General features: G+C 46.7%; 2 protein-coding genes and 1 long non-coding RNA gene across 15 annotated transcripts in view; 2 read left to right on the top strand and 1 right to left on the bottom strand.

Annotated features, from left to right (window-relative positions):
• ZNF469 (zinc finger protein 469) overlaps nt 1-3,454 on the top strand; it is a 276,095-nt gene extending 272,641 nt beyond the window's left edge. For all 9 annotated transcript variants that reach the window (XM_083513406.1, XM_083513409.1, XM_083513404.1 and 6 more), the window contains one exon: nt 1-3,454. This exon is cut by the window's left edge and continues 11,059 nt beyond it. In XM_083513406.1, the coding sequence (XP_083369532.1) occupies nt 1-1,890 (1,890 nt within the window). In that variant the 3' untranslated portion in view covers nt 1,891-3,454.
• Nucleotides 3,455-22,574: 19,120 nt separating this feature from the next.
• ZFPM1 (zinc finger protein, FOG family member 1) lies at nt 22,575-135,220 on the top strand. 5 transcript variants are annotated; one of them, XM_083513576.1, is made up of 10 exons: nt 22,575-22,995; nt 77,796-77,927; nt 84,229-84,324; nt 111,493-111,626; nt 123,022-123,127; nt 125,879-126,088; nt 127,229-127,453; nt 128,380-128,424; nt 129,820-129,975; nt 131,067-135,220. In XM_083513576.1, the coding sequence occupies exons 1-10, from the start codon at nt 22,956-22,958 to the stop codon at nt 133,349-133,351; spliced, it is 3,429 nt and encodes a 1,142-aa protein (XP_083369702.1). In that variant the 5' UTR covers nt 22,575-22,955; the 3' UTR covers nt 133,352-135,220. The 5 variants fall into 5 exon arrangements, with proteins under 5 accessions (XP_083369702.1, XP_083369701.1, XP_083369705.1 ...); XM_083513575.1 differs by having other exon boundaries at nt 128,329-128,424; XM_083513578.1 differs by lacking the exon at nt 22,575-22,995 and adding an exon at nt 25,686-25,704 and having other exon boundaries at nt 128,329-128,424.
• Nucleotides 28,211-45,198, bottom strand: LOC310711709. The gene is made up of 2 exons (XR_014528610.1): nt 44,960-45,198; nt 28,211-31,709 (listed from the first exon to the last, which is right to left on the bottom strand). It is a non-coding gene; the product is annotated as an uncharacterized lncRNA (long non-coding RNA).
• Nucleotides 135,221-143,528: the final 8,308 nt, after the last annotated feature.

Raw genomic sequence — 143,528 nt, 5'->3', positions numbered from 1 at the left:
ATCAAGCACACCACGCTCTATGCCTGTGAGCTCTGTGCGGATGTCATGCATGTCATCAAGAAGTCTTTCATCTGCAGCACCTGCAACTACACCTTCTCCAAAAAGGAGCAGTATGACCGGCACATGGAGAAGCACCTGGTGGGGAGCAGCAAGACCTTCCGATTCCGAGGAGTGATGCGGCCAGGAGTCTTGGCCAAGGATGGGGATAAGAAAGTAAAAGAGGAAGGACACCTGCGGGAAGACATACCAGCAGCCAAAAAGAAAAAGATGGTCCATCGCAACACCTTGCTTGCACCAGGCTTACCTGTGCAGGCAGATTGCACCTGTGTCCCCCAACTAGGGAGTGAACCTCTGCTGTCTCCAAATGAGCCTCTATCCACAGCAGCCAATGTGGCCACAACACCTCGACCCCAGACCTCCATAAAAACAGAAGACCTGGTGGGCCGCTACTCCAGTCTCCTGGGTGAAATTGCAAAAACCCAATGTGATGGTCTGCCTCCACCTCTACCAGTTTTGCCCCAGGATGAATCAGGTGGCCCAGAACTCAAGCCCACCACTGCACTTTCTGCAAGACAGCTGGTGAAAGGCGACTCCCTCGGCGACACTCCACCTCCTTCCATAGACTCTCCTGATGCAGTTAGTATTGATCTGGCCAGCTTAACACATAAGCAAACAGCACCACCAACACAAAAGCTGCCTCCAATTCATCTCTCTGAGAAGCACAGCAAGGAGGCAGTGGCCCCAGAAAAAGTCACCTCTAATGGCAAAAGTGAACATGCCATGGGAACCTGGGACAGCCCACATTTCCAAGAAGAACCCGTGAGCAAGAGGCCTGACCTTTCTGCTGCAAATATGGGGGCAACAGAATGCAGGGGGACTCCCAAAACAGAGTGGAGCGGCAATCCTGATCTAAGTGATACAGCTCCTCAGGAAAGTGCCACCAAGATGCACTTACCTGAAGCGACCTTCCACATGCTCCTGCTGAAGGACAAGACCTCCTCACTTGCCCTCAACCGGTCTGCCAAAGAGATGCCTTCAAAGAAGGTCACAGGTGGGCAGACCTATGCCGAGAACGACCCCAGTGTCCATTGCTCCCTGGGCAGTGCAGAAGAGGCTCAGAAGCCACCACCCTTAAAAGACAAGGCCCTCCCAGAGATGGGTGCTGCTTATTCCAGAGACAACGGCACCAGTGTTGGCATCAAAGAGATGGGAAGCAACCCCGTCAAGCCTGTGAGCGGCCACCTCCGGAGCGAGGTAGGGAGTGCCCAGGCAAAGCACAGCCACCCTGACCTGAGCAAATGCCCAGAGAGACCCATCGCTAATGGGCTGACCAAGCTTCATCTCAAAAAGCGGAAAGAACACAAATCCGCTCACAAAGGAAGCTCAGCCTCCCGCGAGAACATTGAGGGGGATGGCAACAAGAAGAAAAAAGCCCGGACGCCGGATGCTGGGAGGAGCGACGCCGCTGGAGGGTTCAAAAGGGCTGATTGGCCCAACAGTGATGCTTTTGCTCTTTCCCCTCGGAGGAGGGACCCTCACTGCAACAAACTGAGCCCTACGCTCAAGGTGTCCATGGCTGGCGGCCAGCTCAAAAAGATGGTGCTTGACCAATGCTTTCAGAAGAAGGCAGAGATCCGCCATGCCAATGGAGACCTGAAACGCAAGAAGGACCTTTTGGCCGGCAAGGCCTTCCACCACCCCCTTTTAGCCAAAGACCCCTCTGCCTCCCTGCCAGGCTCTTTGAGCCGGCACAGAGCTGTCCAAGGTGCTAAGCTGCCCGACTCTCACAATTACAGGACAGCTGAATCCCAGAACAATCTCCTAAGCCAACTGTTTGGGCAGAAATTAAGTAGCTTTAAAATTCCTTTAAGAAGAGATACTTCTGAGTAATTTATGAAAGTGACTTATGGTGATCCTTCGCTGCTTTCATTGGGGTTTGCAGGGGGGAGAGAGAAATTATCAAAGCATTAAATTCGTTTGTGTAGCGTGATTTCTCTGTCTAGCTTAAATGAACTTGCACTGCAGCCTCTGAAATAGTTTTGCTTTGTGTCTTGCTAATCTACTTTAATTCACCTGATTTATCATGCAAATGCTAGAACTTTGATGTTGCTGATGATGTTCATGAACTAAAACTGTAATCGCTTTGGGCAGAGTGAAGCGTCAAGAGGAAATGCTTTATTGGAGAAGTGCTGAGGTTATAAGGATACTTGCAAATCCCAGCCCCTTTTCAGACTGTGTCTCTGTTATCTTTGTACAAAGTACTTGAAGAGATGAACTTCATTCCAGAGACGTCTTATTCATAAGGTGCAGCACACTGTAGAAAGCATTTTTTTCCTCCTCCCAAAGATTTTGCACAAATAATCCCGAACGATTTCATTTAATTGGGAGCCAGCCTAAGAAATAACAATTTTAAAAAATTAAATTAAGAAGGAAGCAGGCCACAGTTTTGACAGACAGACATTTCCAAGAATGTGGCATTAAGAACTGCCATGCAGCATTTGGAAAGTTACTGCCTTTATTAGACCACTGTAGATGTTGCTAAAAGAGGGTTATATTTTTTATTTTTGCAAAGAGAAATGTACACGCCTTCCCCTCTAACCTAGCTAAACTGCACCTTGAAGATTTGTGACATAGTTTTTTTATTATTGTTTTTAATTATTAATATTTTCCAGTGAGAAAACTGCCAACTTACATCTTCCCCACTCCCCTGCAGTACTGTGTCTCAAGGACCTGTAAGGTATCATTTTTATATTAAAAACAAACCAACAAACTCTTACTGTATTGAGGTAGTTGCTAGACTTGGTATGGGCTTTACACTATGCAGTTAAACTGGTGCTATTTTTATTTTCATAATGTGAATACAGACAGGAACACACACACACACACACACACACGAGTCAAGGAAGAGGGAGAAACTTGTGAAAGTAGTAAACAGTTGCCTGTCTAAACCTAACACGGAGAGTGCAGGATGGTGTTCTGACAATGCTCCTCCTGCGACGCTAATACTCTGCAGTGTATGCAGCAAAGGTTACATCTTGAGGCTTGAATCTCAGGTGCAAAAGGCGACTTGGAGGATAATCAGCTGTTAATAGGGACCTCCATGTTTGAGAAAGAAGAGGAGACAATGCACTGAAGGGGTTAAGGGGGGCACGCTCTCAGAGTACTTTGCGTGTGTCTTGCAAACTATATGTGTTTCATTTTTTTAAAAGGAATTAAATGGCTTTATCCTGTTAATATGTACCTTTACAGTTCTTTGTGTAAAAAAAAAAAGTAGGTTAATTAAACGTCAGGTGCAATGCATTATGTTAAAAGTTTTTATTTTGATATTTGTCAGAGAACAGAGAAAAGTACAGAAGATGCCATTTTTTAAATAATAAAAAAGATGTTGTAAAGGTGCTATTTGAGCGCCTCTGCCTCTTTTAATATTGTTGAATAAAGTATGAGATGAACATAATGCTGTGGTACTGTAAAACGGGGCCCGGATTTATCTTCTCAAATATAGTCCAATATTTTCACAGAAGCTCACCGGTCTGTGTGGCGTTTTTCAGACAGTCTGCCTTCTATTCATTTCTTGTCCTTTGGGGATGCAGTGAGCGTGGGAAGGTGGTTGCCTGGTAGGCAGGACTGGACTACCATGTAACAACTGAAATTGCGTTACAGGGGGTTGGACTAGATGACCCCGTGGGGTCTCTTCCAACTCTACAGTTCTATGATTCTGTGAAACCATTCTGGGTTAGTGTTCTTCTGTTGACAAAGAGCAGCCAGCACATGACTGGGGGTGTTGTGATGCCATGGTCAAAAATATAAAAGGTTTTCAAATGACTTTCAGGTGGTTAGCCAAGAGCAGATCTTCGATTTTCAGAGACAATGGAAAGTTGTGGTGCTAACATGTCTCTGAGCCCTAAGAGGAAGGGTACCCTGGTACAATAACCAGCCCTCACTCCCACTTGCACTGCTAATGTTCTCCAGCATGCTTGGCCCACAGTTTATTTGTGCTTCTACAACATACCCCAGCATTTCTGAACACTGGTTGTTTGGGCTTTCCTATGCGAGTCTTAATCCTTGACTGCTTGGCTCCCTGGTGGACATCACCCTGACTCCTGTTTCCTAACCACCCTTCACACATCTCTTCCTATCCCTGAAATGATGTACTTAAAATATCCCCAAATCTGCTTCCCAGCATCCCAAATGCAACACAAGAATCTGCCAATTAATCACATGTGCCCTAATTCTGTCCGTGAGCAATCCCCTGTACAGAGAAGAGAGGAGCAGTTTTGGCTTCCCTTAGTGACTGTCCACTCCCCTGTATTCTCAAGGGGCTTTGTTGGATCATGAGCCACTGTCTCAGCTTGTCAGGTTTAGCAACAGGAGCATTCTGTTGCATTAGTGGAATGCAGAAAGTAATAATAATAATAATAATAATAATAATAATAATAATAATAATAATAATACCAGCACTTGGTAGAGAAAAGCTTGTCCAGGACTCTCCTGGTCAGTCTGCCTTTGTCCTCAAGATGACCTCTGTGTGAGTCTCCCTGAGTTCCAAAGGCACGGAGGCCGCCGCAAAGCGACGGGTATATTATATTCTTTAATTACTGTTGCAATCATAACATTTAAACACTGTCAACGAGAGATAGCTCATAACCGCAGGCTAGAATCCTGCCACTTGGGGCTTGTAACTCAAACTGCAGGATTAATTTGATTAATTGATAGAATTATTTTCCAAACCACTCTTTTGTTTATGGCGGCTTTAAATGCTCACCGCCCGCACCCTCCCTGAGTGTTGCGAAGGAGAGATAAAGCCAGCTGAAAATAATTAGTATGGCTTAATTTAGGGAGGGGGGGCGTGAGGAAATAACCTCAAAAAGAATTTTGTCAGGAAATTTACAGCGGCGCATATTTTGCAAGCGGGTGCCGGGAGGAAATATGACGGGCTTGAAAATGGAACTCTGGCGCCGCGTCTCTGATATATTTCGCTGTGGATACAAAAGCATCAGGCAGAGGCATAGTTTGTACCTGCTTGTTCCAGATTTCTCCCTCCTCCAGATTAATAGCATTAAGTGCTTTTGAAAACAACAGGCTCCTGTGGAAGGAAGTCCTCCGGCAGGCTTAGAAACAGTCACTTCCAGGTGGCCAGTGACATTTGAAAGCAGCTGGGATCTCATGTTCCTTATCTTTTTTTAAAAAAAAAAGAAAAAATATATACTAGGAGAGTGGCAGCTCAAGCTGTCCTGTAAGCCACACCCAGCCAACGTTTCTTCTTCTCCCGACCGTTTGGGAGCACCAGCTGGGATTACTCAGCAACAAAGAGAAGGCACTCTGTGTGTGCTTTGGCGCACCCTCGGCTATTACAGTACTTCACATTTTCCCAAATGAAACAGGTTCTGGGGTTAAGCCCCGTCAAGTTAACCCTGCTATTGTCTTCATGTTGTGTTTGCAGGGCTCCAGCAGGAAACAGATGCTGGCCTAGATGAGTCCTTGCTCTGATCCAGCGTGGCTCATCTTTCAGTGGAGACTGGCCTCTTAGTCCTATCAGGGCCCTGCCCCACCAGCGTCAGCCTGCAAGTCAGCCAGCCTTCACTTTCCTATCTTCTCGCTTTCAATGAGTCCAGGCGGTGGCAATCCCTGTCCTACCTCCCCATTCTTAGTCTCACTGTTGCCCTTGTAGAACTCAGCAAAGAGGAGAAGGGTGGAGACAAAGCCTCAATGAGTTGGCTCTGCCTGTCTTGGGCTCCCTGCCTTCTGCCCTACCAGTTGCCAAAACAGTTCTTATGAAGGGTGGCAGGGAAATCTCAGCACCTATGAGCAGAAAACACCCTAGAGAGCCCTTGAGGAGACACCCAGGAGAACCAGCCCATCTTTCATCTTATTGCTCTGTAGCTGTGCAGTTGAGAGACAACGTCCTGGCCCTTGTCACCAGCCGATGAACTCATGCTCAGGTTTCTTTCCCTGCCAAATCCTTTAATGCATAAAACCGAGTAATGGATAGGCAACGGTTAAGGGCACAGCAGGGGGGTTGCATGGCTAAGCAGGAGCCAAGATGTTATTTATTTCATAAAATGTATACAGCTCTTGATTGGGTTTTTAGAAACAACAACCCTCAAAGCAGTTGACCAACAAGCTCTTCCTTTTGAAGAGGGGGGCAGACGTAGTGGTTAGAGTACCAGACTCTTACCTGGGAGACCACAGTTCAACTCCCCTCTTAGCCATGAAGTTTACTTGGTGACAAAGAGGGTAAATTACCTCACAGGCTTGCTGTGGGATTAAATGAGGTGGGGAACAGAACCATGGATGCCATATTGAGCTCCTTGGTGGGTAAAGGTGAGCTATAAATGCAATAAAATAATAAGCAACAGGCATCTCTTCTCTGGGTCAGCAAGTGGACACTTCTGGGAGTGGGCTGGGCCTGTGAGGTTTGTTCACACTAGCACAGACATTTCTGTTTCCTTGGCGACAGGAGGTGCCAACTCAATATCCTGCTTACTCTCAGACACTTCCCATGGAGGAGGCTCCTTACCAACAGGAGTGATGGGGGAGCTGGCAGTAGCTGGGGCCTCCTATGAGGTGCCTGGCTAGAGGGGTCCAATGCCTCAGGGTTGGGACACCTCTCTTGACACTTGAGCCTGCCTCTCTCTCCCCAGTTCCTGACGCTTGATCACTGGTCCCCTTCTCCAGCTCAGATATTAATTGGGCCCCATTTCACCTCCCTAAAACACTCTCCCAGGTCATTTAGCTCCACCTCTCTGATCTGCCCCCCTCTGCCTTCCTCATGATCTGCCCATCCCCTCCATGACATCTCCACAAGACCCATAACATATCACACAGGTCTGGAAGCATGGTCTGGGGTTTGTCTTTTGAAGACAGGTGGAGCTCACGGGGCAGGCAGGGGAAGAAACCCAGTGAGACTGTGCAAGATGGTCTTCACCAACCTGCTGCCCTCCAGAAGTTTTGAACTACAGTTCCCATCAGCCCCAGCCAGCATGGCTATATGGTGCTGGGGCTGGTGGGAGTTGCAGTTCAAAGCAACATCCTTGCCATTGTCTTCCCTTCTGTGAGGGCCTTGAGCATGTCTCAAAGGCCAGGGAGGTTGCCAGCGACACCCCATCTCTTATAGGCCTCAGTAAGTCTGTAGTCTTTATTTGTATGCCACCTTTGGACCCCCAAAAGGCCCCGAGGCAGCTGACAAACAAAAAACAAATAAATGCAAATACTGTACAAAAATAATGCCAATGCAAACCATACAAGTAAGAAACATTCCCAACAAGGTCATGACATTTCCAAAGTAAAACCCAATACAGCCATGTTCCTGCCAAAAGGACAAAGAGCACTCCCCATAAAAATGTTAATAGGACAAAAGTAAATACAGTACTTAAACAGCAGCTCTACCTCATAAAGATCCCAAGTGGGGTTGGGTGGAGCAATGCAGGTGGAAAAGGTTGTCCTTGATAGGTCCAGCACTCCCTCCCCCCCTCTAGTAATGGCTGCCAAGCAGCAGCTGCTCCTTATAAGGTCCAAGGCAGGTGGAAATATTTGTCCCTTGATGGTTCCAGCAGTCTCTTCCCTGTAGTCTTGGATCTGAACACCAATGGGCCACTCTGTCCTGATGCTTGAGGGTGGCACCCGGCCACCATAGGAGGTAAGTGCTTTTGGAACTTATTTATTACTTTAAACAGCTGTGGGGAGCCTGTGTTGCTGGACCCACCCCCAACTTCCCTCTCCCCCAGCCAGCATGACCAGCTATTGGGGTTGATGGCTACTGCAGTCCAGCAACCACCCACTGGTTTAAAACCTATATGTTGCCCTTTGCCCTTAGCCACAGTTTGCATTCACTGTAATCTGTGGTTAACATTAGCTAAGGTTTAAAAACCAGCTAATGAGCGACCTTTAACCATAGCAAAGAAGCCATAGTTAAACTGCTGGGTTGTGTTCACACATAATGCTAAGTCATGATTTCGTAAGCCATAGTTTAATGAACCACCATTTAATGTTAAGTCTGAACTGTGCCCCCATGTGCCTTAGAACATGTCCAGTCATACAAGGGCTCCATTGGAGGCAGTAGAGCAAGGAGTTCCTGAATAAAAGTTTAAATAGTCTCTCTTGGACTATCTATCACACTGATTTGGGAAGGCTGGGCATTGCCAGCCACTTCCACGGAGGCAGCACACAGGTTTACATGTAGGCCTCCATCCCTTACCCATGCTGCTGCTAATATAGTTTTTGGCTCCTTTGACATTGCTTTGGTATGGCAGACAAGATGATATTTCCAGACTGGGAGCTACTTAGCCTCCCTATTTTCTCTCTGTGTCATTTTTCTGCCCCTGGAAGATATTGATGATCCACGTCTTTTGCAGCTTGGCAGAAATCTGTTGGCGCATAATAAGGAGATTTGCAGGACCTCTGCCAGAGCAGGTGATCTGCCCAGATTGAGCTCTTGCCTGGGAAAAGAGGAAAGGAAAAGAAAGAGAGAGAGAAAGAAAAACCCCTGTCCATCAGTCAGACTCAGCTCCACAAAGCCCTCAAGTTTGCTGAGCCTTGCTTTATCACTGAGCATTTCGGGCGCTTTTGACACTTGGAAGATTGCAGGATGCCGCCGTAATTCCAACGAGGAAGGGAAAGCAGGATGGCTTTGAGCGGCTGCAGATTAACATGAGTTGCGCTGTGGGTGTGCAATGGCCAGGGAGAGGAGAGGAGAGAGAGAAAGCGGGGAATAGGGCCAGGAAAGGAGAAATGGATGGGGATTATTTGGGGTGATGGGGGAGCCACAGTGCAATTTGTATAGCAACCAGTGCTCTGCATGCAATAAAAAAGGAGCTGGCCTGGAGCTGAGCCTGACTAAAGATACCCTATCCAGATGATACAGGAGGCCAGAGGCCAGAGCCCAAGCAGTGGTCTGGATCTGGCCCCTTGGCTGCATGCCCAAAATACAGAGCCTCACAACTGCACCCTGGGTTGATCAGATTGTTTGGGTTACAAATTGTTCAGGCCACCTTTAGTGATTTCAAATTATTGCATAAATACCATTTCCTGCCCCCATTCAAGCATTACACTATCTAATAATACTGGGTAATATCTAATGCTTGTCATACTTAGAGTAGACCCACTGAAATGGATGATTGTAACTAACTTGGGCGCATTGATTAAACTGAGTCTGCTCTGAGTGAAACTTCACTTGATACAATCTATTATTATTATTATTATTATTATTATTATTATTATTATTATTATTACTATAACTACCAGTAGTAGTACATTTGTAACATTCTCCACATGCATTATGTACAGTAGTTGTAATTCAAACAACAAGCCTGTAAAGTAGGCCAAGTTCATTATCCTCCTGTATTGCAGATGGGGGCACTGAGGCTGAGTGGGACTTGCTTGCCTAAAGCCAACTAGTGAGTAGTTCAGGCTGGATTTTTGAAGCAAAGACTTCCTGTATTCCTATCTTTTAGCCACTGCACCAAAAATGAGGAACCTGTGGTCCTCCATCAGCCCCAGGTAGCATGGCCAGGGGTGCCGGGAGTTGTAACTCAGCAAAGGAGAGTTCTGGGCTCTCTTTCTCTGCGCTGCACTAGCAATTCCCGCACTAGCAGTTGTAATGCATGGATTTTCACCAAAAAAACCTCCAGCATGGAGAGAGAATGATGCCATTGCATCAGCCTTTTTCACACTGGTGTCCTCCAGAGGTTTGATACTGCACTTCCCAGAAGTGTTGCTTGCAGGGGATGATGGGAATTGTATTCCAAAGCCACCAGTTTGGGGCTTTTTTCAGCGAGAACTCAGTTCTGGCACCTCTCCAGTGGGCGCCATTGCCAGGTGGGCACTATAAGAGAACAAAGGAGGCATTCATGGAGATTTCCAGCACCTCTTTTTCTAGAATAAATAGTGCTGGAAGGCTGTATTAAATTATAGCTCAACCCTCTAGGCTCCTGTAGCTGTGCCATCTTCAGCTGAAACCTGTTGTATTGCAATACCTTCTTGGTGGTGGGGCCCCAGCTTTTGAGACTCTCCCTCCTCCACTGCTCTGAGATATGGCTGGCACCTACTTTTTTCAGTTTTTACATCAGCTGAAGACCTGGTACTTTGCCCCAAAGCTAGAACTTCCTGGTTTCCAGATCATTCGCTTAGCTACTGTACCAATAATGGGGGTCCTGTGTCCCTCCTGGTGTTGCAGGGATGTAATTTGCCCAGACTTTTAGTGGATTCTGATGTCAGGTTAGCTAAAAGTATCTGCTCCACTTTTTAAACAACTGTTATTATGCATGTTAGATTTGTTTTAATTGCAACCCTCTTTGGAACTGCATTTGGAATGAAGAGCAGGTAAAAAATATGCTTTGATTGAAATATTAATTTAAATAAATGCAATGCTATAAAGAGGCCCCTTATACCAAGTCATGCAATTGCCTACTTGCAATTGCAGTGTGTCTCCATGGTCTTAGCTAGAAAAGGGCCTTTTCTAGGCTGGCACCTTCCCAATAGCTCAGAGGTGGAGAATCTGCTTTACATGCAGAAGGTCCTAGGTTCAATCCCCAGCATCTCCAGGTAGGGCTGAGAGAGGCTCCCTTTCTGAAACCCTGGAAAACTGCTGCCAGCCAGTGTAGGTAATAATGAGTTAGATGGATCAATGGTAATGCATGTTTCCTATGTTCAATGGTGCAGGATCCACACATTCCCAAACATGGGCTTGCCGTGGTCTTATGTTGCATTTTTAAATGTATGGTACATGTACCCTGGGATGCAGATGGCACTGTGGGTTAAACCACAGAGCCTAGGACTTGCCGATCAGAAGGTCAGCGGTTTGAATCCCCGCAACGGGGTGAGCTCCCGTTGCTCAGTCCCTGCTTCTGCCAACCTAGCAGTTCGAAAGCACGAAGTGCAAGTAGATAAATAGGTACCACTCTGGCGGGAAGGTAAACGGTGTTTCCATGCACTGCTCTGGTTCGCCAGAAGCGGCTTAGTCATGCTGGCCACATGACCCGGAAGCTGTATGCCGGCTCCCTCAGCCAGTAAAGTGAGATGAGCGCCGCAACTCCAGAGTCGGTCATGACTGGACCTAATGGTCAGGGGTCCCTTTACCTTTACATGTGCCATATATTAAAAAGAAAAGTCATGTGGGAAGAGGCCCAGAACCGCCCTGTGATTATTGGATTTAATAAATAATAACAATAACTTTATTTCCCCAGAACTCTGCACATCATTGTCTTCAAACAGTGTAAGAGTCTCTGCCCCAAGAGCTTACAATCTGATTTCCCCCCACATAGGGGAATAATGATAGAAATGGGCAGAAGGGGGCAATGAGGGTAACCTGGGAGGAATCCGTAACTTTCAAGTGTTCAAATGAAATAATAAACAAATAGCCAGCCTCAAAGGCAGGTTCCTGAGAAATCACACATTGAGACCTAACCAGTAGGTGGCAGACTAAACTCCTTAACTCCTAACCATTCCCCATCCCATCCTTCCTTTTAAAAACAAGCAAACCCATAAAACCTTAATAAAAATTTATTGAAGGTGTTTCACGGATCCTAAACTGCAGCCACACACCTCTGGGTTTCAGAGTCTGTGACTTCCAGAGTAAAGAGATTAACTTGAAAACCCCTCTTTGTAAAGTGAGAGCTGAATTTGGGCACCTTGTGCTATTTGTCTTATTTTGTATATTTACTTAGAAGATTTGGCCCCGCTCTAGGGGGCAGATGTGTGGGCTCTCTGGATTTCCTCCACTGACCAGTGTGCAGGTAAAGGCCCCCCCCCCCTCCAATTTTATGACAATAATTAATGAAGGAATAAATAACTATTTCCACATACATTATTTCAGTAGGCCTTACAGCAGCCTTGTACTGTGTTAATTAATTAATTATTTTATGAGTCTGATTTCTGCACTCCAGTGCCTCAAAGTGATGTACACAGTAAAAATAAAATAGCCAAAGACATTATAATTGGATAAAGCCAGCAAAAAAACTACAACTAAAACATGCATCTGACAATACATTTGAAAGGAACAAGTCCTACCTACCCCACTTAACGGAGGGGTGGCTATATTATTCCATAGTTATTAGAACTGCCTTGTCGGGTAGGCTTTATTCTTCATCATCATCATTATCGTGTATTCATTATTACTTAGTGAACCTTTTGCATCCTTAAGTGATTTTCTGGCCAGACTCCCTATGTCATTTAAAAAAAAAAAAAAAATCTAATGAAACATAATCTAGTCCAGTGTTATTCAAGGCTGGGTCCCAGATGTTGTTGGACTATAACTCCCATCATCCCTGATCACTGGCTAAGTTAGTTAGGGAAGATGAGAGTTGGTAGTCCAACAACAACTGAGGACCCAAGGTTGAATAACACTGTTCCAGACCACAGTTCTTCAACCCTGTGTCTCCAGATGTTGTTGGGCTACAGCTACCATCATCTACAGCCAGCTTGGTCCCTTTCCTCAGCCAATGGTCAGGGATGATGGGAGTTGTAGTCCAACAGGATTTGAGGATCCAAGGTGGAAGACCTGTGCTGTAGACACCAAGCAAGGGTTTAGACACATACCACATGCTTCTCTAGGCTTCTCTAGCCCTGACCACATGGCAAATGCCTGAGTGGCTGAAGTCAGCCCTGTTATGTCCTAAGATATCCGGCCAAATGGTGTGTGTGTGTGTGTGTGTGTGTGTGTGTGTGTGTTTTAGCAGGGCATTCCATCAGAGCATCTCTGGCTTCCAGCTGCCCCTTCCTCTATCTCCCCCCCTCCCTTTCCCCTTAGCCTTTGGAGCCTTGCATTCCTCTGCTCAGCTGCTCCTTGCCACCCCCAGCTTCCCCCACCCCCAAGGCACCTTCTCTCTGCGTTGCTTCTAATATCGCCCCTGATTAATTGGCACTAATACAAATGTACACAGCTCCATAAAAAGATGTCACTTTGCACACAATGGGAGTCGCACATTATCTCTCCACTGCAGGCATGTAATTCAGTCCGCGGGAAAACATTCTATTTATTCTGGGGCGTTATGACAATCTCTCTGCAAACACAACTCAAGCAGGGACACACACACACACACACACACACACACACACACACACACACACTCTTTCACATGCCTGCACACACACACACACACACACACACACATGACAGAGCTACACTAAGTCACTTTAAAAGTGCCATTAGTAGCGGGAGGAAGAACATTCAGCCCCACCAGAGATCAGAAGTGCACCACATCCTAGGGATTAAAAGAGAAACCAAATGGAGCAAACAGCCCTGTGGTGATCGTGCGCTTTTGCTGCTAGAAGCTCTGCACAGCAGTTGCTTAAAAGGAGGTGAGTGTGTGGGGCTCATGATGGAAGGGTAAGGGTTCTCCTTGCATCAGAACAGTAGAGTCCTCTCCAACAGTGTAGTGGCAAATTCAGGCAAGCCACGCCCCACCACCACACCCCCTTCTAAGATTATACAATACACTCAGAATAATACAATAATAATTATTAGGGATGTGTTGAGACGATCGATGCAGATCTTCACGTGTTGCCTTTCACCTAGATCTACTATTTTCTGTGCACATACCTGGGCAAATGCTCCCTCCTCCATGAATTTGTTTAATCCTCTTTTAAAGCCATCCAAGTTGTTGGCCGTGGCTGCATTACTGTGGGATTCCATAGAGAGCAGAGTGCCTTGAGCTAACCTATGGTCCGACTTGGAGGATTTTCTACCTCAGAGCACACATTCGTGAAGCATAGTGGTACATCAACTCCAGACCCTCCAAGTGTTTGTTTTCCAGGGATGTCCCTGATTTAGAGAAGCCCTCCCGGTTTGTGATTTGATCTTGGAATGTCCCACTTTTCCTTCGGATGTCCCTATTATAATTGGAGAAATGTTGGAAGGGTATATGGAGTTATCTGACACCCGAGCTGCCTGAAGACAAGGCTTGTTTTTTTTAATGTTTAATGTTTTATTATGTTTTTATATATTTTGGAAGCTGCCCAGAGTGTGTGGGGCAACCCAGTAAGATAGGTGGGGTATAAACAGTAAAATTATCTTTATGGAATGAGACATCCTTATTTTCATCAGAGAGGGTATGCAACTCAAATAATGTCCTCCTTTCCCTGCTGTGCAACTCCCCAAACAGGATACAGACCTGAAGCACTAGAATCTGGTCCAAAGTTCTATGCCAGTTTGTGCTTTTCTGTCCCTTCCAAATGGGACACCAAAATGGTGGCCATTGGTTTGTCTGGTTTTTTTCACAGCACAACGAGCTTCTTTTGAGATAGCAGCTGCTAAGGAGGCCTACAGACTGTCATTTCTTTCCAGGAGGGATTCAAGTGCATACCAGAGATTTAGATTTGTGCAATTAAACTTGCTTCAAGGGCTCTGCCACCCTGACCAATGCAACAAATATGCAGTACTTTTTATATTTAAAAAAAAACTTCTTGTGGTTAGGAAAATGGCAGGGAAATGCACCGAGAAGTGTGAGGTGAATGTATGATTCATGAGAAGGCACACAAACATTGCAGAAACATTCCTTCCAGTAGCACCTTAAAGACCAACTAAGTTAGTTCTTGGTATGAGCTTTCGTGTGCATGCACACGAAAGCTCATACCAAGAACTAACTTAGTTGGTCTTTAAGGTGCTACTGGAAGGAATTTTTTTATTTTGACTATGGCAGATCAACACGGCTACCTATCTGTAATTGCAGATACAAATCAGGATGAGTGCTCATTGCCCCACAGTGTCCCCACAAACAAATCAGAGTGAGTGCTCAGTAAAGGCTAAGCGTTGTCTAACCCAGGCATAGGCAAACTCCAGCCCTCTAGATGTTTGGGACTACAGTTCCCATCATCCCTGACCACTGGTCCTGTTAGCTAGGGATGATGGGAATTGTAGTCCCAAACATCTGGAGGGCCAGAGTTTGCCTATGCCTGATCTAACCTGTGCATAAGCTTTGTGCAATCAAATCAGGATGAGTGTAATGAACAAGTCATCTGGAAGGGCCCTAAGAGACCGTGGACCTCAAAGAAATCAAACCTTCTCCACTGTGCTTGGTTAGGCTCTCAGGGCAGGACTTTGGGGCAGAAGTCCAGTGTTCCACGTAGCAGAAAGACTCCTGGACACAGCAGGGCTGACTTCCCACCTGCTGAAGGCATACCCTGCAACATTTCTCTGATGAAAACAGGGACACCCTATTCCATAATAATAATAATAATAATAATAATAATAATAATAATTTTACTATTCTGTGGGTAGCTCAATGTCAGAGCATTTTTGCATGCAGTAAGGTCACGGGTTCAATCTGCAATGGCATCACCAGGTATGACTGGGAAAGACCCCTGCCTTTCGAGAGCCATTGCTGCCAGTCTGTGGAGGCAACTCTGAGCTAGTTAATGGTCTGACTTAGTGTAAGGCAGCTGCTATCTATGTTCTAGGTTTGAGGTCCAGCTGCCTGTCTGTTTGCAGAGGGGGAGCGGGCAACATCCTGTCCTTTGCCTCGGACAGCAAAATGTCTTGTGCCACCTCTGGCCTCAACGCTCCTGAAAGGAAACTGTATGGACCCCCCCTCCCCCTTAAATCTTCTTGGTGCAGGAGGGGGGCAAGACTCCGCAGCAGCCTGAGCGCTGGCTCCATTTTACGGCCTCCTAGCTGCTCCTCTGTTCCTTTTCTCATGGAAGACGCTCGCCTCCGCAAACGTGCAAGGTGTTCAAGTAAATAATGCTCCGCTCATCTGCATTTATTTATTTATTATGATAAAATGATGGGAAATTTATATGCAAATAGGCCGTAGCCCCTGGGGTTCTGGCACAACGCCAAGGCAGCCTGCCTCTCTCCCACCACCTGTCATTCTAGGATTTTTTAAACCTTTGCTGCATTAGCAAGATTCCAGCCTCATCCAAGAGAGATGAAAACACACACAGAGAGAAAGAATATCTGCATTTCATTTACCCCTCAAAAACTACCACTGGTCCCTATAACATAGTCAAGGCAGGGCTATAGCTCCCTAGGAGAGCACCTGTTTTCAGCCCTTTGAATCCAGAAGGTCCCAGATTTGATCCCTGGCATCTCCAACCATAACAGATCAGGTGATGGGGAAGGCATATGAATCTAGGAAGCTGCCTTATGCTAGGTCCTTGAGACCAGTATGGATTAGCAGCAGCTCTCCAGGTTTTCAGGTGCGGGACATTCCCAGCCTTACCTGTAGCTGCTGGGAAGTGGACCTTCTGCATGGAAAGAAGATGCTCCTCTCCCTGGAGAGAGACAGATTGTTGGAATGGACAGTACTGGCCTAGGTGGAATAATAGCTTGATCCAGTAAAGGTCCAGGATGTTCCTTAGGCTTTTGAGTGGTGGTGGCAGTGGTGACAGCAGCAGCAGCAACAACAACAGGGGTGTTACCAGTTTGAAAATGAAAGGATGGTCTGGTCTTTGAGGCCTGGAAGCCATTGCCACCAAATGTGGAGAGGGGCTTTGCTTTCCACCATGAGACCCCTCTCTCGTGTTGCTGCACTTCTCTGCTGGAAACTTCCCCCCTGGTTCCTAACTTAATTTATGTCAAAATCCTCCCTGCATAGCTTGACCTCTTTCCTGGAGTCATGTGGTGCTTAAAACTCATTATTCCTCCATTGAAACAAGAAGTTAATTAAAAACCCTTTATATGCTTAAAAAAAAGTTTTGATGAGTTGTCAGCAGTCTTGCCTTGCTAGACTAGAGATAGCACAACATGCAAAAGTTTAGCAGGCGATCGGGAGATGCCTGCATTTCCCGTCGCTTTGCAAGAGGAGTGCTGAGGGCGCAGCATGCAAAGCCATTTTCGCAGCTGCCATCAGCTCCATGGGCCCATCTCCAGCAATGCAGATCTCTCAGCTTCTTGCCGTTGGGTGAAGAGCTCTGCTCTCCCCTTCTTCTGAGGTGCAAGCTTCCCAGAGGAACTTCCCAGAGTGCAAAGTTTTTATCTCTGCATCTTTTAGGGTTTTGGAAAGCCAGAAAAACAAATAAAAAATCTCACATCAGGCAGGGTAGACAAATAGGGTTGTTGTGGTTGGATTGCAGTACCCATCACACCCAGCCAACAGATACAATGGTCAGGAATGAAAGGTGTTGTAGCCCAGCAAAGTCCCGGGGGGCACCATGTTGGCTATCCCTGTGTTACATGTGAGCCCCCTTTCCATACTGTTTGCACCTGCAGATGTTTCAAGGTGGACATACTGCTTCATTTTTATGCATGTCCCAGAACTTGTTGCTGAAATCCTGTAACTTTTCTTACTACAAATGTCCCAGGAGGTGTGTTTTTTTCTTGTTTTTTGGGGGGGTTGTCCCTCTTTCATTGCACTATATAGCACAAGAGTGCCCCTCCAAATGGCAAAAATGTGGTAGCATTGGGGAAGCATTGCAGAATGACTCATAAAGCAGAATGATGTGTGGATGGTCCTGTATAAATCCCCTGCTAATGCACTGTTATGGTGTCAATGACGTTGCAGAATACATCCATTAAGAGGCACCAGCCTGGAAGGGCCCTCTTAAGTCATTTCTGGGCTTAACCCCAACACACCCATCGTTGCCTGCTTCTTCCAGCTCTCAGAGAAGGAGAGTGGAGTGCTGGCTGGTTTAGTTTGCACGCCAGCTACCCAGAACCATCTCCAGTCCAATCCACAGCTATGATTTCAGAGCAGTTTGGCTTCCCAGCTCTGGAAGCAGGTTGTTTTCTTGGCATTGCCTGGAGTTATCCTTCTGTTGCATTATTGCCCTTCTGCGTGCATTGGGTGTCAACAGAAGGCTGCGGGGAAATAAAATGTCACACCCCACCATAAGGAAGAACGTGATTGTTCAGTGTGTCAATCTGATTGGCAGGAGTTGAGCAGGTTTAGGGTTAACTTTAAAATCTTATATGTAACAGAAACAGCAGGTATAATTTACTGAATTTGGGATTCACCCCAAAGGTTTGAAAGCACCTGTCATTTTATATCAACACGCTCTTCTTTCTTTCTTTAAGCGCTGTTTTCATTGTATGCTACACACGCCAGGTGGCTTGGGAAGCATGTTAAATGAAGCTCAAATTATTTACATTGAACTGATTCCACCTAGGCTCTTGTGATGCCCAATTGCACTTTGGTTGCTAGGCAAAGGCTTTCCCAACAGATTAAGGTGGTGGGTGGACAGCGCCCCGTGGTAACTCATAGTATGCAAAGTCTGTGGGTTTGGGAGCAAGCCTGTCTACTGAAATGATCCTTCCTAGCAGCATTTACCCATTACATGGGTGGAAGCAGAAAGGGAAGCCCTGTTACTCCAAAGGGATCCATATAAGTGGTGCTCTGTTTATGCTTCATGAGTATATTGTGATGGGAGGAGCCATTGCTGAGTGCTGGGGCTCCTACTTTGCATGCAGAAGGTCACAGGTTCAATCCCCAACATCTCCAGGTAGGGGTCCTCTCTAAAACTCCAGAGAGATAGGTAGGGGTGTTAGGGATTGAACCTTGGACCTTCTGCATCCCAAGCAGATGCTCTACCACTGAGCTTTGGTCCTTCTCCTAAGCCATCCCAGTATAATTGCAGACTGGGAAAGATATGTCATTGAGAGTATTGAGGGAAGAGGAAGGTCTTCAGCAGGAGTTCCCATTCCACACACCTGCACCGTGCAAAGCTGGTAATAGGCCCAGACCAGATGGGAGATGTAGACCCCATTGTAGGCCCATGCCAATTACACCCACCCAGCCACCCCATTGTTTTGCCACACACTTACCAGTTTTCTGTTTGGAGGGTGGAAATGAGAGAACTGGCTTCCTCTCTGGTGGTCTTCCTGATTGTGGCATGCCTTCCCCGTCTGGCAAAAACCTCATCATCCTTCCTGCACCAGTCAGAGTTGTTTTGATTCTCTCTGGTATTTGGACAGTGCTAATGGTCTGACTTACGAATGTTTATATTTCAATGCTTGTGCAATTGTAGTTGAAACTTGTAAACCATTTAGAAGCCTATTTTGGCGTTAGGCAGTAAATAGTAATAATTTATTAAATCTCTATACTGCCCTTCATCTGAAGATCACAGGGCACTGTACAAATAATAATAATAATAATAATAATAATAATAATAATAATTAAATAAAAATCCATAAGAAAATCTTCTGGTTTGTATGTATGTGCTGAATATGTTTTCCCAAATTGCTCTATAAGAAGGGGAAATGTTCATTCTAAATGGGCAGTGAGGGAACTCTGATGAGGAAGACGGAGAAGAGAAGTGAGTTAGAGTAGAGCTAGGGGGGTTTGCTTTGCTGCATTTCCATTTTGATTCAGGTTGTTCCTCCTCCCCCTTCTTTGGTCCCATTTCCCACATTCTTCTTCCCTTGGGTTAACTCAGAGTAACACAGTTTGGCAAGCTTGGGTTTCTTCACCTGTCCTCATCCTGCCAGACGTCTGCTTTGAGATGTATTATTAATATTGATATTTTGCAAAAGCTGCCTGTACACTTTTGTTTCCTTAAGTCAATGAGGACTAGAAAGCTGCTATTTAAACTTCTGTGTGTTTTGTATCAACAGGCTAGATTTTAGCATGTGAAAGGGCAATCAGGAGTTCTGTGGAGTCCTAAGCGCCTTTGAGCTTGACAGAATATGACTCATTATGATGATTCTGGAATTTCTGGCAATTTTATGATGTCCTTGGGTGGGGTGGAATGACAGATTTTATTTTGGAAGCAGGTGACTTCCTTCCTGAAATCTCCTGGGCAGTTCATCAGGGCCATGGGAACATTTGCCAGGAGGCATTGCTCCATCTGTCCCTGCTTGGCTCTCAGGGGGCAACATTTTTTGCTTGCAGTTTTTGTTTGCTGCTGTTGTAGCATTTGAAATCACATTTTGTGCTCTTTGAATTTGCCTGCACAAGGCAACTGGGTCACACCCAGCTCTGTTTATTTATAACAGCATCCAGGCCATCTTTAGGTCTCGTAACTGGACTTATTAAGAGTTTCTTGACGTTCCTTGCAGAGATGGAGCAAATGAGGGGCGAGGTGAAGTCCCCAGATAGAAAACAGCTTAACAGGGAATATGATCCCCAATGTCTCTAGGTAGGGCTGGGGAAAGATCCTGAGGCCCTAGGGAACCCCTGACAGTCAGTGTAGGCAACTCTGAGCTAGATGGACCAATGGACAGCATAATGCAGCTTCCTATGTTTATATCCAGAGCACCAGTTTCTTCAACATACAGCTCAATGTTTTTTTTAACAAAAGAGACCTTTGGAGATTGGGCAATGTTGTATTAATTCAAATCTATTTCTTACCCAACACTTGTTCCCGTCTCCTATTTAGAGCTGCAACCTTTAATTCATCACTTTAATTGGGGATCAGGCAACACCTATCTAAGTACGTAATGTTAATATGTATTCAAACCCATAGCTGGGTTGCCAGACCTCTAGGCTTCAGTCTGGCTGAAAATTATAGCATAAACACTCAGGCAGGGGGTTGTCCTCTCCCTCCACTCCCTCCCCTCTCCCAATTAACCTCCATCTCCAGGAACTTCCCCATGACATCGCCAGGGGCCACCCCTAGGTCTGAATTTGGGCCCTGGAATATCAGGGTCTCAGATGCTCTTGACCTTGCAGCCCTCTGCACAGCAGGGTCCCATCTTCTTTCCTAGGATTAAGGGTATGTGTGGGGCTGTCAACTGAATTAACAGCTCATCAAGAGGTTCAGAACCTGTGGCTTGAATCAGGAGGGTAAAGTGTTTAAAATAAGCAATGCCACACTACAGGTGGTGACCAGTGGGGTGTATGAACTGGGAAGGGGTGGGAATAGAGGCCTCCTTTTGTCCTGTTCTTCCTTGAGAAGGGGTGTGCACAAAATTATGCCTTGTTCCATTTCCTTTAGGGAGAACAGAAAGGAGGAATGTGTTGCGAAGAGCTGCACTTCCACAATTTGTCTGCCCCATAAACTTGTTTTCCAGAGCAAGGCTCTTGATTTCACTTTTTTATTCTTTAAATGATTTTTATTTAAACATTTATTCCAGGTTAAATCCTACAAAAAGCAAAATAACAGCAAGAAAAGCACTTTGGCAGAGAATGGGGGTGGGAAATATGGAAAACAAAGGAATATGTAGAGGAAAGGAAGGAGGAAAAATAGTCTATTGAACATCACAAATCAAAAAATGATCACACTGTGAATTAAAACTACCATTCTCTAAGAGATTTTAGGGCAAATGTGGGGAACTTTTGGCCCTCCAGATATTGCTGAATTATAGTTCCAATCATCCCTAGTTTATTGGCCATGCTTGCTGGGGCTGATGGGAGTTGTAGTTCAGTAACATCTGGAGGACCAGAGGTTCCCCACAACTGTTCTAGGGAGGACATTTTTACTGATAATTTTAGGGGGGGTGGTAAACCATTTTGAGGTTTTGTTACAATCAAGGGGTGTATTAATCTTCTGAAACAAATTTGGCTCTATGGAGTCTACATTGGAAGGAGCAGGTGCAGAGTTGCCTTGTGGGTACTCCTCACCTATAAATGGTTGTTGGAGCTCCAGGTAACTTCAGTGGCAAAGAGTGTTTGCCCAGCTATACTTGGCTCACCAGCTAAGGCCATTCCCAGACTGGGACAGACTGGTTTCTGTAATCAATCAATTTCAATGTATCTACTGTGGGTACAATTTAGTTGGATACAAGTGGGGATTATTTGTTTTTGTTGCTTGCTTCAAAACTATAGTGTATTGTTTTACTCATTTGCAAATGCATGGAATTTAATCAATGGACTAAAGCATGATTAATCATGTAATGCACAGGTGGGCAACCTGACACCTCCCTGAAGCGCCCCTTACCTTCCATCCTATCAGCGTCCCTTCCTTCTAGCACATTTCCTCATTTCCCCTGGCTTTTAAAATATGCCCCCCCCCCCTTTCTGTGCAGATCTCAGACACAAACACACAGTATTTCTTTGAGAGTAACTTATCAAACCCAGAGAGGCAACTCTGAGTTGACCTGCACAGGAAGGGGAATTCTCATCTCAGCTAACTGTGGAACAGCTGAAGTGGGACCCTCAGTTAAAATGGAATTACTACTTGTTTGCTTTGACTGTGTACCCACAGTCAGCATGTGATGCCAGAAGGAGTACAACCCTCCACAGAAAGAGGTTCCCCATTCTTGGACTAGGATATATTTTTTTTAAGGGTTATAGACTGTGGCATTACTTGTTGGGGCGCCAGTGTGGTTTAGTGGTTAGACTGTCGGACTAGGATGTGGGTCATATCCCATCTGCCTTACAAAGCTCGGCCACCATTTCTTAGTTTAGCTAGCCTACCTCACAGGGTTGGTGTGAGGATAAAAGGCTTCGGGTGGGGAGAAAAACCATGGAAGCCAATTCTAATCTCCGCGGAGGAAAGGCAAGATATAGAATGCGAGCAATGAATTAATCAGATGGGTTGAATCACCGCGGAGGCTATGCCATTCGCGTCCTCACCTCTCCCCAATCCCTAATTTACGTACTCTCCGCGCGGCTGTAGCTCCGCCCACTCCCCCTTCTTGCATCCACCTTATCCGGTGGGCGTGGCTAGGATCCGAGCGGCTGCCCTATGAGCGGCTGCGCCTGGGCCCTGCTCGCCCCGAAACCACGCCCCTTTGAAACGTTCGGCGGTTTTGATACATTTTCAGGTTCCATTGAGAAAAAAACAGACACGCGCGCAGAAGCCCCCGTAGAAATCTTGCAGAACGGGAGCCGGGAGGAGGAAGAAAGAGAGCGAGAGAGCGGCGCTGCGGGAAGGAAGCCGGAGCCCGCCGAGTGCCGGATCGTCAGCGGGGGACGCCGTCGCTGGCGGCGGCGGGAAGCACCAGAAGACGACGCGGAGGAGAGCGACGGAGGCGCCACCGCCGGGCGAGCAGCCCTTCTCCTCCTCCTCCCGGCCAGCTCGCCCTGCTTGCCCGCCGCCCAGCCCTGGGAGCGCCGGGTGGGCATGAGAGCCGCGAGCCGGCCGCCCCCCGCCAACCTGCCTCTGCAGCCGCCGCCAGAGGAAGACGAAGCCGCCGCCCCGCGATGTCCAGGAGGAAGCAGAGCAAGCCCCGGCAGATCAAACGTGAGCAGCGCCGCCTCCCCGACAACTTTGCTGTCTGTCCGCCCGCTCCCCTCCCCCGTACACCCGGTTCTTGGCCGCTTCCCTCCCGCCCGCTCGGAGTAACGCCCCCCCCATCCCGCTAATTTCTTCGTTATTTGCTTTTCTGTGTTCTCTCTCCACCCCCACCCCATGCCATGGCCAAGGCATCTAAAGTTAGTGGTCGCGGTTCCCCCCGCGCCTTCCCAATTTCCAGATGTATTCAGAGTTGGTGCTTCGAGACTTCTTCCTCTCCCCCCCCCCGCCAAACTCTGAAGGATTCTCCTTCCCCGGAGGTTTTCTCCCTCCACCCTTCTTGTATATCTGACTGCGGCGCGCTTAGACACCCCCCCCCCTCGCCGCCGCCAATTATCCAGGAGTGACAAGGCGTGTGTCTGTGGGCCGGGGGGGGGGGGGCTTTCTGTCCCCGACCCTTTCGACGCGGGGCTAATTGCCCGGGACCGTCCTCTTTTCTGCACTTCCACGCTTCTACCACTTTGATCTTTGCCTTTTCCCGAAGGCTCCGGGTCAGTTTCACGTCCCACTTCCATGCAACTCCTGGATCGGGTCCTCCCCGCTCCATCCCCCTCCCAAAAGTCTTCCTTGCTGGTTTAGGTTTTAGGTCAATCCTAAGAGTCTCCGGGCGGGAGGGGGGATTGCGCGATCCCATTCTAGTCCCTCCCCCGCTGCTCAACCGCCTGCCTTTTACTTGACCCTCGTGGGAACGAACTTGGCAGTCTGCGGGGGGGGGGTTGAGGCGTCATTTTGACAGCTGCCCTGTAGATGGAGGCGGGGGGGGGGCGGCGGCGGCGTTGTCGCTCCTTGTTTGTCCCCGGATAAGAGGAATTGCTACCACCCCACCCTCGCTAGCAATGCTTCTTATTTACACAATGACCATTCTTGGAAGCTCCCCCCAGTGTCTCCTCAGAAAGCGGCAGCCCGCAAGCCAGACGACCCGGTGAGGGTCTCTCTCGGGCTCCGTGGCGGCAGAAGTCCCCCCTTTTGGGGGTTGGCGGCGCGATGTCCTTTGCCCCCCGATCTTCCTGCTCCATCCCCGCCCCCTCCTCTCCTCCTTCCCTCGTGCGATCGCCAGGCCGATAGAGCCGCCCCTGATGAGAGCCGAGATAAAGGCTTTAAAATATTCCTTTCTGCAAGTCCCGTCCTGATAAGATCGCCCTGTCGGGATGGGCTGAAATTGCGATCTTATCTCGCGCTTGACTCACTCCCATCTCCTCTTGCATTAGGAAGCCTCATCTTGAGGGACTTTTGCAAATGTTGGCGGTGCGTGTTTTTAAAGGGGAGGGGGCTTGGGAGAGGGTCTTCCTTAGGAAATTTCTTGGAGGGGGGAGAAAGTTGAGGGGCTCAGACCCTGGTTAGGTTTTCACTGTCTGTGCCTGGGACATTTGGTGCCTTAAAAACACCTGCCTCTGAGTGTCTGCAGAGTGCGTTCTGGTACTCGTCATTTATATCCTGATGAGCTTGTTTTCCCTGGAGGAGGAATAACAGAAAAAGGAAGTGAGAAGATTATATCTTCTGAACTAGGTGGGTGTAGACTTGTGAGTTTCACAGCACACTTCATCAAGGAAAATGCTTTCGCATGTGCATCATTGAGGCATTGAGATTTGTATTTGTGGCCTTTGGAGGTGTGGACAGTTGAAGTGCTTGCTGTGGACGTGATGCTCATTGAAGGAGGACCCTCTGATTGTGTCCGATAGAGAGAATTGTGTTGCTGGAAATCACTGAAAGCGAGGCCCCTGTGAGAATGTATCCACATGCAAGGTACAGGAGCAAGCTCATTGCTGATAATGGCTTCCCAAGCAGGTGAAGAGTTATGTGAAAGTTGGAAGCTTGCATAGGCCATGCTTGGACCAATCATGGACGTTTTCCCTATTTTACATCTCCTACTTGGTCATTTATTAGTAACTATTCCTGCATCTGGAGAAAAGGAAACAGTTTTGGTTTCACTTGACTATTTTTTTAAAAAGTAAAGTTTTTTTTTAAGGTACATGTTACAAAATCCCAACTCTCCCCCACTTTTGTTTTATCTTTTTTGCAGTTGTTATATATTGGAAATTAATACAACTATTTTTTAAAAGGTACATTTTAATACTCTGCTAGGTTGTGGGAAGGGTCATCAAACCATAGAGATGTAGAGAACAAGAAGGGACCCCTCAAAAGTCATCTGGTCCAAACCGTCTCAACACACACTGTCCCCCATCCAGTTTGAAACCATACCGGACCCTGCTTAGTTTTGCAAATGTGCCAGCAGTTTTTATTGCTGAACCACCAGGGGGTGCTTGCAAGGTTCCAGGTCCAATCCCTGACATCCCCTGCCTGAAACCCTGGTGAGCTGCTGCCAGTCAGAGTAGACAGTACTGAGTGAATTGGACCAATGTTCTGCTTTTGGATAAAGCGCCTTCCTATGCCCCATTCCCACAAGTTCTCTTTATGATTCTTTCTCCTCCTTGCTCTTGTGCTGCTGCTTATCTTGTCCTCCCTGATGCCTCTGATCTGCATATCCATAACCCAATTAAGTTTTGGTAATCCTTGATGATTTCCATATCTGGGAACATCAATGTTAGGCACCACCCTCTCTGCAAGTTTAACTCTCCTGGGCATTCGTATTGGTGTCTCTGGATCAAACAGTTCTCTTGAGGTTCTCAAACTGATCCATCAAAGGTGGTCTGGATTCAGGTCAGCCATCTAGGAAAGTGATTGTTTGTTTTGGGGGGGGGGCACGGGGGATTTTAATATCAACTACTGGAACATTCCCACTGGCAGGTTTGACTGCTTTTTTTCTGCTCCCTTCCTTCCTGAACAGATCTTAGCCACTGATAAGGCAGAGAGAAAGAGATGTGTGTGTGGATAGGGAAGCAGGGCCCCATGTGATAATATTGCTTTATCTTCCCCTGGAAATAATTGCTATACTAAGCTGCATCTACCTGTTTGCCTGCCTGAGGTGATTCCTTTTACTGATAAGAACAAAGCAAACTTTTTTTTTTTAGGGTGATAGTTACCCCTGCTCACACCCCTGCAATTTCCATTAAGTTTTCTGAATATCCAACTTCTTCCTTGCCTCACAACAACTTTTTTTTCCTTTAGCCACTCCCATTGTTTGTGGGGGTGGGACTTCCATGCCATCAGCTGCTTCATTATTTTGGATGTCTTCTACAGTATTTGGGGAAAAGCCATAGCTCAATGGGAGAGCATCTGCTTTGCACGCAGCAAGTCCCAGGTTTGCTCCCCTTCCCAGCATCTCCCTGCCCCCGTTCTTTAATTTCCCCAGGTTTCAGTCCAGGAACATATAGGGATGAGAGAGACTAGTGCCTGAAACCCTGGAGAGCTGCTGGCAGTCAGTGTAGACTGTATTGATGGGGCAACACGTTCCTATACAATAATAAGTTTGTAACAATCTGGGATCCTGCTGGCTTGAAAAGTGGGTACTAAACCTCTTATACAAGGGGAATTGGGTCGATTTGACAGATTTCCACCCATCACAGTGGAAAACCAATGTGAGGAATTTCCCATGTTCAATATGTGCTTAACTCGCCTCCCCTGCCCCCGTTCTTTAATTTCCCCAGGTTTCAGTCCAGGAACATATGAAACAATGAGTGCTTTTGGGCACATGCAGAGTGCATCTTTCCCTTGAAATATTTGGGATTAGGCATATGAGCTCCTAGTTAGAAGGAATGGGTTGCAGGTGGGATTATATCTGGAACGCTTGAAGAGAATGGGAGGGAGGCTAAGCCCCAGGGGTTTCTGCGATGATGTTTTTGGCATTCAGCTGTGCTGTGCGAAATGCTCCCAGATTCCCTCAAATGATCCCGTGACGTGCGTAATGTGTACACCAAGAGTGAAGTTCATGAGGGGGTTGAGGGGCTGGTCACGTTTGCCCATTTCTTTTTGTGTAACTGGAGGGTTTGTGGGTCTGTGTGAATTATCCGGTGTTGGGTGCGAACCTTTAAAACAAGAAGAAGGGAAACTTCTTAATGACAAGCAGGCTGGGGGACTGCAAGGAAGGCCAAGTGCTGCTTCAGTTGTGGGCTTAGGAAAGGCGCAAAGTGATCTGCCTGCTTCTTTTCTTTGGCCGAGGAAAGTAGCGCCATCCGGACTGCAGGCCTCTTAGCCGCCCCCTGGCACATGCCTAGCAGAGATCCTGTGGCTTCCATCTTCCGGAAGATGCTGTTTGTTTGGGTGGTGTGTCTTCCTCTCTCCCCCCCCCCCCTTTCTCCTTTCAACTTTCCACCCTGTTTTGTCTTGCCAGGAGTTGTTAGGTCTTTCTGAGCTGCTGTTGTGCATTAATTTCCAGCTCCTTTCTTGTCACCCCCGTGCGCTGTTCTCTGTTTAATAAGGAGCCAAAGGTGATCCGAAGATGGATTGGGATGTTTGCAGGGATGGGCAGCTCTGTGAATACATTAAGCTGACTTGCACTTGAAAGCTCCAGGCTGCTGCTGCGGCTCCTCCTTTGGTTTCTTCAGAGATGCGAAGGGATGATAAAGTGGAGGATGTTGATGGGAGGCCAGATAGAGATGGCCAGAACTGATGAAGGGGTTGGAGATGGCAGATAGGCACCCTTTATAGTCCCCACCCCACCCTCCATTGGCATGAAAATGGCAGTCAGCAAGTACACAGGGCAGTGAAATACGTGGGTGTTTAGAAAAATTGTTCTTTTTGTTACTTTGCTTTCTCTCAAGGGGGAGAAAAGTATGCATGAGTTAAGGCTCTTGTAACTGAGCTGCAGACCTTTTTTTTCCCTTTTTCTTTAAGTAGATGTCAGATCATCTCTGCCTTCCTGATTCATATCTGCTGACTTGAGTTTGCTTCACTGCTTCTTGGCTTCATTTCTATTCTCAATCTCCCCCCTCCCCCCAATGCCTGATGTGAAATGCAGATAAATTTGAAAGAAGGGGGGATCTACGAGGGGGAGGAAGCCTGGGAGATTGACAGAAAGTGATTAGATGAAGATGAGACGTTGGATTATATTTAACCAGCTAGTTGGTGTAAGTTATTATTATTATTACTATGATAATGAATTGCTTCTCAGGCCACAGATATGCTGCCATTTGTTTGCATTTTTTAAATAGGAGAAATACTATACTAGTGGTTCCCAAACATTTTGGGTCCTCTACTCTATTAAAAACATTATTCAAAATAGCAATTTGCCCAGCCCACTAAGGAAAATGATAACGCACTAAAATTCATTAATTGCACATTTATTCAAAATTCAGTTATAAAACTATTTGGTTTAATTAATTCAACCAAATTGATGAACTTGGTCCAGTGATGCCAGATTTCAAATTCTGATAGTCGTTTATACCTCCAGCACCCCCTCTTAGTGCCCCCTAGGTAATTTCAATGCCACCGGGGGCTGGTACCACTCACTTTGGGCTTTGCCACAGGCGACACTTTGCCTGCAGGTCATCTCCAGTAGGACTGGGAGCGAACCCTGCCTGAAGCCCTGGGGAGCCACTCCTAGTCAATGTGCCATGGGGAAGTCAAACATTTAAAGTACACAATTTCATTCCAAAGACTCTTGGGAATTGTAGTTTACAGAGCTACAGTTCCCACATCTTAACAAACTGAAGTTCCTGGGATTCTTGGGGCGGGGGATGCATAAGTCATGTGCGGAGGATGTGCTTTCAGTGTATGGTGTGGATCTGCCCCTGTAGACGGCCCAGTGGTCCGACTCATTCTAAGGCACCTTCCTAGGAAGATGTCAGTTAATCAACCTGGTGGGCTTGTATGTGCAAAGAGTCTGTCCTCCTTCTGTCCCGTCCTGCGGAGGATGTGCGTGCCTTCCGAAGCGCCACAGCAGTTACTAGCCGTGACTGTTCGCTACAGAGATGACTAAGAAAGTCATCCCTTACCACTGGTGGTGTGAAGGTCACTCCGATTTCAACTGGAGTTTAGCCACATCTGTCGTTTATGGCTTGTTTATTTTGGGGCAACCCCTCAGCTGAAGTGCTTGTGAAGGGAGGACAGTGCACAATAAAAATGATAATACAATAAGAAGTAAAAGGGCAACCTGAGAAGGGCCCAGCCTTGGAACCAGAGCATTTTCTTTCTTATAGTTCTCAAGAAGAGGAGCCTTCCTGGACCAGACCAAAGGCTTGTGTAGTGTAGCCTCCCATTTCCCAGGAGTAGCCAAGGTGATGCTCCCCAACAGGTCCCGAGAAGCCCTGTTCCTCCTCAGCAAGAGGCATTGAAAAGCGTACTGGCTCTGATCTTGGAAGTAGAGTATAGCCTTCATGACTGCAAGCCACCAGTAGCCTTACTCTTCACAAATCTGTCCCAACCCTGTCTTAAATTGTTGGCCATTGCTGCATTTCATGGTTGTGAATTACAATGACATGCTGTCTAAAGGAACACTTCCCTTTGTCTGCTCCACATGCCCACCTCCCAGCATCTAATCCAAACAGTGGTAAAAGGTCGGCAGAGCAGTTTGAAAGCCAGCTTATGTTATGTGCTGGCCAACGAAGAACTACTTTGGAAAGAAAATTGTATCACGGCTGACACCAGGCAGACCCTCTACCCTTATACTGCTCCTCTAGCTCACTGTGGCCTAGTAAGGTTGGGGAAGATTTGACCCTCCAGCGTCAGCTGGATTCCATCTTCCTTCAGTACCAGGCAGCGTGGACAGTGGTCAGGGATGATGGGAGTTGTAGTCCAGCGACATCTGGAAGGCTGCAGGTTACTCAGCCCATGCTGCACTGGCTGGCAGAAGACCCATGGCTGTCAAAGGGATTATGCCCCTGAATACCAGTTTGCTGGGAGTCGCAGGTGGGCAGGGTGCTGCTCAGGTCCAACTTGCAGGCTTCCCACAGGCATGTGATTGACCCCTCTGAGAACAGGATGCTGGACGGGTCTCTGGCCTGATCCAGCAAGCTCATCTTCTGTTCTTAAGGAACTTCTAACTAGTATTTGCTGAATGTCAAGAGGTACTATTCCATCCCTTATTTTTCCTCTGAAAAATATTTCATAAGCTATTGTTCCGTTATTGAAATGTTGCAGTCCGATGAGCAGAATCCTTTTGGGAGAGATGTCATGGCTTTTGAGAGACAAGTCCCTCCAGCTGAGGGCTGGGAGGCTTGGCTGCTGCAATAAATAGGACTTGGTAGATCCCGTTTCCTGGACCCTTTTTATTTTTTAATGCCATTTTTCTGCCACAAAGCCCTTTTGAATAGTTCACTGTCTAAAGTTTAAATGTTTGTGAAGGGTTTGTTTAGAGCTCTTGCTTTGTATGCAGGAAGGCTCAGTGTCCAACGCCAGGAATCTCTGGTGAAAGAGGATTCTTGTGGCAGACTCCCTACTAAAAAGGCCCAGACTGTGGCAAAGGATAATGTCACTGTGGCAGCAGCTTCTTTTCAGACATGCTTTTGTACGTCATGTGTACATATGGTGATACACTTCCTGAATTATCCTGGGTTCATAGCATTTAGGACAGCCTCCCCCAGCTTAGTGCCCTCCAGACCTTTTGGAGAGTTTGGGCTTTCAACTGGCATTTGGTTGGCCACTGTGAGAACAGGGTGATTGATGGATTAGGTGGGTCTTGGGTCTGATCCAGCAGGGCTCCTGCTATGTTCTTCCATCATCCCTGACCATTGGTCATGCAGGCTGGGGTGGATTTAGGCTGTTAAAGGTGAAGATGCACGGCCTTCCACTTGGCTCAGAAGCAAACTAGAGAAGATCAAAAGGAATTGGTGTGATGTGAGCACCTGAGGGAAGTTAACAGCCTCATTCCAGACCAGCTTCTCACCTGTTTTCAGTGACAAGCTTTGTGTGCGTGGCACATGGCAATGCTCAGGTTGAGAGGCACCCAAAGCATGGTGCCTTTGTCAGAAAGGAAGTCCTCCATCGTACAGTGCATAATTAATTTGATAGGTTAGATACATCAAGATGGCATTAAAAGGGATTGGACAAATTCATGGAGGAGGAAAGGGGCTGTTGATGGCTACTAGTCATGGCAGTATGGAACCTCCAGGTGCAAAGGTAGTCTATCTCTAAATACCAGCTGTGGCCAGACATTTGTAGCTCAGTAGCAGAGCATCTCCATTGCACCAGATGGTCCCTGGTTCATTCCCTAGCATGTTCAGGAGGGAGTGTAGTGCCCTCCAAATGACGTCCTGGAGAGCTTCCACCACTGTAGGTGATACTCTGCTTGATGGACCAATAGCCTGATTTGGTAGAAGGCAGCTCTCTTGTGGTCTTAGCTGCTGGAAAGGCTGTTCCTGTCATGCCCTGCTTCTCTGATTCCTGGAGGCTTCTGGTTGGCTCCTGTAGAAGCAGGATGCTGGATTCGATGCACTGTCAGATGGATCTAGCAGGGCTCTTCCTTATTTTCTTCTTCTTCAGAATACGGCTGAGTCTCTAAAAGCTAGAGTATGGTGTGAAGGCGCATGAGGCCCCCACCTTGCTTAAACCTAGCACATCTGGATCAGTGTTAGGGTGGGTGACTGCTAAAGAACCAGATGTATGCCACCACAATGGGAGGAAGTGAAAAGCCAGGCTGCATCTTGGAGCACTCTTCTCACATGGCAACGTGGTTCTTTGAGAGTGTGCATCCCGGTCGCATATCCCTGCCCCATATCTAGGTCAACCAACCTGTATAGCATTTGCATCACTCTCCTGTCTGTCTGGATGTTGGGTTCATCTGTCCTCATCTTATGCTGACTTTGGGCGGTCCATTTCCAGAGCCAAACCTGATGATGAGAGTAAAGGAGAAAATAGAGCTAAGTGTCAGGTGTCATCAGCATAGTAGCCCCCTGAATGACCTTGTGCAGCAGCGGCATGTGGCTGTTGAAAAGCATGGGAGACAGGATGTGACTCTTCAAAACTCTGTAGGACAGTTCGCACCAGGAACAGGGGAAGTCTCCCAGTATTGCTGCCTTCCAGGGTAGGAGCAGAACCCTGGCCAAGCATAGGCTCCCATCCTGTCCCAAACTGCAGAAGGATACTATGGCTGTTGGTTATTAAAAAGCCACCAAAAGACCCAGGAGAACCAATAGTGCCACAGTGTGGCACTCCTGGTTGAGGTCATCTACCAAAGCAAGAAAGGCAGTTAGTGCCCCATAGTAAAGGTAAAGGTACCCCTGCCCGTACGGGCCAGTCTTGCCAGACTCTAGGGTTGTGCGCTCATCTCACTCTAGAGGCCGGGAGCCAGCGCTGTCCGCACTTCCAGCTCACGTGGCCAGCGTGACAAAGCTGCTCTGGCGAACCGGCACCAGAGCAGCACACGGAAACGCTGTTTACCTTCCCGCTATAAAGCGGTACCTATTTATCTACTTGCACTTAAGGGTGCTTTTGAACTGCTAGGTGGGCAGGAGCTGGGACCGAACGACGGGAGCTCACCCCGCCGCGGGGATTCGAACTGCCGACCATGTGATCAGCAAGTCCTAGGCGCTGAGGTTTTACCCACAGCGCCACCCGGGTCCCTTTAGTGCCCCATAGCCCGATGGAAATAGACCCAGTTCCCAAAGTGCTTGAAGAAGATGATAACATCCTAAGAGCTGGTCTGCTGGGGGCCCATCTAGTCCAGCATCCCTTGTTGCCAACTTGATGCTGAAATGGGAAGTCCAATTGTGATTCCCTGCAAACTGGTATTCAGAGGCATTTCGAATCCTCTTTTAAGGCTTTCTGAGTTGGTGGCCACCACTATGTCCCATGGCAGCCAATTCCATATTTTAACAAAGTGATGGGTGAAGTCCTCTTTGTCTGTCCTGAGTCTATTATTATGTATTATGTATTATTATGAGAGAGGGAGGAAAACTTGTCTCTGTTGGATCCACTTCTTAAAAAACACAAAGCACGTAATTTTACAGAACTCTATTTGCCTTCTCCCCTTTTACTTGCACACACACCCTTCCCCAAACAACAAAGTTGTGGTGCCTTTCCATCCGCTTTGGCCACGAATGAAGCCCGTAAAACACAAGGCAACTTTGACCCCAGCTAGCTGCTGGATGCTCTTCCCCCCTGCCCCGGTTCAGCCAGCGGTGGCAAGCGCCCTGTGGAGGTTTGGCACGTAATTGCTTTCACTATTAAGGGTTTTCAGAGAGCAGCCTTAAGCGCAGCGTCTCTCTCTCTCTTTCATTCCTCTTCCTTTTTGGCTGGAGCGTAGATGCTGCGTTGAGTTAAGGCAGTAAAAGCTTGATTGTAACTGGGAGCTGATGGTGACTCCGATAAGGGGATCAGAACATCCAGCTATCAGGCCATGCCGGGGCTTTAATTTTTAAACCCACTTTTCTGTGTTCTCCTGGGCTTTTGCCCTGGCAATCGGCTAGCTAGCTGTTGTTTTTTTTAGTCGTCCCCCCCCCCCGCCAAGGTTGCTGCAAGTCAATCAGATAACTGCAACCGTAACTATAAAGACTATTTTAATACCTTCGTCCACCCTTCATCCTTCATTTTTGTTTTCTGCTCCTCCCATCAGGTTTTTCTTTTCTTTTATGACAAACCTACATAGCAACCTCAAGGTGCACCCTGGCACCAGTTGTTTTGTTTCTCTCTCTCTCCTTCTCTTTTGTTCTGCTGTTTGATAGTTGTGGACAGCTGATAATAAAATAAAAAAGAGAGAAGAAGTCAGGGAGCTGATCCCTAGCCGAGATAGCTGGTTACATTTATTAACTTCAAACACGGGAGTGTGGGCACACACAGAAAATGATCAAACCTCTTGGCAGCTGTGTATATGCGTTTCTGCAAGCAGTTACAGTCCTGGGCTCTTTAGATTGAGGGGAATGATAAAAGCCTGCAGATTGATCTGGTTGCGATTGGGTGGTTGTGCACATTTAATGTTTTTTAAACAAAAACAAAAACACGCGCGCGCACACACACACCTCTCCAAACAAAGCAAAACTCTCTTGTGGGAGCACGGAGGCAGAAATTGTCTGTAAAGTTTTGTAGGAGCATTTCTCGCCTCCCCACCCCGTTCCCCGAAACCCTCCCCCCTTTCCGTTTTTTGCTTTCTGCTGAAGCAGATCTGAGCTGCTGATAAGCAAGGGACTCGATCTCTCCTCTGATAAAGATTGCCAAGTAAGATAAAGGTTTCCTTATCTCTACCAAACAGACGGCAGCAGGATTCGCCTACTACAATAACAGACCCTGGAAAGGGGAGGCAGGAGGGCTCCAACGATTTGTTCCATTGCAAATGTGATTAATGCAGGCATTTTAATTATCTGATTGAGATGGGGAGGGGGGAGAGGTTGGGCCCTTCCCCACACTCTTGCTGTAGCGCGCGCATATATATATATATATATATATATATATATATATATATATGTAATATAATGTGTCCTTTTTCTTTTCTTTTTAGACTTGATTTCTCTTCTGGGTCTGTTTATCAGCCCCAGATGTTGCTTCGTTCGAAGTAAGCTTTTAGATCCTTATCTTCCATTCTGCTAAGTGTAGCAAATATGTCTTTTTAATAAACTCGAAAGGCGAGTCTTAAATGCTTTTGGATAGTCCCTGAGCTGTGGTACGGTGGTGTCGCTTAGCTGGCAGTTAGGTGACTCCTGTCCTGGGTCTGACCTCTCTGCTGCAATGCTTTAGACGGGGTGGCTCTTGCACCCTTACTTGGCTGCCTTGCTGGTAAAGGGAAGTTGGGCAAGTCAGCTTCAAGGAACCTTGGGCAGTTTAGGAGATGAAATATCCCAGATTCTACCACCTCCAGGGACGCGGACTTGTAAAAAATATTGGGGGAGCCCGGGAAAGCTCATGAATAATAAATAAGCTCATGAATATGCAAATAAAGTGGCTCCGGCCCTAAATAGAGCAAGCCACGCCCCCCAGCCAGCCGATTGGCTGGCTGGGAGGTGTGGCCAGTCGGGATTCCCCTGTTCTCGCGGGATTTCCGGCAGTGCCTTGGCAGTGGCGGTGGTGCTGCGAAGCAGCGAGGCAGCAGCCCCCGCCATTAGGGCGCGCGGCTGGCTGGCTGGCTGGCGAAGGAGCAGGTGGGGAGGAGGCGGGGGACGGCGGCGGCGCTCTGTTGGAAGGGCGCCCGAGATTATTGGGGGGGCTGAGCCCCCCAAAAAAATTTTTTGAGGGGGCTCGAGCCCCCTCAAGCCCCATGGAGTCGGCGCCTATGACCACCTCCCAAAGACAAACACACCACATGGTGTAGGATGCTTGTTGAAGCTATTTGCATAGTTCCTTCCCCCCCTCCCCCAATTAACAGACTCTTAAAGCAAACATTCTTTTTGGAGGGTACTGCTCTTGCTGAGTGTGGAGCATTTAAGGACATGGGAAGCTGCGACATTTTATTTACCAGTATACTGTATGTTATTTATTAAATTTCTGCTTCAAGGATCACAGGGTGCTTTACAACACAAAAATACATAACATAGTAACAAACAAAAACAATACCCCCCACCCCCCGCAGTGTAAAAGGCCACAGATAGTTTAACTAGCCAAAGGCCTAGGAAAAGAGGAATGTTTTTGCCTGGTGTCTAAAGATATGCAATGAAGGCGCCTGGCAAGCTTCCCTGGGGAGAGCATTCCACAAGCAGGGAGCCACAGCATAAAAGGCCGGTTCTTGTGTTGCTGCCCTGCACCTCTTGCCAAATTCTGCACCTGCTGTAGTTTCCAAAACTGTCTTCAGAGGCAGCCCCACGTATAACGCATTGCAGTCATCTAACCTTGAGGCTGATGGAGCATAGACAACAGAAGTTAGGCTGACCCTGTCCAGATAGGTGTACAGTTGGGCGACTGGCACTGAACTATGGAGCCCTTCCCACATGCCCAAAGGGGGTCTTACTATGCAGCCTTTTACTGGATCCAACCCTTGGTCTTCCTAGTGGCTGGCAGAGGCTCTCCGGACTTTCCTGATCCTTTTTACCGAGATATCTGAGACTGAAATTGAGACTGAAATTGGGACTGCCTGCCTGCAGAGCATGGACACAGTCCCTGAGCTGAGTCTCATATGGGCCCTGCCAGCTCCTGAATGTCTTGTTGGTATGAATGTAACTACTTATTTATTTGATTCCTATTTGATTTATTCTGTCCTGTGTATATATGTCTACTCCAACATTAAGCCCTATTTGACTTCAGTGGAGCTATTGGGCAGCAGTCTTATTGATTAGAACACTGTTCATTGATTTAAAAAGATCCTGCCAAGGAGTGTGTGTGCACATGTATAATTTTTAATGAAAATAGTTTTTTCACTCTGCAGGCAGGAAGCACCCTCATTCCAATAGGCATTCCAAATTTCCCTTCTGCTTTCAAGATGACGCTTGCTATGAAGCATTAGTGCATGGTATAAAAACAAAGGGTGGTTTGTGTGTTAGAAGAATTGTTTTATGCTGGTGCACATTTGATGAACCATTTGACTAAATACCAGCTAACATTCATTTATTAAGGTGACAGCACTAATTAAGAGGGAGGTCCTGAGATTTTGGGGTAGGGGAGGAGTGAGCCTTGCTGTAGTTGAGGAAACATCCCACTTCTGGCAGATATTGGGGGAGGAATTTGGTTCAGTTTGTATTTAAAGGCGAACCAACATAATTCACACTTTCCAAAACAACCTGTGAATAGAGATGCGGCCCTCCTTTGAAATTCATACTCCTACAAATTTTGTAGCAGATCGCCAGCCAAGAAATACATACGGAAATTCATACACTGTGATGAAGTATGCATTAAAAATGCCCATATCACACACAAAAATGCAATCCGTTTGGAGAAATTTGCATATAAAAAGTGCATGTTAGGAGAAATTCACACCAAAATGCAAATGAAATACCATGAGGACTTACTGGTAAACAAATCTAAAATTGATGTAGAATTATGGAGAAGACTGAAAAAATGAGAAACTGAAAGAAGCCAAAATTGAAATTCTGGCCCAACTCTACCAGTGGGGCCATCCAGAAGTTGTTGGACTGTGATTCCCAGCTTCCCTGATCACAGAACATGCTGGCTCTGGGGGCTGCTGGGAGGTGCAGTTCAACAGCACCCAAGGGGCAACGGGTTCTCAGTCAAAGGATTCTCAGGTGGCACAATGGGTCAGTGTTTCTGGCTGCCCACCCAGGGAGATTCCTGCATTGCACTAGCAGCCCCTCAGGGTCCCTTCCAGCTGTATAATTCTATCTATGACTTCTATGACAGATTTCAGCCGAAGAAAATGGGGAAAGGGCTGGTTACTGCAGCAATTTTTGCTTAGCTTTGTGGTGCACGGGGGGGGGCAAATATGTTGTGTTTTCAGTTCTTACAGTTTCTAGAGCTTTCCTTCTCTCCCCATCCAGCCTCACTGCCATGTGCTCACCAGTTCCAGATTGGCATTTGTTGTGTTGATACAAATCTGATGTGAGTCTTTGCTTTTGGTATAAGTGTCAGCTCCTGCCACAGACAGACCTCACGGTCCTGTTTGCTCAGAGGGAGTTTGTGCATTTGTTTGAGGCTGGAGTGACCAGGAATGGGAAGTTTGGAGGAATAAATTAGGAATCAGTTTGTGAGCATGCTGGTTTCCCCAGACGCTTCGTCCTTCAAGGCCTGACCCTTAATTTTAGAAGTATGAGAGTGGCTTTAGCTGGCCTCATGGTCAAGATGGGACACTTGGTTAGCCCACATGCCCCTGAAGTTTAGCTGACTCTGACCAGGGATCAAGAATTTAGTGTGGCCGGCCCTGTCCTGTGGAACTCCTTGCTAGTAGAAGTTCAGCAGGAGTCATCCCTGTTGTCTGTCCGATGTCTTCTAAGCACCGTATCATTCAGACGGGCCATTCAAACCTGAGATTATTTGCCAACTAGCTTTACGGATGTCTTTGACCCTTTAAATGGTTTTAACTGTAGGGTGGTTGTTGTTGTTTCAGATTGTATACATCCTTGAAATATTTTATGTGAAAGTGTGGCTTATAAATCTGTAAATAAATAAATGCACACTGTGCATGCATGGAACACCCTTCTTTAATACTACTGCATGATTTCTGAATTCACCTCTCCTGTTACTCTCACACTCAGTTTGGGGCTACCTTTTGAATCCTCCATGTAGTCCTAAAGACCAGTTTACCTTCAAAATGGCTTTGCCTGTGATTTACCGTATTTTTCGCTCTATAGTACGCACCTTGTTTTAGAGGGGAAAACAAGAAAAAAAAATTCTCCCCCTCTCTTCGCAGGGCCCCTTCAGCGAAACAGCAGGAGAAATGGAACCCCTTCCATTTCTCCTCCGCCTTAGCTGAAGGGGCACCTACCCTTCAGCAAAAGGAACCCGAAGCCTCCGGAGCGAAGTGGGAGCTCCAGCTGCACTCTGGAGGCTTCAGGCGGCTATCTTTGAAGCCTGGAGAGTGAGAGGGGTCGGTGCGCACCAACCCCTCTTGCTCTCCGGGCTTGAGCGAAAGCAACGTGAAGCCTCCGGAGCACGGCAGGAGCGCTTCCTCTGCGCTTCGGAGGCTTCGTGTTGCTATTGCTGAAGCCAAGGAGCCTGCATTCACTCCATAAGACGCACACACATTTCCCCTTAATTTTTGGAGGGGGAAATGTGCGTCTTATAGAGCGAAAAATACGGTATGCTGGCAATGTTTCTGAGTTCCTTGGTCATGAATGCCATAGCTCTAGAGAAAGTAAGCAGGGTGGTGTTTTTCTTCACTTACTCTTTAAAGGCTGCAGTAGTCAGTCTGGCATCTATTTTTAGCTTTAAATTCCCCCTTTGCTCCTCGCTTGCTGCCTATCACAGGCAGTTTGAGCATTTTCATAGTATGAGCATGCATGTCCCCCCAGTGGCCTATGGATTGGCTTTGAACCTTTTATTTGCTTAGGTTAGTTATCTTTCACAACAATGTGAACTTTTAGACTTTCAAGTTGCTGCATGATACTAGTCCTCAAAAAAGAAAAAAAGGAAGGAGGGAAGGAAGGAAGCTATTTTTTCTCAACTGGGGAGAGAAGGGCCGTAACTCAGAGGTTAGAGTTCTGCGCTCAGATGGACCCAACGGTCTGAGTTGGTACAAGGCAGCTTCTGATGCTTCCATCTCTTCTTTTTCTTTGGGAGCATGGAGTCAGAGGGAGGCTGTGGGCATCCTCTGTTGCTGCATAATCTGGCTTTGGCAATGCCTGCCTGGTAGCAGAACCTGTTCTGCAGAATTCCAAGCACATGCCCACTGGCAGCTTCTCGGCGCATAAGAGCATTGCAGGAATGGCTCCAAAGTTAATGCTGCTGGTTCCTGATTTGGCTACAACAATACAGATAGGTACAGTTTCCTGGATATCTTTCCTGGGGGCCAGAAAAACGCACGCTTCAGCTTCCATTTTTAAACATGTGGGAGGGTCTATTTTATATTTTTAAAAGTGACTTTAAGGATGTACAGAATCCTGGCTGTGCCCTCAATTTTTTTGCATTGTCAGCAGGAGGAGACCCCTGCCTGGCATCTTTTTTTTTGCCCATTCCTAATTTTCCTCCACTGCCATCCCTCAAGATCTTGGCAGGATTATTTCTCTTCCATCTCCTGTTAGCACATATTGCATATTTCCAAGCAGTAGGGATAGGAGAATGGCTTGGGGATGGGTGGAGGGTAACCTGCTGTTTTAAGTAGGAAAAAAGATTCTCTTTCCTAAACTCAGGGATGGTGGTTTAGTGTAATCTGCCTTGGATAATTTGGTATGAGCCCTCCCCTCCCTTCTCAAAATGTATGAATTCTGTAGGTCATTAAGCAGCTACTCTTCCATTCATTTGCTCCTAATAAGCAGGGATGCTATTATGGTGTGGCCCAGGAGGACCCTCCCTCTTTTCTTTTTCTTTTCTTTTTAATCTCATTTTACTTTTCTTAGCGGGCAACTTTCCTTCTGCCAGTCAGCCGAAACTTGAATCAGCACATATAAATTAACGTGCTAGTTTTGTGGCTACGTACAAAGTCTTCCAAGGCTCTAGCAAGGCCCTTGCTAATAAATCAAGTGTGAGTGATTTACTAGCCACAGCTGTCCAGCTGTTCACTCAGAAACAGTCATTGGTCCTTTTAAAAACACTTTTTTTTTTTTAAGCAAGCCAGATTCTACACCCTGCCTATTGGGAATCCTGCTCAAATCTCCCTCCCTCTTTCCTCCACCTTCTAAATTTTTGCTTGATAGCATCAAAATGCTTTCAAGTTTACATACCGCTATAGGGCCCAGTAAATTGCTTTTAAATATGAAATTGGGGGTATTGGGGCAGTGCAGCCTCTGCCAGGTGATAATTTATGCCCTTACTAGTGTGTCCAGAGACTACAATCCACAGTACAAAATCTTTTTGCCCCAGAAACTGTACAAAGAAGCGTTGACTCTCTCGTTTGGTAAGAGAGCAGCCTTCCTTTCTCTGAGTCAGCGGCCACCTAGGGAGTAATAGATTCCTCCAAGGCATATTGCAAGCTGTCCAGGTGAGATGCAAAGGACTTGGGAAACAGCAAGCAGGGAGAAGTTCTGATGGTGCAGAGATGGCAATTAGATTCTTAACTTGCCTTTTCCAGAGGGGAGGTTTAGGGTGTTGATAGTTTGATCCTCCTCAGTGCATTGGTGATAAAGAGGGCCAGTTATTTATACTGGTGGGGTTTCTGGGGAAGTCAGCCTGGTTTCTGGGAGCCCCCCAAAAGCTGTGTGGTACTGTGTTTCTCTGCTTGGCACTGTAACTTGACCAGATTCTAAGAATTGCATGGATGGGTCCAGCAGGCCAATGTTGCAACAAGAGCCTTGCGTAATGTACCGCGACCTCCAACTTGGTTTGTTGATATTTGGGTTCATGAATGGACCTTTTGTATCAGTTTCCTTTTCCAAAGTGTGAGCATGAGCTTCTGTTGAAGCTATGCACTCAGAAGGTTCCAGTTAATCATGCTCGACAGCCGTTTTGCAATTTTAAAACCAGACATTGTATCCACAAGTGTTTCTTAATTGGGGCTGATTTTGACAATCAGAAGTAGCAGGTAAAATCCTGTTGTGTTCTACTCATGATAGACCCCAACAGCATGAATGGGCTGGGCTAAGTGGGCCTAAGTTAGTCCTGCCTATTAATGCCAGTGGGTCTACACTGAGTAAAACTTAGCTGGATGCCACCCAATTACATGTGCATCAAAGCAGACGTCAGCATTCCAAGGGAACCCTGCCAGGGAAATTTCACATTGTAGATTAACCTGCAGATTTTGTAATGGAGATTGATCACATCTCTGATCTGTGGGAGTCAATTTTAGGATTACAGCATTATGCTACAAGCAAAGTGTTCCAGGTAGTTCACACAGCGTGCTGCAAAGTTCAGGACAGCACCACATTTAACTTAATCCCAGACTGTTGCAGGGTTGCACGCTAGTTTCTCAAAACTGGCATCTGATCACTCAAGCCAAAAACTATATTCCAGTAACATTATCAGGGCAGGTATTAAGCTACATCTTAGCAGCATCTGATCATCCTACTGTATATGTGTGATTTTTGACATTAATTCTGTATAATCTTAAGTCCTGTCTTTAAGGATAACATTAACTTTTTCCTTCCCGGGTGGAAATGAGAAACTGAAGCTAAGGTGTGGGGGAGAATAAATCTCTGTATTGGAATGAAGTGGAGAACTTGTGAAGGGTGAAACTGGATATAAAATAGGAGGGATCTCTCTCTCTCTCTCTCTCTCTCTCTCTCTCTCTCTCTGTGTGTGTGTGTGTGTGTGTGTGTGTGTGTACAGTTTCAAAGCTCCCAGTCTTTTATTATGTGATCCGTTGCTTTTAAAAATGCATCCATTTGTTTTTAACGACTGGTTTTCTTGGCTAGTTCACCTAGGCCGGGGGTCACCAACTCTTTTGGAGACGTGGACAGATTTTGAAATTTGAGAGAGTGCTGGAGGTGCCAGTCATGGAAAAGCTGCTGGGAGGGGCGGGGGCATAACAGCACCAGAAGGGCCAGCCCAAAGCATTTAGGCACCGAAGGTAAACCACAAAATGGCACACACACCCCAGACACACCTGCCTGCCTGCCAGGGAAGAAGGGGTGAGTGACAATCTACATCAGGAATAGGAGGGAATAAAGACCTGCATTGGAAATGGGTGGGTGGGTAATCAAATCAACCTTAACCGATGGTTGAAGTGGGAATCAAAGGCTGTCGGACGGTGGGGGAAAGGCCCCCCCCTCTGAATCACAGTTGGGGGGTGTGCAGAGCCCAGGAGACCCCAGAGGGCAGCCCCTGCCATTTCCTCTCTGGAGGTGGCAGCAGTATTCAGAATTAGCCAAGCACATTTTGCACCAAGTGACGATGCCTGGGCACCTGGATGGCACCTGACATCTCCACCCTCTGTAGGTGCATGCCTGCAGTTCATTGGATCTGGACTGTTTTCACACCCCATCCTGTAGAATTCCATCAGTTATATTTTATCTGCACAATTGAAATGAATTTCCAGAACCCAAGTGCTTTTTTCTGTGCAGGAGTGGTGAATAACATTATAGTTAATTGTTGTAGCTTGTCTTCACTTACCCCCACCTCCCCACTACTGCCCACCACTGCTCACAGTTGTGAAGAACATTCGTGCGTTATGAATGGTCCGTGTCACCACGGGCAATAGGGCAATATATACATAGACTGTCCCTGAATCAAGTGATTTTTCTTCTTCAAGTTCTCAAGGTTGCCATCTGAAATAGGCAGATATTTAACCGATAGTCAATCACAGTCATTTGAAAAACAATATTTTAGAGCTGTCTTGCCCACAAATGGCTACTAGACATTTTGGCAACTGTAACCTTGGTTTAAGGAGCCATTTGGTGTCTGGCTTCTACACCTGAGTTTCTAATACTGGGTGGGGGGAGACCAGCAGCACCTCCTATTCACCAAGAGGCTGCCGTAGAACCGGCATGAGGGGCTGCCAAGGAGGTGGCAGATCTGGCCCCCAAGGAGCCCACCACAGTTGTCGCTGCCACCACAGTAGCAGCAGTGGGCAATGCGTTCCCTGGAGGCTGCACTTGCTGTCCTTATTGATCCAGCCACCTGAGGCAGTCACCTCACCTTGTCTCATAGGTAGGCTGGCCCTGGGCACCATCATATTGAACTCAGTGGGCCAAAAGTTACCCTGAGTTAGATGGACTAATGGAGGGACATCTTTTGGGGAAGGTTGCTTCCTATGTCCCTTTAGCACTTATATATAAATGTCCAATTTTTAGCCTTTATGACACATTTTATGAACTGTTTAGTTTTTGGGCCATTTGGTATAGCCTCACAGTGGCTGCTGCTTTTATTATTGTTGATCTACAATTACATTGGGACGCTTGCTTTTATTTGTCATTAGCTGGTATTGCTTTAATATATTTAAATGATTGCTAGTATGTTTTATGGTGACTTTAAAATGTTATAATGTCTGCACGTTACGTGAGTTATTGCTGGATTGTCATGTTAGGCCTTGAAATGATTTAGTGCTTGATTGTTATTGTAATGAAGTATTGGTTTATTAATTTTGTTTTGCTGTGAGCTGCTTTGAGAATATTTATATGGGAAAGTGGCGTTCAAATTTAAATATTGAAAAATAACTTGATGAGGTCAGGATCTTCTTGATGGCCACGAGGCCTGATTTGGAACCATGCCAAAGCATTCCCATTCACATCCAGCCAATGGAAATAAGTTCTCAGGGCCATGTGTTGATTGTCATAGCTGAGAGCCAGTCAATAACTTCTTATTTTCTGATTGGTTTGTTTTGAAGTTTTTTTTATGAAGGACTTTTTTGCCCTGCCCCACCTGCCAAATCCCTTAGGTCCCTCCTATGGGCACCTTTTAAAAGCTCCTCTGTGTATCCACGTTGTATCCACGTTGCCCTCTTCCCTTTTCATTTGTGGAATCTCAACTAAAGCATCCATGGCAGATGGCCATCCAACCTCTGCTTAAAAAGCACCAAGGAAGGAGAGTCCACCACCTCTAGTGGGAGTCTGTTCCACTGCTGAACAGCTCTTACCGTCAGAAAGTTTTCCCGACTCTTTAGTCGGAATCTCCTTTCTTGCAACTTGAAGCCCTTGGCTTGAGTCCTACCCTCCAGAGCAGGAGAAAACAAGCATGCCCCCTCCTCCATGTAACAGCCCTGAAGATATTTGAAGATGGCTATCATATCTCCTCCTCTCAGTCTCCTCTTCTCCAGACTAAACATCCCCAGCTCCTTCAAGTGCTCCTCATAAGGTTTAGTTTCCAGACCCTTGATCATCTTGGTTGCCCTCCTCTGCACACATTCCACCTTGTCAACATCCTTCTTAAATTGTGGTGCCCAGAACTGGACGCAATATTCCAGGTGCAGTCTGACCAAGGCAGAATAGAGTGATGCTATTGCTTCCCTTGATCTGGACACTATACTTCTGTTGATGCAGCCTAGAATAGCATTAGCTTTTTTTTGCTGCTGCATCACACTGTTGACTCATGTTAAGCTTGTGGTCCACCAAGACCCCTAGATCCTTTTCACAGGTACTGCTAGTAAACCCGGTGTCCCCTATCCTATATTTGTGCGTGTGGTTCTTCCTGCCTAAGTGCAGAACCTTACATTTGTCCCTACTGAAATTCATTTTGTTAGCTTGCGCTCAGTTCTTCAGTTTGTCATTTTGAATTCTGATTCTGTCTTCTGTGGCATTAGCTTCCCCTCCCAGTTTGGTGTCCTCTGCAAATTTGATGAGCATCCCTTCAATTCCTTCATCCAAGTAATTTATAAAGACATTAAACAACAACAGGCCCAGGACAGATCCCTGTGGCACCCCACTTAACACTTTTTTCCAGGATAACGAGGAACCATTAATGAGTACTCTTTGGATTTGGTCAGTCAGTCAGCTGCAAATCCACCTAACAGTTGCCTCGTTCAACCCACATTTTACCAGCTTCCTTGCAAGAATATCCCTGATCCACCAAGTTTGTAATTCCATCAAAAAAAGAGAAAAGAAATCAGATTGGTCTGGCATGACTTATTTTTGAGAAACCTATGCTGGGTCTTAGTAAACACAGCATCCTTTTCTAAATGCTCACAGACCGACTGTTGAATGATCTGTTCTGGGACCTTCCCTGGTATTGATGTCAAGCTCACCTGTCAGTAGTTACCTGGGTCTTCCCCGTCTGCCTCTTCTTTACTAAAGCCCTTCAGCCTTGGAAAGCCTTCCAGGTTTCCTTGGAAAACATCCTTGGAAAGCCTTCCCTCTGCACACTTGAGGGTGTGGGAGATGTGGGAATGCATGCCAACTTTTGCCTTTTATCAGGGGATAGTTTTTCTGGGCAGAACAGAACGAATTCTGCTTGAGTACCGCTATCCTCAACTCTGGCTGTGCTGCCTTTTAAAGGAAGGAGTAACTGCCTTTGACTTGCTTCGGCCAAAGAAGATTCCTCATTGTTCTATAGCAATGTTTTGTTGTTGTTTTTTGAAAGGATGAAACACTGACAGGAATGTAACTGTTGACCTTGGGCTGGAATAGGGTTAAGGAATGAGTGCTTCTGAGTCATTTCAGATAAGGGCCTTCCACTGCCTCCCCCCCCCCCCTCCTCCAAAATATCTGTTATCTCTTCTCTTCTCACATCAACATGCTTTGGTGACATCTCTCATTTGCCAGCAGAGAAAGGAAATGCTTTTTTCTCTAATTCGTTAATCTCCTGTTTTTATAATCTCTCTGAATATTGCCCTGTCTCTCGGTTGTTATGAATGCAAACACATTTACTCTCCCCACACAACTCGCCAAGTCTGAAAATTAGCTCTTAATTCACACAAGCATCTACAGCAGTCACTTGATGACTGGCGGCTAAATGTGTGAACAGGCTCTGCTGAGAAGCCCTGTGGTTTGTGAAAGTTCTGACTGTCCAGAGCAGGAGTTGTTATTCTGTGGCCCTCCGGAAGCTTCCGGACTCCTCTGACCATTGGCCTTGCTGGCTGAGGTTGATTGCTGGAGTCCAACAACGTCTGTAGTGCCGCAGGTTAGTTAACCCTGGAGTAGAGCCTAGAATGGCAATAGCCTTGAGCTAAAGTGGAAGTATACAACATTCCAACTGGGCAACCGATTTTGTGTTCTGTCAGTGGTAGCCCATTTGTATGGTGCAGTCGTCCGTTGATGTTGTAGTCAACACACGGTTGGCATATGTGTAATCACAAAAGTGATTCCAAGCTTCATGAGAAACGGTTTCAAGTACTTAGGAACTAGCCCTTCAGGAACTGAGCTAAGTATTTAAATTTGTGCATGTTGATGTCAGACTTTTATGAAATGCCCACCACCAGCAAAACACACACAAAAGAACTGCAGCTTTTAACTCCTTAGATGGACTGCTTAAAAAACACACACAACTTCTTTATTGCTGAAAAAGACATCCCTGGTTAACACTTTTTAAAGAACTATTTTTAACCTTGGACTTGCTGCCCACTGACTTTTTTCTTGGTATCTTGGAAGAGGCATTCTACTCTCTCTCACCAGGTGGGAAGCCTCTCCTGAAATGGCACCTGTTGAAGCATTTACCATCTGCATGTAGGAAGAAATGAAGTGTGTTTTTCTCTCTTGGTTTAGTTACATGCAGACTTCTGCAGAATCAATTGATTAATTAACCAATTAAACTAATTTGATAATGAAACAGATCTTTAATCCGGAGATTACAAACGAAGAAGAGGAGGAGGAAGAGTAAATCTTGTGGTGCCTCAAAGGCTTATAACGTGTTGTGGCATAAGCTTTTGTGGACTGGAGCCCAGATCGCTCTGCATGATGGCAGCCATTGGACTTGTATGGAAATAGAATACACTAACTTGGCTAAAGAGTGCAGTTGTGTTTCTTAGCCTGGCATTGCTGCAAACTGGCAAATACCGAAAGAGCAATTTGAAGGGTGACAGATGTACATCCAGTTGGCATCCCAGTTGTTGCTGGGGTCCAGTTTCATTCAGCCCAGGAGCATGTCAGGGATGATCTAAGTGCACCTGTCGTGTGAGAGCCAGGGTGGTGAGAATGTTGGACTGGGTCCTGGGAGACCAGGATTCAAATCCCTGCTTGGCCATGGAGCTCACTGGGTGACCTTGGGCCAGTCACTGCCTCTCAACCTAACCTACCACACAGGGTTGTTGTGGGGATTCATTGAGGAGCAGAACCATGTATGCTGCCTTCAGCTCCTTGGAGGAAAGGGTGGGATATAAATGCAATAAATAATAGTCTCTCCCTGCACTAGACCCCACTCCTGTGTGTCATGCAATAGCCAATGAACTCCAAGTCACAGTAATAGCTCAGTGGTACAACTCCCATTTTATGAGTGGAAGGTCCCAGATTCAACCTCTGACATCTCTTGGGTCATAGGGCTGAGGAAAAACGGGAGACACAGAAAGCCATTTGCGTAAATCAAGCATAGGGAACCTGTGGCCCTCCGGTTGTCGTTGGACTACAGCTCCCATCATCCCTGGCCTTGGTGTCTGGGGCTGACTGGAGTTTGAGTCCCATGATATCTAGAAGGCCACTGGTGGACCAATGGTGTAGTCCATTATAATGTAGCTTCCTGTAGAAGCTGCAGCTCACATGTAGACTAGCCAGAGGAAGGTCTGCTTAGCTTAGCCAGACTAGCCAAGGGGGAAATGGCTGGTTCTCTTCTTCCTCCCCCAGCCCCTCAATATTTCCCTGATTTGGCCAACAAGGAGACCGGTTACAGCCTGACTTCCCAAGAGCCTGGTGTTCCAAATCACAGTTCTCAGCTTAGGGGCTGGAATGAGTTTCGGGGGAAATGCAGTCTTCGCAGGTAGTTCCAGTTGTACACCCCTTGTGATCGGGGGATAGTATTTGTCTGTCTTTCCCTCCAATTTCATTGGCTTCTTTTCTGCTCACCCCAAGTTCATGTCCTTTCCCGTGGTGCCAAAAGGAACACTTTCTTAGTGGCCAAAAGGGCGTGTTGAGTCTGCATGCGTGTGTTAAATTGGCAGCAACCCTTCCAACTGACAATCTTTGGTAACAGGCAAGGTAAATAAGTTTCTTAAAACTGATATCGCTGGCTGTTGTGCCACGTATTAGCTTTTCCTGTGATCGTTAAATTTATCCACTGATTTGCATGATGTTTGCTGCCTTTTTCCCTTCCCCCCATGTTCTTCATTATGGGCAAAATGGCTTCTCTGACTTCAGTGGCAATAACTTTATTCCATGTCCTCATCTGATCACATTTTTAGTGACTTGACAGGTGGCTTTTTTGACACACACATTTCTTTGCAAGAGCGGAAGATTCAAATGGGATTGTCCAGATGCCCTGGTCACTATATAGGAGGGGTACAGGATCTCAGGTCTGGCTTGGGTGGGGAGCAAATGCGGCCCTCCAGGCCTTTCTATCTGGCCCTAGAACTTAATTCATAGTAGCAATGAATGGATGCCAGTTGAATGCACTGAAACTGCCATGCCTGCCCAAATTCAATTTTTTAAGCTTTTTTAGTGGAATCATAGAATTGTAGGTTTGGGACAGACCAATGCAGGAATCACAGCTAAATGGAATACTAAATACAAGTATAAGGATGCTAAATTAGATAACTTTCTAGAGCATCAAAAAAGTTTCTGATGGAAATTACTCTAATTTTCCAATTCAAGGAAAATCTTCCGATTCAAAATATCCCTGAAATCCCAAATCACTGATCGTAACAACTGTGTTAGTTTTCAAGGAGACACAAGACTCTGTAATTGTGTGCGGGTGTTTGTATGTTTTGCTATTTGCTTGTCTTTTTATTTGAACTCTCTGATGTTATTTTTAGAAACTGTTTAAATTGTCATTGCAATCCGCCTTGAGAACTCACCTGGTTAAAAGGCACCCCGGTGGTGTCAGGCGCTGTACATCACGATGATTTGATAACAGCACCAGTTTGAAGAACTTTGCAGCTGATGCTCTGTTGGGATTGTGGGAACACACAGAGAGAAGGGCTGCAGCTCAGGGGCAGAGCATATGCTTTGCATGCAGAATGTCCCAGGTTCAATCCCTGCCATCTTCAGGTAGGACTGGGAATGTCCCGTTTGAAATCCCAGAGTGCTGCTGCCAGTCAGTGTAGACAGTATTGAGATAGATGGACTCAGTGGTTTGACTTGATACAAAGTAGCTTCCCAGCTTGGTATAAAGTTGCTCCACCCATTTTTGCATCTGGCCACGCCCATTTTTGCATCTGGAAGGTTGTCCACAAGAGAATGTGGCCCTTGGATTCCAAGGTTCCCCAACTTGCACCTTTCAGGAACGTGGGACATATAAGTAGACATGCATATGTTTTCTCTGCCAACAAGTGAGGTGTTTGAACAAAAGAGACCAAAGGTGCTGGGGTCTTCAGCATCGGGTGTGTGTGTGGGTGTGGGTGTGTGTAGTGACTGACAATCCCCAGATGGCTCTCTGCTTCCACAGGAGTCAGTGTGGGCTGCTGTTTCCCCCCCTGTTAAGGGGCTCCTGTCGCAACTCTGCCATGGATGATGGCTCCTTTTGTCAATGCTGTCAACAGAGGACAAAATGAGTGGGCCCCAGAGACAGCATATTCCCCCCCCCCCATCTCTTATCCTGGAAGTCTGCAAAGGCTGAGATGTGTCATTTTGGCCTGGAGGGGAAGGGAGGGTCTTTTGCGGGGAGCAAAAAAGAATAATTCTCCAGGTGTCTCTGCAGAGTTGCTGCAAGAAATTCTTACAGTCTTCAAATCTGCATTTGTTGCACTGTCCAGTAAGATTCTTCTCCTCATGGTGATGATAAAGTCCATTAATGACCTTTTGTGGTTTGTTGCTTTCACATCCAATATTTTTTTAAAGAACTGTAACTGTGTTGCACAGCTGCTCCTGTGTTTGGCACAGCCACCAAATGTGTTGAGCAGGATCTATTCAAGGTTGGAAATGGGTTTTTTAAAATTATTTTTATGGAAGTTGTAGTCCAAAACAGCAGGAGGGCACTAGGTTGGCCAAGACTAATCTAGATAGAGATACTTGGGTTTGGGGTAAGCTCTTGCAAAACAATGACTTGCCACATGCACACAACTAAGCAAGTGATTGTTTGACAACTCTGCTGTACTCCAGCTCCTTCTGTAAGTTTTGGGTTAATATGCTAGGAAATCTGCTTCTTACTGGAGCATTTCCTTTTTTCTTTCTTTTCTTTCTTCTTAAATTAAATTTGCACCTTGCCCATCCTCTCACAATGGCACCTGCAATTAATGGGGAAAATCCAACCTAGGAAGAATGATGGACTTAGTGGAGAGTTTCCTACAATCCAGGTTTCTTGGCTCAACCACCTGGGATGCCTAGGCCAGGGACTGCCCACATGATGCTAGACTCTAGCTCCCATCATCCCCAGCTATGGTTGCCAAAGAATCCCAGACCGTGAGTTTTCAGAGTCTAGACCTGAGACCTGGGAGAGGCTCCTGATGGTGTCATGGGGCGGCCCCCAGTGACATCACAGGGACAGGCCTCGGAGACAGGTTAATTAGGAGAGGGTAGCAGAGGAAGGCAGACCTCCCCACACCCGAGTGTCTGTGCTATAATTTGCAGCCAGCTCCTGCCTAGCTGAAGCTTGTAAGCTACATGTACAGTCTTAATATTATTATTTTAAGCAACAGTTGCATGCCCTCCACCTGCTACTTGGAGGGGACTAGGCAAACCTGGAAACTTAAAGTCAGACCTGACTGGGGGGGGGGGGCGGGGGCTGATGGGAGTTGGTGTCCAGGAGCAACTGGAAAGCACCACTTTGGCTATCCCTAGGGGTAGGACCTTTCTGGAAATTAATCTTCAAACAGGCCTCTTGAGATCTGGGATGCTGTGCTGGTTGTGTGAGATGTTTGAAAGTCTGGCTTTGGGTGGGTAATGGAAGTAGCCATGTGTGCTCTGGGGTTCCTTAGATTTGGGCTCCTTTTAGGAGCCCACAGTGTCAGTTTTGCTAGCGCTGGTAGCATCATCCTTACTGTTCTCTAGGAACCCCTGAATTGGCAAAACCAGCAGACTTTAGGGCAGCACAGGTCTCCGGTGCACACCACTCTCCAGAGAAAAGCTCTGGGTTTTGCACCATTCAGGAAAGGGCGACAAAACAGCCAGCCGCTCTGCATGCAACGCCGCCTCCTCTAGCTTCCGCGAATCTGGATTGATTCATCTGGCATTTTTCTCATACCACCTCCCCCAAATAGCCCCCATTCCAGTCCTCTCCTCCCTCCCTCCCTCCGTCTTTCTTCCTTCCTTTCTTTTTCTTTTTTTTCAAACGTGGAGTTCAGTCGCTCGCTCACTCCTCTGTCTCCCAGCTGAGGCCTCTCATGCAGGTTTCAGGCGGATATGATAATGCGGGAAGTTGAACTGGCCCCATTACTGCGCCACTGATGGTTGAATTGATAAGGGCTTGATAATGGTGGAGATAGCCAAAGCTCAGTAGCCAATCGCTCAGCCTCTTCTCCCATTAACATTCCCCACCACGGGCTGGCTCTGGAGCTGCCTATCTCCTCTCCATTTCCACTCCTCCACTAGATAAGAATGGAAATACTGACTTCATAGCTCACTGATTAAAGTGTCTGGATTTCTTGATAATACACAGATAAATTATGTTTTTCAAAAAAGAAGGTAGGGATGGGAGTGTGAGGGCAGAGGAGGGGGGGAAGGAAAGAGCGGTGGGGGGGGGAAAAGAGCCTGAGTTGTCGTGCCCCCTCCCCACAATATTTCTTGTGTTCTGCCCCATGTTTCAACTACATAAAGGCCTGGCTCTTCCGGAGCGCTCTAAAAAATTCATTGTGGCCGAGACAATTAAAAAAATGCAAGCATGCGTTGAGTGAGCCTGATGCCTTTTTAAGCGACGGTGCCGCAAATGAGACGATTGGAATTTGCTTTTTTTTCCCCCTTAGCTGTTGGAGGATTTTGTCCTTTTTTCTTTTTCTTTTTGCTGGGGATGGAGCAACCTTGAAGCACCAATTTTGTGTCTCTGTGTGTGTCTCAGAGGAAAGGGAGGGCCGGTGGGGGTTTGGGGATCATGTCAAGGAAGACATTTCTCCCCCACAGTGCCCAGTGAAAGAGTTTTATTATGGGTTTGTGTGGCTTTTGTGGCCCCTGGGCAAAGGAAGTACCGGTAATTTAAACGGCAGACAATTTTCTCTGGGCTTTTGATCCCAACTGCTCTGGCAAGGAAATGGGTGCACTTCATAAAGGGACACCCTATATTGTTGTTTTCCTTTGTAAAGAAAAGATCTGGGTAGCCCAGTGGTTAAGGGAGTGGGCAGAAAGCCTCAGGTTCAAATCTTTCTTCTTCCGCACTGGCCTTGCCAGGTGAACTTAGAGGGACTCACCAGTCTCGGCTTTCACCTCCTGGCTGTCAGCTGCGGATAATAAATAGCCCTGGCCTTACAGGCTTCTTTAGTGATTACAAGTGAGCACAAAGTTCTTTGACCACTCTAAGGCATTCATAAAGGCCACATCTGCACCAGCAGATAACAGCACTGCTATACCCTTTCTAACAGCCATGCCTTCATTCAGGAAAGAACCCCAAAGACATTCCCAAAGAATCCTGGGAAGTGTAGTTTGTTGAGAGTGCTGAGAGTTGTTAGACCTCCAGTCCCCTCACAAAGCTACAATTCCCAGAGTTCCTTGGGAAGAGGGATTTGAGGGTTAAGCCACTCTGGGATTTGTAGTTCTGTTAGAGGAATAGATGTCTTCTAATAACCTTCAGCACCCTTAACAAACTACACTTCCCAGAATTCTTTGGGGAAAGCAATGACTGTCTAAAGTGGCCATAGACTACTGCTACTATTACAGAGTTAGTGATCTCGAGCTCTTTTTGCATGTGCAACAGCAATTCCTCGAACCAAGATTCCTTGGTTACAGTACCCAAGTTCGGTCTCATCACAAAATCTCCACCCACATCCCAGGGGAACTCTGTGTGCCATTGCTAACACTTTCTACACTGGTCTATGGGAGGCTGTAACCATTTTACATCTCCATCTACACATGATGTTAGTTATATGTTTAAACGAGCATCCTTGTTTAACCTGGCTGCTTTTAGTACTTGGATTGTAGCTTTGTGAACTCTTGGGTACTTGGAGTTTAGGGACTGCCACAGACAGAGCCAGGGGGTCTGATTGTGATGTGGGCTTTGTGCCAGGAGATATTTTACTCTCCTTTTCAGCTCGGGAGATGCATTTTGTCCTTGTGCCAAGAAGGGTGATGCTAAGGGGTTTGCCCCTAAATCAGGTTGACACAAAGGTCATTTTCCTACAATGGGTGGTCTAAAGCAGGGCATGGGTAGATGTCTGTTTCCCCCTTTTTGAATGCCCTGGCATGGGAGTATTCAGGATTTGATTTGAAGACAAGTTCTTATGGATAAAACTGCAGAGCATCGATATGTCCTTGTAAAAATGAGGATGTTTTTGAACATGTGCAGAGAGTCATTTTTAGTTGTGAGTATCCACAACCAAGTCTGGGATTAGGGGCAAGACTTTCGTTTACAACCCTATGTTAATGCATAATTAAAACAAACTTCCCAAAATACTTTGTGGAACTGCCCTTTTAATTGCTGTTTGGCAGGATGGGAATAATTTTGCCCTTTTCACTACTCTTTTAAGCATCCTGGTTTTTTACGTGAATGACTGCAAAGCAGGATTGCAAGCTAGCCTCTTGCCCATTCTGCCGGGATAACTTTTATTTATTTGCTTGTTTTTACACCTCTATCCTATCTTTCCTTCAAAGGGCTCAAGGCTGCATACCCAGTTCTTCCCCCTCCCCATTTTATCCTCAAAACAACCCTGTGAAGTTGGTTAGGCTGAGAGACAGGGACTGGTCCAATTTAACCAACTGAGCTTCCTGAGTCAGGATTTGAATCCTGCTCTCCAAGGTCCGAGTCCGACACTCTAACCACTACACCACACTGGCTCTCCAGTTCCTTCTGGAGGAGTAAGTTTCCAGATCTCCTGGGGAACATCTACCCTAGCAAGACGATACATGTACAGTGGTACCTCAGTTTAAGAACAGCCCTGTTTACAAACAACTCGGTTTACGAACTCCGCAGAACCGGAAGTAGTGTCCTGGTTTGAGAACTTTACTTCTGTCTAAGAACGGAATCCAAACGGTGGAAGGGCACCGGCGGCGGGAGGCCTCATTAGAAAAAGCACGCCTCGGTTTAAGAACGGTTTCGGTTTAAGGAGTGACTTCCGGAATGGATTAAGTTCGTAAACTGAAGTACCACTGTATATGGATTGCTGTTAGGATCTGGCAAATGTTCAATTCTTATTTACACTGCAGGACTTTAGCAGCAACTCTCTTCATTTCCAGTTCAACACCTAAACATTTTTTGCAGGTGTTCCTTCAGTACATTGAAAATAACCCATCAAGGAGGGGGTAAATTCCAAAATCCATAAATAATCACCTTTTTAGGGGCTGTATTTTAATATATATATATATATATACCCTGTGCAAAATAAATGTCAGTCCTTAATTGTTCAGGGTTTACTGACCTTTGAAGTTATCTCTCTTTCAAATCTCAAGTTTTCTTCCCTCTAAATTTTCTAACTAAAGACCAGGCAGTATAAAGTTCATTTTCAATGAGCTTGCCCCATTCCAGTTGGGCTGTTCTCTTCTCTTTATTTTATTTTTTTAAAGGAACTGATAAAAAGCAGAGATAAGTCCAGGGCTGTTTTGTGTAGGAGTTGATATCTGCGTTATCTATCTCCCTTTTTCACTCTCTGAGCAACTCTGTTGTTTTTTACTCTTATCTCGCTCTACCAAAATGCCAAGAACAGAAAACACACAAACCCTGGTGCCTTGATAATTCATGGAACTGGTGATAAAATGTTACCATTAAATTAAAATTGCACATTATTTTTTTATTTTTTATTTTTGCAAATGAAGTCAAAACACAACCCCGGGAACAAAAAGAAAAAAGAAAACCCACAAAAAACGCAGAAGCAGGAGAGAAAGAATCCTGCTCATGAGAATAGAATGGCTGACTCTTTCTCTCCCCTCCCCCCACTTTTTTTACTCTTTGGTCACGTAATAATATCTGGAATAGGACTTACTCACATGTCTACGTGTTTCAGGGTGGGGTTGGCGGGATGGGAGACTCCTTTCATTCCAGGCCCACTGTGCAAGATAGCAAGGAATCATTATTTTGAGCAAATTGGCGTAGGGCCTAATAGATTGGGAATAAGGGTCTGATCCACCACAACTTTCTCCAGTGCAAGCCATGCTGAAAATGAAAACTTGAAATGTGTTTGAGTTGAAAAGGAGGCAGAAGGTTCCTGCAGATCCTTTTATTGAGCAAGATTTGCACTTATGATGGTACATGGAACAGTTTTACGTGACCCTACTTTCTCTCTTGTTTGTGCCTTGCAAATGTTTTGGGGACTGCTTTGTTTCCAATCAGTCATGTTCCCTAGTTTTCCTGCTAAAACTGAGTCACTTCTCACACCACAGACTGTTGTTTGTTTGCCCTTCTTTTGTTGCAAAAGAGTGCTCTTCCATACTTCTGCTACAACAACAACAATTTATTAAATTTATAAATAATGAAAAAAATCTAGCAGACAATCCTGGAAAAAAATATATATATTGAAATATCCCACCCAGTGACAAACTGCAGCTGCATTCTGGAGGGGCCTAGGTAGGATACTGTTTTTAGTGTTTGTGTGATTTGAGGGTAGGGGATTACTTTCTTCAGTGATGTACTCTGCTGTAGCTCAGTGGCAGACTACCTGTTGGAATGCAGAAAGTCCCAGATTCAATTCCTAGCGTCTCCAGTTAGGGCTGGGAGAGACCCCAGTCTAGAATTAGGAAGACAGAAAAGCCTTCTTAAAACAAAAGGCAAAGGGGGTGAAGATGATAATTCAGACCAAAACAAACAAACAAGCTCCTGCACCGTCAAAGGTACTCCATTCACTTTGGTAGCAGGATGTGATCTGAGATTTGCACCTTTCCATGCATGGAGATGCCTCTTCCATTGAAGTTCATGGGGAAGCCTGTGTGCAGAAGAGCTGTATTGCAATGCAAGAAGGGGCCTGCATTGGGACGATGAGCTAGACACAATGAGTGAAACTAAGGTAGGCAAGTGGAGAACGTGGATAGAGAAGTTCCCCCCAATACTACTGGAACTGATGGAGCTGAATGTGGAAGATTCAGGACAAACCAGAGGAAGGGAAGGGCCAGCACCTGCTTTTCACTCGGAAGGTACCAGTTCAATCCCCGACATCTCCTGGTAGGACTGGAAGAGAACCCTGCCTGAAACCCTGGAGAGCCACTACTGGTCAGCACAGACAATACTGAGCTAGATGGATCAATGGTCTGACTCAGTATAGGGCAGCTTCCTATGTTCCTAAGGACTTACTCCATTCGTTAAACTATGGAATTTGCTACCACAGGTTGCTTAGAGGCAGTATGCTGGGGAGCTCAAGTGGGGAGAGTGATGTTGCACCTGTGTCCTTCCGGTCTTCTGAGAGGCATCCGATTGTCCACTGTCAAGAAACGAGATAATGGACTAGATGGGCCTTGGGACTGATGCAGCAGCCAGTCTCTTCTCCCGTCTTCTCAGGGAGATGCTAAAGCTGTGAAAAGTTTTCAGTTTGCTGAAATTGCTATGTTTGAGGGAAGTTAAATTAAGTTACCCTGGCTCTGATCTTGCTGTCCAGCCTCTTAGGAGATTTCTTACTGCTTATGTGTTGTCATGCACAGCTCTCCTCACTGTCTCCCCCTGCCTCTTCCAAGGGGTAGCACACTCCATGTGACTTCCACGTTGCCTAGAATTCTCTCCCCCCACCCCACCCCTGTGCATATTGAAGCTACTCCATTTATATTTTAACCTTGATCATTCACCGTTGCCCTAAGATGGTATAGTTCTGCTTTGACGTATCTCAGCTACAGGATTTGGTCTGCTTTGGAATCCTGCTTAATACCTTATTCCCTTTGGAGACGGCATCTGTTATCTGGAAAACGTTACCTTATGAAATTGAAGTGATATAGGAAACCAACATTGAAGGAATCACATTTTTCAGGGATTGGAAGTTTATATTCTCTGCCCCATAAGGAATGTGAGAAGACCCGTCATAATTCCCCGTATGTCTTTATAGAAGAAGTTTCCATTTAATGAATGGGGCTTACTCTCACGTAAGTGTTTATAGGTACAAGTCTTCAGGTACAAGTAGTGGAGCATTGTTACGGAGAAACAATCGTGTTTTTAGCAGACAGACCCACTGTATCTTGAGGCTTTGTCTGCTCTTTCCTGCCAAGGCCATGGGTTGGGTTAAATGTCAGTACACTTCACTCCAGCTAAACAAACAGTAAGGCAACATTTCTCTAATGTTTGAAAGCTGAAACGAAAATCTCCCACCATCTTTAAAATGGCGTGCTTCGGGTGGTTTTATTTTTTTGGTATGAAAGTGAAATAATGGCCTCACTTCAGAGGCATCTGTTTATATTCATCTATACCTAAGTGTGTCCCTGTTCTGAGTGTGCCTCCAGACTGGAAGAAGAAAAGGCCAGAACACTTAATTATATAGAGGTGCAGTGGGGGGCCTCTTCTGTGCTGGAATCACTGGAGCCTTTGACTTAACTGATTTCTTTCTTTCTTTCTTTCTTTCTTTCTTTCTTTCTTTCTTTCTTTCGTGTTTTTAATTAGTTATTCATTGAAGCAATTTGTTGGCTGTTTGGGAAATATTGCCTTAAATCAAGGGTGGCAAACCTCAGGGCTGTATATGGCCCTCTAGGTCTCTCTGTCTGGCCCTTGGGACTAGCCTCAGACCACACCTCTCCTTGGCCTGGGTTTTCTTGCCAGACTAGAATCTCTGATAATGCCTGGATGGAGGAGAGGAACTAGCCTAGCTGCACAAAATTCAAATTCACATTCATTGTTCCACCCACTTTTGCTTCTGGCATCACCCACCATTGGTATTGCCCCTCGGGAGGTTTCCCAGGAGGAAATGCAGCCTGTAGGCTGATACAGTGGTACTAGTTGATGCCTTTCTGGGGAAACATTGAGCAGGGAATTCTTCATAAAATTCTCTTCAAGAGCAAGGAAGACTTTGAAACCCACACTCACACCCCACTGCCATGTGGCTTGTGTAACATCCCCATTCTGTGGGCTGCATCTGATTTTTTTTTTTTAAACCACCACCTGAGGAAACCACAAAGGAATAGAGCTCATTCTTTTTTATTTTTTTATTTTGCGTCTCTCAGAGAACTGTTTCCTCCAACCTCAAAACCACCTTTGCAGCAGAAATGTTCCCCTTCCTTCCACCTCTTGGATTGAGTGCAGAGTAAATTGGGGCCTCTCTTATTATATTATGTTTGAATGGCACCAGCAGGTTTGTCCCCCCCCCCCCGTCACATAATAACATGATGCATTTTATCTATAGACTTGATAATGTGCAAGTAACATGTAGTAATTTTAACTATAGACTTGATAATGTGCAAGTGCAGTAACATGTAGAATTTGCAAACACACTGGGTTTTGCAGATGCACCCATGTTGCGCGCCTTCTCAGTAGCAAGCACAAGTTTTGCTTCTGCGTGGTGTGTGAAATGTCCTTTTGCATATGTAACAATAATGCAGTGAACTCACACTGGCTGCTGTTGAGGGTGGTAATGAAAGAGATGCTCTGCACAGGTGGTTCATTTCAGTCCTGAGTTTGTATTTCCTCCTGATGCTTCTAGCAGGCAGGTGGGGAAAGCTTTGCCAATCTGGTGCCAGCTGTGTTGACCAGGGTTGATGGGAGATAAAGTCCAAAAGGTCTCTGAAGTACCAGGTTGGTAAAGGCCAACACAGAGGCAGTAGGTTCCCATCTGCTCTGCTCTCTCCATATCCCCGTTCTTCACAGAGAGCTATAGAATCATGCAGTCTCCCGTAACCCAAATTAGGATATCCTTGCTGAACATTGGGGCCAGTGCATTTCACGCTTAACCTAGAAGTGTTGTTGCCTTTACTGCAAATGATTCAAGATGATGTTATTACAACAACAACCCCTCCCCCACCTGCTACCCTCCAGATGTTTTGGACTACAACTCCCACCCAGCTGCATCTAGCATGGCCAATGGCAAGGGACTATGGGAACTGCAGTTCAAACTGGACGCCACCAGTACAAATTTCAGATCATTATAACACAAATGGAAATGGGAGCAGAAATCACTGATCCATTCCATGTCTGGGACAAAACCAATCCAGCAAAGACAATCAGCATTCACTGTTGTTATTTTCAGTCTGCTAATGATACATAATTGTTTGTGCCCCCGCCCCTTTAATCCTTTGCATTGAAATGAATGGAGTAGAATAATGGCAACGTAATTTATACAGTTTATGTAACCGATTATGTAATTTTGCCACAGTGAGTTGCAGAACCAATAGCACAGGTAGTTTCTGCCAGAAGATGAACCACAGCAGTACAGAACCGGGCTGCGTGAGACAAATACAAGGCACAGTAACAGAGATGGTTCCCAGGTGGGTGAGTCAGTGGGCCTGAGGAGGGTGTAGACTCATCGTTCTGTACCAATAGGAAATGTCTCATGTTCAGATTATTTAGAGAGATCCCTGCTCTTCCTCTGCTGGAGGTCAGGAGGCTGACTGCCTACAGATCCTAATCTTCCCCATTCCAGCACTGCACCTCTGTCCTCTTGCCCACACCTCCAGTGCTTCACTTGTGGACAAGGTTTTCTTTATAAGAGTCTGAAGATCAAACACTTTTTGTGCCATTTTGATCCATTTGTTGCTTTCTTTTCCCTTTCTCTCCATGTTTTGGTCTTGCTCACCTGTCTTTATGTGTAGCTTATTGGTAGCTCAAATGGGAATAACAGGAAAGAAGATGAGCCAGGATGATTTCCCAAGGCCCCTTTGGTTGCCTGCATGTCCTTCCCATTTATACCAGCCTTCCCCAAGCTGGTGTCCTCCTGCTGGTTTGGACGATGACTCTCATTGGCTTCAGCCAACAGAGACAGTGGGCATTATGATGGAAGCTGAAGTCCAAAATAACTGAAGGGCACCAGGTCAGAGAAGGCTGTATTAGATACCATTCCCTGAGCAATTTCAGTTCTGCATAATATATGGAGCAAGATATCACACCTAATTACTAGTAAACTGCCTTCCTTCTTACTCTCCTTGGCATTGGATGGCTGCTTCACCCTCCCATCACACAGAATTGATTGAGGTTTTTATTTTATATTTCGACAGTCAGTCTAGGAAACCGGGTTGTTGTGAAGAGACACATTTTGTGTTGAAAGTTTTCCTGACAATATTCTTGGTTCCTGTTAGGGAGATGTGAAACCATTTTGAACGGCAATGCAAATGCTAAGCACAAATTTATTTAGTAATTATTACATACGTTACAGTGTTGAAATGCAGTCTTCCCCCCTCCATGGAGCTTTTAAAATGTTAATTTTATTTTTTGCAATATTGAGCGATGGAGAGAATTAGAGTCTGTAGCTATCTCCTCTCCTCACCACCCGCCTATGAACACACCCCAGCCCTCTGTTCCTTCCCTGTTCCAGACTCCCCTTTTCGCTACCCCTATCAGATGAAAGGCTCAGCATTGCATTAGAAGTCGCCGCCTCCTTTTTGCAAAGCAATCTTTTCCTATCCATCTGATGTGTCTGAGGACTGGGGATAGCTCTATTAGAATCTTTCCCCTCTCTTAAAATCTATCAGTGCGTTATCGGTCCCCATCTGAAACGTAAAGTCACTTCATTGCTATTGCCCTCGTATTTTCTTTCTCATTATTTCTCTTCTTTCCTTCTCTCTCTCTCTCGCTTCCCTTCTTAGCTTGATATGATGTGAGAGAGCGAGAGAGCGCGTACACACACACACACACACACACACACACACACACTATTAGTATTAGTAATCGTGTCCCCTGAAGTGAAACAATCTTTTGTAATCTATCAGTGGTTTATCGGGCCTATCTGAGAGCCGAGAATGGCCGGCCCCTGAGATGGCGCCATACTCAAGAACTGATAAAGTTACAGAGTTCAGTCCGTGATGAATGTTAAGTAACTGCACCCGCCTCAGATAGGATATGGACTTGGCAGAGAGAGGAGCTCTGTCTGAAACCAATCTCCCTGATAGCGGCAGCAGAGCTGTTTTTTCTCAGGCTGTGACTCTCCTCCTCCTCCTCCTCGCTTACCCCCCTCTTCTCTTTCCTTTCCCAAGAGATTTGGGGAACAGGGAAGGGTTTTTCTCTTTTGCTGAAGTAAAGCCAAAAAGTTCAGATGCTCTCTTGACCTTTGAGCAGCCATCTTGTTGTGAAGGGTGTCTTCAAAAACGCCTTTTGAGCATTCCACTGGCTTTCTCGCCTTCCTTCTTGGATATGTTCAGCTGAGAATAAATGTCATTAATTAGTGCTAGCGCCCAAAGGGCCTTCTGCCCCACTTTATTTTGTGGGGGTGGGTTCCTGTATGCTGCATCAGCACAGGCTTACCAGGATACAATGTTGTGGATGTGACCAGGTATAGGCAAAAAAATGAGTTTTTAAATTGTCCCGTTTACATCTTGTCAGCTGTTATGAATTTTGGCTCATATCACTCTTTTTTGAAAAAAATACTTTTTTTTAAAAAAAGACACAGTTATGATTTTAAAAGGCAAAATCCCCTGGCCCATGACCAATTGGGCATTTGAGCCTGATCTCCCCGGCCCTTGTCAGAAACTCGTAACACTAGTGTAGTGGTTCTTTAGCGTAATGGTTTTATTTAGTGAAAACTATCTACAAAATGCATTCTATTAGGAGATATTGCTTGCAAGGATACATGCTTTAGTCAAAAGTACATTAAAAAACTGTACTTATTTGGAGAAATTTGCACAAAAATGCTGATGAATTTTTGTGAGGATTTCCTGTTTGGTTTTGTTTCTTAAATGCAAATTGCTGCAGAAATGTGGAGGACAAAATTTAACATTGGGACAATGAGAAACTGCATGAGTCGAAATTGACCGATCCTTCTATCTATATAGTCTCAGTATTGTGCCATGGAGAATTAGTTTTTTTGTGGCACTGTTTGTGTGAACAAAGTGAGCCATGGAGCGTTTTCCTGATGCTTCTTAAGAACAGCTCTGCTGGATCAGACCAAAGTCCTATCTAGTTCAGCATCCTGTTTCCTGCACTGGCCAGTCGCATGCCTCTGGGAAGCTCACAAGCAGGGCCTGAAAGCTATAACCCTCTCTTGCTCTTCCTCCTTGTCAACTGGTATTCAGAGGCAGGCACCACTGCTGTCGTGACTTAGTAGTCAGGGGTAGCCTTCTCTATTATTATTATTATTATCATTATTATTATTATTAGTCACTTTTCAAAAAGTAACTCAAAGCAACATACAATAAAAGACACACATACATTAAAATTAGCATAAAGCAAAACAGAGAAAAATCTAAAACTCATTTATATTTTTTAAAGGGCTGGCAGAAAATAAATGTTTTTGCCTGGCACCTAATGATATGTAATAATGGTGCCAGGTGAACCTCCCTGGGGAAAGCATTCCACAAACTGGGAGCCACTGCTAAAAAGGCCGGTTCTTGTTTTGCCACCCATCATATTGGGGGCACATGGAGAAGGGCCTCTCTGACGATTGCAGGGTCTAGGTTAGTTCATATGGGGAGGAGTGATCCTTGAGGTTCTGGGGACCTGAGTCCATTACTTTGTCTAATATCCCTTTTAAAGCCATCCAGGTTGGTGGCCATCTTGTGGTAACGAATGGTCACATTTTAACTATGTGTTGTGTGACAAATTCATCATTTCTACCTCCTCCCTGAAACTTGCATCATTCATCTTCATTTGTTCTCATGTTACGAGAGGGAGAAAAAGTCCACTTTGAATGATTGTAGAGGATATTTATTGGCTGTTGCTTTCAAAGCAGTGCAAGCTGTTCAGAATGTGGACTTATGTACACTGCAAACTCTTAGTTGTCATGGCTTTTCCCCAAAGGACCCTGGCAATTATCAGATGCTTCCTTCTCCCCACCCCACAAATAAGCCCAGTTTCCCAGGGAGTGACTGCTACAATTTGCTGTGCAGTTTAGCAATACCTCTTACCAGAAACTCTGGGAATTGTAGCTGTGGGAGTGGATTAGAGGTCTCCTAACAACTCTTGGCAACCTTAACAAACTACAGTTCTCTTATAATTATTTGGAGGCAGCCATGACTGTTTAAAGTGCCATAGAGCTTTCAGTGTATGACATGAATGTGGCCTTTGTGCAGTCTGGACCTTATATGTCTCGAGGAGGTAGAAAGAATCTGAGAGACCTCTATCAACCACACTTCCTGGCTGAATCGTCGTGTTTTTAAATTAGGCAAAGAGCTCTGAAGCAGAGCAGGGTGAGAAATAGTAAAATTATTGGACCTCCGCCTCTTCCCTCCCCAGTTCTTAGCATTTTTAATCACTGGGAGCGTGTGGAGGGCAGAACGTTCAGAGGGGGCACCTGTGTTACTATGGAGACTGAAGTGGAAGGTCAGGCTCAGTTTATCATCTTGGAGCAAAATGGAGAAGGACTCCTCATTTAGAGAAAGAGAGAGGTTCCTCTTTGCTGCTGGGCGTTGCCTGCACACTTATCAGCTGCTCACACCAGACTGATATTAAACTTATCTTTGGACAAGTTTTTAAGTTGTCAGGGGAGGGCTGGAGAAAGAGAGTAGTAGAAACCAGCCCAGACTGAGGCTTTTGAGTCTGGTGCTGGGCTGATTGCGATATGATATGGGGTCTCTCTGGCGGCATACGCACCATATATTTAAAGCACATTTCACCCACCTAAAACAAATCCCAAGAACTGTAGTTTGTTTGGGGTTATTTGCGCTCGTGATTGTATTGGAGCGGACATACCGCTTTGTTTGCAATCAGTGGGTGTCTCATCAATTCCTGCTGAAATCCTGTAACTTTTCATACCCCAAACGTTCCAGGGTTGTTATTTTTTGGCCCTGCTTTTCTTGCGCTCTCTAGTCTAGCTGGCAATAATAGAATAACATTAGGGAAGCATCACAGAACAGCTAATAAAGCAGAATGATATGTGTACAGTCCAGCAAAATCTTCACCACCATTAATGCATTATGATTGCATCAATGGCATGTTGTAGAATACATACAGTACATAAATCCGCATCACCAACTTTACCTAGTTTTTATGTGCCAGCTGAAACCATGCAGTATGTATGTATGTATGTATGTAGTCAGGCCTTTGATGGATAATATGCTTGGACCACAGAATATAGTTAATGGTGGACTTTGGGAATTGTTTTTAATTGGTTGTTCCATTTCTTATTTTGATCTGCACTGGGCAGTCTGCAGATGAGGGATGGGATATAAACAATGAACAATACATTAATAAACAACTGGCAATATTTAGCACTGATACAATGTGCTTGGTGAATACTCAAGGTGCTTCATGTATCCTAGAAATACTTAAGAACAACCTTGTAAGATAGACTGGCATTGCCATCTTTATGTTAGGAAGTTGGGGGGGAGGAAAGGTGAGTTTCATAAATGAATTACCTAGGGAAGAACTTACTACACACTTACGGTTCTGAGTTTAAAACCAGCCAATGTCATTGAGTGACCCCATCATTCCTAGTCATAGAGGGGAAAATATTTTGTTCTCCTTGTACATACCAACTTCTTAGGCTCCAGAGGGAAAGGAAACCCACTATGGGCAGTAGGTTTCTGATTAACAATTTTGGCATCTTTGTGGGCCTTCTATCTGTGGCTTGCGTCTGGCTGCGGGCTCTTCTTTTGCTTTTATCTGCCCAACATCCTCTTTGGTGGTATCCACCGCTATCTGCTCGCTCACCCATCTTCCCCTTATGCAGATAGGAGCTTGTCTGTATAGCTTTCCTTGGGCACATGTCTCCTCTGTGTGGAGAGGCCTCGTCCATATGAACACATGGAGCATGAGGTAGCTTTGAGGTGAGATCCTGAAGTCCAACTTGGTGCCCGCCTGATATCTTCTCAGACAACAACTCCCATCAGCCTCGGTCAGCCTGGGAGCATGGTCATGCTGGCTGGGGCTGAGAGGAGTTGCTATCCAAAACATTGAGATAGCCTCAGGTTGGGGAAGCCTTCTGTACCTCCCCTTTGGTCTGAATGGGATTTAGCCTGACGATGGGGCTTTGGTTGGTTGACAGCTCAGCGTGTTTTTCTGGAACTTTCAGTCAAGCGTGGAGCAAGATGCTGTGTCCGTGGCTATGTGTGTTCCTCATTAAGGGACTTTTTATCGACCTAGCTCGAGTCCAGATGTTGATGAGGTTGCAGATTTTTTCGAAAGGTACACTCGAACCCACCATTTCAATACCCCAGAAGCTTAGAGCAGAGCTGTCCATTGAGCAAAATCCACATAACATGAGACCTTTCTGGACCATACTATGGTGGGAGTGGGGTACTAATTTGATTGTGTTTGTGTTTAAAACCATTCAATTGGGTGGGGTGAGGAAATGTTTTAGAGCAATATTTCTTGTTTCTATATTTCAGAAATTATTGCATGGAAGAGCATTCAGATGTAGTATCTGCCACCTGTAGGAGACATTGGTATAGGTCAGGAAGAGCTCTAGTGAATAATGTTTTTTATCAGTGCTTTTCCTCACTTTAACCTGTCCCTGTCATGTTCATGCAACCAAACACTTGGTCTAGAACCAGATTTAAAAGCCCTATACCCCCACCCCATGCCTTAAATGGGTACAGAATGAAGAGAGAACTTGTCCCCATCTTCCAGACTGCATTGCTATTCCTCTCCTCCATGAATTTGTCCAGTCGTCTTTGAAAGTCATCCAAGTTGGTGACCATCACTGCTTCCTGCAGGAGTGAGTTCCATAGTTTAACTGTGTTCTGCATGAAGAAGTACTTTCTTCTGTCTGTCCTGAATCTTCCAACATTCAGCTTCACTGGATGCCTACAAGTTCTAGTGCTACGAGAGGGGGAGAAAACCCTTCCTCTACCCACTTTCTCCAGGTCCTGCATAATTTTGTAAACACCTCTCATTCTCCCCCACTTACTCGCCTTTTCTCTAAACAGCCCCAAATGCTGCAACCTTTCCTCATAGGGCAGTTGCTACATCTCCTTGATCTCCAGTTTCGCTTTCCTCTGGTCAAACAAACCTGGCCCAATCTGTCTCAGGAATTGCACAGTGAACTCATGCGCCCCACAGGGGATGACTAGCATCCTTAGGGGAAGAGCATCCATCTTCCCATGCCATCTCCAATTAGGGCTGGGGGAAGCACCAACCTGAAACCCTGGAGGGCCACTGCCAGTAACTGTAGACAACAGTCAGCTAGATGGAGCAGTGGTTTGACTCTGTATGAGGCAGCTTCCTATGTTCTCTGCAGCTGAAACCAGATCAAAAGCTGCTGGCAGAAATAGCAGTGACTGTGGAAAAGTTATAATGAGAAAACGTTAAAGCAATAGGTGCTGGGATTTTTTCCACCCCACCCCCTTATTATAGATCATGTCTAAGGGCTTTATTATTTACACAGATATGCAATTCATCCTCACAAAAGCCCTGAGAATTTAGGTATTAATATTCACATTTCACAGATGAAGAACTGAATTGGGTGTGTTGAAATCGCATTTGTATCCCGCTAGTATTCTAAGGAGCCAACACTAGTATTCTAAGGGCAGCCAACTATATCTGTCTATCTATCTATCTCTATCTATCTATCTATCAATCATCTATCTATCTATCTATCTACACATTTTATCCTCATAACAACCCTGTGAGGTAGGACAGGCTGAGGTGGTGCCGTGCCCAAGGCAGCCCAGGGAGCTGCTTGGCTGAGCATGTTTTGGAACCTGTGTTTCTTTAATACCTGGTAGTCTTTTACCGGCTTGCCAGACAGAGGGAGAAAAAGACCAGCCCAAGGCCACGCATTGTAAATCACTTGGCCGAGCAGAGATTTGGATCCAGATTGTAGACCACACTGAGGTCTCTTGTCTGCCTTGTGTTCTCCTCCTGGGTTTCAAAGTGTGCCTCTCCCTCTCTGTGTGTAAAGCATCCTGCCTGTTGAGAACCCTTTTCTATTGTCTGATGGGAATGACCTCAGTTGACTGCAGGGGGAACAAGCCTCCTCCCCAGAGATTTTTGTATTATCTCCTATGGGTGGGTGTATCTATCCTATCCTGCTATCTTTGCTGCTGCAGAGCTGTTTGTCCTCGCTATGTTCCCCTGCCAGAGAGCTGCAGGTTCTCTTGGAGGAAGACATCATTACAAAAGCAGGAATAGTTGCAGGAGTGAATGTACCTTTAAAGGGAATGTACCTTTAAGGGAAATTTTGCAACTACCCCACCTCGCTTCCTTCCTTTCTTGCAAGTCCCTCTCTCACACACAAACTGATCCACAGGACCAGGTGTATCCCACTTCTCCAGATAGGGAGCCTGTTCCTCTTCTCTGTCTCTCCGGCTCCCCTCCCTCCCTCCCTCTGTGGGTTTGATGGGTATGTGGAAGGGAGGGAGATGGAACAGAGAAACTGTCAGTTGTGCTGCCGAATCCCTGCCTCCCCTGATCTCCAGGCTGGTGGGAAAGTTTGAATCTGTTGCTATTTTCTAGCTGTTATCGCAGCTTCTTATCGCTAAGCTCTTGTCTACATGCCTACTTTCGGATAGTCCAGGGTCTCTCTCTTGGAAGGCTTGTGGGGGGGACGGACTTCTCTATATATAGATATAGTTGGTTTTTTTTTAATTTACTGGATAAATGAGAAGGATCAAGAAAAGGTTTATTGTTCAGACGCTGAAAGAAGTTTAATTTGAGTGCAATGATCAAATAATTACTCATCTAATGGTGATTTCTGCTGACCCATGTCTCTCTGCTTCCTGAAGCAAATGTTTCACATGCCGTTCCTCTAGCAGTGTTTTATCCATGTGGTGCCATTGTTCATTGGATGGTACTTTATTTTATTGAATATCTTGGGGTGTGTGGAGTAGAGTACAGTAACACCTAGGAGCTTAATTTGGCATGGGGGGGGGGGGAGAAGGCGAAGGCAGACTTGGTGCATTCACTGTCACATGTTGAGTTAAAATATCAGCTGAATATCCTTGCCAGATGGTCAGTTTATAGCACAACAAGGGGTTGTTGCTGTTTATTTATTGCATGGGGTCCAGATGTGTATCTCAAAGGAGTACTTCTGTTGCAGGAATATCACATTTCCCTAGCATCTGACATGGTAATGCTGGTCCTGGGGGCTATGCTGTGCTTTCCTCAGAAAGCAGGGCTGTTGTAATATGGAAGCACTATTTGGGATTTGGTCACACATGTGGTGGGCACCTGTTGATGGTGTCTGCACTGTCATGAAAGATGAGCCCCGCAGCTTTCTCTTGCCCGCCCCCCACCATGTGGCTGCCCCTGCTCAGACCGCAAAGCTGTGACCCACACAGGTGCTGTAAGCTAAGCAGTCCCTCTCTCCCTTTCACATTGCGTGTCTGTCTCTGACTTTGACACTTTGGGTGCTTCCAGGGTTCTGAATACTGTATCAGTGGCTGGAAACTGCAGAAGGGAAAGGTGCTCTTCTGCTTGGGTCCTGCTTGCAAGTTTCCCGCAGGCATCATATTTGCCCCTGAGAACAGGATGCTGCGCTAGGTGGGCCATTCGCCTGATCCAGCAGATCTCTTCATATGTTCTTATTTTCCCTATTGAATCCCTATAGGAGGGATTCAAGTGCATACTGGAAATTTAGCTTTGTGCAATTAAAGAGGAGCAATGTGCTCTTTCACACTAGCACAACAAATCAACTTGAAAAACAGGACAAAAGCACTGGCTTTTTGCAGTTGAGAGAGTGATGGAGAAGTGTATGGAAAAGTATCGGATGAACAAATAATGAACAGGGAGACTTGTATATGCCCCACAAGCAAATCAGAACGAAATTATAACAGAACCACCCTGGAAACAAATCAGAAATAATGCTTAATAAAGTTCATACATAGTCTAACTACCACAAAAGCTTTCTGCAAGCAATTCCCCAAGAAAGTTTACATTCCTTTGTTTGTTATCTGTCTCTCCCCCCACACACACACACCTCCCCTGGCACCTTGCAACACCACCTTGAGGTAGAAGGTGCTTCACCCAGCCTTTTAAAGTGGAAAGGGGTGATGCTCTCTTCTCTTTTCCCTGCCCTCCAGGATCAATGAACTGGACCTTGCACTGTTGCCTTTGAATTGGGACTTGCACGGCTATAATACAGCAATGCAATCCTATACATGTCAAAAGTAAGCTCCATTAATGCTAGAGCAATCTCAGTGCAGGAAAGGGATGCTTTTAACAGATCATCTGGATAAACCCAGAGAGAGACAGAGGCCAGACTTGATGGAGCAATAGCTGGAGTGCTTAATCCCTATTAATACTTTATTGTTGCATTGACCTTGCAACAAGACTGTGAGGGAAATGAGCAGGAAAACACCCTGGAGAGGTTGCAGTGAACTCATTGGGATCTGAACCACTGGTCTTTCAACCCCAGTGCCTCTAATCCTTCTGCTTTGTTGGCCTTCATGTGTCTGGAGATCCCAGCCCTCTTCCCATGACTGGTAACTGAAGATCTTTCCATGAGGCAGTGGGAGACCTGCTCACCCAAGATCATTCTGGCACTATGACTACTGAGGATAGAGGGGGGTGGGAATCACCTTGTAGCCACCTGGCTGCTATACTACTCCAGGACCAGAAGCCTCCAATATTGGTTGCTGGGGAACAGCTGTGGGAGCAAGCTATTGCCCTAAAGCTCTGATCATCCAGGGGCATCAGGACACTGTGGGAAACAGGATGGTAGACTAGGTGGACCTTTAATCTGATCCAGAATGGGTCTTCTCATGGTCTTATGACGCCAAAATGAAACACATTTTGTGAAGCTGACAGGTTACATCCCTTTCCTGAATGGGCATTGCTGTAGCTTAGAGACTAAGAACAGGAACGGTAAAGCCAGGATGCCTGCAGTTCAGCCAGGAGCTCAGTTGAGTAGAATTGGGCAAGCCCATCTTTTTTTGACTTGATTGAGCTTCTGCTCCCAAAATCACAATGAGGTCATCTGCTGAAGGCTATCTCTGCGAACCCCTACCAGAGGCAATGAGAGCAGTGATGGGAAGGGAGCGCATTTTCTCCTTGTGCAGCACCTTCCCAAGGGAGGGTCTCCTGGGGCCTGTGATCACTTCTCTTCAGTACCAGGCAAAAGCCTTTTTTAAAAAATTCTCCCAGAACTTTGAAACATCTAAAGCTTTAAAATTCTTCAAATCTGCTGCTGCTCATTAACTGCTGTCATCAGTTTATTTATTTATTTGTGTGTGTGTGTGTGTGTGTGTGTGTGTGTGTGTGTTTGTGTGTGTGTGTGTGTGTAATTTCTTTTTTAACACAATATTTCAAACATTCAAACCTTCATTCCACAATTTTGACCAAGATTCATACTGGATATTGTACCCAAAGTCTATAGCCCATTTTGTCATCACTTCTTTAATTTCTTCATCTTTTGTGTGCCATTCTAACAACAAGTTATACATCTTTGACAACAATTCGGTTTGAAATCTGGATTTTTTGTTTTCAAAACCAAGATTTCTTTTGTCTATACTAAATATATCGTTTACTTGATGATATTGCAACCAACCAGTAAATACTTCCCCTATTTGATCATATGGTTTAAGTCAGGCTTCCTCAACCTCAGCTCTCCAGATGTTTTTGGCCTACAACTCCCATGACCCCTAGCTAGCAGGACCAGTGGTCAGGGATGATGGGAATTGTAGTCTCAAAACATCTGGAGGGCCGAGGTTGGGGAAGTCTGCATTAAGTTCATCATTTGGTTTTTTTAATGTCACTGCTTATATATTTTTATATTGCATGCTCCCCTGAAATCTTATAGCAAAGGGCGGTTATGTATAAATCCAAGGTGGAGGAACATGTGGTCCTCCTGAAGTTACTAGACTACAGCTCCCATCATCCCTGACCACTGAACCATGGCTAAATAGCCCGGGATGATGGGATCAGTGAGTGTAACTGAGGACTTCGTGAGCATTAAGTGGCACTACATCCATGCTAAACAACACTGAAGATGCCTTCTAAGGGTCCGTCCGCACTCCTGCTTCTCCCGTTCCTAGAAAGCATGGCTGTGGAAGACATGATTGTCAGTTGTTATGGTTCAGTGCTAAACTGCAGGTTTTCCTGGGGGAAAGTGGTGGTGCAAACTGAAGTGTGGATGATGGAACTCTTCCTTGAGCGCAGGGAACCTCCAGCCAGCGCAGAGATGCAACAAGTTCTTTGTGAGTTATCTCCCATCCCTGCCTGCTAGCCCTGTAAAGCATCCAACACGGACCCAGCTGCCTCTCAGAGGTGGTAATTAGACACACGGGGTAACTGATGAGCTAAATATGAACCTGACATCCTCCTCAAAATGGCTATTTCAAGGATTTGTCAGGGAATTATCTCAGCTGCCTTGAGCCTGAACAAATTGATGGACAGCCCACACATTTTAGTATGTCGCTCCCTCTGTTCATGGCGCGTTTTGGAGAAAGAAAAGAGAGTTGGCGATCCAAAGTTCCTTTGTGTGAGTTTACAAAGAGACTGGCAAAGTCAAAAACTTGACACTGGCGTTCACAAAGCTGGAAACATTCTTACTGTTTATTGCGGAACTGCTGTATGTAACCTCTAATGCAAAATTTGAGCTTTAGCTTTAAAAACAAAACATGCTTTTAGGGTAAAAATGTGTTTCCTTTGCATTGAAAGCATGAAAGCACGTGGGTAATTTCTGTTAAATTTTGAAACGAGAAAGGGAGTTTCTGCTTAGCACACGTTGTACTTCCTAAATTGGTGTAGTTCCTTTCCTGTTTCTGTTATCCCTAAAAAACCTCATTTGTTCTCTACTATCCTACTGACCTTTATTCTGTGAATTCTATGAATTTTTCATTTCATGTTACAGGGAACTGTAATTCACAATTGCTTCAGTTATTTGGGGGAAGGGGGGGAAAAGCAAAACAAATTGGTCAGCAAATTTAAACCAAGCAAGCCTATGCAGATCCGAATATCATGTAGTCTGTTGCAGAATTCCTGTATTTCAGAAAACCTGGGGTGGGGGATAGTTTTTCATACAGCATTTCAGATCTAACACTTTCATACAGCATATCTGATCTGCTGAGCAGAGCCTCTCTTGGCTGATAGCAGCAGGAGATCTCATACAAAAGACCCAAGATTGTCAGGGCTTGTGGAGAGAGGGGAGGAAGACCCCCTAACTAGGATTTGGGATCCATAGGAGATCTTCTGGTGTGTGTGGATATATGTGTATGTAGTGGTCTATTGAGTGAAGTGCCTCATTGATTTGGCCCAGTTCAATCCCAGACTAATCCTAGTATTGTCTACTCTGGCAGGAAGCAGCTCTCCAGGAGTTCAAGTGGTCTCTCCCACTAACCTGACTACATGCTTCTTAGCTGGAGATACCAGGAACTGGCCAGGGTCTTCCTTCCTGCCTGCACCAAATGTGCACCTTTACCCCCATGAGCAATGGTCTCTTCCTTGAGATATAAAGAGCGCATTTTGCTGGAGCTTTTGCAGGGCATGATCTGAGCTACATGTGTGCCTCTTGCATGCTTAACAACACACACACACCTGTGCACACCTGGTATTTCATTTTTATCTGTTAATGGAAGTGATGTGGCGGGAACCAGTTAGTATCTGCACAGTGAAACTTTGTCGCATCATCTCAGATTTGCGCAAGTTCTTCCTTACAGTAGTTTTCAAAAAGAGAGAGAAATCCTTCCTTGTTATCAAAAAAGGCGGGGGGGGGGGGGAGGGAGAGGAGGGAGGGAGCCCCAGTTAATCGTCTAAGCGGAGTATCTGGGAAGTGAGTGGGTTTCTGGGCTCATCCTCTCTCTGTAAAGCCAGCCTTCAGTAATTCAGTTTTAAAGCATGAAAAAAGGGAGTTGATGAAATTCCACTATCAGCACTGAACCAATATGCAAAATATCTCGCCGAAAATCAAATAGCTATTATGTTTTCATTTCCATTTCAGCGTATTTGCTTAATGAAGAATAGACAGATCAGGCCGACTGAGGGAGCCTGCGTGAGGTGATAACTCCGCTAGGCTTCCAGCAATCCCGCAGAAATGAGGCTCTGTTTGCTGCCTTGGCTTCTCTCTCTTCTCTTCCATCACCCCCCCCTCAGTTTTCTTTCTTTTTTCCTCCCCCCCTCCCTTCTGCCTTTTTTTTTTTAAAAAAAAAATCTACTAGCTCAGTTAACCCACACTGCTTGGCATGGGAAAGCTGATGGCATGTTTCTGGCTATCAGTGTTCTGCAAGAGCAAAGTATATGTTCAAAAACTATAAAATGGTAAAGGTACCCCTGGCCGTTAGGTCCAGTCGTGGACAACTCTGGGGTTGCAGCGCTCATCTCGCTTTACTGGCCGAGGGAGCCGGCATTTGTCTGCAGACAGCTTCAGGGTCATGTGGCCAGCATGACTAAGCTGCTTCTGGCGAACCAGAGCAGCACACGGAAACGCCGTTTACCTTCCTGCCAGAGCGGTACCTATTAATCTACTTGCACTTTGACGTGCTTTCGAACTGCTAGGTGGGCAGGAGCTGAGACTGAACAATGGGAGCTCACCCCGTCACAGGGATTCGAACCTACGACCTTCTGATCGGCAAGCCCTAGGCTCTGTGGTTTAGACCACCGTAGTATGCTTTTATTTCCCTTTTTTGAGAAAAAGAGGGAGGGGGGATGTGTGCAATAGCTAATACAGTGGTACCTCAGGTTACATACGCTTCAGGTTACAGACTCCGCTAACCCAGAAATAGTGCTTCAGGTTAAGAACTTTGCTTCAGGATGAGAACAGAAATCGTGCTCCGGCGGCACGGCAGCAGCAGGAGGTCCCATAAGCTAAAGTGGTGCTTTAGGTTAAGAACAGTTTCAGGTTAAGAACGGACCTCTGGAACGAATTAAGTACTTAACCTGAGGTACCACTGTATTTAATTTGTGGGTTGGGGTTCAGCTCTCCCTGGGGTACCATCCCTACTGCCCGAGAAGCTCTGTCTGCAAGCCCTGCAAAGAGAGTCACTAAAATAGCTCATTTATGTGGAGTCGTCTCCTGTCTGCATTACAGTCGAGTCACTGAAGCCATCACCATTCCCCACGGGCGACTGGATTAGATCAAAGGTGCAGGGCTCTGTTTCCCACAGCAGCCATCAAGATGCCTCCTGGAAGCCCACAAGCAGGCGTGGCAGTGATTTCCCTCCTGTAGTTGCTCCTGAACGCAGAGCCCTCAGATGATTGTAGTGGCTGGTGAGATTGCAGTATGGCACAGGGATTAGAGTGCTGGACTCGGATTGGAGAGATCCAGGATCAAAACACCAGTTTGCCGTGAAGCTTCCTAGGTATCCTTGAGCCACTTGCTCCCCTCATCCTGCCCCACCATCTGCCTAACCTACCTTGCAGGGTTGTGGTGTAGATAAAACTGTCTTGGTGGCAATTGTGATGTGACTTCCTTATGTCTATATTGAACCTCCTTCCGGTCAGTTACTTTAGGCAGTAGCCCTAAGTTCTCATATTATGAGAGGTGGAGAAAACTTTGCTCAGTCTGTTTTACCACACCACAAAGCACACCTCCCCTTTGCTCAATGTATAAAAAGCTCCCAGTCTTTCTTCATAGGCCAGCAGCTCCAGTTCCTGGAAACCACAGGAGGGGAGCATGCTCTTGAACCCGGGTCCTGCTTGTGGGTTTCCCATGGGCATGTGGGTGGCTACAGTGTGAGAACAGGATGCTGAATCAGCAGGCTCCTTTTATCCTCTCTAGACCCTTGATCGTTTTAGTCGCCCTTTTCCAGCTCCACGGTGTCCTTTTTAAGAATTAAGGGTTGGGGGGCACAGGAATTGAGATAAAAGGGTTCTCTTGGAAGGAGCCCCCATAACCGTGGCTCATTTTACAGGCTTAAGACCACTAGGATTTGGATGCCCACAGTGAAGTTATGTAAAGTCCAAGTAAATGTGTTCCGAAAAACGTAAGCTTTTCATATTTAGTACGGATTACACTATTGAATTGTTTTTTAAAAATGTATAGCCCACCCTGCATCTTGAAATCCCCTGGTGGGAAACAATAAAAGCAATACTCTGTCTGTTCAACAGCTTCTTCCTCCTCCTCCTCTTTCTGTCCCTCTTCTTCTCTTCCCTGACCCCCAAAATGTCTGGAGGTTTTAGCCAACCCTTCTGCATCCCAAGATTTCCACAAGCATTGCGCACATTTTTTGAACGTTGCCTCCTTGGCCAGAAGGACTAGAAGCTTGTTTTTATTATTAATATTACCCTATTAATCATAATACCTTAGTTTAAGAACAGCTTAGTTTATGAACAACTTGGATTAAGAACGCTGCAAACCCGGAAGTAGGTGTTTTGGTTTGTGAACTTTGTCTTGGAAGCAGAACATGTTGAGGGTGTTCCATTTGTGAATTGAGTCCCTCGCTGCTATGGGAAAGCATGCCTCTGTTTAAGAACGGACTTCTGGAACGGATCAAGTTCGTAAACCAAAGTACCCCTGTAAATACAGGGGTACCTCGGGTTACATACGCTTCAGGTTACATACGCTTCAGGTTACAGACTCTGCTAACCCAGAAATAGTGCCCTAGGTTAAGAACTTTGCTTCAGGATGAGAACAGAAACCGTGCTGCTGTGGCAGCAGGAGGCCCCATTAGCTAAAGTGGTGCTTCAGGTTCAGTGGGTGAACGGACCTCCGGAACGAATTAAGTACTTAACCCGAGGTACCACTGTAATAATAATGGAATCTTAGGTTTCTCAGGTGGTTGTGCTGTGCCGCACATCGGGCTCGTTCAGGGCGCATACATACAGCCTCGCTAATGCAATGGACACCTGCCCCAGTGTTGATTGTTTTCTGGGGGCCTCTAAAAAAGAAAAGAGGTCTTACACCATTGCAGGGGTCAGTCTGCCCTTCCTGGGAGCTGGCAAGTGCTGCTGCTGGGGGTACAGCACCCGCCTTCACCCTGAAAAGGCAAACATTTCAACGACAAAGGAGAAGTGGGCTGGCACGGGGGGGGGGGCGTTGCATGCGGTGCATTTCCCCAGACCTCAGCCATTCTCTATGACTCTAGGCATGTATATTTACGCTGGGAGAACAAAGGGCCCATAATCTATACAAAGCAGACAACAATGAGCGTGAATAAAGAGGCTGCCGGAGAAGGGAAGGCAATTTATTCTAATTCTACTAATTTCAGTTCCAGCACAATTAAAAAGGCTCTGATAATATTCAGAAACAATCGCCGGCTAACAAATCGTTTCTCTCGCTGTAAATGAAACATCGTTAGGCTAATTTTTTCTTTCACGCCTTCACGGCTCTCGGGTTCTGATAAAGTTAACCCCCTCCTCTTCCATCTCCTCTCCCCCCCCCCCCCACGCACACACAGAAACTTATTTCACCCAGATGAATAAGGCCGGAGCGAGAGAGAGAAAGGCCAGAGAATGGCAGACTTTGCACCACACAGAAAACCCGCTGGCTTCTCTCGCTCGTTATTGTATTGCCCTCTTGGCAAATAGGGCTGGCCCAGATGCTTGGGCAGTGTCAGCAATGGCCATGGGGCGCACAATTAATAAGGGGGTTCATCATGCCAGCTGCAGGTGTGAAGCAGCCGTACACCCAAAAATTCTCAGATGTGTCCAGATGTACTTTTGGTGGGGAGTGGGAGTGGGGGGAGAGGCTTCCCGCCATCCTTCATACTATCAAGAACAGGTGGGCATAGACAAATCTCTCAAGGTCAGTTTCTAATTTCCCCAGTCTTCAGTTCAGCTGCCCACATTTTCTGCATTGCATTTTTTTTAAAAGAATAATCCTCCTGAAAATTCATGAATAATTTGGACCACATTTCTCTTAATCTACACATTTATTTAGGCAATTTCCTCTAACAGAATGCACTGGTGTACGCTATTTTTGTTACTAACTGCATTTTTGCTCACATTTTTTGGATTTGTTTCCCCCCCAAAAAAAATATTTGGAGAAGTGCAAATTTAGGAGAGTAGTTCACATATTTTGGTGGGGAAGAACACAACTCCCCCACCCCCCCAGTCTCTAAAAAAACCCCTTAAGGCAGCTGTGCGAAGGAGAGCCTAGGGGAGGGTCTCTGCCCTCTTCTTCCAATCCATTGCCCCAGATATGCACACAGCAGGCACCAGTCCCCAATAGCATCTCCCAAGTAGAGCTGGGGGAAGGATTCCCTGCCTGAAACTCTGGAAAGCTGCTGCCAGTCCGTGTAGACAGTACTGAACTGGATAGACCACTGGTTTTATTTGGTATAATGCAGCCCCTTAAAGTCACACCTTTGGGTTTTGGGGAGGCATACTGAGCATTTGAATTCCTATTGCCGCTACTGCTTTTATTTGTAATTAAAGTCTGTAATTTGTTTTATGCATGTTTGATTTTGGTTTACATTGCCCATGGTTCCACTCTGGGACCTTTTGAGTGGAGGCAGCTTAAAAAGACTTCAGATGAATGAATATGAGGACGATGCTACATCTGAGCCATGACAGATCTTGGGAATTCTAGCACAAAGCTTTTCTGTGTCCTTAATCTCCCAGTACTCCATCTCATTTTCCATCCCCGAGTTCTAGTATTATGAGCGCTGGAAAGAAAAATTCCTGTTTTCCTGGTGAGCAACATGGAGCCTAAGCAATTAGCACAAGGGCAGTCACGGCCGAGAGATTTACTTGCTGCTGTTAAATTATTGCGACTCAATGCACTATAAATCACCCAGGGAACACATTCTGCCTTCTGCCCACCACATCCCTAGACAATATTATGCTTGCGCCCTGGTATACCTCTAGAGATAACTTTTTCTCCTCCTTTTCCAAACGAACACGCAACCAGAATCCACCCATATGTGACAGAAGAGGCTGCTGTTTATTGCCAATATCCTCTCAATGCGCTATTGATTTGCCAGGAGACCTCAAACTCTGTGGATTGTTAATTGCACTCTTCTTGGTGCATTAAAAAAGCAAATGTAGCATGTTATTTGAGCGTCTCTTTTCAGTTGGGCTGGTGGAGTGCCTGCATAATTTCTGACCTAGTTTTGCTCTTGCAGGCACCTTTGGTGAGATGGAAGAAGGGGACGAAGTTCCTTTGGAGGACCACAGCCATTCGGAAAAGGAGGGAGGGGCTTCTGACCGCGAAGGCTCCGTGGAAGGCGATTTGTCCAGCTCCCCTTGCAGCGAAAGTAAGTTCCTATCTTGTGCTGTGCCTCAACTTGCAGGTGTTGTTGGGGTCCAGCTCCCATCAGCTACAAGCCAGCGGGGCCAGTGGTCAGGGATGAAGGGAGTTGTGGTGCAGCAACATCTGTCAGGCTGCAGGTACGCCCCCCCTCTCTGATACATGAAAGGATTGCTGTGGTCATTCTGTAGAGAAGGAAAGGCAATCTGCCCATGCTCGGAGGTGCAGTCTTTTATTACTCCTGTTTCTCATATGGGAACAGAAAAGGATGCAGTTCAGTGGTAGTGCCATGGCTCAGCGGTAGAGCATGTGCTTTGCACACAGGAGGTCCCAGGTTCAATCCCCAGCATCTCCAGATAGAGGTGGGGATCCTGGAGAACTGCTACCAGTCAGTGCAGGTAATATTGGGCCAGATGGACCAAGGCTATGACTCTGTGTAAGGCAGCTTCCTATGTTCTTCCACTGTCTGCAATCATACTTAGGGTTTGTAACGTTTGCAAAGCAGATTGTGCACGTTAACTTGGAATCCTTACGAGAGACTTGTAAGATAGGTCAGTACTATTGTCCCCATACTGCAGATGAACAGCCTACCCTAAGGGCTACCTCACGGCTTCGTGGGAGAGGCAAGACTTCAACTGGGGATTTCGTAGCTCTGCTTCTTATAGCCCCTATGCTGCTGCTGTAGCAGCAGCAGCAGCTCCCTGCTCTGGCTCAAATTTCAATCAATAAATTCTGCTCTCTCTCCACAGCAATTTGTAATCTAATTAAGGGTCTGAGTTTCTTGCTACTGCGCCTTGAAAGACTGCAGACCTGGCTAGGTAAATGCTGACCTAGAAATGCAACACACACACACACACACACACACACACACACACACACACACACACACCCCCCGCTTCTGTCTCCCAGCTTTTTAGAAACATGAGTTGGCCCAAACAATAGTGACTGTCTTATTTGTCCATAGAAGCAGCAGGAATATTGAGGCTGTAATACTATGTGAGAGAAAAATTCCCTAGAAAAGAGCAAGATTAACTTCTGAGTGTTAATGTCGACAAGATCTAATTGGACTACTTTTACCTCTCCACACCTACCTACCTCCCTCCTCTCTCATTTATTTATCTATAAAGACATTTTTATTATTTTAGACTATTTTATAAATGGTTAAATGTTAGAATTGAAAATAGAATTTAAAAACACATTTCTCAAAAAGGAAATCAGATAACTGCCCATGAGTCAACTCATCCTTCTGGGGAAGGCTAGACAAATAAGTAAAGTTTGTGGCACCCAACAAAATGTGTGTAAATGTTTGAATGTTACAAAATAGCTTAGCAGCATGCAGCAGGAAAAATACAATTGAAAACAGAATTTAAGAACACATTTTTCAAAACAGAAATCTGATAACTGCCTATGAGTTAACTCATCCTTCTGGGGAAAGTTAGACAGATAAAAAACGTTTCTGGCACCCAACGAAGTGTGTACAGTGTTGGAGGTTGTTTTAAGGCCCCATCTGTGCTAAACATTTAAAGTTAAGAGACCTCTGTTGCCCTCACAGAGCTACAGTTCCCAGATTCCTGAACCCATTAAACCACTCTAGAAGTTGTAGCTCTGTGAAGGAAATAGGGGTCTCCTCTCAGTACCAAACAGGCAAACTACAGTTCCTGGGGTTCTTTGGGGGAAGCCATGACTGTTTCAAGTGGTATGATAGTGTTTTGAAAGTACAGTGCCTGAGGTGATTACCTCCCAATGCACAATGTGTGCTCTGCCCAGGTAGGGCTGCCATGTGTCCTCTTTATCCAGGACATGTTCTTTTTTTCAGGGGTAGAATTTAAGACAAATTGCATCTATTTGCTTTGAATGACCGTCATGATGTCCTCTTTTTTGCTCTTCAATATAATGGCAACCCTACCCAGGTAATGTGCTCCTGTGCCTTTTAGGCCATAACAAGGTTCCCTTAAAAAAAAGAAAATGTCATAGAACCCAACTTGGATGATGATGATTATATTATATACTTTTTTATTTTCATTCCCCCCGCCCCGGTTTCTTTTCTTACTTATTTGTTGCATTTATATGGCAAGGCACCCAATGGCGTTTTAAAGCACTAAAACAAATGATATAACATGTAAAGTTGGCTGCAGGGGGCAGTCCGACTGAAGTAGGCCCTGATGTTGTGTGTCCCTCCTTTGCTCGTCCTCTTCTTCCTCCTCGCAGGGCAAAAACAGGCAGAAAGGGCCTGCTTTATATTCCTGCCAACTGGTTCCCATTTGGCAGTGGGACATAACCTAGAGCCTGAGTTGTGTGTTTTGGTTTCATTTTCTGCTACTTAAATGGTGAGTGTGCTTGGCTCCTAAGCAGAGGGTCAGCAAATTTCTAAAGCTGTTTTATTTATATATTTATATATAATAAAAAACAAGGGAGCATAAATAGTAATATTCATAATTTGATTATCTCCCTGATAAATGTCAGGCATTATTTGGTGACCCTTGGCCATCTAATCTTTCCTCTTTCATGCACACGTATGCACACACATTGAGCGTTGTGCCAGTGTGGTGTAGTGATTAAGAGCAGTGGACTTGTAATCTGGTGAATCGGGTTCGATTCCCCGCTCCTCCATATGCAGCTGCTGGGTGACCTTGGGCCAGTCACACTTGTCTGAAGTCTCTCAGCCCCACCCACCTCACAGAGTGTTTGTTGTGGAGGAGGAAGGGAAAGGAGATTGTTAGCCCCTTTGAGACTCCTTAGGGTAGTGATAAAGCGGGATAGCAAATCCAAACTCTCCTCCTCCTCCTCCTCCCACCCCCCTGGCACGTTAACTGCCATTGTCCACGCACAACTGCATAGATGTCTATTAGGAAGCTGTTCATCTCTGAGGGACTTGCAGGATGTTTGGGACCTGGGGCAGGGGCAGTGAGGCAGTTTGTGGGTGGGAAGCCAAGTGTTTTGTGCAATGGCAGACTTTGACCCACCGAGCTAGTCTGTAGAAAAGGAAGCAAGAGGTTCCTTTATCTGATTTTTAAGGCTCTCTACAAGAGCCTCAGGCTGAGGGGTGGGGGATTGGGGGTTGCGGGGGGGGGGAGGTTAGGGAGAGCAGAGAGCTCTGAAAGCTCCAGCCTGAACAGTGCACCTGGCACTAGCGCGTCGTGATAAAAGGAGGCGATAGCGCATGATAACGCACCGGCTGCAATAACTGCTGCTCCTGTGGCGCATAGCAAAAAGCTTTCAGCGCGATGGATAACAATCAATATGCCAGCCACTTTGATTTATAGCCAAAAATAATGGGACTTTTATACCCGACGATTGATTTACTTGATGTTAATCATCCACCCCACCCCCCCCATTCCCGCCTTATCACCTGTATTAATAATCACCAATCGCCGGTGACGTCACCACCCCCAGGCGCCCTTTATGGCGCCAATCGATTGGGCCATGGTTGTGGGGCCTTTTTTAGCAGTGGTTATTGGGGGCCTGGGTGCAAAGGCAAACATGCCCTCTGCCCGCTAATCTTTCACGCTGTCTTATGCAGATAGGCTTATCGGCAGGATCTCAAACAGCAGTTAATGGGGAAAATAATTGTCATCAAGTTGCTGTGAGTCTGCCACCGGGAGAGTTGTCCCAGGAAGTGAGTTCTCTTTCCCCACCCAATTTTCTTTCCTTTTGTTTTTTCTTTTCGTCAGCCAGCTGGCGCTGGGAGAAGGCGGATGGGAGGTCTGGAAAATAAGGAAGCAACTCTGAGCCCCCCAAATCATCCAGTCATGGTTGATGTTTGTATCACACAAGCTTAAAGTGAAGCATCCTGGGAGCGTTCTGGGATTGCCGGCTCAGTGAGCTCTTCAGCAAAGGCTCTCTGTTATGTGCCCTTTCTACATGGGCTGCGTTAGGTTGGGGAATAGCCGTAGATTGGTGGAAGAGCTCATGCATTGCTCGCAGAAGGCCTCAGGTACAAACCCCGGCATCTCCCTATAAGTGTGGGAGACTCTGGACAACTGCTGCCAGTCAGTGTGGGCAGTACTGAGCGATGTGGAGCAATTGGCCTGGCTTGATATTATGCACTTCGAATGACTTGAGAGAGAGCATTCCTGAGCAATTGGCATGCTCATTCTGATGGCTTGTTTTGTTTTGTTTTGTTTTGTTTTGTTTTGTTCTATTTTATTTTATAAAAAAGCATTCATTTTCTGGGAAGTTCTTTTTAATCTCTTCATAACAAGGTGTGATCGACCCTCCTGATATTTTAGTGCCGAAACAGCTTGATAGGTAATGGTACCATACGACATCTTTATTTTCAGACTGCTTGATACTGATTTTATCTGCTCTTTTATTTTATATTATCTTTTTCTTCTTACCGTTTTTCAAACTGTTGTTTGGAGATTTCATGGAAAGGCAAAGTATAAATGTCGGCTGTGGCTTCTTCTCTTTTTTTAGGCCTTACTGGCTGCAAATAAGCTTGAAAATAGATCAAGAGTGGCTAGTAAAACCTGATATGCCCAAGTGAGTCTTAACAAGAGAGGTAGTGATTAGCACTTTGCATAGCTCCTTATTCCTGCTTGTTGCCCCGCCTTCAATTTGAATAAATTTTAATTTGCACAATTCATTTGGATTTTAGGCTGTGCCTTTTCTTCACACAGAACACAAACTTCTTTAATTATTAGAACTTCATTGAGGGGTGTTTTTTTTAAAAAAAGTATTGAGCACCAGTGCAGCATAGTGGTTAGAGTGTCAGACTAGAACCTGGGAGAGCAGGGTTCAAATCCCCACTCGGTTGTGAAGCTCAGTGGGTGACCTTGGGCCAGTCCCTCTCCCTCTCAGCCTAACCTACCTTACAGGGTTGTTGTGGGGATTAAATGAAAGAGGGGGAGAACCATGTATGCCACATTGAGCTCCTTGGAGAAAAAGGTGGGATATAAATGCCACAAATAAATAAAATATTGCAAAGTATGTCTGGTTTGTGGGCTCTGTCTTCAAACATCAGGTACTGGGAAGATATAGAGATAATACACAGGTAGGGGTGCCATCTTAAATAAAATATTGGGGGGTGGGGAGGAGGTAAGCCACGCCCAGCACAATCACAAGATGCAGCACACACACACCATTTGAATGGCAGTGCCCATCAACTGAGATCAAATATTTTATTGGGGGAGTTGAAGGGGCCTCGGCCCTTAGGAGTTGGCTGTTATGAGGATGAGTGATGAGGCAAGGGCTGCAGCAGTCAGATTCATTATTATCTAGCAAGCAGCTCTGTATGTTGATTGTCACCTTGTGGGGTTTCCTGGCATCCTATGCACGTCTTTCTATCCTTGGTTGGGAGCCAGTTCAACATATTAAATGTCATTATTATTCCTGGGCCTAGTTCTTAGACATCAGGTGAGAGAACCCAACCCATTCACTGAAGTCTAATTCTCCCAGACATTAGGTGAGGTGATAAACAATTCACTGGACCACTTCTGTCTTTGAAAGCTGAGGGGTGGAGGAAGCACAGCTCACACGGTCAAATGCTCTACTAGAATTAAAATGTCTGCACTTAGAAAACAGTTGTCTCCAGAAGACAAGCTAAGCTTGAATCCCTTCCTGCTGACACACCCCTTTCCAGTATGCAGGGGCTGGTGTCATTTTGGATAGAAGGTGTCAGGGAATTGCCATCAGCTCAGAGGTGAGAGGTGAAAGGGCAGTTGTGTTATAGGGCAGTGTTCCCCAACCTTGGGCCTCCAGCTGTTTTTGGACTACAACTCCCATCATCCCTCGCTAGCAAGACGAGTGGTCAAGGATGATGGGAATTGTAGTCCAAAAACAGCTGGAGGCCCAAGGTTGAGGAACACTGTTATAGGGAACCTCCAAAAATCTTGCAAAGCAGTTCCTCCTCTGGCGAGGAGGGAAGTCCCACCTCCAGTGGAGAGGAAGTGGTGGGAGCAGGGGATGCTAGGGAGAGCCTCAACACTGAGCCTGAGCAAACCAGAGGGGAGGGAAGTACCCCTTTGTCAGCGCCCATTCTGACATAGTATTCACCCATGTGCATCCCCACGTACAGCATGAAATGGTACAGACCAGACTCAGTTCCATGCAGTACAATTACGTTCTGATCATCCCACTTGCTGCATGGGGGAGCTAGGTCTTTTGCTTTCTATCTCCAAAGAACACCCCCTTCTTAGACATGGCGAGCGCTCTGTTCATGATGCAGCTGTGTGAATGGCTGTCTTAAAGCTGGGTCATGTGACTTGGCTCATAAAAGCCTGATGCACCTGAATGGCTGACTATATTTTCTTCACAGACCTCAATGATTCTGAGTGATGATTCAATGATTTCATTACTTCAATTTTCAGAGACTGAACTCAGAGAGAGCTTGGAGAGCCCAAAGGAGCCAGATAAACAAGAGATTCTGGAGAAGCCCCAGGAGCCAAAGCTTTGGAACGGGCCAGGTAAGTACCCCCGCTCCTCCTCCTGCCTTCCCTGCTAAACCAACCCAAACTCCCCTAAGTAATGAAAGAGATCTCATGCAGGTAGGGGCAGGCCTGTGCTGCTTCTGCTGTCATGGAGCTGGTATCTTAACTAAGTTCCCAACTGAGCACAGATCTCTCCAACCAAAATTGGTTTTTAAATGAAGGCAATCAATCAGAGACTTTTAATTCTTTCCCCCTTGATTGATTGACACCTTTTTGGGAATCCTGAAGGGCAGTGTCTTTAAGAATGCGAAGACTTCTTTAATAATTTGAAGCAAAAATCGCCACGCATAGGGAGAAAGTCCACCGTTAATGTTTCCTTTCTATGTCAAATGTGGGGATGTTACAGACAGAGCAGAGCTGAAAGGCTTCTGAAGGCTAGTAAGCTCATGAGCCCTGAGTATTGTGGAAAGCCATGAGTTTTAGGAAAGCTGGATGCTGCTCATAGTCCCCCCCCCCCTCTCACTGAACTTTCATCTGTAAACCAACAAGTCATGCAGAGAAACAATTGGGTGTGCCAGTCTCCATCTGTCAGTGGAAAAGTCTGTGAGTGTGTGATGACCTGGCGAACAGCAGCTTGGTTATATATGATCTGGGGTGGAGGGGGATGGATGTGTATTTAGAGTGATAGGGAAGGATCCTTAGCTGAGCACCTGCTTTGCATGGTCCCAGGTTCAATCCCGGGCATCTCCAGGCAGGGCTGGGAGAGAACCTTGCCTGAAAGCTATTGCCTGTCAGTTTAACTAATTCTGAGTTAGATGGGCCCATGATTTGACTAAGTATCAGGCTTAGGGATAACTCCCTTGACAGTGGAGGTAGAGCTTGGCCATTGTGGGTTGCTTTTCTGTCCATGAATTTGCCTAATCTTCTTTTATCCAGGTTGGTGGCCATTACTGCCTTCTGTAGGAATGAGTTCCATAATTTAACAATGCGCTCTGTGGAAAAAGTACTTCCTCTTGTCTGCCTTGCAGCCTCCCAACATTAAGCTTCATTGGAGGTCCATGAGTTCCAGTGTTATGAGAGGAGGAGGGACATTTCTCCATCCATTTTCTCAATGCCATGCATCGTTTCATGAACTTCTACCATGTCGCCTCTTACTCACCTTCTCTCTGGCCCAAAAAGTTTCCTCAGAGGAGAGTTGATCCCACCCCCTCGATCATTTTGATTGCCCATTTCTGAATGAAGCCAGTAAGCTTCCTCCTCCTTAGTGTTGCCCTTGCAGAACTCATCAAGGACGAGGATGGGGACGGATCCAGAATGAGTTGGATCCAAATGGGCACCAGGCATCACGGTGTGTCACTGAGGATGGCAGCCTCTGTGATCTAGAATGGATCAAGGATGAGAAATCTAGTTCCATGTCTGTGAGACTGCCTCAGGTGTCTTTAAAAAAAAAAGTTCGTCATTTCTTACTTATTTGTGAAGGAGGGCCCTTTGTTGTTTCCTTATCCTTCCTCCTTTTCCAAGCACATCTCATAACTCCAGCTTTTGCTTTATGGCTTTTCCTGCTTGAATTGAGAGGATGACCAAATTCATCCTAGCAAATCCACAAAGACACCCCAACTCACCCCACATATACACACAGCTTCTTGGTCACTTTGTAAAGAACTCCCAAAGTCCAGACTGCCTTGAGTCACTCCCCTGCCATGCCCTGAATGCGAATCCCATCTCCCTCTGCAGCAGCAGTTGCTTGTGAGTATTATAATATTATTAAAAGGTTTTATACACCGCCTTTCATTTCAAGAAGAAATACAGTGGTACCTCGGGTTACATACGCTTCAGGTTACATACGCTTCAGGTTACAGACTCCGCTAACCCAGAAATATTACCTCGGGTTAAGAACTTTGCTTCAGGATGAGAACAGAAATCATGCTCCGGCGGCGTGGCAGCAGCGGGAGGCCCCATTAGCTAAAGTGGTGCTTCAGGTTAAGAACAGTTTCAGGTTGAGAAGAACAGACCTCCAGAACGAATTAAGTACTTAACCCGAGGTACCACTGTACTAGGGCGGTTCAAAGAAATGAATAAAAGCCTAGCCAACAGCAAAATAACAAGAACAAAACCAATTCTAAAAATGCAGCTACCCATAATTAAAAGGCACATTGAAGCAACAACATTATAACATCCATAATTAAAGTATATAATAAACAAGGCAAATTAAAGCAGTGTAACAATAAAGAGAAACCATTAAAGCAACAATGAAAGCAGAAGATTCAAGTCAGGAGATAGGAAAGTGAGAGTCGCTTCTAAAAGTGTTTGTCTGCTTTCTTCTTCTCTTTCCCCTGCCCCAACGCACACACACACACACACACACACACACACACACACCACTCCCTGTTCAGGAAGGGAAATGTCTGTTCACAGCCAGGCTGATATCCCCAGCCCTTCCTAGATGTATTGGCCGGAAATATATCTGCAGGACTTCCCTCGCCACTACCTCCTCTGTCTCTTCCTTGGTTATCTGCTCTTTCCCACCCCAGACCTTTTGGCCTCGATGGACGGATGTGAGGCTGCTCTGCTCATCCTTGGCTGGCCACATGGCACAGCACCCCCTCCTCCCTCCCACCCACCCTGCCTACGCCTGCTCTGTCCACTGCTGCTCTTCAATCATCTCAGAACAGCACAAGGGAGACTCAAGATGCCCAAATCCCTTTTGCCAACATACTAAGAGCAGAGTAATGGTTTATATCCAGCTTTGCTTACGGGACCCTTAACCTTGACTTTGTCCCTGGCTCATCCCCAAGAACTGGGGGGTTGTTGTCTTCTCAAGGGGTAGGATGCTCAGCTGATGGCACAACAACCAGATAAGACAAAGTACTCCTTCAACACTTTATATTGTTTCATTGGTAACGTAAGAGGAAAAATGACTATTACTCATACGTAATCTAAGCACCACCACAAGGGATCCTGATTAAGCATTTAGCTATTTGATGCTGAATGTTATCTGTTAATTCTCTTCTATTCTGTTTCCCCATTCTTTTTCATAGAATCATAGACTGCTGAAGTTGGAAGGGACCACAATGGTCATCTAGTCCAACCCCCTGCAATGCAGGAATCTTTTGCCCAATGTGGGGCTCATACACATGACCCTGAGATTAAGGGTCCCACGCTTTACTGACTGAGCTATCCATCAAAAACTTTCTTTTCCTTTAAACCAATTCATGAACCAAGAACCTATACACTGACCGCTAACAATACACCTGTAATATGGTAAATATTAGTGCAAATTCATTATGGTTGTTGTGATATACAAATGACATGAGAAGACTCGGTCTGCTTATTTGTATCATTTATTATTCCTATGATCCATTTTGATAAAACCCAACATAAAGTTATTTAGAAAAAATGACGACAAGCTTCTCCTTCATGCAACACATACCGTATTTTTCACTCCATAAGACGCACCTGACCATAAGACGCACCTAGCTTTTAGAGGGGGAATGCAAGAAAAATAATATTTAAAGGGAGCACAGCTCTTGGGGGTTTTTCCGGGAGGTGGGGGAAGGGACTGAGGGGCTAAGCCAGAAGCTAGAACAGCAAGAGGAAGCGCTGCGCAGCGATCCCTCTCGCTGTTCTGGCTTCTGGGATAGCCGTGCAGCCTGCATTCACTCCATAAGACGCACACACATTTCCCCTTATTTTTAAGGAGGGGGAAAGTGTGTCTTATAGAGCGAAAAATACGGTACTTAAACTGTGGAACTCACTCCCACAGGAGGCAGTGCTGGCCACCAACTTGGTTGACTTTAAAAGAAGATTAGATAAATTCATGGAGGATAAGGCAATTAATGGCCACTAGCTATGATAGCTATGCTCTGCCTCTCCACTGCTGGAGGCAGTACTCCTTCTGCATGCCAGTTCCTGAAAACCACAGGAGGAGAAAGTGGGTGGCCACTATGAGAACAGCTTGTTGGGCTTGATGGGCCATTGGCCTGATCCAGCAAATTCTTATCCTGTCCACATATATTAGGGGTGGTGAATAAATTTGATTTAGTTTGCATTTAAAGGTGATCCCTCCCTAATTTGTCCTTTCCAGTACAATGCGCAAACCAAAACACAGCCCTTCTTCGAAATTCTCATTTCTCTGAATTTTGCAATGTAGTTCTCTAGTCAAGCAATATGTACGAAGATTTGCATACTAGCGTGCATAAAAATGCATGTATTGTTGAAAATAGCACATACCAAAATGCATTATATTAGAGAGAATTGTTTTTAAAAAGTGAATATCAGGCAAAAGCCATATAAAAATGTGAATGTTATATTATCCACATGAAGATATCAATGAATTTGCATGATGATTTTTTTTAATGGTAACTGATATAAAATGTGGAGAACTGAATTTAAGACTGGAAAAATGAGAAACTTGGAGAAACTTGAAATTGACCCATTCATCCATCCCTTGCTCTTGGTTTATTTGTTACATTGATATTCTTCCTCTCCTCCAAGGAGCTCAATGTAGCATCAAAGCCCTCCCCCCTTTAAATCTGTGCAACAATTTTGTGAGATAGGTTAGGCTAAGAGAGTAGTAATTTGTCCATGATCATCCTGTGAATTTTGTCACCCAATAGGGATTTGAACTCAGACCCTCTAACCACTACACTACTGCAGCACATTGCATGCAGCTGCACTGGTCCTCAGTCTTGTCTGCAGATGGTGGGTGATGATAGGACCAGCACATGGGGAACTGTGTACACATGGTCAGGATTGGAGCAACTTGGACACAAGATTTCTCCCACGTCTCTTCTTTTCTTGTGTTCCCCAGGGACAGCATATCTCTGTACTAGGAATTGAGAGGAATAGAGTGTCCAGCTCTGGCTACCCTGCGTGCCTTAAGACCATGTCTAGGCTGAGTTGGGGGATGTGTATCAACCATAGCTCAGTGGTGGAGTGCACCTGATTGGTGTGCAGAAGGAGCTAAGCTCCATACCTGACATGTTTATGAGATCTGGTGGCAGTGGATGGGAAGAAGAAACCTTTGAGAATTAGTGTAGACAATTCTGGGCTTGATGGACCAAAGGCCTGACTCAATGTAAGGCAGTTTCCTATGTTACTGTGCATAAAGCACCAGCCATGGTGTCATGGTTAGAGTGTCAACAGTGACACCCTGCAGACCAAGGTTCAAATCTCTACTCGGCCGTGAAGCTCACAGCATGACTTTGGGTCACTCACAGTCTCAGTAACATAGGAAGCTGCCTTATACTGAGTGAAACCAATGGTCTGTGTAGCCCAAACTTATCTACACTGACTGGCAACAGTTCTGATGAGTTTCAGGCAGGGTTCTCTCCTAGCCCTACTTGAAGATGCCTGGGATTGAACCAACGACCTTCTGCAGAACAGCCGTTCTACTACTGAGCTTACGGCTCTTGGTCTCTCAGCTTGACCTACCTCACAGGATTGTTGTGAGGATAAATGAGGGGGGCGGAGAGTCAAGTTCCATCTTGAGCTCCTTGGCAGAAAGGTGGAATATATACAAATGTAACAATAAATAAATAAACTGCAGCCACTAGTCTTCATATCAAGTACATCTTGCAAAATATACTTCTCCCATCCTGTTTTAAGTCTGGCACCAGGTTGCTGTCAAAGCTTCCTTAGAGCTCCCCTTATATTTCACTGCAGCCTTCTTAAAAGGTCAGGAAAAACACCTTTTACTGTTTTCTATCCACTCTCTGCAGAGAGACTTTTGAGGAGGGGCTTCCTTGCGTTTGTGGAACCCATGCAAGTCTGAATCTGCGTGGTAGGATCTTCCTTGTGTAGACTTCTGCCACTTCATGTTGTGGGTGTTCTGTTTCTAATTTCTGTTGACGGGATGTGAGCTGGGACTCCAAAGTTCTGGCTTCCACTTGTGTGAGGGAAGTGCACTCTGAACATGCTCGTATGCACCTTCCTACCAGAAAAAGTCCCAGATGTTGCAAATGTTGCAGTCAGTGGTTTGCTCAATTAAGTTCCCTGAAGTTGAAAAATAGGTCCTGACACTGTATCCTGGATCAAATTCATAAGCAACCAGAGTAAGGGTGGCAAGTTGCTTCCTCTTCCTTTCCCCCCTTGTTCCTCCCTCCTCCCCCCGCCCGCCCCCACTGGAGTTGGTTATTTGCATTCTTTATGTAAAAGAGATTTTATTATCGCCGCTGTGCAGCCCATCTCCACTCTGGTAATTGGAGTGATATTAATTTCTGTGTGGCTGGGAGTTGATGTGAGTCCGGCGATGCTGCGGCGATAGGCTTTTCCTTTCTGCGCTAACCGCCGCGATAGGCCTTCTATCAGTCTCTGTGCAGGCACCACACTTATCAGGAATGGAATGGGTAAAAAAAAAAAAAAAGGGAAAGAGGAAAAAAAGGGAAACTTTGAGCAGCCTGAATTTCTTCTTTATCTGGCAGGATCCGCCGTGTGTCAGCAGTGGCAGGCTAGGAGGATGCTGTGTAGAGGCCAGGCCAGGCGGGTGGGTGGGGGTGGAGACAGTTGTGTTCTTCAAAGCTGCTGGGTGCCATCCAGTTTTGTCCCTCCCAAATCTTCTTTTGCCAAATCTTCCTGCAGAACCTCTTGCATTGGAATAAGACAAGGATAGGGAATATCTAGCCCTTCAGATGTTGCTGGATTACAGCTCCCATCATCAGTTTGGGTTTCTCTGATCTTACCATTTTTCCAGTCTGAACTTCAGTTCTCCACATTTCCACATCAGTTTCAGGTGTGTGTGCTTTTTTAAGGCTTCTTGAAAATTCTTCATATTTTAGTGTGAATTTCTCCTAACGTGCACATTTTGCGTAAATCACACATTTTTGCAAATGCCAATATGCATTTTTGTATGTCACTTTCACTTATATTTCCATTTCTTTACACACTTTACCTTAATATATGCACTTTCGTACATGATTGCTTGGCTGGAGAACTGCGTTGCAAAATTTGGAGAAGAGCAAGTTTCAAAGTGGGGCTCCATTTCAGTTGGTGTATTGTTGTCTTTAAATGCCAACTGAATTAAATTTCTACTCCACCTCTGTTGGCTATGCAGGCTGATGGTGTCATGGGACTCCTTACATTGTTTCCCCCTTCTGATTCTGATTCTGTTAAAAGTATTAATGAAAATCCAAGACAGACGTTTTCAAGGGGCAGTTCTAGGAAGAACCCTGGCTACTTAAGAAGCTGGCAAAGGAAGTCCTTATATGCTCCTCCTCTGATTTCAACAAGCCAATCGCCATCTTGGATGGGCAGTACCAGGCCTGCTTTGGAAGCTTCTTCCCTGGAGACTGCAGTCACATGGCGCACCACATGGGGCAGTGATCATCACTTCCTGAAATTATGTTGATCTAGTCCAGGGTCCTGCTTCCCACATGGAGAGCAGAAAGGCGCAGGAGCCTTGTCCCTCAGTTGCACCCCCCCCCAATCTAAATATAGAGAAGTTTACTGCTTCTGAACCTGGAAATTTCAGTTGTGTGTACTGAAGGTCCGTTTGTGAGGAACCCTTCCTGAAGGGCAAGGATGCTCTACCACATCTCTCCAGGGATGTGCTATGGGGCTTGGAGTACCCCAATGCTCCTGTTTCAAGTGCCCAGTATTTTTGCACCACTCTTCCTCCAGCACAGGCCTCAGCAGGGCAGGCTGCCAGGCGTGGTTGGGTGGGAGAGGATGAGCAGCCGTCCTTCACGTTTCTGATAGCCCCGCACATTCATGCGCCTCACTGAAATGAGAAAGTCAAGGGAAGGAGAAGAAAATGAGAGGGAATTTTTTCCTCCCCTCTCTTTCTCTTTTTAATCTTTGCTATGACCTTGTTCGCTGGAGGGGTCTTGGCTGCTTTAAAATTCTGATATGCAAATAGCTGATAGCTATAATCTATAATCCTCAACTTGGGAGCGTTTGCAGATGTAGCTGCCCATTCTGTTTGACTTCCTGTTCTTGCAAGTCTGGCTCGTGGCATGTGTGTGTTTCCCCAAAATAAAAAAAAATAAATTTTAAAACCTCATGAGAGCTTCTAGTTGCTCCCAATAGAGTGGGTTGCCATTTCTGAAATGTGCCCCAGAAGTAAGAGAGAGGGGAGGAAGCGGGCAAAGTCTCCCAAATTTGTTTCTTGGCAGATCCCATTCTGTAGCAAAGGTGGCCTGGACTAGTTGTTGGAGAGTAGCTGGCTGGTTGTCGCAGGAGCTTTCATTCTGCAGCAGCCTATCACAAAAGGAGTGTTGGTGGCTGAGATCCTACGGCTGCAGTGGCCTTGTGAAAATGCTATCGGTGAGAACAGGGAAGATGGTGGGTCATTATATTGCTGTCCACCACCCAAATCTCCAAGCGGTGCAAGATTCCAGGGGTCCCAGGCACTTCTCCATGGTTGCTTTTGGGAATGAGACTGAGTCTTTTTGATATATTGTTTATTTACACATATATGCAAGCTGAGCCTATGATGGAGGGGTCCCCAGCATCGACACCCCAAGAGGTTCTGATTTCTCCCATGGCCACTGCCTTGGATTCAAACAGAGACCAACCATCATGCTCTGACCCTCTCTCCAGCTTGCTGCCTTACCAGCCTGCAACCTTTTTCCTTCTAGGCCACATCACAGCCAACTCTCAATTCTGCTTCAAACTGTGGCTTTGTCTTCTAACCAGCTGTTTGAGCAGGAGAAGGGCCCCCACTCATTTGCCACCTGGCCCAGAGTCCCTTCTCTTTCTTCATGGCCCATCACCTTTCCCTTTGTTTGTTCTTAATGGTTCCACGGTGATTACCCTGTGAGGAAGCTAGCCTGGCCTATGTTTTAATCCTTGCTGGATCCAGGGGTTCAGGAGACTTGATTTACTTCCAACACTGACTGGGTCTAGGAACTTAGGGGTGTCTGGCACCGCCAAGCTCACAACACTATTCTTCCTATGTGGAATTCCTTGCTGTAAGAAATGTCTTCCTCCAAAATTTGTACCCTCCAGTGTTTTGGGCTACAACTCCTAGTGCTGTCTGGTCTGATGGGAGTTGTAGTGCAAACTTCCTAAAAGGAGTGCCAGGTTGCATTGGCTTCGGGGCACAGCTGCCGTAAGAGCTGGAAATAACTGCAGGATTTGATGCCTTTCAGAGGGAACTGGGCAAGGTCAGTGAAGTCAGGTCTATCTGCTGCTCTCAGTGCCTAAATGGAGTCCTCATGTCCAGTAAGTTTTTTGTGTTGAAGTTGCTCCAGCCCCTCTGGCTTCGTATAACTTGAGCCCTTGTGTTCTTTGTACCTGATATGGGGCCCCTGTTCTCTTCAACCACCTGTGTGGCGTTAGGATTTAGCCCCCAAGTCTTTATTTATTACGTTTCTATCCCAGCTTTCCTGCAAGGAGCTCAAGGTGGTATATGCATACTTCTCCTTCCCATTTTATCCTCGCAACAGCCCTGTGAAGGTAGGTTAGGCTGACAGCAAGAGACTGGTCACCCAGTGGTCTTCATGCCTGAGTGGGGTTTTGAACCCTGGTCTCCCATGTCATAGTCCCACCTTCTAACCACTACACCACCCTGGCACACTGATGGCGCAGACACACCCCTGGTTGATGCCTGCAAGGGAGAGTCTCTTCCCATTGCCCTGAGTGTTCTTGCCTGCACACAGCCACACAACGGCTTTGAAACCTGGGCTGGTGCTCTGTGTTGTTCTGTGCTAATAAGACAGGCAGAGCTTATTATGGGCCCGCATCCAGATCAATATGTGCCTCAGCGTCATGGGATTAGCAGAGTGGGCCCTCCTTCCATTGCAGCTTCTCCTGTGCTGAGTGATATCAGTGCTTTGTGGATAGATCAAGCTCCGCAAGCATATTTAAAAGAAGCGGGGGAGAAATAATTGGGTTGTGACGGGGCACCTTCTCCACCTGTAACTCAGCCTTGTGTTTTACTGCCCTATTTCCTTTTTATGGGCTCCTTTATTTTCACACCCTATCGAATATTCAAATGTATCTGCGACCCCTGAGCCTCTTTATGGGGGGTCGTTTGTCACCTTTTATTTCTTTTTTGTCTCCCGGTAAAGAGCTCTTGCCATTAATTACAGGGGCTAAGGACCCCCCCCCCCGCCTGCTTTCTCCTTCCTTTAGTAACTCGGAGGGAGAGAAGGCTGCTGCATTCAGATGCCTGAAGCTTTTGCTTTTTCACTCCCCCTCCACAGAGGCTGCTAACATCCCCTTGCACCCAAGCCCACGGGCCTTACCTTTACCTGCTCATGTCTGTTTCTCACCTTTCTGGGACTCTAGGTGGCAAAACTAGGGATTCCAGGGAGGTCTCCTATCCAGCTACTGGCCTGACCCAAACCTTCAGCTAGGTTGCCACACAGCATGCCTTCAGAATATTCTCCAAGACCACATTCCTGAGCTAGTCCTTTGGATCTCAGAGAAAAGGGGGGGGGGGTAGGAAGACACAACTTCTTGTAAATTTTCTTTGAATGATCTATAGGTGGTTCTTAACTTGCCACAGGCAAGCGTCTCTTTGTAAGCCTGCACTCTTAATTAGTAGGCCTCTTCAGTATTTCTGGGCATAGGTCAGCTAGCATTAAGCACTCTCAGGTAGGCATGTTGCTCGTTTAACTGTATGAGTTCTAGTCACTCAATTTAAATACATGAGGGGGGAAACAATATTTCTAAAGGGACAAAAGCAAACATCCTTGCATTTTAAATGGTGCTCATATACGTCACAGTGGCTATCAGCATAGAGTTATCCCCTCCCCTTGTCTGTCATGTAGAGGACATGCCTGTTTTAAGATGCTTTCAACCTGCAGGGTTGTTTTTCTAAAACATATAGTTTAAAAATAATAATACTTGTTTTTGAATTTGCTGACCGACAGGTGTAAGCATCTGCTTAGCTTTCCCACCAAAATATGAAGGAGATCAAGGTGTCTAGTTTTTGGCTGGTACCCTCATACTGTCCCTGTGGTGAATGCCATTATTTTATCAGTTTTACAGAGGGAAAGGTAAGGCAGAGAAGGAGATCAGTTTGCTAAGGCCAGATGATGAACCCATGACAGAAGAGATGGACACAAACCCATATCTCCTCGTCCAGAGCCAGTGATTTATCCTTGAGTGAGTTTGCTTTCCACTCAAGGGGCCCACAGGGGCCACCCGCCCACACCTGTGATTATAGGAACATGAAGAACAGCCCACCTGGATCAGACCAAGGTGAGCTTATGTATCCCAGCATCCTGATTTCCACTCGGGCCAAGCAGATGAGTCTGGGAAAGCCCAAAGAAGGCATGGCAGAAATAATACTGTTTTCCCAGAGTTGTCCCCCAACAGGCACACTGCATTTGAGCATAGATTGCCTTCAGACATGGAGGACCTGCATGTCTTCTCCAGCAAAAGTCTTCTTCTGGGATTGAAGATGTCACTTCCAAGCAACCTTCAGTTCCAGCATTCTCAGTGTTTAGGAACCGGCTGCTACATAAGCAGTTGCCTTGCTGGATCAGTAAAATCTACCCTGTCCACCTTTCTCTTTCCAACTGTGTCGGGCCAGGTGCCCTTGGGAAGCTTGTGAGCAGGGCATGAATACTGTTGGCTGCTTGGACCAAGGTACCCCACCACTGGACTTGGAGGCTCCATTTTCCTATTACAGCTAATGATCATGGATATTGTCTGAGCCCAGCCAAGGGGCGACTGTTGCTATCGAATTAAAACAGTACACACTAACACCCCCCCCATTTCCCTGGCCTTTATTTTTGCTCCATCTCCCCCCCCCCCCAGCCCAGCTCTCTTTCCTTTCCTTTCCTTTCCTTTTTTATCTGTGCTGCGACTCCTGTCTGAGTAATCTCTCCCCGCCTGAAGTTTTCTCTGCAAACCTCAAGGTTTATTATCAGGCAGCACAGGGCAGCGCAAGGCGGGACGGCCCGTTCTGATGGACAGGGCAGGGTTGGCCACCATCTTCCTGATTATCTTTTTGTGCTTTGTGTGTGTGTGTGTGTTTCTCTTCCCCTTCACATTGGTATGTGTGGGTGGGAAAAATTATTCCAGCTATTTTTCTTTATCGCTCATAGCAGAGTTTTACACTAGATAGTCCTATTTGTTTTAGATTACCGTGCTGGAAGGGAAGGGAGGGCTGGGCTGCAGGAGCCTGTTGCATTCTGGGGCTGAGGCCAGCCTTGATCCACGAAGCACATGATGCTTTGCAAAACATCCCAGGCGCTGGTGTGTTCCTCGTATTGAGAACTGGTGTGGTATTAAGAGTGTGTTGAACTGAGACCACCCTGAGGTGGGTTCACTTCCGTTCTCAGCCACAAAGCTCATCCTTAGCCTAACCTACCTTGCAGGGTTGTGGTGAGAGGAGAAGGTAGGCAGAACCCCTTAGGCTAATCAGAGTTCCTGGGAAGGAAGGACAAGCAGGAGAAATAAATCTGCTTTCCTCTGTGCATGCTCAGGAACACCCTTCTGATGCCACACCAGGTGTTCTAGGGTTAAATGGCTCTGGGGTGACGCCCTGTGTGTGCTGCCGGACTATTTAAGCAAAACCACTTAGGAAGGGAATTTTTGATGGGGGTGGGGGAAGCAAGGTGGGTCATGCTGGCGCTGATAAGGCAGGCCAGCGTAAAACAGAAGAAAAGGCAGTGAAGAGTCCCTCCTTTTATGAGACACAATAACCCACACCCTGGCGGGGGAGATAGGATCACGGTTCATTCCAGGCCTGAATACACCGCCCTTGCCTCCAGGATATGATCAGACCCTCCAAAGCCCATCTCCCTATTGTCCCTTCTCCTTGGAGCTGATGGTATCAGGGACCAGCCGGCCAGGACTCCGGTTTATGAGAAATTCTCTAAAGGGGTGTGTGGGGAGGCTGGAAGCAGGGTGGCGAGGGGGCAGGGTGGGTGGGATAAAGAAATAAGACTTGATATTGGGGGTGGGGAAATGGCATGATGTTGGGGCTTCGGGCTGACAAGGGCAGCCCAAAAATAGGTGCGGGGGTGCGAGTTGAACTATTAAGGCAAGGTTGCGACAGCATCAGAATAGAAGGAGCTCCCTTCTGGGTCAAACCAAGTGGCCCAGCTAGTCCAACATCCTCTTCTCACGTTGGCCCACAAGCAGGACACAAGAGCAGCAGAAGCAGCAGCACTCTTTCCCATTCACAATTCCCCTGTATACATGTGAACGCTTGGCTAGCTGGCTGTTGCACCTGGAGGGCACATGTATGTGCCTTTGCACACTGCCTTGGGTCCCCACACTGCTCTAAGAAGAGGGGTGAATGTGAAAGGAGAAAATGGCAATGTACATGTCGTGGTAGCTTTACCACTCAGAAGTGGTCCTCTGTATACTTCACCCATTGGCAAGGGAGGATCTTTTGAACTTGCATGCTGTCCTCCCCTCCCCTCACTCATGGAGGCTGGCTCCACCTCGTTCTCGTAACGGCAAGCCACAGTTTTCTTTGGGGATCCGAGGGCAGCTGTTTAGGAGGCTGCCATTTTGCAGCAGATTCGGCATCATGGCCAAAGGTCTCTTGTTCCTTTAAGGGATACTTGCGAGGCCCGTGATTAGGGGTAGAGAAGTTGAAGAGTTCTAACAGGAGCGGAAATTGCCAGTGTTCCCTTATTCATCTGGAACGGAAATCAATCCAGTGAATATGATCGGTATTCACTGTTGTTTTTCTGTCTTCAAACAACATGGAATCAATGACCTCACCTCCTATTTACATTGCATTTCCTTTGCACTGAGACAAGCAAAGTGATAATGCAGCATTAATAAAATAGTTAATTATGTCCACAGCGGACAGCAAGATGGAAAACATAGCATTTAACAGAAGCTAAACTGCAGCGGAAGGGAAACGGTGCTGCAATGAATGTGGGGCAGAATGCAATTCAGTGCCTTTTTGCATCTCTAATTAGGGATAAGGGTGGCACATTGGCTACCTATGAACGTTTCCATAGGTGCTGAGGACAAAGTACGTGTCCAGAAGGGGAATGCTTGTACTTCCTCTTTTCCCATTCCCTCCCGTCTTCCTCCGCTTCCTCTGCCACCTCCCCCTGTCAGATTTTAGATTGAAAAGCTCCACAGGGCAGGGCTCCACCTTATTCCCCGTTACGCTGTAAAGTGTCATGCATGTTGACGGGGCTCCATAAATAATGGTAGAAAGAGCAGCGATAATAATAATGGCGGCAGTTAATATCCCAGCGCCAAAAGTTCTGGCTACGTTCTGAACTCCACAATTAAACCACTTTCAAGCTGCTTTGAAATCTTTGATTGCTTCCAAAGAATTCTGCGAATGGTAGCTTGGAGAGGAGGGTCTCTGAAAATTGTATGGGAGTTCCCCTAGCTCTTTTTGCTCCCAAAATTCCTTGGTGGAATGTTGTGACGGCTTTGAAACTGGCTTACATTTGAAGTATAGGCATGGCCTTTGCCGCTCAGAATTTGGGTGCTCCACCCCTGCCAATCGTTGCACAGGGCAGCCGCTTTAAAAATTTGATGGTAGTTTGAACTCTTCCCCCACCCCCCACTGCCACCGCCCACCCTGGTATAATCCAAATCCTGGTGTGATAAAACTGTTGCCTCCGTTGCCCTGAGCCTGCAAAGAAGAAAGAGAGTGGAAGGGGGCTGTGCCTTAGTCACGAAACTGCCTCATTGGCAAAAGGGCTCCCCTCTCGTCCTGTAACTGTGACCCTTTGCCCAAAACTCCTGCCTTGGAGGTTGGGGGGAGGGTAGACAGGTCCACGTTGCTATCCAGGCTTGGTAAGAGCCTCCTCCACTAATGGGGTCAGGGTTTGCAGAGATAAAGATTTGCTGTTGTTAACTGTGTCAAAAAATCAATAAATCCCCAGTGATGCTTGGCTGCGATAGGAGAGGAGAAATCCCCAATAGCCAGCTAAGTGGCGGGGGCTGGGCATGTGCTGGCAGTGAGGTAGGGAGGGGGGGTCAGCGGCGGTCCGGATAAGCGGAGACCCTACAGAAGAAGAGAGGGGACTTGGGGGTATGTGAATCGCCAGCCCCATACTTTCTGAAATGCAGTCCTCGGTTACCAGGGCGCCATTTTGAAACGGAGAGGGACAACGGTGAGTGGATGTCAGCAACCCAGACGCAAAGGTGAGGGGCAGAGCAGAGCTCTGAAGACTGTTGCTGCCGAGGGAGGGAAGGAGGGCCACGTATCGGATGGGCTGTACCTTGCCCCACCTTGCCTTGCTGGCAGGTCTGAGCCGCTGCGGCTTGAGCGTACAGAGGTGCGACAGGGCTCTCTCTCTTGGTAGGGAACTTGCGTTGGCAAGCTGGAGAGACCTGCTCCCTGAAGCCACCGTTGGCAAGGAGCACAAGGGCTTAAGTTTGGTGGCGCAATTTCATCACCCAAAGTGCATTTTCTGTTCACATTTAGTCCTGGGATTGTGAGCAACTGGGCTAGGAGGAGGGAGGGACATTCCTTTTTAAGGTGAATTTGCCTGGTGTGCAATAGTATAGATGTGTGTCTCTAACAGAGAGATGCCAGAGAATTCTGAGGAAACCAGAAACAGCAGCAGTAATTGTCAGTGTCTGCTTATTTGTTGCGTGTCCAGAACAGAAATCAACCCAGCATATATGAATGGTATTGTCTGTTGTTGTTGCTTTCAGTCCACAAACAATATGTAATTGATTCCCCCCTCCCACACACACACACAACAAATTTGCACTATTTCCTTTGCACTTTAACAGAAGGAGTAGAATAAGGAAATGACAACATAACCTATGTGATGAATTATGCAATTTATGTAATTTTAGCATGGCGGACAGTGAGACAATGTAGGTATTGGCAGAAGACCAACTGCAGCAGAACAGAAACGGTTCTGCATGTGGTGGATACTGAATGTAATAGAAAGCCATGCCTTCTTACAAGTTTGCTTCCCCTCTTCTGTGGGCTTCTAACTCCTTAGATTCCACTAATAGGCAAGTGGGAATCTGCCACGGACATGGGGGAATGAAGGCGGGACCCCTCCAAGCCCCTCCTCTTTTTCTCTTTGTCTAATTTTAACGCCCAACAGCTCCTTTGTTATTCCCAAGGCTGCCCCTGATTACTTGAGCATCCGAGCTGCCAAAGCTGGGATAATCTCCTTAGCCCCTTTAGAGATATTTTCTTTTGTATGGGAAGGTGAAGTGTAAAGACGTTGCTTGTACGCAGCTTAAAAATGCTCCCCAATCGCCCCCTTCCATCTTATCAGGCCGGTGCTATCACGCATCATTTTGCTACTTGAGTTGTCAGTTTTAAAATATGTATAATTCCCTCTACCTCCTGTTTGAAACTTCTCAAAGGAAAAACCACCTTTTTGACAAACATCCTCTTAGTCCATTTCATCAGAGCCGGGGAGGCATCTCTCAGAAGCTCACAAGTTTGGGTATGATGGCACCGGCCAGCCCTTGTTTCTTGTTCCCAGCTTATGGTACACTGTCCCCGAATGTGGAGGTGGGCAAAAAGCAAGTCCATCTTTGCACAGTGCCTAATTAACTGATGGAATTCCCTGACACATGATGTGGCGGCCTCCACAACCTTAGATAACTTTAAAAGAGAACAGCACAAGAGTAGGAAGAGGAACAGGCAGTCAACTGTTATTAGATATGATGGCTAAACTTATTTATTTATAATAATTTACATCAGCCTTCCAGGTCCCATTAATTCCAGCCAACTGAGTTTTTTGTTGGAAGATTTGGGACAAGACAAAAAAAAAGTATTTCTTCGCACAATGCATAGTTAAACTATGGAACTTGTTCCCACAAGAGTCAGTGACGGCCATCAACTTGGATAGCTTCTTAAGAGGATTGGGCAAATTCATGGAGGAAAAGGCTATCAATGGCTACCAGCCATGGTGGTTATGCTCTGCCTCCATGGTCAGAGGCAGTAATGGTTCTGAATACCAGATGCTGGAAACCACAGACGGGGAGAGTGCTCTTGTGTTTGGTTCTGCTTGAGGGTTTCCCATGGGCATCGGGTTGGTCACTGTGAGAACAGGATGCTGCTGTCTTGTGCACATTGACCCCTTATTTGTCAACTAAGAGACTTACCTGTTCCCTTGAATATCTTCACTGAGAGTCACCAAATGGTGAAGTCAGTTGCCATCATGCCTCACTGGTTGGGTTCCCTAGCTGGCCACTTAGGAAAGCAGGAAGCTAGGCTACATGAGTCCATCTACACAGCTTAGGTTTAAGCCAGTGATGGCCAAACTTGGCCCTCCAGCTGTTTTGGGACTACAACTTCCATCATCCCTAGCTAACAGGACCAGTGGCCAGGGATTATGGGAATTGTAGTCCCAAAAGCTGGAGGGCCAGGTTTGGCCATCACTGGTTTAAGCTATCTGAAAGACCGTTTTCCCTCATGAGAACCTGCCCCGAGTTTTGAGATATTCGGGGAGACCCTTCTCTCGGTCTGGGGACCTTTACAGGCATGCTTGCTGGGGTCATGGGAGAGAGTATTCTCAGTGGCTTCTCCAGATTTTTGATACTCCCTCCCTAGAAAAGCTAGACTGGCTCCCTCCTTGCTGACCTACCTTTGGCAAGTGAAGGCTTTCTTGTTCCAACAGGCCTTTGGGAATTGACTGCTTTTAGTTAAAGGGATGGTGCCATGCTGTTTTCACTGTAATAAATTTATTTTATTGTAATAATTTATTAGTAGTAGTAGTATGTTTTAAACAGATTTTATTTATGTACAGTCAAAACTTGGGAGTTGAATGGAATCTGTTCCGGAAGTCCATTTGACTTCCAAAACGTTCGGAAACCAAAGCGCGGCTTCTGATTGGAAGCTCCTGCAGCCAACTGGAAGCCGTAGAAGCCCCATCAGACATTCAGCTTCCAAAAGAACATTCGGAAACTGGAACACTCACTTCCGGATTTCAATTGTTCGGGAGCTGATTTGTTCAGCAGCTTTCAAGATCCAAGGTACGACTGTATATAGTTTTGATTCTGTCAATGATATACCGTATTTGTCCGTCTATAAGACGCTCCCATGTATAAGATGCCCCTTAATTTTTGACATTATTTTTTAGGGTAAAAATCTATACACGGAAAAATATGGTAGTTTTAATTCCATTAATGCTTAATTTTGTTATTTTCTGGTTCTTGTTTTTAGCTGTAAGCTGCTTTTAGTCCCATCAGGTAAAAAGGTGGGGTATAGAGAAATAAAATAAATAAATATTCTTAATCTGACCCAGCAGGGCACACACTGTCTTTCTGCAGCCTTTGAAATGTTGATTGCCTATGAATTTTACAAGAATGCAAGTCCTTCCAGTGTGGGTCAGTTAGGTACCAGTCTGGAGTTGGATCTGGGTTGAAAATCCCATCTTTGCCTTGTGGTGGGGTGGCCTACCACACAGGACAGTTGTGCAAGTGAATACAATGACATTTTGATGTCCTGATGAATCACTTTGGGGAGTGGTAGGGTGGGAATCTCCCTTTGTAATTTTCCCATTTCTGTTTTAATAAAACAATTCTTACTATCTTGCTTTTTTTAAAAAAAAGCTTTGCTGTCATCCTTTGAAAACGTTTTTATCCTCCACATTGTAGTTAAGGGCAAGCAAACCCAAGGGCCACTGCCTGCCTCTACATGCTTCCTAGTTCCTTTCACATTTTCTTAGGCCCCTTTCCCAGCAGTGCTTTTTTTATCAGCTTATGATACTAATAGTTAATATCCTCAGTATAAATAGTGCTTTGTAGAATAACACAAGGTTGGGGTGTCTTCTGTGTTCATGTTGCTCACAATCTAACTTCAAGCAGCGAATAAGTCGATCAAGGGAGAAGAAGGAAGGAGCAATGAGACTCTTGTCATTGCAACTTGACGATGTTCCATGTGGCAGTTCTAATCACGTGATAGGTTGGTTCTGTGTTGCTTCCAGGTTGAACACGGAACTCAGCACTGCCATATTACTTCTCTTTATCCTTTCCTGTGGGATGCAGTCTACTTGGTGCTACTCTTGTGAACCAAGCAGGCATAAAACTCCCAGAAGGAGGCAGTCATGTTCGCGCACGCAAAAGGGAGCCCTTTTCCTCACCTTACCAGAAGTGGTCCTTTTCAGGTTTAGAAAATAAAGATAGTAGATGGCCAATGCTGGATATATGCAAGATCAAAGGTAGTGCAGAGGGAATGAGTAGAGGAAAGTTTAGTAAGTCAGCTGTCCCCCGAAAGCTGGTTGGCAGTGAGGTGAAGGCAAGTACAGAGGAAGGACCTGTGGAACGCTTGGTCGCAGGATGTTGTAACAGGCTAAATTAGGTGACATACATACTTAAGCAGTGGATATTGGCCATACTAAGCCAGAAAAATGCACAAGGACACACACACACGCAAATTTATTGAAATGTGTAAGGAGAATTTATTTCAGGCTGCTAAAAGGCTTGTGCATGGGCTGTACCATGCTGCCCTTGCACTTTTGACTGGCATCAGTTGGCCCACTGTCGAAAGACACAATTGCTGAGCTATCTGGGCCCGGAGTGGCAGGTTTGAGTTGCTTCTCATCTCCCCCAACCCCACCATTGTGGCTGAGATCCTTCTTACTCTGCCTGAGAGGCACCCCCAGGGAACGGAAGCGTTTTTCAGACGGCGTCCCTCGCCTTATTTTCTTTTTTCCTCCATTCCTTTTGTAACTTTATTATCACAAGCGCGCAGGCCGATACCAGCCCAATTTGGTTAATGATCCCGGAGATAAGAATTATTCCGATAACTTCCAGGCCAGCTGGCTTGCGGGAGCCAATCGGATGCCGGCTTTGCCAGGAAACTGATGGGGAGATAAGATAAGGGAGGAATTGTATTAACCTGCAGGGTGGTGAAACTGAGCGCCAGCACCACCGATCCCAAGATTAGGGGCAGTGAGACGCACGCACACAAGCAGAGCAGGAGGGAGGGAGGGAGGGGGAAAATGGACTTTGTTCCTTGCGATAATCTGCAAGATTGTTCTGACCATTAGCTAGGCTGGGCTGGGCTCTTATTAATAGACACGTCATGGCTTCCTTTTCGTCCCGGATGGGGCTCAGAGAGCTGGCGTGTGTGAACAAGTGTGTTTGAGGGTCTCAAGTGACTCTCAAGACTGTGGAATCTCCAGCCTTTCCTGCCCCATTGTAGTATTTCGTGTTCCCCATGCTCAGATCTCTCTCTCCCTCTCTTGTGCAGTCTGCATAGGGCTTTATGGGTAGACCCAGATATGCTCACTTAAGCATAAGGATGGAGGAGAGGTTTGGCACAGTTCACCCTTTAATTCAATCCTACCTAACCCTAGCCTTTCCCGGAACAATACATCAGGTATCCCCAAACTCGGCCCTCCCAACTGTTTTGGGACTACAACTCCCATCATCCCTAGCTAACAGGACCAGTGGTCAGGGCTGATGGGAATTGTAGTCCCAAAACAGCTAGAGGGCCGAGTTTGGGGATGCCTGCAATACATGAACAGAACCACAGCTGCCCTTCCTTCTCTGAAGGTTGCAATGTAGTTCTCCAACCCCAAAATGTCTAAATTAGGATGTGTGCATAAAAATGATTATTAGTAAAATAATAATAATAGCAATAGCATCAGCGGGTGTATTTTATTAGCAGAAAATGTTTACAAGAAAAAAATTCTTAGTCAAAATTGCATAGAGAAATGCCTCTTTGGGGGAAATGCACACAAAATATTGTAGAATTTTCATGAGGACTTCTTTTTTTAAGGTAAATATGTTGCAGAATGGTGTGGAAATGTGGTGAATGGAGATTAAGACTGGAAAAATGAGCAACCAAGAGAAACCAAAGCTGACAACCAATTTGCTGTCCTTCCTTCTGTCAGCTTCTATGAGTCCCTGGAAGCCTCAACAACAATTCAGCAAAACCCATTGCAAAGATGGCAGCAGCAATGTTGTTTGAGATGATGATGGCAGTCAGGAAGAGTTTCTTATAAGTGAGAAGACCTTCATTTGGTGGGTGAAGGAGTGCAGGAGGCGGGTCTTACAACAAGGGGTTCTATAGGGCTTAAGATCTTAAGAGCCTGGTTTTTGAATCAGACCAAAGGGAGCCCATCTCCTCCAGCATCCAGTTCCCACAGGTGCCAACTAGATGCCTCTGGCAAGCCAGCAAGCGGAACCTGAGCAGCGCAGCAGCACTCTTCCCACTTGCAATTCCCAACAACTGGAATTCAGAGGCCTACTGACACTGAGCCTTGGGTTTTTTTAGAGCCATATATAGATAGCCAACCATCGTCCATTCTCTGAAAGGGTACAAGTTGCTCTCTGGCAGACACAAACATGAGTTGGGCACACTTTACTTTGCTCATATGTTGTGTGAGCCCTCCAGCTTTGAGGTACTGTTAACTATTGACATCTCTCTACAAACGGGCCCCAGTTAATCGGATTACCGGCGGTTTCTGCATTGCCCCCTAGCAGCTGGAGGTTGGCTGGGCTCTTCCTGGCCAGGTGGCCCAGTGCTTCTGGGCAGGGAGGCAGGAGAGCAGCTGGAGAGCTTCCTGGCCTCAGTGCTGCGGTTGGGTTTCTGCTCTGCTGTGCCTCGGTTTCCACCTTGCTTTCCTGGAGCTGCCCTTCGGCATCCGCCTTGGCTTTCGACGAGGGGAGTAGTTCCTGTTACGTCCTTTTTAGCAAAATCCGGCAGGGACGGAGGGAGGGAAGCGGCTTGGCTTGCCCTATTTTCGTCCCCTTGTGTCTGGAACGGTTGCTTTCTTTATCAGTGGCTGTGTGTTTTCTCTGGTGGGGATTGATACACAGAAGATGGAGTGCTCTGACATGGAAAGTGTCAGGCAAAGGCTCTTATCTTGGAGACATGGTCGCCTGACCCAAACGCAACTGATTAGCCAGCAAGAAGCTGGAAGAGGAGGAAAGGGGGCAGGAGGAAGGGTGGCAGTTGGGCACAAAACAGGTTTGTTTGCTAAGCTGGACAGAACTTGCTCATTACTGCTCACTTGGCTGCGGCTCGAGATTCCCTAAAGGGAGGAACCTTTTTGCAGAGGGCTGACTGATCAGAAACTGGATTTCACTCCCTCGCTTCTTCCCAGACAGGAGTAATGCATTTCACTAGAGGCTGTCCTGCTTTAAGGGAGCGGCCATAGCTCAGCGGCAGAACATCTGCTTTGCATGCAGAAGGTCCCTGTTTCAATCCCTGGCTTCTCCAGCTGTGGCTGGGAATGGTCTCCTACCCAACACCCTGGAGAAAACAGCCATGGCTGTTGTGAGTGGATAGGTGAAGGCTCCATTATTACCATATCAGCAGAACTTGACTGGACCAGTGGAGGCACACCTTTAAAAAAATGCTGGGAATTGCACGGTTTGTGAGAAGCCTCCAGAATGGAGGCAAGATCAAGGGCAGGGTTTCCTATTAGTGTGCTCTTTCTTGGGACAGAAATGTAAATGAGGTGTAGCCTCAGTAAGATGTTGCCAAGTGCACAGAAAAGAATTTAAAGGAGCACTCCACAGACGGCAGCTCCCCAGTGACCTGCCACTGTGCACAGGATGTCTCTGCTCTTGCACATGTTGTCTTCCCATGCGCAAGGCTGTTGGGTCTGGGGATCAGTTGCCATGGCTAAAGAACAGGAGTGAGGAGTTGGCTTCACCCCTTTCTTCTGGGTCTCCTGAAGGTATCTGATGGCCATAATGGCTATGTATGTTACCTTCAGGATCAAAGGCTGTATGCCATGGAATACCAGCTGATGGAGAGCAAGAGAAAGCGCTGTTGCTTTCATGCCCTACTTGTGGGCTTTCCGGAGGCATCTGATTGGCCGTTGGGCCACATTCTCACCATGCAGTTTATCTCTATGATACCACTTTAAACGGTCATTGATTCCCCCAAATAATTATGCGTGCTGTAGTTAAAGGTGCTAGGCGTTGTTAGGGGACCCCCATTCTCCTCACATTGCTTCAAGTCCCAGAGTGGTTTAACAGTCAATCCCTCTTCACAGGGAACTCTGGTAATTGTAGGGAATAGTGGCCTTTTGACAACTCTCAGCACCCATGAAAAACTACAGCTCTCAAAATTCTGTGGCTGTTTAAAGTGGTGTAATAGCACATTAAATGTATGTTGTGAATGGGGCCTTTGATCTGAGCCAGCAGGGCTCTTGTACAGGTTGAATCCTCCCACTCCTCGTGTGCGCAAGGCCACCTTGGGAATTTTGCTGAAGCTGCTCTGAGCCCAGAAACTCTCCAGCCATGGTCTCCCCTCCCTTCACCTCACCTCTGCCCTGATAAGCTTTAGCACATGGGGACCTTTGCCTCCCTGTCCACCCCAGTGCCTTTGATGTATTTTGGTGGAACGAGCAGTCTGATTCCAAGGCCTTGTTTCCCACGCAAGGAGTTGGATCTGGACCCTCGCCAAGCCTCCCTCCTGCGCCTCTGTCCGTCGCTCCCTCGGAACACCTCGACTGCAGGGCTTTGGGGAGGGAGGGAAAGAGGGCGAAATGCAATGCCGACCCCTTTCTCCACTTTCAGATGTACAAAGGGGGACTGCTGGGAGTCTCCGTTTAACATCCATCTGAGTATTGCTTAGCTGCCATCTTATCTGTCCGCTGAAAGATGAAGGTGCAGCTAAAACATTTTAGGCTGGTCTTCCCAGCCGATTTACATGTTATCTAACCCATTAAACCGAGAGCCTTATCGGACCATCAAGGCCATTACAGCTCAAAGCCGTCTCAACCAAGGGTCCTAATGAAGCAAAATAAGAGGCTCCCTTTTTGATGGAGGGATGCCAGCAAGCTTTGATCCGTCCCCTGCGTTGCAGCTCCTTGCAAAGTAACCAGAGAGGGGCCACAGTGGGCTGAGGTGATGCCAGGAAGGGTTGGATCTGTCCATTTTGGTTTCTTTCAGTTCCCTGTTTCTTCCCATCTTAAGTTCAGTCCTCCACATTTCTGCAGCACTTTGCAGTTTCTAAAGGTCCTCATAAAAATTCATCAGTATTTTAGTGTAATTTCTTCTTTGCATTTTTGCCTAACATGCACACATTTTTGCAAAGCAATTTTCCCTAATATGATGCATTTTGGAATATTATATATACTGATACAGGCAGTTTTATAATGCTCTACTCTAGCACATGCATTTTTCTACATGTTACTTGACTGCAATATTCGGAGAAGAGCAAATTTTGAAAGATGGCTGTGCTTCGGTTCTTGTATTGTTTTGGAAATTACAAACCTGGTAGTTTCACCTTTTAATGCAAACTGAACTGAATTCCCCCCCCCCCCCCGCCCATCCCTACATGATGCCCAGACAGGGAAAATCCAGTGCTTTCTGAGTCATCTTACAAAGGTTGCTGCAAACACGATCTCTTACCTTTAACCATTGTTGTTGTTGTTAAAAGCACATTGATGGATTTTGTGTAACTCAAAAGCTCATCAGGCAGTGTAGAGTGCCATAACGTTGACATTCTAGAAAAGTTAAGTAGGATTGCCTGCACGAAGGAAGGATCTGTGTGGTTCAACTGAAGAGTATTTGCTTTCAATTTAGAAGGTCCCAAGTGAAATCACTGGATCAGGTAAGAGCCGGGACAGACTCCTTGCCTGAAACCCTGGAGAGTTGTTGCTGCCAGTCAGTGTAGATAAAGTAGAGGGACCCTATGGTCTGACATTGTCTGGCTTACTGGGCTGCACTCCCTGGACACCCAAGCGGACAGAGATGCCACTCACAAAACAGGCAGGTCCTTGGGGAGGTAAAAGGTGATTTGCCAAGTACCTCTGACTTTTGTGGAAAACACGCGCTAAATATTTTGTTGAAAACCCTTTAGGATATACCCAACAGTTGCTTGATGTTGCCAGAGCAACCTGAAAAGCTTACCTTAAGCAGATGCGGCCATCTTGGACGTGGCTGTTGAGGCACAACTTTCACAGGGGGACCACATATTTAGCTGAAGCACCAATTCCACCTTTGAACTGAGGCGAAAGCAAATCTGTTCATCAAAAGCTCTGGCTTCAGAATGTGGGCAGCTAATCACAATAGAAGGCCACAGGTCGAAGCTGGGGGGGAATTCTCGGAAGCAACAGGTGAGGGACAGGTGAATATCTGGAAGAAGAGCTGCTCTGGTTCTTGTTCAGTAGGTCATTGGCAGCAGTGATGTAGTGGTCAGTGGACTTAATGGTGGCTGGCATAACCACTATAGGCAGCTCTGCCGATCCTATATGTGCTCATATTCTCCTCCAGCTTATTTGGAAAGCATAAAAGGATTCCTTACGCACAGTGGACATGCGTTTGTGGTACTGGGGAGGTGGAAGACGTGGTGCATTCTCTTTTGCACTTTCCTTCGTTTAGAGATCTCAGAGCTCATTTCTGGAGGAGACCTCCATTTCTGGAGGAGACCATGTTGGCAGTACATGGTAAAACCATTGCAAACCAGGTGGCCACCTCTGCAGTAGCAGCTTTAAAAAAAATTCCTTGCGTTCCTCTTTAACCAGGACTTTGACTGATTGACATCCAATGCCCTTTTAAAATTAAAAAAAGTTGGTGGGAGGGGTTATTGGGTTGTTTTTGTTATGTATTTTGTGTTGTTATATTGTGTTTTTATGTTGTAACCACCCTGAGACCTGCGGGTATAGGGTGGTGTACAAATTTAATAAATAATAATGACAACAATAATAAAGGCTTTTGTCCTGGAATGCAAAAAGGGCTATCCACAATAGTATCGTGACTTTGTTCATCTTGGTTTGTGCTGATTAGTGTCAGTTATTATTAGTGCTGCGCTTTGTCCTTGTTTCTCTGGTGTTTGCAATTGTGCCACACATAAGTACCATATATCAATGCAATTTTTTTAAATTAAATTTTGAATTATAGCAAATAAATAACATACCAAGTAAAATATCAGATGTCAGTGAAATCATATACCGCATAAAGACCAGCATGAAGAAGATGGTTACAAAGTTTATTATGCAAACAACAAACTCACCAAAGTAAAACCTCACAAGATCCACACCTTTGCATAGGCAGGCGAGACTGCCCAGCCATGAGCTTCATCATTTGTAAATGAAGTCATGCTATATTGCAAAAAAAAGTGGGGCGGGGTGTCTCTTGTACTATGTTCTTCAGCAACTTTTAATTTATGGGAAATATTTTCTAGAAGAGCATTTGCCCTTCTAGATCTTTGATCTGTAGAACTGCCACTGTTCCAGGTGACACATGATACCCATTCCACATCTGTAGGAAAATGATATTTTAGTGTGGTGGCACCTACACTTTGGAATTCCCTGCCTGTTGATACAACGAAGCAGGTGCCTTTGTTGTATTCTTTTGGCCACCTACTAAAAGCATTTTTCTTTAGACAAGTCTGCCCAGATACATAGAATCTGATGTGCTTTTAGTTTATTGCTACTTTCACTTATCTCAGTGTTTTACTTGTCTTTACTACATATGTTATTGTTTAATTACTTTTGTAAACCACTTTGATGGTTTGTTTGTTTTTACAATCAAGCGGTAAATAAATTGTATGAAATAAATAAATAACGTTTGCAAATAACATTTCCTGCCCCCAGTGGCCTCGGGGCTCGCTCAACTGGGGACAGGAGCCTTTCCGCCCCCCACCCCCTGGCTGAGCAGCAGGCTAGGGCCAGCTGTATTGACCACAGCCTGTGAGGCACTGGGGTGAAAGCGCCTTGGTTCCCACAATGAGAACTGTGGCAGTTACACTCGGCATCTCGCCAGCTTGGGCCAATGCAGCGTTTTCCAACATTGCGGTATATCGCCAAACCGCGTTGTTTGGCTGGCGTTGTTGAAAGCCCTAAGACATACATACCTTCACCCTGCAGAAAGCAACAGTGCATAATATAATTCCAATTTATTATGATGAGCCAACAGCCACAGGAAATATGTTTGTAGAATTAATTCAACTTATTAAGCATATTGAACTTTAAAGAAAGAGCTTCCCCCAACCTTTGTCTTTTAATCAGGCAATGTGAACAATTTTGCAAAAGAAGTGCTTCTGCTTCAATTGCTAATGTGAAGTAGGGACCTCATTAAAGAATAAGAAATAGTACCTAGCCTCTGCTCAGATATTTTGCTCATTCACCGAGGTCTTCCATGCTTTCACAAGCAAATTTGAAAACCTCATTTTCACCTGCCAAAACAAGGAGGGTCCATCTGTCCCCCTGGTGTGCAACCAGATGGCACCGTCTCTCCCACTCCATTGGTTGATAGATGTTATGGGAACATTGTAATCTGGCCATTTCTGTGGTTTTAAGAAAGGACGAAGCCCACACCACCTAGTAGGCAGATCTCTCCTTACTGAAGAAGCTTCCTTGGAAAGTTTATGTATGATCTCACCTCACTGATTTCTGCTTCCCTGATCTCCCTTTTTTTCCTCCTGCCCATCAGGTGAACTGGAGCTGATGACATCAGAGGGCGAGAGCAAAGTGCGTGCCAGGCAGAACGTGCCTGAGGGATTGTCCTGGGGTCCGTACCAGGGGAATATCCACAGTGAGCCTGCTTCTCCAGGGAACAGTGAGCCAGTAAGTAAAGCAGTCACTAAGTCAGCAGAAATGAAAGCGAGCACCCCTCTCCTCTTTTCCTCTCTCTGCAGAAAACAGCTGCAATGCCCTTTGGTGGGTGGCATCATTTTTATCAAGGCAGTCCATGGTACTCCAGTTTTATCCTTGTAGAAACCCTGTGAGTTAAGGGACGGGCAGTTGTAGAGCACCTGCCTTGAATGCAGGAGGTCCCAGGTTCAATCGTCTGCATCTACAGGTGCCACTGCCAGTCAGTGCAGGCAGTACTAAGTTCCATGGACTCTTAGTCTGGCCAGTACACCATCCTGGCATTGGGGCTGAGCTTGCACCAGATGGCATTCCTAGCCTGGCTGTCATTTCAGGCCACCTTCCTGCACTTTTGAGGCAGTCCCTTTCACTACCTGGGACTTAAAAAATCTATATATGTTGTCCAGTACAGGTGTATCTCAGTTGGTTAGTGTGGTGCTGATAATGCCAAAGTTGCAGGTTCAATCCTTGTATGTTACAGCTCTAGATTCCTGCATTGCAGGGAGTTTGACTACATGATCCTCAGGGTACATTCCAACTCTACGACTCTATGATTTTATGATTCTAAGCCAATATGGTGCCCTCCGGATGCCTTGGGACTACAAATCCCATCAGCCCCAGTCAGCCTGGCCAGTCATCGTGGATGATGGGAGGTGTAGTCCAGGGCATCTGGAGGACACCATCTTGGCTAGCCCAGACCTTGCAGCATGTCTCAGGCACTTCCACAGGTAATAAGTGGTGGTCACACCCCAAGGCAATGCTTCTGATTCTTCCTGTTTCTCACTTACAAGCAGCATCCTTTTAGCACAGGCCAAGCTACGATGGTGTGTTTAGCACCACACACAAAGTGCCCGCCAGCAGGATGCAGCTTCTCCCATGCAGCTAATCTCATTAGTGCGGCTCATGGCAGGGCTATATCCCATCAGCATCAGGTTCTTAAAAGCTCCTTTCTGCACAGGCCTGTGGTATGTTTTTGAAATCCCGGCTGGAAGGCCTCTACCCTGCTGGGTTTAATTTCTGGTTTCCCCAGTTGTCTTGCCGTTCTGTCTCGGAACTGGTGCTGCTTTGCTTATTCATCAGCGATCTGGAGCTGGGCTGAGCAGGGAGGTGGCTAAGTCGTAGGTGACCCCAAATTGTTCAGGAGGCCAGTGGACCGAGCAAGGCTGTGAAAAGCTTCAAAAGGATCTCTCTAGGCCCTGTAATGAGCAGGCAACAAAGTAGTAAATGAGGCCCAATGTCAATCAAGTAGGAGCAAGGCTCATTGCAACCAAAAATAATCCCATGTGTATCCCAGTTTCATGGATGGCAAATTGTAGAGCCTGTAATTCCCCCAGAACAATTTTTTTCCACACCAGTGCCTCAGCACCTTTGAGGTTGCGCAGAGTGCTTTCCTTCTGCTGCTGAATACATACAGCCAGCTGCTGTATTGGAGGTGGCTAGCCAGATCTTGTTGGACTTCAACTCCCAGCTGCCCTAGACAACATGGCAAGTGACCCAGGGCATGGTGGGAATTGTAGTTCCGCAACATCTGGAGGGCCACAGCTTCCACACCTCCATCTCATTTGGGTCTTCATTTCCCCGAGAGCAGGGGTTTGCTGGCTGACCCCACTTCCCCCATTGTGTCTGCATTGGGGAGCTTCCTGACTGGCCAGGAAAGAAGTATTGGGACTGAAAGTAAAACAGCAAGTATTACAATGAAGACAGGATATAAATCTTAAAGTGGACCTGCCTTTGGAACAACTGGGCCCCATCTGCACCGTACATTTGAAGCAGTATCATACCACTTTAAACAGTCACAGATTCCCCCAAAGAATCCTGGGAATTGTAGTTTGTTAAGGGTGCTGAGAGTTGTTAAGTGACCCCTTTTCCTCTCACAGAGCCACAGTTCCCAAAGTTCCCTGGGAAGAAGGATTGGTGGTTAAAGTACCCTGGGTGTTGCAGCTTTGTGATGGGAATGGGGGTTCTTGACAAGGCATCTTTTCTGTAAGCATCCCAGGTCATGAGGCTGGGTCATGAGCAGCTTTCCAGCCTGAAGCCATGGAAAGCTGCTGCTAGTGAGTGTAGGCATCCCTAAAGTAGCTGGACTGATGGTCTATCACAGAAGAAGGCATCATAATATGTTGTTTGTGCATCTTTGGCTTCTGTCTGTTTAGTTTGTTTCATGTGTGCTCCTCTTGGGTGTCCAAACCTGGGTTTTGTGTTGACTTACAAACCCAGTATCTCATCCTCACAACCTCTTTTGGCCCTTCTTCCTTTTCCTCTTAAACTTCTCAAGTTTTGGCAGAAGAGGGGACGGACGTCAGAATCAAGATTGTTTTGTGGGGTTGTGTGTGTGCATGAGTATCTCATTTTGTGCAACAAGTACACATCTGATTCCAATAAAAATATTGCAAAACCTTTTAGAACAAATGATAAGAATAATATAGCAATGTGCATGCCTCCAAAAAAACAGCTATGGACATGATTTATAACTAGGCTCAGGGAGTTCTGAAATGACTTGGAATTCAGAAAAGGGGAAGGGGGTGGGAGACCCAAATTATACACCCTTCCTCCTACACGAGAGGAGTTGGGCACTGGAGAGGAGCAGCAGTTTGCCCCTTCCACCCCCTCTTTGCCCCCCACTGGAGGAGGCAGGAAGAGCAGAATGGGAGCAAGGCGGTGCTAACTTTCTTCGCAGGATCTTGTTCCATAGCTCTGGGTTTTTCTGTCTGAGCCCTGACTGTATTATTGCCATTCCTGTTGTTAGATTTATTACCTGCCTTCAGCAGAAGGAACCTGGGGCAGGTCATAGCAATGTAAAAATACAACAGTCAAAGCAGTTTGAAACAAATTACAATCACAACTAGCGTGGGTCCTAAAAATAGACATCTCAAGTAGAGGAGGTGGACACTGTCAATGGCTACTAGCCATGATGGCAATGCTGTACCAGCCTGGTCCAAGGCAGCTATGTTTATGTATACTAGCTGCTGGAAACCACAGGAGGGGAGGGTGCAGTAGTGCTCAGGTCCTGCGTGAGGGTTTCCCACAATCTTCTGGTTGGCCACCATGAGACCGGGACGCTCAGCTAGGTGGGACCTTTTCAGCCTGATCCAGTGTCCTTAAGTGCCCAAAGGTCAGGGCAATGAGGTCCATCTTCAGCATATGCTGAAAGTCGCACTGCTGTGGGGGAAGGAATTTCCAACTTCGGGGGATGCCTGGCACCCCTATACCCACAATGGTTCATGCCCTGCTCTATAGGTGGCTAGGCTGCCCCCAAGTGCTATCCAAGGGACCTTGGCCTGGACAAGACCCGATCTCTGCCGGTGGGAAAAGGAGGAGGCGGCAGTGGCTCTTTCGGGATTTCTTCCAACTCGTTTTTTATGGGGCTTTGTGAAGGATATGGGACAGAAAGCCCTGGCCTCTCCTCTCCCTTCTCTTTCTTTCTCTCCCCCTCCCCCCCCAGCTCAAGCCTCCCCGTTTATCTTTTTTTTTTTTTGCCAAATTAAATCCTTGATTAACCCTTATCTTGCCAGTTTGGCGGCTATCTCTCCTGTGGCGCCGTATGTCCAGACAACCGGTACGGGATGATTGATTTCTTAAAGATATGCCGCTGCTTTTTTCTGATACTTCATTTATTGTCTAAATATTTTTGCTCCCATTTCAGCAGCTTCCCTTATCAAGTCGTGTTGATGATTCCCAGCCCTGCCCTCTCTCTCTCTCTCTCCCCCTCCTCTCATCCCCCCCCCCCGCCCCAGTTTCTTCCTTTTCTTTATATTTTCAGTTGCCTCCCTTCTCTGTTTTGTTTTTTTTTAACCCAGAAGACAGAGGAAAGGGTTGTTGCTCTCTATGGCCGAAAGTGACTATCAGTCTCTTTTCTTGCCTGGGGAGGGGGAGGTTGGGGAAGCACGGAAAAATGGGTCTCCCAACTCTATCTTTTCTTCAGTAACTGGTATGAAAAAGCCCTAGTCTATGATGGCCATTAGGGAAAGGAAAGCAGGAAGCTGCCTTATATCATCAGGCTATTGGTTCATCTAAGACAGTATAGTTGTCTCTGACTGGCAGCAGCTCTCCAGGGTCCCAGGCAGAGAAACATTTCCCATCTTCTGCTGGCTGACCCTCTTAACTTGAAAGTGCCAGGATTAAATAAGTTCAATATGTTGATTATTATATTTATTTTCCACCCTTCACCAGAAGGCCCCAGGTTGGATTACAGCAATATAAAATGCAGCATTCAAAACAGTTTAAAACAGCTCACAATCACAGCTGCAGTGAGTCCTAATAGAGGCAAAAAGAGAAGCGGGGTGGTGGTGCTGCCTTTGCACCCTGCTTGTGGGGGCAGCCAGGAGGCACATTACGGGAATCCGGGTTGCTGGACTAGATAGATCTTTGAGCTGATGTAGCTGCCCTCTCCTCACGCTCCCATGCCATTGATGGGCAGCAGAATTGAGTCTGCCAGGCCCTACTAGGAATGAGGGAGGAATCTGCATTTTGCAACAGACCAACCTGACCTGATGGCTCCAGCCCTGCTTGTGGATCATAACACAGCTCCCAGTTGGACGGTGGATTTTGCAATGCATTTGCAGTCTGCAAAAAGTGCACACCAAAATCTGCATGTTGTCTCAACAGTGCATATAAAACGCGTGTTTTGAGGTGAATGCATTGAAGAGTGTGTGTTTACATTAAAAGGTGCACACACGACGCATGGGACAGGCTCACAACTGAGTGGCAGCGAGGCTGAAACAAGATGGAATTAACTCCTCAGCCCATCCCTAGTCTTTGTCCATCCTAATGCAGCTTTGTAAAAAAAAAATGCTGTGTCCAGCTTCATGCTGCAATGCCATAGGCATATAGGAAGCTGCTGTGTCAAATCCATTGGTCCACCTGGCTCAGTACTGTCAACTCTGGCTGGCAGCAGCTCTCCAGCTTTTCAGGCAGAGGTCTCACTCCCAAGCCTGCCAGGGATTGAACCTGGGACCTTCTGCACGCAAAGCAGATGCTCTGCCTCTGGGCTATGGCCTTTCCCCAAGCCAGGCATGTGGGAAGATGCCATTAGCACACATTCGCTGCATCCTTACCCCTCCCTGCAAGACTGGCACTCTTTGCCACAATGAAGTGTCTCTCCCCAGCCTCAAAAAAAAAAGGGCAAGCAAAAAAACCCAAACCTTCCTGTGGGGAGGGCCGAATCATCCTGGAGGTTAATGATTAACCAGCGTGACGGTTCTCCCTTCCCTTGTTTGGCAAGGGGTCCGGCTGCCCCAGATAAAAAAAAAGTCCCAAGCGGATGTTGCTCAGATACAGTTTCCGATGGTTATCTGGGCCGCTGCAGATTGGAGACACTGACCTCTTTGTTAAGGGGAAAACAAGGAGGGTTTCTCTGCCTTGCCTTCCTGCCCGGACCCACTTACCACGGAGGGGCTGGCATGGAGAGTGTCCGGGAAGGAAGCCACACCTTGCTTGCCAGTCTGTCTCTCTCACAGCCCCTTTATGCTCCCAATGGGGCATTGTGGGGAAAGGCATAGGGGGGGCTGTTTTGGGGAGCCAGGTTGGCACAGATGCAGACCTTTGGGAGCTTGTCGCCTAGAGTTATTTGTAAGAGACAGTCTTGTTACTTGACTCCAGGACGCTCTTGAGAACCTGGGGGTGGTGACGACAGGGCAGGGCTAATGGAGCAACAGAGTGAGCCACTTCCAATGTGCAGGCATCTTTTTACACCCATGCATATAGCACCATAAGCCTGCAGGGAGCTTTGCAGAGGAGAAAGGGGGGGGGAGCTCCTTGCCCCAAAGAGCTGTGAATAGAGTTACAGTGAATGACTGGCTTACAGAAGGGCAGCCTTTGCCAAGCTGGTTCCCATCCTGGAGCTCTGGACTACAGCTTGTGCCCATGAGGCCTGATGGAGAATTGTAGCCCAGGTAGGCACAAATATTGCAAAAGCTGCTGTTTATAGTAAGGGGAACCTTGCACAAAGCCCTGAATCTTCAAAGGAAATGTGGGCTTTCAGGAGGGATCCGGGGAGAGGTGGCTTTGTGCTGGGTAGTGATTCCAAATATATGGGGCAGCAAAGGAGAAAAACTTTTTTTAAATGGGAAAAAAACACACATTTTATTGAAAATTTGGGATTTACATGCCACTTTCCAGTCAAAAGCAAACCCCCGAACCATAATGAAAATACCAAACGTACAAACAGTTGAACTAAATTATAACAGCAAGCGATTAAGAACAAGTTAAATAAATAAAAGTATTCAAGGACGTAAGAAGCCAAATGCCCATCTAGTCTAGCAACCTAGGAGCCAACCAGATACCCTAATGGGAAGCCTGCAAGCAGAAACTTAGTTCAACAGCACCGTCCCCACCCACTATTCCCTGCAACTGGTAGTACACAGACTTACTGCCTCCAACAATGGCAGCAGAGCATAGCCATCCTGGCTAGTCATCATGGATAGCCTTACCCTCTGTTAATTTGCTTAATGCTCTTTTACAGCTGCCTGAGAGTGGGTGGCCATCACTGGATCTCACGAGAGAGAATTCCATACTTTATTCACTGTGTGAAGATGTCCTTCCTTTTGTCTGCCTTGCCTCCTCCAACACTCAGCTTCATTGGACGTCTTTGAGTTCTAGTACTATGAGAAAAGGAGAAAAAACATCTCTAGGTCTACTTTCTCCACACCATGGATCTTATACGCCCCTATTATGCCCCCTTTACTAGCCTCCTCCCACGGCCAAACTTAAAAGGCCTTAATGTAGTAAACTTTCTTCATTCTAGGGTTGCTCTAACCCAGGGGTTGGCAAAGTTTTTGTGACTTGGGCTGGTTCACTGTCCCGCAGATGCCGCGGTGGTCCGGAGTGTGCGCATACTCAAACACTATTTCCAGCACGGAGGAGGCGTGTGCAGCTTCCCATTGGCTGCAGGAGCTTTCTGCAGCCAATGGGAATCCGGCTAGTGTCATGGAAGGCAGTTCCAGCTCTTCTCCACGCTGGTTTAGTGCAGCGCATAGGAGCCGACCGAGCAGGGGACAGGGGTCCATGGGTGGTTAAACGACCCCCATGGGGCACTTGTGGCCCACGGGCCTTCGGTTGCTGACCCCTGCTCTAACCAGTTGATTATTCTGGCTTCCCTTTCAAGGATGTAAATCAATGGGTTAGAGGTGCCAGTTCGCCCATGGTTTCCTATGGATGCAGCTGTTTGCAGTTCTCTTCTCCCTAGTTTTACTGAGCAAGAGCCAATTGCACCCACTTCACTCATCGCTGGTAGTGTGCAGAGGAAACAAACCACAATCCCTGGCTTAGCATCACATCCACCCCAGAGACGCTGGGTTGTTTCACTTGTAGCAGAGCACGGTCAGTAAGCCCAAGAGCAAACCTTTAGCTAAAGATCTTGGCTTGTTGCAAATGTTGCAACCAAAACAAGCCGCTCTCCCCAGTTGAGATGTGAGTCTAAGCCAGGGATTGTGCTTTGTTCCTCCCTAGCAGGGAGGTGCATAGCAGGTGCCAGTGGGCCATGTGTTGTAAGCCATGATGGCCAAATGTAGCCAGTGAACCTGGTGAACACTGAGAAGCCAGAGGGGGGTGGGGATGGTCTTCATTGCCCCCCTGCACAGCTCAATAGGGAAGAGAGCTAAAGCCTTGGAAATGTTGCTTGCGTTGCACAATTGATTCATGACATCTTCAATTTAGTTGCACCAAAATGCTATACAGTATATGATATGGTAAATTACTTTTAAGTTTACATTCTAGAGGAGGGATCTAAAGGAGAGTACTGTTTGAGGATGGCATGGGCCCCCATCTCTATCTTTAGCGAACCATTATCAGACAGTGAAGTGTCCCATACTGAACTAAGGCTTTGGGCATCTTTCCACCCAGTGAACACGGCCATTCACTGTGGCCCCTGTGTACCTTTCATGGCTTTGTGGCCAGCCAGGAGCAGAAATGCTGAATCAGCAGATTGGAGAGAATCATCCACCCCCCTTTTTTTAAAAAAAGACACAGGCACGTGGATGTGTCTTCAGTGACACACTTCTCTCCCACCCCCAAGATATATCTTGTTTGCGCACTCTCTCTCTCTGAAGTTAGGAATGTTTCTTTTCTTGCAGCATCAGCAAAAGTGTGTGCGCGTGTGTGTAAATGAGGGGGGGGGGAGAGTTGTGTGTGTGGTGCATGTGTGTGCGTTTTATCAAGCCGTGAGCACTCTGCTCCTTGGAGTGATAAGCTCTAAACCGACCAAGACTGTCAGTCTGAGTTGGAGGGTTTAGAAATATTGGGACGAATAATTAGATTTCATATCGTTACTGCTGCAGCCATCGAAGGATCAGGCAGATTAATTTTTCTCCTCTCTCTCTCTCTCTCTCTCTCTTTTTCCCTCCTCTGCTCATTAATATTCATTAGCGGCACATGAAGGCAGAGAGGAGCCGAGGCAAAGTTGGGGGGGGGGGAGAGAATGAGGAAGGCCAGCGCTGCTGCTCATCTCAAAGAAAGTGTCTCTCTGCCCAGGGCATGGCTGTAAACCCTGTGGATCCTCCAGGTTTGGTTCAGGCCAGCTCCCATCATCTCTGACGATTGGCCGTGGGGCTGCTGGGATCTGGAGGCCAGGCACACCACAGCTTCCCAAATCCTGACCCAGAGCCGTCTCTTCCTCCATCCACACTCCCTCCAGCCTTTCCTGAGCCTTTTCTCATTGCACACTATCCTTTGTAAGGCACAGCAGTTAGAGTTAAGCACAGTATTCCAAGTATAGTCACACCATCTTTGTTTTTGCACCTTTGTTCCTGAGATGGAGCACCCATATGTACCTAATGCTGGATTTAGGGCACTGGAGATGCACATGTCCCATGAATTAGCCTGGGGAGTGTTTTTTTACTTCTTCTTTCGCCAGAGGCAGTGTGGATGCTGAATTGACAGGACAGAGTGCTTTGCACTAACCTGCCGCCTTTTAAAGAGGGGGACGTAGATCTGTGGGTCACCTGAAAGGGGTGTCGTCGTCAATTTGTTTTTTATTTGTTTATTGCACGCTGGCAAGCATAAATGTGATTGAGGCAATTTGCATTCATTAGAGCGTGTGTCTGCCCTGGAAGATCTCATGAAAAAAACCTCCCTAGGCTTCTTTCGGACACACCTTTTTTGTTGCTGTACCAGTCAGAGGTTGTACTCAGGGCAACCCTGTATAGATCTGAGGCCTTGCCATTCTTGATTCACTGGATCTTTCGACTCTCACAAGCCTCCTTTGGGCTGGGACTAGCCCCAAGATCAGTCTCATACGCACAAAAGTGAATGGTTCGTCATTTTCTTCTTGGGCTCAGGGAACACCTTTTACGTTGGGATCAGGGGAGAGAGGGCTCAGAACAGACACCTGTCAAATCTAGCCAGTGCTTACAAATGCCACTTCTTTCATGGGGTGGAAAGCCTCACATGGCAGTTGTGCTTCTTGTCATGGCTTTGGGCCTTGTGGCTGGCTTGGCCTGCCCCAAAACAGGGTGCTCTTCCCATCTCTGCTGACCATCTGTGGCCGCGTCAGCAACACAAGGATTGTTCGCCTGGCCCGGGACGCCGCCGAGGCCCTTCCTCTTGTCTCCCCCAAGCAGCGTGAGGCTGCTCCAGCCCCGTCCCATCCCTCCTGCTTCCCTCCCTCCCTCCCTCCCTCCCCCAATCTCTTTTCCTCTCTCTGCATGGCTGAGGTTAGGGGTGAAGTGGCTGTTTCCTCCCCAGCCGGTGATGGTCGGCCCTCAGGTTAAGAAGAAGAGGAAATAACAAGCTTGTTGTGTTCGCAGTCACGCTCCGCCAGCCGTTGGCCATGCCACGGGGTTGCCCAGGCAGCAAGCAGTGGGCTCAGTTTCCCCATGGAGGGGTGGGCTATCCAGAGGCGGAGGCCTCTCTGTAGGAGGCTTGCTGGGACCCCTTTGTTAGTGCTACCCTGTGGGGAGTTAAGCCTGGGCTTTCTTTCTGGGAGACCCAAGGATGGCAGACTGACCGGTGTGTGTGAGAGAGAGCGAGGGAGGAGATGGGAGCAAAGTGGTGTTCCCCAGTTGTGTTCTCAACCAGGCATGCAGCCGCTACGATCTGCGCCACATTCACACCATACTTTTAAATCACTGTGATGCCACTTTAAACAACCAAAGAATTCTGGGAGCTGCAGTTTGTTAAGGGTGCTGAGAGTTGTCAAGAGGCCACTATTCCCTTCACAGAGTTCTCTGCAAAGAGGAATTGACTGTTAAACCACTCTGAGAATTGCAGCTCTGTGAGGGGAATCTCTATGATACCACTTTAAACAGTCATGGCTTCCCCCAAAGAATTCTGGGTGGTGTAGTTTGTTAAAGGTGCTGAGTGTTGTTAGGGGATTCCCAATCCCCTCACAGAGTTACAGTTCCCAGCGGGTTTAACAATCAATCCCTCTTCACATAGGGAACTCTGACAGTTGTAGTTCTAGGAAGCCAACAGGGGCCTCATAACACCCTTAACAGACTACAGCTCCCAGAATTCTTTGGGGGAAGCCATCTCTGTTTAAAGTGGTATCACAGTGCTTTAAATACATGGTGTGAATGTGGCCTTGGTCTTGTCATCTTTGACCCAGATTTGGCTGTGATCATCAGTTCCCTCCCTTGCTACGTGACCAAACTGATCTTGCCACTAGGCCAGTGAAAGGATGAATCAGCTGCTTGGAGGTCGGCCATCTCTGGATGGAAGCAGCCATACAGACATATACCACTCATCATCCATACACATTGTGCTTCCTTTCCCTGTCCTCATGACTCCTTGTGAGAGGAAAGGCTCCTTGCACAAGTGGTGGGAGGGTTCGTGTGCTACATGTTGGGCTGGAGCATATGGGAAGGGTGGGACACTTCAGGGCCTGGGACCATATGCGCCCCCCCCATCCTTCTCCAACTGGCCCTCAGAACTTTGCAGGCTACACCAGAAGCATTTTTGCCTGACTGAAATGTGCCTTTGAACCCTGGTAATACCTCTTGTTTGTCTGCATGGAGGATAAAGAGGGATGGGTGTAGGAACTAGCCTATTGTACAAAGGTCAAATTTACATTTGTTGTTCCACTCACTTTTGCCTCTGGAACCTCCCACCACTGGCATGTGGCCCCTGGAAGGTTGTCCATTCAACCTCTCCCCCCCCCCCATTTATGAAACTTATGCAAGTGTCTATTTTAGAAGAATTAGCTCGCTGAGACGTTCACACAGGGCATTTCAGTGGTTGGTGTGTGACTTCTGTTCTTGAGTTGTAGCCCAAAATATTTGGAGGGCCCCTGGTTGACAAAAGGTGCTCTGTATATACACACACTCCACACAATGTGGAACCAGGGTAACAGCTGAAGTGAAGAAACCACAATGTGCTGGTGAGGGTCCAGTTGTGTAAGTGACACATATGTTGTTGTTTTTTATATTTCTGTCTCTAGCCAAACCCACCTGTGACCCTGGTGCTGGAAGATGACAACTGCTGGCTGTTGAAGCTGCCCTTGGTTTCTGGAGAAGGCGATACCAACTCTGTGATCTACAAGAAGGGTAAGTATTTGGACAATGGCCTCTTGGTACCTGGCAGAAGTTGGAGGCATTTGATCTGTAGTGTTTTCTCAAAACAAGAACAGGGTTGCTTAACAGAGCCAGGTTTTTTTTTATTGGCACTTAAGGGCAGAGTTGGATTCCTAAGGGTTTTCTTAAGCCGCAACCTAGTCTTTCTGTAATTGGTCCATTCTCTGGGCAGAGAGATGTCCCATCCCTTTTCATCTTCTCTGAACATCTTCATCTCCCCTCTCCAGTTTCCCTTTGATTAAGCCACACTTTGGCCAACCCTCGGCCGCTGTCTGCAATATGAGGATAATCAAACTAGCCCACCTTAGAGGGCTGTTGTACATATTACAACACAACCGTGCAGATTACAACACAGTAGTGTGTGTGTGTGTGTGTGTGTGAGAGAGAGAGAGAGAGAGAGAGAGAGAGAGAGAGAGAGAGAGAGAGAGAAGCACTTTGAGCTCACAAAAGCACTCTGTAAATGCTCAGGGTGATGGTGATGATTATCGCAACATATACAACACCATTAGTGTACGTAACTGCCCTTCAGATTATCATAGGCAACAAATTGGCCTCTGCCCTCTAAGATAAACACTATGGAAAATAGCAGAGGAAAGGAGAGACGAGAATAGCAAGGAATGAAGGTGGGCAATTTACAGTAGCATGTACCCAAGATATAACTACTGTTGGGCATGAGGGTTTGACGGTTAAGCCAAAGCCCACCTGGGGGGGGGAAGTGGTTTGGAGACAGATTTCAAGAGAAAGACATGAAGGCAGGCAGATGTGGTACTGTGGAAACATTTAGGGAGGGTGTTCCAGCCATAGGGAAGCCCAGGATAATAGGCAAGGGACCTTCAGGTGGCTGAGAGTAAAAAGAAAAAGGGGGGAAAGATTGAGACGGCATAGGTATGGGGCAGCAGAGTGGCAAACGGGGAGGGATAAGGAAATGGTCAATGCTAGCTTTTGACAAGCCATGGGCTGATGCTGCCACCTCTGGGTGGTTTTGTGTATTGCATGCATCAGCTGTTAACAACGTTATTCTTATTTATTCAGTTTATTTGGTCCCACTTACATCCTATCCTTTTGCCTCCGAGGGGACTCAGAGTAACGGTTTAGCTGCAGCCTAACCCTGCAAGGTACATTCGGCTGAGATAGTGATTTGCAAAAGGCCACTTAATGAACTGTGTATGGATTTGAACCTCAGTTTTTCTCACTTTCAGGTTTTAATTGAGAATTTATTTCTCTGGTGCTCCGATTTATGTGTACTAATAGCCATGGTGCAGTGTTAAGTACCCAAACAGGGGTTTTTTCTGGAAGAAAAAAAAGACCCTGGAACAAACAAAACAAAAGAAGGAAACTGTTTCTTACTGTCACTCGGCTGCCTTTTCATCCTGGCCAGTGTTAACATATCCCATGGCATTTTCCAAACAATATCTAAGCTAAGCAAAGAGCCTTAACTGCCTACCCAACAAGCATGGCTTTCTTTTGGGACACTTTACTCCTCTGAGGATACACCGGAATTTAGCTCAGGGTAGAAAATTGTCTTATGCTTTTCATGGGGTTATTCAGAAGTAGGCATGAAGGAGAAATTTGATTCAGTTCACATTTAAAAGCCAACCTACCAAATTCACACTTTCTGAAACAATACGTGAACCAAAACTCAGCAAACCCTTCAAAATCCACACTTCTCCGAATTCTGCATTGCAGTTCTCCAGCAAAAGGCATACATTAGAGTAAAATGCACATATGATGGTAAACTAAGAAGTTGGAAGTGGAGAAGTAGGGAGAGAGAGTGCTGCGAGTGGAGGGCTGTCCTTTTTCCATCCCAGGAAACTCACCCAACTTTCTGCTCCCTGGAAGTGGGTGAGTGCAGTGGAGCTGATTAACTGCTGAACAGGACAGACCTCTGGGGAACCCATTTTGGTGCCTGCCCATGAAAGCAAGCCTGGAATGAGAGGCTAGGATGATGCCAACAGTTTCCAGGAAGAACCCTCTTCTTTGTCAAATTATGTGGGTGATCTGTGAGCTTGTTTTGGGCCCTGAGTGTGAGTCAGAGTGGATGGGTGGAGTCCTGGGTAAGAGTGAGGAGATGGCGTGGGTGTCCCAGATGGAGACACGATTTATGTTGGTCTATCTTTATTAATTAGCCGTTTGTATTAATGTAACATTTTTGTCATGCTGGCCACATGACCCGGAAGCTGTCTGCGGACAAACGCCGGCTCCCTCGGCCTATAGAGTGAGATGAGTGCGCAACCCCAGAGTCGTCTGCGACTGGACCTAACGGTCAGGGGTACCTTTACCTTTAACATTTTTGCATATGTAACAGTGTATATTTTTGTAGCATTTGTTGTTTAAGTTGTCTTTGCTGTTGCTGCTTTAGTTTTCTGTACACCGCATGGAGATATTTTTATATATTAAGTGGTACAGGGATGGTGCAAAGAAAGGTAATAAAAGAAAGGATATAGCAGTTTAAAAAAAACAGCATGCAAATATGCATTATATCAGTGGAAACTACTTTGCGATAATTTGTATATTAAGAGAAATTAGCTCTAAAATGTCGATAACAATCTACATGAGGACTTAAAAAAAAGAAATAAAATAAATTGCAAGTGTGGAGACCTGAACTGAATACTTGGGAAATGAGAAACTGAAAGAAACTCAAATGTGACCAATGTGACCATTCTTACTGAGAAGTGGCTAATCTAATGTAATGGTCTTTCTCCCCACCCATTGCCATATCTGCAGATGATTCTATCTGGTGCAAAACCACCAAAGCCATCTCAGAAGGAGACGCACTGAGCGCGTTTGTCATGGCTGAGCCAATGGGGATTCCCAACCACACTGTGAAGACTGAGCCTGAGGGGCCTTCTTACCCAGCGGCACTGGCCCCTGAAATCCAGCTTCTGCCACAGCAAGCGGGCATGGCAGCCATCTTGGCCACAGCGGTTGTGAACAGTAAGTACCCAGGGTATGGCCCATACTTTTTATGCCCCCTGGATCCCAAATTTAGGGCACCTCCAGATGATCATTATTGTGTGGAAGGGCAAAACAGACATTGAGGTTTGCTTAATTAAAGAGGATGAAAGTGCTTTGTCACCCTAGCACAATAAATGCACTCACTTGAGTTTTAAGCCAGCAATGTGTACATAGCCCAAGTGTTGCACAGTAATACCTCCACGAACGTCCGCCTCATCCAGCGTCCATTCCGGCGAACATCTGCGGCAAACCCGGAAGTACTGGAACAGGTTACTTCTGGATTTGCCGCATGCGCAGAAGCGCTAAATCATGCTTCGCACTTGCGCAGAAGTACAAACCACTCAATGCGCAGATGCAATGCTTTGCCCTGCATCCTTTTCGGCTAGTGGCCGGGGCTCCGGAACAGATCCCAGTCGCAAAACAAGGTGCGACTGTAAAGAGAGGTTGAAGGAGTTGCTTATATTTAGCCTACAAAAGAGGCAGCACAGAGGTGATCACCGTATTTTTCGCTCTATAAGACACACCATACCACAAGACGCACCTAGTTTTTGGAGGAGGAAAACAAGAAAAAAAATATTCTGAATCTCAGAAGCCAGAACAGCAAGAGGGATCGCTGCGCAGTGAAAGCAGTGATCTCCCTTGCTGTTCTGGCTTCTGGGATAGCTGCGCAGCCTGCGTTCGCTCCATAAGACGCACACACATTTCCCCTTATTTTTTAGGAGGGAAAAGGTGAGTCTTATGGAGCAAAAAATACGGTATATCTGAAGAGCTGTGAAACAGAGGATTGAGCAAATTTCTTTTCTGCCACTCCAGAGGGCAGGGCTCAAGTGGACAGATTCATACTAAACGATCTCAAAGACATCTGGTTGGACATTGTGGGGACAGGATGCTGGACTTGATTGGCTACTGGCCTGATCCCATAGGTCTCTTCTTATGTCCTTATTAGAGGGAATTTCTGGAGGCTACAATCTGTTCAATAGCAGGAGAGACTGTCACCTTGAGAGGTGGTGGACCCCCCTTCATTTGATGCTGGAGTTGAGGAATCCAGATAGATATAGCTGGTGCTTCCTTTATTTTATTTTCTCCCTCCCTCTCCCCGACTTTCTCCCTTCTGTCCAGAGGACGTCTTTCCCTGCAAGGACTGTGGAATTTGGTACCGGAGCGAGAGGAACTTGCAGGCCCATTTGATGTACTATTGCGCCAGCCGCCAGAATGCCACGTCTCCCACGGTGGATGAAAAGCCCAAGGAGGCCTATCCGAATGAACGCATCTGCCCTTTCCCCCAGTGCAAGAAGAGCTGCCCCAGCGCCAGTTCTTTGGAGATACACATGCGGAGCCACAGTGGTACGAGGGTGCTGCCTCTGTCCTTCTGGGATGGGGGAGGGTGGTGGCTTTGGGCTTGTTGGAGGAATGAGGAGGAGGTGTTAAAGGAGACTGAACTAATTGGATTGCAGGAGAAGGGCAGCATTTCAGAAGGTGGGGGGGGTTATTTGTGAGTGAGAGAGACGGAGACAAAGAGTGCAGGCATGCAAAAGACACAGCAAGGTTTAGAGCAAAGGTAGCTAACCTCCTGCCCTCCAGATGCTGTGGGGATCTGGGTTGGCAAAGGATTTTGGCAGGGGGTGCTTTTCAGCTGCATCCCAGAAACGTTGCAGAAGATCCTGATATGTTTCTCTGGGAACAGTCTACTAAAGTGTTGGGAATCTTAGGTGAAGTTGTAGCAGAAGTTCCAGTCACCACACAGAGGCAGCTTAAGGTCCCAATTTTTTACTGCAGCAGAAGATAAGGCTTCAGTAACACAGTTCCAGATGTTGATATGTGCATACAGTTTGTAGGCTTTGCAGATGCAGATACATACATACAAGTACGAAGTATTTCTGTAGCTCTAGCTGTTGGAAGCATAACAGACTCTGGCTCACTTCTCAAGACTGACACTGACACACAGCACAAGGCCCACTCACTGACTGATGAGCTGACACACCTTAATCACTTACATAGACAGCACTGGGCTGTTGACATAGCAGCTGGCTTAGCTGTTGGCTTATCCCATACATGAGGCTATTTGTGCATCTGAAAAAAGTAACTCCTTCCTCCATATCCAATTTCTCCAACATAAAGGGCACTGGAATGCTCTGGGCCCTTCCCTGCTGTTTGGGTGATGGAACAAGTCTTGTGGTCACCTTTCTCATGCTGTTGTCTCCTTCTGGCTTCTCTTTCAGGAGAGAGGCCATTTGTGTGCCTTATCTGCCACTCTGCCTTCACCACAAAAGCCAACTGTGAGCGTCACCTGAAGGTCCACACAGACACACTGAACGGTAATCCCCAATCAATATTGGAGTGAGAGATCCAGCTCACAAGCAGTGCTCCGTAGAGGTAGACCACTGGCAGTACTGTTTAGCTAGAGCACTGTTTGGTTTCAATGGGGACAGGCTTTTTAGAAGTGGTTCAAACAAAAAAGTGAGATGGTCCCCATCACAGAGTATGTTAGCCAGTGCGGTGTAGTGGTTATAGTATGTTGGACCTAGAACCTGGGAGGCTGGGGTTCACATAGACATGAGGTTCACCAGCTGACCCTGGACCAAAGTCTGCCTCCCAGCCTAACCTACCTCGCAGAATTGTTGCAGGAGCTGAGTGAGGAGAGGGGGAGAACCATGTACCTCTATTGGGATTTTTGTTTCTTTTTAAAAATTTTATACCGCCCTTCATCCAAGGATCACAGGGCGGTTTACAATATAGAAACACAAAAATCCATAACAAAAACAATACCCCTGGATCCAACCACAGTTGAAAAGGCCATGGATTGTTTAATTAGCCAAAGGCCTGGGACAAGAGGAATGTTTTTGCCTGGTGCCTAAAGATAAGTATTGAAGGTGCCGGGGTGAGCCTCCCTGGGGAGAGCACTCCACAAACAGGAAGCCATCTTGAGCTCCTTGGAGGGGAAGGTGGGATATAAATGAAATAAATAGACACAAAAGTGCTGGTCCTCCTGCTCGCTCAACAATCCAGTGGCAACTCATGATGGCGTTATACCACCTTGAGGATCAGAGACAGTATGGGTGGTATTCAGCTCAGTTTTACTCAGAGGAGATGTATTAGAACTAATGGACCTAGCTTAGTCATTCATTTACATGGGTCTGTTTTGAGTAAGACATAGTTGAAAACCACCCAGTGACTCTGAGCACCAGCAGCTGGGAATTGCAAGTGGGAAGAGTTGCTGTTGCACTCTGGTTTTGCTTCTGAGCCTCCCAGAAGAGGCATCTGAATGGCCACTGTGAGAACAAGATGCTAGACTAGATGGGCTAAGGGTGGTCTTAGGTGGCCTTGTTCTGCATGTAGCGTAGCAGAGCTGTCTGGAGGTCCTCCTCTGTGCAGTCAACAGTGCTTCCCTCCATCAGCTGACCTCACACCCTTGCTAATGTGTGGAGCTCTTGCTCACCTACTTCACACTCAAAGCCCGACAAAATATTAGACCATGGTTCAGTGGTATAGCACCAGCTCTGCCTTCAGAAGGTCCCTGGGTTCATCCTAAGCATCTTCCATTAGGGAAGCAGTTGAGTATCAGGGCTCAGAAAGGACCCCTCTCTGAGACCTGGGAGAGCTGCTGCCAGTCAGAGTGGATGGCACTGGATTTAGGTGGGCTGGTAGGCGGTCTCAGCCTGAAGGCAGCTTCATACATCTTGATTTCTTAGCACTCTCCCTTGTTTCTACAGGCGTCTGCCACAGCTGCGGATTCATCTCCACCACCAGGGACATCCTCTACAGTCACCTAGTCACAAATCATATGATCTGCCAGCCAGGTTCCAAGGGGGAGGTCTATGCCCAAAGCACCACCATTTCTGCCCCGGCCACCAAGCCCCTGGCCCCAGGTAAGTCAGGCACGTGACATGGTGTGGTTTGGGTCTAGAACTAGGATCAGGAAGAGATCAGGTTCAAATCCCAGCTAAGCCAGCCTCACAGGGTGTTGTGAGGATAAAATGAGAAAGAGCTATGCACACCACCTTGAGCTTCTTACAGCGGAGGTGGGATAGAATTTTATGTTGTGGTTCTTACCATCATCATATTAATAATTATTGTTTTAATTAATATATAATTATTTATTTCAGTGAGTCTACTCTGAGTAGAACTTAGTTGTATGAAATTCATTACCATTAATTTTTACTTTATTTAATAATATTATTAAGGGGATGGCCTGCCATAAATTGTTTTAAGAAGACAGGAACTTGCAGAGATTTGAGTCAGTTTGGGGGTTGTGTCCACAGAGGGGCTTATCTGTGGGTGTCACATATACAGCCAAGCTTTGTGGAAGAAGCATGCTCGGGGAACTAATGATGAGATGAACGCCCCTTGTCAGGCTCAGAAAGCAGAACTGCTTTCCTCTGTGACTTGGAAACATCCTCAGTTCATTCTGAGTTTGATTCCAAGCTAATTCAGACCTCATCATGGCCCTTGGTATGGGACGGTGATAAAGCAACAGGGTCTGAATCTTCCCATTCACCTGCCTGTCTACATGACTTGCTGCCTGGGCCAGAGGAGCAGTGGGAGGGAGGAAATCTCCCTCCCTGCTGCCCCCACTCTTTGGCTACCTAGGAGCTTGGAGCACTGGGCAAAGTAGTTTTTCTAGTGCTATTGGCCAGTAGTGTTGGGAAAAGTACATTTCCCCAAATCCCTTCCATTCCACTACTGGCCAAGCATTAAGGAAGAAGGTATGTGGCCAGTATTGGGGAGGAATTGGAGCAGGACTTGTTCTTTTCTAGATAGGATTTTAATCTGAGCCCGAGAAGAATCAGGGCGGAATAATTTCCATTTTGCTTCCCAGGCAAGCTTTACAAGCAGCCACAATCCGTAGATCTCTGAGCCAAAAATTACAAGATTCAGTGACAATACTACAGCCAGCCACCTCAGGGCTGTGAGGATATGGCTGAGCCACTACCTAAGCACCTCTTCCTTCTCCCTACAGGTCTGAACACGCCAGGCCCAGCCTCCACCTTCAAGTGCAGCTTCTGTGGCTATGTGGCTGACTGCTTGCTCAGCCTCCAACAGCACGTGGTCCTGCACAGCACCGCTGCAGCTGTACTGCCAGGCCTGGAGCCCAAGGCTGCCCAGAGCCAGCTGGACACCCCTGCCAAACTGGCAACACAGGGGGTGATGGCGCCCCCTACGGAGGAAGCGGCAAATGGCTCCCCACCCCAAGAAGGTTTCTCCTCCACACTGGGGGATGGGGTGACAGTAGTGCAGATCAAGGAGGAGCCTGAAGACGAGGGGGAAGCCCTCAAGGGGACCTCCCAGACAGGGGCAACCGCTGGTCCTGAGCTGGAGCCAGACGCCTCCTCTCGCGCATCCTCTCCACGTAGCCTGCATTCAGTAAAGGTGAAGTCTGAAATCACCAGCCCCACGCCCGGGTCCAGCCCAGTGCCCAGCGAGCCCGGGTCAAGCACACCTGGTGGCACGATATTTCTCCCCCAGTACATGTTTGGCCACGAGGCCACGGTGGTGCCCCAAGCTTCAGAGATCCTGGCCAAGATGTCGGAGCTGGTGCACAGCCGCCTGAAGCAAGGCCACACCGTGGTGCCCCCTGTCCTCTTCCCAGGCACCCCAGTGCCCAAGGGCGCCACCTGCTTTGAGTGCGAGATCACCTTCAACAACATCAACAACTACTACGTCCACAAGCGGCTGTACTGCTCCAGCCGCCGCTTGGCAGAGGAGAGCCCCCCCGGCCCTCGCAAGCTGAAGGCAGCTCCTTCAGTGCCCCCCAAAGGCCCTCCCACACCTGGAGTCCTCCTCTCGCCCCCACTACCGGGAGACAGCAAGGCCACAATTGAGGGGGAAGCTGGGCCAGGCGCCAGCCCACCCAGTGTCCCAGAGGTCAAGCAAGAGATCAAGGTGGAGGAGGGTGGGGCAAAAACCAGCCCCTCCCCTGAGGCCGATGGGACGGGGCGCATCAGTGAGGACAGCCGGAGCCCTGGGGGCAGCTCCATGGAGGAGCCAGACGATGACCCCAGCCGGACTGTGTGCGAAGCCTGCAACATCCGCTTCAGCCGCCATGAGACGTACATGGTGCACAAGCGCTACTACTGTGCCTCCCGCCACGACCCGCCACTGCGGCGGGCTGGCGCTGCGGGCAAGGTGCCCTTCCTCCCCCAGCCGATCCGTACACGCAAGCGGCGCAAGCTGTACGAAATCCACAATGCCGCCAACCAGCTCAGCGGTGCCCCGGATGCCACCCACCCCGAGGTGCCCCCCGTGGTCCCAGCTCTCATTCCCGTGGTCAAGGCTGCCCCCTCCCCCAGCTCAAGCCCCGACACGGACGGCCCCATTGACCTGAGCAAGAAGCCCCGCCTCCACAGCGGTGCGGAAGTGCTGCCGGCCTCCCTCCTGCCGCTGGCTGACTACCACGAGTGCACAGCCTGCCGCATCAGCTTCCACAGCCTGGACAGCTACCTGGCCCACAAGAAGTACTACTGCCCGGCCACACCCTTGCAGCCCAGCACACTCGAGCATCTGCAGAAGATCAAAGGGGCCATCCCAGCAGTGCCGAAACCTCGAGGCAGCCCTGAAGGGCTGAGCGAGGAACCTGAAGCGGCATTAGTCAAAGTAGAGAAGGGGGTCCCTTCTGTGAGCCCTGCAGCACCCCCGCCTGCCTTCCCTGGCCTGGACTCGCCTCCGCAGCGCTACCTGGATGCCAAAGCCCTGCACCTCCCAGGCGCCAAGGTGCCCCTGGTGGTGTGCCCCTACTGCCCGCTCAACGGAGCCATTAAGGGAGACTTGGTGGAGCATTTCCGCAATGCCCATGGCCTATTTGTTGCCAAAACGGTGGCTGGCGCCACGTTGATAGAGGCCACCCGGACGCTGGCGGAGGGCAGCCTGCTCCCGCCGTTGCCCACTGCCTCCCCGCCACAGCCCCTCCCCAGACTGCGCAAGGACAGCTTCAATGGCAAGGAGCCTCCCACTCCTTCCGTCTCCAATGGGAGCCCGCGCCCTACCGTCTCCCCACAGCCCCTTCTCCCCCTCTCCCCTCCTGCCCCCTTGCCCATCTCCCCCTTGCCTGAGGCAACACCCAACGCCCCTCCTGGGTACACGGACAAAAGCATGCAGACTCCACTGGGCAAAGGACCCCCCACCCCTGTGGCCAACGGCAACCACAGGTACTGCCGCCTCTGCAACATCAAGTTCAGCAGCCTGTCAACCTTCATTGCCCACAAGAAGTACTACTGCTCCTCACACGCTGCCGAGCACGTCAAGTAAAGCCTCGTCCAGGCCTGGGTGTTGTTTGGCATCCCGGAATCACAGCCTCTGGTCACTCATGGCTATGGGGGGGGCAGGGACGTAGGGCTTGGGAGCAGCCAGTCGTGATGGACTCTCCTGCCGTCGAGAGCGTCCCATGCCCCCTGCTCTGGACCTGGGGAAGGGTTGTTTTTGCACTAGGGCTGTGAAAAGGGGGCAGGTTCTTCCTTAAGGTGCCAGTGGAGCCCTGGAGAGGGGGGCAGCCAAGTTGCACGCAGGGGCTCGGAGGAGCTGAAGGAAGCCATGGGGATGTCTTCCTTACAAAGTGGGCACCCCAGCTCACAGACTCAGTGTAAACCCTTCCTCTCAATCCCAGCGCTAATAAGAGATCAGGGATCACTCTACCCCACCCACCCCCTCCTTTTTACATCTTGGGGAGTTTGAGGCCAGTTTGCGGGGGAGGTGCACTGCTCTGCCCCTTCTCCAGCCCTGATTGTCTAGAATGAATTGACCTGAAAACAATAACAGTGGTGGCATTTCAGAATGAGCAGCAGCTGCACAGGTGAAATCTTGGGGCAAAGGGCCAGGTTGCCAGCTTCTGAATGGGAGCCTCTCTGCTTTTCTAGTGCACCCCCCAACTCAGCCAACCCCTCTGGAGGCCCAAGTTGCTTCCTATCTCTGCTTTCTATTTCCCCAATGCCTTTCTCCTAAGTTTTGGGGACTTTTCTCCACCAGGGGTGTTGGGGAAAGACCTCTCATACCCAGAGAGACCCCCAAGATATATCTGTCTCCTTTTTATTTTTTCAGGGCCTCACTTTAAGCCAGGGTTCCTGGACAGCAGCTCCCCCACCCCCACATCTCCTTTTTCTGCCCCACCTTTTTTTTGCTTTTGGAATATGAAGTCAGAATGATGAAGCAACTCCTTGAGCATGTACAGAGTGCATCCCACCATCGGGCACACACATCTTTCTCTGTTGGGAACTGGCTCCCCATCATCCCAAAGGCTTATGAGAGGTGGGAGAGAGCAACTGTCTTCACTTGGCAGTGAAGGAGCTATTCTCTGTATATGCTCAAGGGAGACCCTGATTTCTTGACATGCCTTGGTGTCTGAAAAAGTTATGGGGTTAAACCGTGGGTCAGTGGAAAACATCAGGCTTTCCATTGCAGAGGCATAGCTGGGGGAGCGCAGGGCACTGGGTGCCACACTGCGGGGGGCGGCACTAGCCATGCGTCTCTCCTGGGAGTGGCGCGGGAGCTCAGGTGCCTCCAAGAACCTAACAAGGGTGGAATGACATACAGGTGACCTTGGGAACAGCTGGCTGTGCTTCTAGAGCAGTCAATCAAGAGTGAGGCACAGCTCTGCCAACTAGAACGGCCCAGGCCCAAATAACACAACTGGGTTTATTTCTACTTCAGTGGGCACTGTGCAAAGAATGAGGCTGGGCTGCAGTGCACTGACCAGGCAAAAAGCACCTTATGGTCCATCCACACTTGCCCCAGAACTCTTTCCCACTCCTTTTGCCCATTGACATCTTAGGATAGTGGCCTGAAGGCTCCAGGTGTTGGATCCCTAGGCATTCCTCAGCCAGGTAACTTGCACCAGATGGGTGGGTGTCCATCCTCTTAAAGCAAAGCAAAGGAGCTCCCTCACATTGTCTGGTGGTCCCTTTCTGCAGAGGCAATGGGGGTGCAGGAGGGAGGGTTCCCCCGCCTCTGGGTGTGCATTTCTCCCTTTCCCTTCCCAAATTGTCGTCCGGTGGGTTTATGTAGAATCGATGTGGACTGGAACTGAATTGCAAACAAGAGAGCACTGAAGAGGGAAGGCAAGGCCTCTCCGCTTGGGAACTGTGTGTATAAGTGTGTACATAAATAAATGTCTACTAAATCTGTGCCTCCGGTTTCCATTGGTGTGGATGCCCCTGGATACATGTGAAAAGCTAGGGGCCCTTTTGCCAGAGGATTTGAAGTCCTGGCTGCTGATGAATGGAATCAGATAGTCGGGGGGGGGGGGATGATCACAGAGCCATTTTTTGCAATTGTGATGTTTCATTTGCTTCCATTTATTGCTTAAACTCCACTTTTCCTTCCTAAGGGAAGCCCAGAAACCAAAAAGCTCAATTGGTACAAAAACTCAGTGTAATAAATATAGCAAATCTCAAATTATAAAACAAGTCAACAAAGCCACCTTCATGTCAACACAATATGAAATCCGTAAGAATTAATTCAGTAACAGCAAAGCCTTTCTTCTGGCCTTGAGCTCCACACCCCATGTCCCCATTTGTATAACGATGTAAGATGTTTCTCTGTGGCACAGTCCCATGCCGCTGCTTCTGAATATTCTCCCAGCCTTCTGATCCACACATTATGGACAAGGCAGGTGGTGCCTGATTGGGCCTCTCCCCAGGACACCCTAGAGTGGAGGTGTCTAACCTGTTGCCCTGCAGATGTTGAACTCCAACTCCCCATCAGCTTCAGGCATCATGTCCAACAGCTCAAGGGTATGGGAATTGCAATTCAGCAACATGTGGAGGGCAACAGGTTCAAGCCCCCCCCCCCGGTGCTTCTATATCTGCCCCTAGCCCCTCTAACCTTCCTGCTGCTGTCATAGCTACTATTTGTATGTTGCCTGTTTATGGGCTTTGCACAAAGATTGGCTGGCCAAAGACACAAGCCTCAGGCAAGCCAAGAAGCTTGTGTGCCTGTAGAAGAGGAGGAAACTCAACACAGTCTCAGATTCTGGCAGTTCCCCAGATCTGCAAACCCTTGTAAAAGTTTTATTAATCTTAACAGATTTATGTATTGCTTAATCATTATCTAAATATAGATAAAATCAACAGATTTTTAAAACACACCTAATAAAATTACATGTCTGGCCTAAACAAAAAAGGTTTGAGTAGGCATCAATGCAGGGGCCTGCCTAAAGCCAGTCAGCATAGCATTGATGCCAAAGACTTGAGTTCTCACGAATGCAGAGCAAACATTTTGGGATGACTGTAAGAGTGCCACCCTGGCAAATCGAAGCCTTCAAGGAGCTGCATTCAGGTTTAGGCTAGGGGTGGGGAACCTTTGGACCTCCCAGAAGTTGCTGAACTTCAACTCCCATCACCCCTGCCATGCATGCTGCGGCTGATGGGAGATGTACTTAAGCAACATTGGGAGAGCACAAGGTTCCCTGTGCCTGGTTTTAGACAGTCCTTCAGGTAAACTGGTCACAAACTGTTGGTAGCTTTACAAAGAGCAACACATTGAATTTGGCATGGCAACAAATTGGTAGCCAGTGCAGATCTTTGAACAGGGGGTGCCATACGCTGCCCGGGTCTTGTTCCTGTCAGCAATCCTGCCACAACAGCATTCTGCACAAAACACAGTTTCTGGACCACTGAGCACAAAGGAAGTCCCACAGAGTTAGCAGCTTCAGGAAGCATCATTCCAAGATATGGGACAGAATCAGCCCGTCTGCAATGCTATACAATTCTGGTTTAATAGGGCCTTGGGACACTGGGACAGATGGTATGGCCAGAGGACCTCTGGTGCCTTACTGCCCCACCTGCCTGGTTTGAAAAATACAATGCATGGGCCCTATTGCCCCTGCCTGATGGTGCTTCCTAAGATGACTGTTGTGGTGCTTTGCTGGAGAGAGTACAGTTCTTTCCTTGCTCAGGGTGGGTAGTTTGAAAGGAGTACAATACAGTGGTACCTCGGGTTAAGTACTTAATTCGTTCCGGAGGTCCGTTCTTAACCTGAAACAGTTCTTAACCTGAAGCACCACTTTAGCTAATGGGGCCTCCCGCTGCGCCACCGCTGCACAATTTCTGTTCTCATCCTGAAGCAAAGTTTTTAACCTGAAGTACTATTTCTGGGTTAGCGGAGTCTGTAACCTGAAGCGTATGTAATCAGAGGTACCACTGTACTTGAAAAGGCGGTGGAGCAGTGTGAGGCTATGTGGCCAACAAGTGGAAACACTTCTGTTGCTGGGTATAGGCAATATATCCACCCTGGATATATCCACACATTCAGTTATAATATATAATATACACATTCAGTAATAATATAATATAATAACCTGCTGCCTTCTGTTCAGTGTGAACAAAGACAAGCAATGGAGCAAGTTTGCCTGTTAAACCGGATTTCCCCCCAATGAGTGATTCTGGCCACAGGGTGTCGCTAAAACACTGCTAGTAGCCACAACAAGTTGTTTCCCTACCTGCATTTCATACTTGCATCACTGACACCAGAGTAATGCCACTGCGGGGACTCATAGGGCCTTTAATAATCCGTTGTATGTTAGGAAGGTAGGAAACTGCCTTATACCAGGTCAAACCATTGGCCCATCAAGCTCAGTGTTGTCTGCACTGACTTGCAGTTGCTCTCCAGGGTTTCAGGCAGGGAGCATTCCCTGCCCTACTTGGAAGATGCTGGGAACTGGACGTGGTTCCTTCTGCATGCAAAGCAAATGCTCTACAGCTGAGCTATGAAAAACAGGAAGAATCTTGGGAAGTTTTATACTGCATCATACGATTGGTCCATCTATCTCATTATTGTCTACAATGAGCAACAGCCACATATAGCTTGATATGAGCAGGAATTCAGCCCATGAACTTATGTTTTAGTGCCATGGGTCAACCCCTGGAACATGTGGAGTTAGAAAAGGATATACTGCTCCTGAGCTTGTGCAGAATGCATTTCTCTCCCTTATTTATAGAGTTTGGGATAAGGCTTTCAAAATTGGAATGCATAATTTCCAAACAGGCCTGGGTGTTGGCATCTCTGCCTGAAGGATTTATGCCCCAAGGCCTCTGGCACTGGAAACCAGGTCTGAGACCAAGATCTCTTCCAGGTGGCCTGTTTATTGAGCATTCATCCTCAGTGGCGTAGCGTGGGGGGTGCAGGGGGGGGCCGGCCGCACCGGGCGCAACATCTGGGGGTTAGAGTTAGGGGGCGCAAATCCACGGGTTAGGGGGCGCAAATTACTTGCCTTGCCCCGGGTGCTGACAACCCACGCTACGCCACTGTTCATCCTGATTTGTTTGTGGGGAGTTTAGATGATGTTGCAGCAAAGCAAGCATCCATACTTTTCAGGACATTTCTGTCACTTCCCTTATTACATAAAGTCCACTCCTTTGGGGAAGCAAGCTTGTTTCACAAGCCCTCCCAACTAACTGCACTACCTGCATGTGATGGAATCCTACCCCAAAACAGCAAACGTCTGGAAGTGCCCGAAACCAGTCTGTTGGCTGGGGCTGATCAGAGATGTGGTTCAAAATATCTGGAAGGCAGCAGACTGGCACCAGCTGGATAAAACTCTAGATAAGGTCTGGATGAAACTCAGGGGGAACTCCAGCTCGGCATTGCCACAAAGCCACGTCTGCTGCGCCCTCATATTTAAGATTCAAAGGTCAGTAGAGCAGGTGGAAACCACCCTCTTCCTTCGTTGCAGCCAGACACTGTTCCCCTAGAGCTGTAGTCAACCTTTCCAGATCCGGCTCCCACTTTTAGGCACCACCTCCCCTTCCTCCTCCTCCTGCTGTGTGTCATCTATGGATGTGGCACTTTATAAAGACTATGAAAACAGATCCCTGCCTGAAGGAGCTTGCAATCCAAAGTTAACATGAGAGAGGAAGGGGTTTGCTTTTGAAATAAGAGCCATTCATCATCATCATTGCTCTCATAGGGGCTGCTGCCGCTACTCTCATTGATCACAAATTCTACCTACCCCTGACAAACCCTCCATTTCCTCCTTTTACACTTCACTTAAACACCTCAAATCCCCTCACAATGCCTTCAGGGGGGCCCCCATATCCCCTCACAGCTCCTCTGTGTTTCTCCATCCCTATTTTAATCAAACCTTGGTTGTTGGTTCAGGCAAACATTTTAAAACCCGCTTTCTTTCTTGCTCCTCTCCACTGCTCCTCTCCCTGACCATGCAAATCCATACAAACCCAACGGGAGGCTGTGTGATGACAGCCTTACATTTTTATGTATCTAGGAAGATGTTATTTCTTACATAAAACCAATAAGCATGAAAAATGTCAGCAGCTCACAGCCATGACCATAGATATCGCCAGCCATGTAGTTAATCCATTTCCAAAAAGGAGATGTACCTCAGTGGCAGAACACCTGCCTTGCATGCAGAAGGTCCCAGGTTCAATCCCTGGCATCTCCAGGTAGAGCTGGGAGAGACCGACCAAGAGGTCCTGACTGAAACTTTGAAGAACTGTTACCAGTCAGTGTCAACAGTACTGAGTTAGATGGACCAATTCAGTAGAAGTGCAGCAATAAAACTGCTAGCACATTTGCAAAGCTAAGCAAGATGTGGTATGGTTTCCAATTGTATGGGGGACTGGGTGGAGTTGGGTCCCTTTCAGCTCTATGGTTCTGAGATTCTATAATTCCTATGTTCCTAAAAGCTGGAAGGAAAACAGTCATCTTCACATGACATCTAAAAGCACCAGTTGCTGGTGTGCATTGGGCTAGGTGGGGTGGAAGGAAAGGTGGCCAACAGTAGGTGGAGCCACAGCCAATGGTAGGCGGAGTCAACTCATTCTGACAGCCAATGCCACCCCATTGGACTGGTTTGAAGTAACAAGGCAGGCAGGTGGAGGTGGACTGAGGTTGGAGGGGCAGCAGGGTTGGAGTAAGACCTTTAGAGAGGACTGAAAAGATGATGGTGCCCCCAATATGTAATTCAAAATAAAAAACTTTAAAAAATAAAATAAAATTGCACTATGTAAAATATTTTTACACACACAGATTCATGTACCTTGGGTTACAGACGCTTCAAGTTACAGACTCCGCTAACCCAGAAATAGTACCTTGGGTTAAGAACTTTGCTTCAGGGTGAGAACAGAAATCGAACAGTGCTGCCACAACGGCAGCTGCGGGAGGTCCCATTAGCTAAAGTGGTGCCTCAGGTTAAGAACAGTTTCAGGTTAAAGACAGCTTTCCAGAACGAATTAAGTTCTTAACCAGAGGTATCACTGTATATATATAGCTCAGAAGCACATACCAATAATAAAAAACCTTAGATTCATTGCAACACATGACGGGATCTGTTTTTCTCACATTATTTCCATCTATGACAGTGGGGCGCCCCTCTGGTTTAGATGGGGATAAGTGAATAAAAAGAGAAACAGAATGCAAGTTCTATTTTTCCATGGTGACTACTTTGATGCTTTAAAAAAAAATCAAATGTCAAGCTGTGGTCCTGAGATATGTAAGAGTCCCAAGAAGATTAAGGGCAACTTGGAAGACATGAATATTGTCCTGGAGTGAGAGAAGGATGAGGAAAGGCCTTCTAAAAGCTGCCCAGGCATGTTGGTGCAAGCAGAGCCTTTGGATCAGGGCATTGCTACATGAAAGAAGTAATTACTTTTCCTGCCATAACCATCTCTGCCAACTTCTGGAAACCCTTCCCTCGTGTGAAATCCTCCGCGGTAGCAGCAAAGCAAGGGAATCTTTAAATAGTCTGGCTTTTAATAACAATGCTTATTCAAATCCTATTCCTAAATATATGCCAAAAAAAAAAAGCAACCATGAGAGCTTTAAAGATGTGTCAAAACCTGACAGCCATCCTTTTAAAGGGAAGGGCGGTGGGTGGGAGTGGAGGGTAAATTTATCACCATTTTCTGCAAGGCTGTAAATTCCAGGCGTAATTGATTTGCAATTGACCTTTTCGTGAAGCGGCTCCTGTGTAGCTTGATGGCCAAAGAGCTGCCGACATCGCAGGGGGAACTCCAGCAGAAAGCACCCAAAGCGCCAGTCACATATGACCTTCCCAGCCCCAGTGATGGTGACCCACCACACAAAAAGCAGCGTGAGCTAAATCCACCCACTGGCAAGTCCAGAACCAGGACTAAGGCAAAGGGTAAATTCACTGCCTCACTGAATTTATTTATATTTATTTAATTGATTTATTGTGGGAATTAAACTCTAGTTCCCATTATGCGGAAGACAGCATGAATCATTTGACCCTTTTAGTTCCCTTTTCCCTCCTATAAAAACTATGCAATACGCTCTCTAAAGTTTAAATAACATAACTTTTACTTAGTGTCATAGGAGGCATTCCTAGAGGCTGGGGGGGTCTTCACCCCCTATAATATTTGAGGGGACCAGGAGCCCCCAAAGTTGATGGGCACTGCCACTCAAATGGTGTGTGTGCATCATGTCATGTGATCGATTATGTGGGGCGGGGCTTACCTTAGTGTACTTGCGCTTGCAGATTAAAATATACATTGCATATACGTGTTACTTATGTTACTAATACATCTTACATAGATTTTTATCTAAGATAAATACTGTTATGGAATGACTAACTCCGAGGCAGATAGCAACAGAACAGAACAGATCTGCCACCTAGCTGGCGACTTACTGCCAGAAACTTGGAAATCATTGAGAATTGTACTATTTCCTAAACCACACAAAGGTCGTTCTCTGGTGGAATCTTATCACCCAATTTCTCTACTTGAGACTATAAAATCTTTACAACAATAATGGTTAATAAAATGAAAGCATTTATTGGGAAATACATCCACCTGGACCAACCAGGGTTTGTTCCAGGATGCAAAATTGCAGACCCAATTAGAAAATTACTGAACTTAATATACCACAGCAAGCAGACAACTTCAACACTAGCCTGTCTATCATTGCATGTATTTAAAGCATTTGAATGTGTAGAACCCAGGTGTTTAATTGAAGTGATAAAGAAAGTTTGTATTTGGCCCAAAATCCACTAGATTATTAGAGAACATTTATGGCACCACATTTGCCAGAATTAGGATAAATAATATAGACTCACAAAAATGTCAAATTGACTGTGGCAAAGCAATGATGCCCACTGTCGCCTTTATTATATGCCATAATCTTGGAACACTTGGCAATTAAATGTAAAGGGAAAGGGACCCTTGACTATTAGGTCCAGTCGTGGCCAACTCTGGGGTTGCAGCGCTCATCTCGCTTTACTGGCCGAGGGAGCCGGCGTACAGCTTCCGGGTCATGTGGCCAGCATGACTAAGCCATTTCTGGTGAACCAGAGCAGCGCACAGAAACACCATTTACCTTCCTGCCAGAGCGGTACCTATTTATCTACTTGCACTTTGACATGTTTTCGAACTGCTAGGTGGGCAGGAGCTGGGACCGAGCAACAGGAGCTCACCCCATCGCAGGAATTCGAACCGCCAACCTTCTGATCGGCAAGTCCTAGGCTCTGTGGTTTAACCCACAGTGCCACCCGCGTCCCTACTTGGCAATTAGACTGCCCCAAATTCTTGCAGGAAAAGGCCTAATCATCAATGGAAATGAATATATTCTGGGACTGTATGCAGATGACTTTGTTTTATGCACATCAGAGCCAATCAACCCCAGAAAACTATTGAGTCTGGAATTGGAGAAATTCTCCAATATTTCTGGACTTACGAGTAAATTTTCAAAAATCAGATGTAATGTTCTTTCATAACCCCCCCCCCCCGAGCTTCAAAAAACCTTCTCTAAATCCCAATAGCTAAAAAAAGTTTTGGATACTTAGGTGTTCCGATTACTCACAATTTAAATAAGTTATATCAGACAAATTATGGCAAAATATGGAAAAATATGCAGCGCTGGGGGGGAAATGAATTTTTCTATCATGGACCAACTGGCCACAACCAAAATGATGATTGTTCCAAAGTTATTACAGTCATACCTTGGTTCTCGAACGCCTTGTGACTCAAACATTTTGGCTCCTGAATGCCGCAAACCCAGAAGTGAGTGTTCCGGTTTGCAAATGTTCTTTGGAACCCGAACGTCCGACATGGCTTCCACAGCTTCTGATTGGCTGCAGGAAGCTCCTGCAGCTAATTGGAAGCCGCACCTTGGTTTTCAAATGTTTTCAGAAATTGAATGGACTTCCGGAACGGATTTCATCCAAGAACCAAGATATGACTATATTTTTATTCCAAACCCTATCAGTGTGGATCCCACCAGCCCACATGTCCAAGTGGCAAAGAAAAATTAATAAATTCATATTTCAATCAGATAGAACACACATTAAAAAATCCCTGTTGTATCCGCACCCAACTGTTGGAGGATGGGGACTTCCAAACTTAAATAGCTATTATAGTGTGTGTCAGCTGAGCAATATGATAGACCTAATGTCTGGTATTTGCGGTACCAAATATGAAATTGTACTATGAGGCCGCATGCCTCTGTTGGATTAAAGAATGGA

This window comes from Podarcis liolepis, assembly GCF_965112155.1.
Source record: "Podarcis liolepis genome assembly, chromosome: 7".
Lineage (NCBI taxonomy): Eukaryota > Metazoa > Chordata > Lepidosauria > Squamata > Lacertidae > Podarcis > Podarcis liolepis.
This window is presented reverse-complemented; position numbering and strand designations above follow the sequence as displayed.

What these genes read in the sequence shown, in the direction of transcription:
- ZFPM1 (XM_083513575.1), top strand. Translation starts at nt 22,956, where the DNA reads ATGTCCAGGAGGAAGCAGAGCAAGCCCCGGCAGATCAAAC. An exon ending in CAAGCCCCGGCAGATCAAAC is followed by an intron (nt 22,996 to 77,795) that starts GTGAGCAGCGCC and finishes TTGCTCTTGCAG; the next exon opens with GCACCTTTGGTGAGATGGAA. An exon ending in CTCTGTGATCTACAAGAAGG is followed by an intron (nt 123,128 to 125,878) that starts GTAAGTATTTGG and finishes CCATATCTGCAG; the next exon opens with ATGATTCTATCTGGTGCAAA.